Below are 109,194 nucleotides of genomic sequence, written 5' to 3'. Positions count from 1 at the left end.
TCTCACTTTTCTCTTTTGTAAAGTGGGCATCAGATGTCCTGGCCAGATTTCCTTGTCACCCTAGACCAGTCTGCCTTATAGTTTATTCCTAAATGAGCAATAGCACAGGGCTTATATGTTCATGGGTGACAAAAATATTCGCCACAGAGTACACCTTAATTTTGTAGGGAAACCTTGTGGAGCAGCAGCAGGCCCTGCAGTAGTGTGGGTTCAGACCTAGGCCCAGTGCGCTGGCCCAGCCCCAGGCCTCTCCCAGGCAGGTGGGCTGGCCTACCCAGTGGGACTGAGGCAGGCAGGGTTTGTTCCATCCCACCAGTTCTGGAGCCCCAGGGTTGTATCCTGCCCCATAGGCCAAGCAAACACCTTGTTAATGGAGCCCACTAGTTTCTAAGGCTAGCTGAGCCTGGGCCTAGAATCTTTGTCAGAGCCTTCCAATGAAGCCCAGCTGGCCCCTTGTTCCAGCAAGTTCCACTCCTGGATGAAGGGCAGGAGCTTGCGTACAGACCCCCTGGGAGCCGTCATGTCCTAGGACATGCCCGCAGGATCCCCCAGCCCAGATGGCAAGACCCATCTCACCCTACCTCCTGGCAACCAAGAACGCCAATCCCTACTCAGGTTAGGAACCAGGTGCCATGGGGCCTGTCATGTTCCTGTGGAAGGATGTGCCAGCAACTGAATATGGCACCAGCCCAGTGCTGGGGGTCTGGACCCACTGTCTTTAGTAAGTACAGCTGTGTACCTAGTTCACCAAGCAGTGCTTGACTCATCGAGACCCACACATGTCCCCATGTCCCTTCTGTAGCATGTGAACATCTCCACATTAACAGATTAGGTAAGGATGCAGAGGTGACGACAAACTCATTGGATGTCGAGCTGCGAAGAGGCCCAGGACTGTGCCTCCTGTACACATAACCCCTCCCCACAAGCCAGCACTGGCCAGGCATGCTACTCCATGCTGTTCCACATTCGTCCTTTCTCATGACTAGCTTGGGAGGGAGGAGGAGCCATGTGCCAGCCAGGGGTGGAGATGGGTCTCAGTCCACCTGTTACAAGTGCACTACTGGGAGGTGTGGCTAGAGTGCTGCACACCTGCTAAAGCTGGAATAGCTGGGAACAGGCACCCAGGCTGGTGATGCCCCCTGCATGTCTGCATAGGATAGGGCGACTGCAAAGGACTCCAGAGAAGCAATGCTCCCAGCCCAGATAGCCTGATTACCTTGACCCAGCAGAGTGAAGGGATAGCAGAAGAGCCTGTGGCTGCTTCACAAGACCAAGCAAAGAGCATGGGGGTGGGGCTGCCATTGAAAGACAAGTGGGCCCGCTGTCCACTGAGCCTTATGATCACACCTTTCAGTTATCCTGCTCTACAAAGATCCAAGTATGGGTGGCGGTAGGGAAACTGGAGGGCCCAACGAAAAGCAAGGATTACACTCTGATTCAGGTCTTGTAGCAGCTGGGGTGGCTGCAAGTGAAGCCCTGGAGCCCCATCAACACCCACCTGGGGATCTGAGGCAGAGCAGGGTGAAAGGCCTGCCCTGCCAGCTTTGGCCACACCACCCCCAATAGGCCCTGCTCCCTGCTCTCCTCCATTCTTATTTTTATCCAGCCACTTTGAAGAAATGGAACAGGACCTGTTGCCTTTTATTTAAAAAGTGTTGCTAGCCCTGCCTGGGGCTCCTATACAAAAACAAAACACAACCCAAAATGAAGCCTCTTTCTGATCAGAGACTGGGGTGGTAGGAACTAGGGCTCAGCAAATGGAAAGTGTGCCAGGGGAGGGCGACCCAAAAGGCCTCCCCACCTGTGCTCCTCAGGATGGCCCTGGGCTGCCCCCTTGCCTCCCTCCTTGCCAGAAGATGGAGAGGCAGGCTGGTCTTCTGAACACGCTCCGTGGGAGTCAAGCACTGATGGACTGGTTACCAGGCTGGGGCAGTATTGGCGAGACGCCTCATACGCCTGCAAAAGGAGAGAGGGTAGTGACCCAGGGCCAGCTCCCACCTTGGGCAGCTGCCATCCCCCAGGGCTCTCTAGGGTAGCCAGGGGAGTGGAGACAGAGACAGGAAATGGTGGGTGGGATTCCCCTAGCCTGGACCCGTGTGCTGCTTGGGGCCCTGAAGCTGTCCACTCCCTGCCCGCTCAGGTCCTGCCAGCCTCTTCAGGGATCCTGAAACCTGCGTCTGGGTTGTGGTCAGAACCAACCTGAGGGCTTACTTTTGCTCTGTGCAGGGTTTGAAACCTGTAGCCTAGGGGCTAGATTGGGACTCATCACCCTGGGGGAACAGGTCCCCTCCCAGAAAGAAACTGGGTCACTGGGGAAAAGTGATGGTTCTGTACCTGCCTAGACAACAGTGCCTGTGGGCAGAGACAGCTGCAGGGGTTCTGGGGAGTAGGGGAGAGTACCTCGTGTTCCTGTCCTGGTCACGGATCTTCTTTTCCATCTCGGCATCCGTCAGGGTCTCCAGCAGCGGGCACCACTGGTCAGCATCTCCTGTGTTTCGGATGGCAATCTCCACTGTGGGCAGGGGGTTCTCACTGGGATGGTGAGGGGAGAGGAAAAGTGCTAGTTCACAGAACAGCAGCTGGAAAGGCCCCAGAAACCACTGTCTACCTCTTGCCTGCCAACAGATAGAACACTGGAGCCAGGGCTTGGTGGTGAGGCTCAGGCCTTTCCTGCTTCCTCCTCTTCCTCCTCCCCCCAGCTGGGCCCATTTCTATGCCCAGCTTCTTAAACCAACACTCCTAATAGGGGCAGCCGGGGATGCTCCTGTTACCCGAGCCTCAAGGCAGAGACCAGGAACCTCCCCTAGAGACAACAGTGCTGACCCCATGACCCCAGGCTTTCTTCAAAGCAACGGGCCCTTTGCTTCCGCCTCAGTGTCTCTGGATCTGTGAGGCTGAAGAAGGGAGTTCACTAGGGAGGTGGTTTCCTTGACAAACCAGAGTGGCTGAGCCCGTTGTTATCACTGGGGCTGGGGGAAAGGGGAGGGCTGTTTGCACTGTTCAATGTCCAGAGCGAGCACCCACCAATCGAGGAGACAAAAGGAGAGAAAAAGGAAGGGGCCACCCCAGAGTTCTGCACAACCCCTCACTGAGGGTCCGCTGGGCCGGCCTGCTCCTGAATGTTCCACACACTTGCCCCTCAGCCCACTTTACCAGGGTGAAATCAGCTCCAGAGAGACTGGACCCCAAGGGCCACCTGAGCATCCTCTTTCCAAATGCATATGGGGGAGGCAGAGTTCAGCCTGGAAAAAGGCTATGAAGGCAGGGAGTGGGGTGGGGAGGCAGGGAGGGGCAGGAGCACCAGGGGAGGGAGGTTGAGGCTGAGCTGCCACCTCTCTGGGCCTTAGTCTCCAAGTCTGTGGGACAGGAGCCTGAAGAGGCATGGAGGCCACAACTGCCAGGAGGGGATGTGTGCCTCCTACCTTTAGGGCAGACAGCCCAAACCCCTGGGCTGGCAGACAAGCCTCAGAGCATGGCCCTAACTGTGATCCTCTCCCACCCCCTTCCCCATGTTACCACTCTGGCCTCCCCAGGCCCTTTTTTCTCTCCTCCAGCTGGGGATGCCGGAGTGGGGAGGCAGCTGGGCAGCTGGGCCTTTGCTCTGAGGCTCAGCCCCACCGAAGGCCTGCCCTGCTGTACTGCAGCCTGTCTGCTTATAGAAGCCTGGAGGCCTGCAAAGCACCACCAGCTCTGGGAGGAGTGAGATCAGGCAAGGTCCAAGGGAGGTGCCTGGTGGATATTAATGGAATAAAACAAGATAAACCCCTGGTGGGGCAGCCTTGGTTTTGACACCTCATCTGGAAAATAGGCAAGACATCCTGAGGGATTTTCAGAGGATTATGCTTATCCAGAGGGAGCTTCCTAGGGGCCCGGGGCCTTCTTACATAGCTTCCCCAAAGTCTGTGCCCAAGTTCACGTGAGTGGTTGGCTAGATAGGAGCCTCTGACTGCAGGGTCCACACTCCTTACGATGCTAGCCAACATGGGGTCTGTTTTGGCCTCCCTGGAGTCTCAGACACCATGAATACACATGACATAGCTCAGAGTGCAAGCTGAGGCTGGCCCCACAGTCCAAAGCTGAGCCTGGCTCCCCTGTAGAAGTGGGGCTCACCTCTTGCTGCTAAATCTTGGCCCATGTGGTCTACAAGGCCCAGAAGCCTAAGCTCCTGCTGGTGACTCAGAGGCCAGTGACTGAGCAGCGCCAGCCCCCACCCCTTGGGACCTTGGGACCAATCACTCCTAAGCACTCCTGACAGCTGTTCTCCAGCCAGTACAGTGGTTTGACAATCCAGGAACCACCCAGCCACAGACCCAAACATCATTCCTTACCTTGAGAACTACCAACCGCCTTTCTCAGGGGGGCAGACATGAAAGGCGCCAAGCCCACACCAAGGGGAAGAAAACATGTTTTCCTCTTAATTTAAACAAAAGCTGGTGCGTAGGTTGTGGAGGCCCCTTTGTTTACCCCCTTGGTTCTGGGAAGATTCCACTCCAGTGGGTTGTTCTAAAATAAGAACTGCTCAAAACAAGAATGGGCCTAGAGCCAGCAGGCCTGACTCTGGTTTAGGGGAGGACATACAGACACATACATGCCTCCCACCCCTCCAAGGAAATTATGATTCACAGGCCTCAAGGCCCCTAACACCCCAGTGTCCAGGTGGGGACCCAGAGCGCAGGCAGGGAAGGCCATGTTTGAGGCAACAGAGGGACCAGGACCGATGCTTATAAAGTATCTTGAGTTTAATTTTCAATGTGATCTCACTTTTATGGCCTCACAAGACACAACAGACCAGCTGAGAAGCATTTCTATGCCCACTGTGTAAATGAGAGAATGGAGACTGAGGGGGAAACGACCTGCCCACAGCCATTCAACTGGGAAGACACAAAACTTGATGTCACCTTCCTGTTCAAGATCAACTGACTCTTGACCAGGGTGCCAAGCCTACTCAATGAGGAAAGAGCAGTCTTTCCAACAAATGGTGCTGGGACAACAAGACCTTGGATTAAGCAATGGTTTCTTAGGTGTGACACTAAAAGCACAAACAACAAAAGGAAAAATAAACTGGACTTCATCAAAATTTAAAACTTTTGTACTTCAAAGCACTATGTCACAAGTGAAAAGCCACAAAATGGGAGTAAATCATGTATCTGATAAGGGGCTTGTATCTAGGCTATATAAAGAACTCTTAAAACTCAATTATATATAAAAAAACACACAAAAAACATACAAAGGACTGGAACAGCCATTTTCCCAAAGAAAATATACAAATGGCCAATAGCACATGAAAAGATGCTCAATATCATTAGTCATTAAGGCAATGCAAATCAAAACTACAAGATGCCACCTCACCCCCGCCCACTAGGATGGCTAGAATAAAAATTAGATAGTCCTGGCCGGTGTGGCTCAGTTGGTTGAGTGTCCTCCCGTGCACCAAGAGGTTGCTGGTTCGATTCCCAGTAGGGAGCTTGCAGGAGGCAACTGATAGGTGTTTCTCTCTTTAATTAATATTTCTCTCTCTTTCTTCCTCTCCCTTCCTCTCTCTCTAAAATCAATAAAAATATACTTTTTTTAAAAAGTCAGATAAATGTTGGTGAGTATGTGGAGAAACTGTGACCCTCATACTGCTGGTGGGAAAGGAAAATGGTGCAGCTACTTTGGAAAGCAGTGTGGCAGTTCCTCAAAATGCTTAACACGGTCACATGACCCAGTAATTCCATGCCTACATACATACCCAAGGGAATGAAAAATAGGTAATCAAAAATTTGTATGTGAATGACCACAACAGCACTATTCTTAGCTAAAATGTGGAAACAGCCCAAATACCCATCAACTGATGAACTGCTCAATACAATGTGGTGTATCGATACTATGGAATACTATTCAGCTACAAAAAGAAACAAAGTTCTGATATAGGCTACCCCACTATGAACCTTGAAAACATTATGCTGAGGAGTCAGCCACAAAAGAACATACACTAGTCTCCTTTATCCATGGTTTTGCTTTCATAGTAAACCAGGGTTCAAAAATAAATGGAAAATTCCAGAAATAACAATTCAGAAGTTTTAAACGGCATGCTATTCTGAGTAGCATGATAAAATTTCACACCATCCCTCTCTCTTCTGCCCAGGATGTGAATCATCCATTTATCCAGCATCTCCACACTGCATATGCTCCCGGCCTGTTAGTCCCTTAGTAGCCGTCTTGGTGATCTGATCAATTACCATGGTATCGCAGTGCTAGTGTTCGAGTTACCCTTATTTTACTTAATAACGGCCCCAAAGTGCAAGAGAAGTGATGCTGCCAGTTTGGATATGACAAAGAGAAGCTGAAAGTGCTTCCTTTAAGTGAAAAGGTATGTATATAGGAAAAAACATAGTGTATATAGGGGTTGGTACTATCTAGTTTCAGGCAAACACTGGGAGTCTTAGAACGTATCCCTGTGAATAAGGGAGACTACTGTATACTGCATGATTCTATTTATATTAAGTGTCTTAAACAGCCAAATCTATAGACAGAAAGATTATTAATGGTTGCCCAGGACCGGGAGACTTGGGAGGCCAGGTGAGGTGAAAAATGTTCTAAAACACGATGGTTGCACACTCTACAAATATACCAAAACCCCAGACCAGATCAAGCACACAAAAGGCTGGGCCAGTGTAAAGAACTCATAAGGCCTGGTCATCTGGGAAAAAGTCCTCCTGATGCCAAGAGGCACTTGGGATGCCTCTCAAACCCCCAGGAAGGCCATACCCCTCCTGCCTGGCTGTCCTAGGCTGCTGCAGAGGAAATGTGCTTGCCCTGGTCCTCAGTGGGGTGGCCTTACCTTCAACCTGAGGATGTGAACCTGCACACTTAGCACTAGAGACTGAGGTGGGACAGAGGTCTGTGATGCTCTCTGTTCACAAAACTAGAATTCATTAACTGGCTGCTGAGATAAGGGAGGGATCTGTAAATCCTGACCTGCTACCACCAGGGACTCCCAAGGGGCACCTGCTCTGGAGCTACTTGGCACACTGCAGACATTCTGAGGTTTAAGGGCTTTAGGTGGATAGCTTGGGTCACCTGGAGGTCAGAGCAGGAGGGATGGTGCAACATGTGTCAACACCCTCAGGGTCCCCCTGCTAAGAGCAGCATGATACCCCCACCCCTGTACTTGCCAGGCAGAATGTGCGTTCTGACTCAGTCAGCATGTGGGGGATGAGGTACTCGGTGTCAGTGTCACTCCCAAGACCTGCACAATGTCACCGCCTCCCAGGACCTCAGGGTCGGCACAGGAAGCAAGGCCATGTCTGACTGGTCTCAGGCCCATTGGCCTTGGCTCCAGTGCAGAGTGAATGGACATGCACTGACACCTCAAGCTGGCCTCCCACAGGAAGCAGGAGATGTGGGCCAGACACTACGTCCCCTCTCCTCTCTGGGCCTGGACCCTGTCTGTGAAGCAGAACCACCTGATTGGCAGGGCTGCTGGAGGGTTACGCGGGAAGTTACAGATGTGTTGTCTCAGCCTGGATGCTGGGAGCAAGACTCCTACAGGGCTCAGCAGTCTCCAAGGCCTGGAACCTCAAGCCCTGTGGGTGTACAATCATTCCTTCTTTCTTGCTCAGATTTACAGGAAGCCATAAGAAAGCTGTCTCTTGGGAATTCTGGGAGAACCAGCTGAGACACAAACATACTCACGAGCCCCATTAATTGTTATGTCTTTGCAGAAAGATCTTCATATTTGCTCCTCATGCAGCATTTTAAGCTTCAGTCCCTAAGTAATGACCACCACATGTGGATGATGACAGTTTCATGAGCAGAATAAATCCTAACATCCTGTTTTGATGCAGGGATACTTAGCACCCCCCACCCCCCACCCACACACCACCCAAATGTGAAAGAGGAGCTCAAGGGAAAGGGTTGGTACGATGAACAGTCCTGAGGCAGGCAAGCGCCACTACTCAGTTAACACTCACCAGGCCTGTGCTTCATACTCCAGGGCCACCACAGGAAGGCCATGTCTGTCTACCTCCTACCCTAGCACACAGGATACTGCATAGGAATATTCTGTTTACGCTTCCACCTTCACAGGCAGCCTGAATTCGGTTCTTTGTCTTCCACGGCACCAGTACGGGGTGCGGCCAGCGTGGGTGCTCACCAACTGGCCTCTGACTGCAGGACAGCAAGGTACGGCAGTAAAAAGCAGCAGCTGGAAGACTCACTGGCTCCCGTGAACCAGGGAGGGCAGTATGGAGTAGCCCTTGTTTGAGACAGAATGAAAGTCCATCCGATGAAGAACCTGAGCTGTGCAACCCTGACAGAGGCAGTGCAGAGAGGAGGGCAGAGGTGTGAGGGCTGCAGAGCGGCTCTGGCAGCAGAGTGCAGCCCAGGGCGGTGCAGGGTGGGTGGAGGACAATGGAGGCAGATGCCCTGTCTCCTTGGATCCACCCCTGCTACAATAGGAGGTGGGCTCTGCCTCGGGACACAAGAGGCAGCAGGAGGAGTGAGGCCACCCAAGGCCAGACTGCACTGCGAAGCTCTGGAAAATCCCAGAGACATCACCATGCACAGGGAGAAGTCTTTTCTCCAAAATAGGTTTGCAGAGGAATGACAGACTCATCCTCGATCCTACCTGAAGGCATAGGTCTTCTGATGCCAGCTCAGCTGTCCTCGAATACTGTAGGCGATGGTGGTAACAAATTCCCCGCCTAGTCCCAACTCAGAGCACAGCTTCAGGGCGAACTTCTCAGGTGAGTTCTCCTTCTCTGACATGTCCCACTCAAACTGGTCCACCAGGGAGATGTTCCCCACATGGATGTTCAGCTGGGGCCAGAACCAAAGAATCCAAGTTAGAGCAGTCAGAACCCACCCAATAGAGGGGCTGTGAGAAGGTGGGACAGCTTGCTCTGGAGCCACCAGGCTGGGCTGGACCCTGCCCACGACTTATTTGCTGAGAACCAGGGCTGGCCCTTGTCCTTCCAGCAGCAGCTCCCCATCCACAGAATGGGGCTAAGCCCACAAACCAACTAGGGTGGCCACAAGGGGTTCTGGCTCAAAGCCCAGCACAGTTGCCCTTGAGGGGAGACCCTCAAGTGGCCCTGGGGCACCTGAGTCCCAGCTCACCCCATGTGTCCCCTTGCTCCCCTTTGTTCCTGCTGGTCTTGATCTTGACATGATTACACCAGTCAGTAAGGGCTCAGATCAACTGTCACTCATTAGACACTGTCCCTGAGCCCTCACCTGAGCCAGTCTTACTCTGTTCTCTTTACAGAGTGCCCCACTTGGAAATCATCTTATTAAGTGTGCTCACAGATGCAAACCGCACCTTTACCAGCCCGCAAAGCATAGTAAAAGGATTACACACCACCAACAACTGGCATTTATTCCTGCAGTTCAAGGATGTTATAATATGAAAGCTGACCAATGTGAATATCCCACATAAACAGATGAAGAAAACCACATGATCACCTCAATTGATACAGAAATAGCATTTGGCAAAATTCAACACCCTTTCAGGATAAAAACACTCAACAAACTAGAAATTGAAGGAAACTACTTTAACATAATAAAATCTATATGTGAAAAACCTACAGTGAAAATCATACTCAACAGTGAAAGACTACAAGTTTTTCTTCCAGGGTCAGGAACTAGACAAGATGCCCGCTCTTACAATTTCTAGATAGAGCAAGTAGACTGAAAAAGAAATAAAAGGCACCCAAATTGGAAAGAAAGACGTTATCTCTGTTCACAGATGATATGATCTTATATATAGAAAGCCCTACATTACATTAAAAAAACAACAACAACAAAATTGTTAGAGCTAATAAGTAAATAAATTCAGCAAAGTAGCAGAATACAAAGTCAAAACACAAAAATCAGCTACATTCTACACACTAACAATAAACAATCTGAAAAGAAAATTAAGAAAACAAGTCCATTTAAAATAGTATCAAAAAGAACAAAATACTTAGGAATTAATTAACCAAGGAGGTAAAAGACTTGTACAATGAAAACTACAAAACAATGCTGAAAGCAATTAAAGAAGTCATAAATAAATGACATCCCAACAATTTTTTTTGCAGAAGTAGAAAAAAAATCCATCCTAAAATTCATATGAAATCTAAGCCCTGAACAGCCAAAACAATCTTGAAACAGAACAACAAAGGTAGAAGACTCACACTTCCTGATCTCAAAGCTACAGTAATCAAAACAGTGTGACACTGACATAGAGACAGGCATATAAACCAATGGAATAGACAGCTCACCAATAAGCCCTTGCATACATGGTCAAATGACTTTCAACAAGGGCGCCAAGACTACTGAATGGGAGAAAAAACAGTCTTTTCAACAAACGGCGTTAGAAAAACAGCATATCCACGTGCAAAAGAATGAAGTTGGACCCTTATCTTACACCATATATAAAAATTAACTCAAAATTGATGAAAGACATAAATGTAACATAAAACTCTTAGAAAAAACATAGATGAAAAGCTTTATGACACCGGATTTGGCAATGATTTCTTGGATATGACACCAAAGGCACAGGCAACAAATGAAAAACTATAAATTTGGAATTCATCAAAATTTAAGTTACATGCATCAAAGAACACTATCAAAAAAATCAAAATGCAACCCAAGAATGTGAGAAAATATTTGCAATCACATACCTGATAAGGGACTGACATCTAGAAGATACAGAAAACTTATAAAATGCAACAAAAGAACAAACACCTGATTAAAAATGTGCAAAGACCTTGAATAGACATTTTTCTAAAGAAGATATACAAATGGCCAATAAGCACATGAAAAAATATTCAACATCACTAATCAACAGGGAAATACAAATCAAAACCACAATGAGATACCACTTCACACCAAGCAGGCTCTGTAGCAGGCAGGCCTGGTCTCAAATCCCAACTCTACCACTTCTCAGTTGGGCAGTTTGGGGCAGATGGCGTTACCTTTCCACGTGCCTACCTCTCACCTATAACAGAGGGTAAGGCAGCATCTACCCCAGGACTGTGGCCAGTTATTGAGACACTTCAGAGCTTGTACAGGAAGACTGTAGGAGGGTGTTGTTCTTACTGTGGGCTTCCCCACTCTGCCTATCAGCTGGCTTCATCTTCTTTGAATACACACGGAATGTGATACCTTACTCAGAGAAGTCAGGCCCACCCTTCCTGGGGTAGTAAGCAGAGCCACGTGCTGTCTCAAAGACAGCTTTCCAGGAGCACTGTCCCACAGGCTTTCATTGACAGCTCCACGTACCTTCAGTGTCCCATGACCCACCTACCCCAACACACAGGACAAGGAAGGCCCTGGCACATGGAAAGGAGCTGTCTACCTTGATGATGACGCGCTGGTCTGACTGGTCCTCCAGGATGCTGTCCGTTGGATAGGACTCAATCTGCTGTCTGATGGCAGAGGCGATAGCTGGTACAAACGTCAGTGGGTTCAAATCTAGGTCATCACAGAGGATTTCTGAAAACATCTCAGGGGTCATCAGCTTCTCTGAAATCAGGAAAGAGGGCAGGGGTTGCCAACAAATTGCAGGGTCTAATCTCACTGTGCTCAGCCTGACCTCCCCAGCTCCTTCCTCCTCTACCAAAGCTCCCAGATGAAGATAAGGATGTGGCCCTCCCAGACATGCAGGGAAAGGAAGCAGAGAACGAACACTTCCCTCTGTCCATCGTTCCACATACACCTCCTCCTGCACACCATGGGGGAGGTCAAGGCCCTAAGAGTGCCCCATACCAGGTTCTCCCCGCTCCTGGGCACCACTACACCACACCACTCAATTAGTTTTAACCTATGAGATGTTTGGGGGGGGGGGGGGGGGGGCGGGGAAATAAAGGCACTTCAGAGCCGATGTGCCATGTCTACACTCTCCTTTCCTTGTCTGATCCAGGCAACCAGGGTAGCCCATGTGAAGATATAGGGGGAAACCATCTACACACCAAGGAGAGAGGCCCAGAGGAAACCAATGCTGCCAACACCTTCATCTGAAATTTCAAGCTTCCAGATCTGGGAGAAAATAAATTTCTGTTGTTTAAGCTCCCCATGTGGGAGACTTTGTCATGGCAGCCCTAGCAAGCTAGCAGGTTCCTTCTACATAAGCCACTTTGAGGCCAGTCCCCACTGGAGGATGGAGCAGAGACATGTCCATCCAACTCCGCCTCACCGGTAGAAAAATCCCTCAGAGATAGTTATTAGGCTGCTTGTGGCTTTTTCCAGGCCTTCCCTCAGTTTCTGACTCTATGGGCAGCACACACAGTCAACAAGTTGACAAGCATGGAGGTGTGTATGGGTCCTGGGTCCTGGAAACATAACTGTACCAGGCATGAGCTCACAAGGAACATCTGTGACTGGCCAGACTATAGCAAGGTACTGTGCAATCAAATGTTTTCCTCCTGATTCTGCCCTGTTCTCATAACCCAAACCTTAATGACCACGCACCACTCTGGAATGAGGCACAGATAAGACAAAGCCAAGAATGAATTCCCTCGTGAGCACATAGCATGATTCCATTATCAAGAACCAGGTCTGCTTATCAGACAACCGACCCCACTACTTCCTCACTAGCCCAAATGAAGTGCTGGAGACCAGATGTCCTAACAGCACCATCAGGACAGACGGGGAACACATAGCCAGCCTCTGTTCAATAGCTCATAAAGCAACAGGCAGCTAAAGTGCTCAGGCTAAGTAATCTATGAGGACATCGTCCCCAACATTCTAAAAAATTAACCATTTTAGTTTGTGGTAATTATAGATTCATATGCAGTCTTGATTACTGTAGCTATATAGTAAGGCTTGAGACTGGGGAGGCTGATTTCTCCCACTATAATCACAACTATGTTGTGCGTTTGCATATGGAACTGACTGAAAGGAAAAATGCAAAACTGAAAACATTAGATGGTGATCTGGCGACTAATCTTCTATTCATTTAAAATAACATTCACTGTTTTGTGTAGGGTTTTTTTGGTCTGAATATAAGTAACATGTTTGTTGTAAAAGTCTGAAAGATTCAGGACAAAAATAAAGAAGAAAAGAAACACATTGTAATCCTCTTTCCCAGATGTAATAAGGACTCTAAACACTCTAGTGGACATCCTCCTAACCTTTCTCTTCTATATTTGCAAAGAGAGTTATAGTCAGACTTTGGGAGCCAGGGAAGAGAGGGAAGAGCCGGCATCTGACCCAGGACTTTAAAGAATGGAGAGGGCAGGGCAGTCCTCCCAGCCAAGGAGGTGACAGAGACACAAGCATGCACGTGCAGCATCTAAAAGAGCAGGGGGGCAGACCGTGCTGAAGAGGAGGTACATGGAGGGCCAGGCAGCAACATCAAGGTCATCGTCGAGCTCTATGGACTGGCAGGCTTCATGCAAGGCCACTGAACTACCACACTCATGGTAGTGAAGGAACCCAAGGTTCATGTGCCCAGGCCACACGAAACAGTGGCAGAAGAGAATTTGAACCCAGAGTCCAAACCCTCTAAACCTATACCACAATGTTCTAATTATCATGTTCAGGATCCAGAACCGGCCTGAAGGGCATCAGGCAGGAAAGGGGAGTGTTTACATGGCGGCTGGTCTGAGCTGTACAGAATCCCACATACCATTCATGTTCCAGGTAAAGGCGTCCCTCAGCTTCTGCCCATCAATCTCCATGTCCAACCGGATAGGGACCAGCACCTCAGGCTGAGACGCATTCTCGTGGATCACTGCTGGGTCGTGGTCATCAAAGCTGGAAGTGAATGGCAGGAAAATCAGCAAGGGATGCCATGGGTCCCCACATGGCCTCCCTCTCTGCACCACTGATCACTGCAAACCTGGCCAAGGGGGAAGGCCACTTCTTATGGGGACTTGTCAACTAAGGGCTGAGTCAGCAGAGACAAGGCCAGCAGGGGTCACAAGCCACAAGGGCAGACTTCCACACTCATGGACACACAGGAAAGAGAGAATAAGCTGCTGATGTAGGCAGAGGGACGAGACCTAGACATACTCTGAAAGAAGGGAGATTTAAACCTCAAAACGGGCAGGACTTTCACAGAAAGCTATAGGAAAGGAAAGGTATTTCCAGAAGGAAACACCTGAGCAAAGACCAAGGGACAAGGAGAAGCAAGGAGTTGCTGGGGTAGCAGCAGCCAGAACACTGAAGATGGGGTATAGATTAGATGGGGGAGCAGCACGTGAGGCACTGGGAAACTACAGGGTCAAGCTGCCAACAGTTCTCCATCTCAGGCTGCGGAATCCAGCCTCTACCCTGAAGGAGCTCAAGGAGGACTGAGCAAGGCTTTACATGGTCACATCTGGATTTTAAGAAGACAGAGAGGAAAGAGATGTGGGGATATTGGAGGGCATGAGAAATCTAAGGGCACCCGTGGAATACGGAGGACTGAGAACTGCTCTCAGAGCTTGGGGCAAGGACGGAAACCAGGAAAGCACACCACATGCCAGACACAAATGCTCTGGGAACCACGGACAAGGGAAGGAGGAGGAGTGGCCATTCTGAAGGTGGAAGGAAGCCCTGAGAAAGTGACATTCAAATAGAGATGGGAAGGAAGGAAAAGGAGGGTGGAAAGGAAGGAGGAAGGAGGGAGAGGAGGAGGAGGAAAGAAAGGGGGTGAACTGTGCAGATACTGGCAAGAAGTGAATGAGGCTGGGCTATAGAGATAAATGTGGGGATGGAAGCTTGAAAAATAACCCCCAAAAGATAGCTATGTCCTAATCCTTGGAACCTTGACCATTAACTTATATGGCAAAAGGGTGGGGGTACTTTGCACAGTAATTAAGTTAAGGATCTTGAGAGGAGATTAATTATCCTAGTGAGCCTAAATTATATTACACGTATCCTTATAAGAGACAGGTAGGGGGAGATTTCACACACAGAGAGAAAGCCATGTGACCCCAGAAGCAGAGACTGGTGATGTGGCCACAAGCCAAGGGATGCCAGCAGCAACCAGAAGCTGGAAGAGATAGGAACAGATTCTCCCCCAGAGGCCCCAGAAGTGCAACCCAGCCAACACTTTGATTTTGGCTCAATTAAACTCCTGGACTCCAAAATTGTGATAGAATAAACTTGTGTCGTATTAAGCCACCCAGTTTGTTGTGATTTGTTCCAGCAGCCACAGGGAACTAATATAGCAGGAGTCATGTGAATGGCATCTGAAACCATGAGAAAAGGTCCAAGGACTGGGGCCCCAGGAATTCTACTCAAGGTCCTGGGGAAAATAGGGGACTGATAAGACTAAAACAGGCAGAGTTGGGGGGCTGGAGCAAGCCAGAGACTAGCATCCTGCAAGCTGAGGGAAAACAATTTCATAGAGAAGGCAGCATGGCATTTTAGGGAACACGAGGTCAAAGTAGAGTGTTTTTCTGCGGAGGAAGAGACTAAAACACATTCGAGCACTAAGGCAGAACGAGTGGAGAGGGCGAGGTGCACTCACCAGAGAGGAAAGGTTCTCTTCTTGTCCCGGCCCATGCGGTTCCTGTTGATGGTCGTGGAGCACGGTACAGCATCCAGATGGTGGGAGCTGTTGGGCAGGGTAGGCACCCACTGACTGTTCCTCTTTGCTTTCTGTTCCCTGGAAAGACATAGGAAATCCTCTACTCAGTCTATGAGACCAATACCACCCACTAGGAATCGAGTTGTGGTCAAGGGATGCCCAATGCACCCCTGCTGGGCTCCAGGCCCAAGTGGGAACTTCTGTGCACTCCAGACTCTGCAGGTGTCTATTACCTAGGCTCCCACCAGCACCTGCTCGGAGGTACCCAAGCTAGAATAAGGGTGCAAAGGGGCCCCAACATGTCAGAGCAGCCCCCAGTTCAGTGCAGAAGCCATAATGTAACATGCTATATGCTGGGCATGGCTCCATGGAAGCATTGTCCCTTCTGTGGGGAAAGAGCACAAGGAGGAGGCTTCCCAGAGAAGTGGAGCCTTAAACATTGAGTCGGGGTTCACTGGGGTAGGAGGTGGCTGGAGGGGAGAAGGCTTTTCAGAAGGAGTAGACAGCAATAGGGAAGAGGCAACAGGTTGCGGGCTTGGAGGTGGCTGGAAACATGGGACACAGAGAGGGTCCCAATTATAGGGGTTACGTGGTCTGTGAGAAATTGACTGCATTCAGCAAATGGCTGGGAGTCCCCAGGGGTCTGTAGCAGGAAGAAACATGATCAGACTATTATTTTACATATGCAGGCCAGCTTGAGATGGCCTAGGCAACGCCGATCGCCTCTGGACTTCCAGACCAGTAGAGGTAAGAAGATGTAGTATTGATAAATACTGTCTACAAAGAGACACTCAGAATCATTTAAGTAGTCCATGTCTCATAAAAGGCTCAGAGTGCACGGGTTCCCACTATGTCCTGCGTCCCTTTATCATCCTCGAGGCTGCCTTTCCCAATGAGACGAGCAATGTTGAGGGCAGCAACTATAATTCTCCTATATAAATACCTGCACCAGTATTCTTCAATAACTGCTATAACTCAGAGAATGTTACAACCGTTCAATTTCCTACTGCTTAGCCAGTGCCCTCTAGGAGGGTCAGAAACAATGCTGGCAGCCCTTCCCCTCCTTGGGTGGTGGAGGGCAGAGGTGATGGCCACAACCTGCCTGGGCCTGGGCCCTTTAACTCTTTTTATCTTCTAAAGCTGGGACACTCGCACTAGCACCTCAGATGCTGAGGTCCAGGAGCATCCTTTGATTGAGGGCGGAGTCAGAGAGGGATTCACAGCACCTAATTTGGCCAGGATTCCACCAAGTCTACCATACCCAGGTCTTGCTTAGATCTTATGACCACCTTATATCGGAGACCTGGGAAAATGGGGAACACAGAATTCATCTGGACAGGGCTTAGAGCTGGAGCAGCAAGACTGGTATCCCCACCACAGCCTATCTGGGCCACAGGCCACACAGAGCACAAAATATTAAGTAGTACATTCCTGACCCCACCCAGATCAAGCAACTCCCATCTCTGGGGAGGGCCTGGGAATATGGATTAACAACTTCCATGGGCAATGCTTGTGCCACTGGGCCTGTACTTGGGAACCTTGGGTCTAGCACGCATCCTCTTTTATGAGCCTCCTAGAGCCTGTAATAAGGTCATGTGCCCCCCCCCCCCCCCCCCAAATCCTACCCTCAGTAGCAATCTCACTCATTTCCAGTCTGGGCTGCTCTGCCAAGTTATGTCACAGACAGAGTGAGCATGAATACACAGCCATGCACAGAATCTGTAATTCAACCTTCTTCCACAGCCAGGAGATCCGCCTTAGAGGGGGCAGTCAGCCTCTGCCTGACCTGCCCAGTGAGGGGGAGGGGAGGTACCAGTCCTCCCATGGGGCTGACTAGACAGTGAGAAGGTGCTTCCTGAGCATAAAGCCCAACAAAGAGCAAAGCAGCCTCCTTCAATTCTTCACTCCCCTCCTACTCCCCACCCCCGTAGTTCTGACCTCTGGGATAACAAGATTCTACTCCTCCCTCAGCTGTTCCTCAAATGACACGATCATTAAGAAAGTGTTTAACGCCCCATAAAAGGTTCCCAGCTGATGTGTGCAGACTTGAAAGTCCCATCCATATGTACTTAATTTCCTTCTGCCACTTCCCTGGGAAAGTCTAGCCATCCTTGTGTTTTACCACATCCCTCGGGGCGGGGAGAAAGAAATCTGTAGAGCACACATCTCTAACACTGGCCAGGTTGGATATGTGCCACCTTTTCCCAGGGGATTATATAAACAATCCAATAGTAAAGTTGAGAGAAAATCGAAAAAGAAATGATTTTTCATAACCACATCACTCGGAACAATAACATTCTCTACCCCCCTTTGTGTTTCCGGGGTCTGGTGCATATGAATGCCTGTTTTCTTGAGAACAGAAAGCATATGGTAGGCATTCCACACGTCTCATGCATGTGAACCATGTTTTCAGTTGCTGCAGAGTCTACTTAATTATGATATACAGAGTTACCTCCTTGTCCATTCAAGTGAGCACCTTCATTCACTCAGCCTTCTCCCTAAGGCTGGACACTCAAGTGGCTCCCAAAATTCCCATTATTGTTCACAATGCTCCCAAGGGAATCTCTCTATATAATGGTTTTTGGTGGTGGTGGTGGTCTTTTAAATTATTTCTCTGGGACAAATTCCCAAGGGTAAAATAAATGGGCCAGAGAAACAAAAAAAGTTTGATGTCATAATGCTTTACAAAAAGATCATGCCCACATACAAGCAGTCACAGCATCCATGAGTGCACCTCTGTCACTCCTTCCCCAATTATTTATGTTGCTATTTTTTTAAAGATTTTTTTTAATTGATTTTTAGAGAGGAAGGGAGAGAGAGAAACATCAATGCAAGAGTACATCAATCAGCTGCCTCCCGCACACCCCCCACAGGGGATGGAGCCTGAAACTCGGGCATATGCCCTGACTGAGAATCAAACTGACAACTTCCTGGTGCATGGGACAATGCCCAACAAACTGAGCCACACCAACCAGGGCGCAATTTTATTTTTTTTACTTTGAATTTTTAAAATTACACATAAGGATAAACATCGTTCCCTGTGTTTGTTTATTCTTTGTACGTCCAGTGTGGACCACCCTTTACCTATTTATCTATTGAGGTATTCAAGTTTTCCTTATAAATCTGAATGAATAGGCTCTTTCTACAACATAACAACTTTCCAATTACTTTCCTGTTTAAATGTTACTGTAAACACTCTTTTAAAGGTTCTAAATTTATACATTCAAGTCTATTGTTTGTTTTTGTGTGACTTTGTCTGGGCCACTAATTTTTCTGACAGATTAGCCTCACTTTCAAAGCATTTTTAGCCACTCTCCAGAATCCAAGACTTGGCTTAGCTTTCTTAGAAATTCCAAAGACGCAGAAGAAACTTAAAAATCCGGCTAGGATGATTTGTAAGCACAGTGGGTAAAGTGTTGAAAAGTATTTCGGTTTGACTTAACCCCAACCAGTTCTGGAGTATGAGAAAAATACCCGCGGGTGTCCCTAGAGCACACCTGGCCAGGGGTGCATTACCTGAGGTAGGTGGGGGGCTCTGTGCTGATGGACACGGCCTTGTACTTCTCGTCATTGCCGTCCAGAATCTCTTCCACCTCTGAGGCTTTTAACAGAGTCACGCTGGTGGCCAGGGTTGTGTACCCATGATCTGTAACCAGAGACAAGGCTGTGGTCACCCTACTGGTGGGGCAGTGAACAACAGCCAGTAGATGCAGCACATCAAGGTTCTCACATGCAGGAGGTGGGAAAAGCAGGTGTCAACCTTACTACTGCTGAATGCTGGCCTCTTCCAAAAGGGCAATCTGGACCAAGCGCTTTATTTAGAAGTCCTACTGGATAAACACTCTGAGGATTTCCTTGGACTAATTTGTCCCAGGAGCACTGGCTCCAGGCACAGAGGAAGTGCACAGGGCAGCAGCAGCAGATACAGCGCAGCACAGCCAATAGGGGCTCTCAGGAGAAAAGGAAGGCTCCAGAGCAATACCACCAGTGGGAAGAGGTCTGACACCACTGCAATCACAACACGAAGCAAAGTGGAGAGATGGAATGAAAGATGAAAAATACTTTTCTTTTAAAACAAGAGCCCAGAGAGTTGGAAAGAGCTGCTTCACACCAAATATGATCTCCTGGCCCTGCGCCAGTCAACACTATCTGGGGAGCAGGACAGATTCTAGGCAACCTGACCCATAGCTCTTCTAGGAAACTTTGGTCAAGAGCTGCTACCTGTCTGCGGTCCAGCCTGGCTCCTCCTAGAGAAACAAATCAGTATGGGGGAGGTGTCTCCAAAGCACAAGGTGGAAGAGTCACTGAGGCTTCCTTTGAGATTTGCAGAGGGGAAAGCAAAGCTGAGAACTCAAAGCGTTAGTGACAAGTGCTTCACTGGGGGCAGGAGGAGGACAAAAAGGAGACTTTTTAAAGTGAGTGAGTGGAAATGTTATAGCAGCAGATTTAAAAAAAGCTCCGGCTCCTGCATTAAAAGAACCACTACTTTGTCCACAGTGGACAAAACCACAGCAGCACCTACCAAACAGGACAGACTGCAAAGCATGCTCTCTCTCTCTTTCTCTCTTACACACACACACACACACACACACACACCCCACACACACACACCCCCCACACACAAGGCGCCACTTCCAAGTGGGAAGCAGTTTCACCATCTGCTAAACGTTGTGCTGTGTCCAAACCCAAGCGGGCCATAAGACTTTCCTGATAGATCTGAAGAGCATCCTTTCCCCCTGAACAGAGCTGCCACGGCTGAAGCACGCTAGTGCCTCTGTCACTTCTGTCGAGCAGCTCACCTAGCAAGCCCCAGGCACACCTCAGGCACAACAGCAGGGACATGCACATGAGCTCTAGCACACTGGCTGCCAGAATGAAGTGCTATGAGATGGATGTGCTCTGGGAAGCGAAGCGGTGGAAGCCCCAGAGGGGAGTGGGAGCTGGGGTCACCACCCGCCACTTGGGCTGCATGAAGGGTGACTATGGCGATACGCCACGGCAGATGGTAGAGCATCACAGCATTCCTAAAACGTTTTGAGACCAACATGTCTTCACAGCACCTGCTATTTTCCCAGCCCCAATCCCCTCATACAGCTTCTGATGCCATTAAAAATACCTGGTAAAGGACCACCATTGGCTCCCTGGAGCCACTTTCTTGCCTGAAGCTGCACATGTGCCCCGCCCCTAGGATGCTTCCTGCCATGCTAAGGTCAAGGCTGCAGTGAAGACACTCTGGAGTGAAAACGTTTTATCTTCATGACATAAGCGAGTGGTTTTGAAACAGGTTTACAAACCCTCGTGAAGACGCACCCTTAGTGTTAGGTTTTGTTTTTTTACCATGTGACGATGCAACTATTTTCTTCCTCTCTTCCACAGTGGCTAGTCGCCTCCAGAGTGAGGGATATCTCTTGTACAGAGAACCTCGGAACATACGGAGGTAGTTTCCCACCTATGAGTAAAGCAAGAAGGCTCATTATGAGGGTCACATCTCCACACAGAGGGGAGGATCCTGGCACAGAGGCTCCTCTGTATCAAGTGATGGACAAACAGGCCTTGAGTTGGCCATCAGGCACCAGGCTTTCGGCAGCAATAAAAACACATTCTGCTGACATCAAGGGTTCAACAGCAGTGCACATCTGGCTCACATCTGCCCCTCCTGGCAGGGACAATAACATCTGCATCCTGATGACAGGACCAAAGCTCGTGAGGCAGGCCCCAGAGCTCACCAAGAAGCCCCCAGAGCTCACAGAGAAGCTTGAAATGATTTTGATTTTGGACTCAGGAGCTCTGGCACTTTCCAGAAATGTAAGGCCTCTTTGACTTTCTTTTATCTTAAGAACAAGACTTTGATATTTTTACGATGCAATAAACACCAAAAAGGTCTCTTAATTTTAGACAGATGCAAGATAATTTCCCCCATGACCCCTGTTGCTTTGTTTAGTAACAAAACTCAAACCAGGGATACCAAAGGAATTTTCCAAGAGTTTAAAAAGCACTTATCAGCAATCACCAGATTGCTATATAAATCATTACTTTCCCAAACAATAGCTTCAGTTTGCTTGTACCAAATACTCAAAATATGACTTCCTTAATGAAAAGAAAAAAAATCTAGTCCTAAAGTTTTTCTAAAAAAAACCCACTGTCTCACTGACTTTTCCAAAATGATCACTTGAATCACAAGGCAAGAGATGGCCAGTGAACTGGACGCCAGGTACTGGCTCCACCTGACCAGGAATTCATTCCCTTTCTCAGTCTCCTTACTTATGTCAAATGTTCAGCAACTCTGTACCCCACAAAGGACCACATCTATTATTTTCCCATTTACCTACCCATCATAGTACATTTATTAAATAAAAATGTTTCTCCATTTTTCATGAATCAAAGACTTCTATGATCGGCAACCAGAGCTACTAAACAGCGTGAGTAGGTGGCCATAGCACATCACTCATGTGCCATACAGTAGGCACAGACCCCTGTGCACTATTTGGCTTGAGTATCGTTACCATCCAAGGGTAAATGCAGTTCCCATTGTTATTGTTGTTGAAAAGGTATTAATGATAACGCCCCCACTACCACCCTGCAGGTTCTATAGTTTCAGGACTCCTAGACCCTTCTTAAGGACCCTTCAGAACACAGGAGACCAGGGCATGCCTTTCTGGGTTTTCCCTGAACCAACCTTTGTCTGCTCTGGACCTGGTTTTCCAAATGTAAAATTAAAACACAGACTGGGGAATTTCCTAGAGTTCTCTCAGGTCTGTGACTCTGACTTGGTGGATATAGCTGCCTGTAGATGGCAGAACAGTGACACACTCTCACTACAACTGCAGATGCTGTCCCAAGGCCACTCCACAAATGTGGCATGGCAGCATTGGGTGTGATGCTATGGCCAGCCCACCTCTCTGAATATGGTGCCTGTTTCCCAAGGGGAAGGAGTCTGGGGGCCATCCACTCAATGCTGTCACAGGAGCTACAGAGTATCAAAGGACAGCATTCTGATCTTGAACCTTTCCCAGACCTCCAAAAGTCCAACAATTGTTTAGCCAGGCCCCAGAAAGGAAACTGCCTCTCCCTTCTCCCACCTGGGTCTCTATTGATTCGGTCTCAGGACAATGTGTCACTAAACAGGTCTGAAAGAGAAGACTGTAGTTAACTTTCTAGAAACTAAAATATGTTACGGAGAAGATCTCAGAGGCCATCTAGTCTAAACCTCCCATTATACACATGAGAAAAGTGACAGAGGCAGAGCAGAGCTGGGACCAGGCCTCCTGACTTTCTTCCCACCTCACTGGAATCTTCTCAGTTTGTTCCACCTAACAAATGAAAGCTTGCTTTTCAAAAATACCACCCACTCAGAGTCAAGACCAAACTGACTGCTTTTCCTGCTCATTAGATCAGGTAAAGGTTTCTTTAAACAACTTGCCCATTATGATATACTAAACTCTTCAACTGCCTTTTGTATCCTTCACTTACTGGCTCCATTTCCCCAGCATAGCTATCTTTGAAGAGCAGCATTTATGTGATAATGTAAAAAATGTATTGCATTCTGCCCTTTTTGTTTTATAAAAATTGGTGGAAAATGGTAACACTAAAGTTCTGACGCTGACAACATTGGTGTCATAATTCGATACAACTAAAATAAGCCTCAGTGGGACCATTAGGAGGCTTAACTCATGTTCAACTGTAAAGAAAAACAACAAAAATTGTAAAAACAGGAATGAAATATTGGCATCTGATACTGAAAACTGCTACAAGGAGAGGTAACCCTTGCCATTTTACAATTGCTTTAGCTCTCCAAGATTAGCACTTACCTTGTTACAATACTGCTTGGTATATGCACATCTGAATTGAATGCTTTTTTTAAAAAAAAAGGAATATACACTATCTGGGGACTCCCTTTAGACCAAAAAGGGCTAGTTTGAGGTAATCTGGAAAAACTTAATATACTTAGTACAAACTACCACTGAAGGACCAGTTGTAGGGTTTTCCTAAAGGCAGTGATCCAGATGATTCAACAAAGTGCTGTAACTTCTAGGAAGGATTAAAGATCTTTAGGATTGCCCTGGCCAGGTGGCTCAGGTGGTTGGAGCATCTTCCAGTACACCAAAAGGTTGGGGGTTCAATTCCGGGTCAGGGCACATACCTAGGTTTCAGGTTTGATCCCCTGTCTGGTGTGTGTAAGAGGCAACCGATCCATGCTTCTCTCTCACATGGGTGTTTCTCTCCCTCTCTCTCTCAAATCAATAAAAACATATCGTCAAGTGAGAATTAAAAAAAAAGAGATCTTTAGGATCTTTCCCCTGTAATAATTCAGTCAGTTCAAGATATCCAAAGTGTCAAATGCTTCTGAACTGCTGACAGATCTAGCTCAGGGACTGGGGCCTTATCCACCCAAAGGAAACAGGATGTCCTTATCCACCCAAAAGCAAGCATCCTCCTCCCAACCTATTTCCTCCCTGGTAAGCAAAGGTCAAAACACCTCCCAGCCCGCCTCAAAGGCAACGAACACAGTGGGGTAAGCCCTCACTAAGCTTCCCCTCTACAACCAGCCATTTCAGGATCCCAGATATAGCAGTGGGGGAGGGGTGCAAGTGAGATTTCCAACATCTCCCCCCAAGACTCGCAGAGGCTATCCGACACACCCAGTTTCTTTTCCTCTGCCTGGAGTTGCACCAACTCAACGCGAAACCAGTGGTCCCTCGGGCAGCGAGGTGGGTCCCCGACTACCACGAAAAGGGGAGGTAAGTAAACCTAGAATCTCATAAGTATGAGGGGCGGGGCCCCCTACGCCCCGCCACGCCCCGCCCCGCCAGATCCCGCCCCGCCTCGCAGCGCGTGCTCGCGCACCCGCCCGCCGCGATGAATGGAGACGCGCGTTCCCGGCGCAGACCCGCCCTGAGACTCCCGCGGGGCGGGGGGCCTGGAAGGGCGAGGACGCGCTACACAGTACCTCAGAGCCGATCATGTAGAACTCGCCGTCGTCCTCCAGCTGGAACTTCACGGGCTTTTGCCCGAAGGTCTTGCTCAGCGCCATCATCATCATTGCGGCGGTGGAGGCGGGCGGCAAAGGCCGGAATGAGAGGGATCGGAAGGGCTGAGGCGTGTCCGGGGCGCGCCGAGTCAAGGGGAACCGAAGCGGGGAGGCAAAGAGCGGGCTAGGCCAGGCGCTCGCGCCGCCGCCGCTGGGCTCCTCAGCTGCCGCAGCAGACGACGACCAGGCCTCCCTCGGTGCGCATGCGCCAGCGTTGACGTTGACGCGCGCGCTGCCGCCGCCCAAACAAAAGGCCAGAGCGCGTCCCCGCGATTCTCTTAAAGGAGCCTAGACCCGTTTCTCTTCCGAGCTGCTTCCCAAATTGAGGTACCAAGGAAAATTCTCATAGATGAAAATAGCAACCGAGGCCCTGACTCAGGCGGTGGCTTTCTCAGTCTCACAGCTGGGACTGGAACTCTATCCAGTGGAGGAGAAAGGAAGCGAGGCCCGAAGGCTGGGAGGATGCCTGAAGTACCTGTGCCTCAGTTTCCCCACCCAGAAAACACAGTGCAGCTGAGCACATACGAGGGCTTCTAGGAACACATCCCAGTTTCGGGCCTACAGCTATTCCTGCGGCTGTGGGAATGGGCAGAAGGATAACACTGGGCGGTGTTGGAATGGGCAAAGGCTCCCTGGCTTGGCAGGATTCCAAGGTCCAGGTGGTATTTGGTTTGGCTGGTGCATCAGATGAGTGTTGGAGGAGAGGAAACCTTCTCCATTCCTTCCTTAACTTTGCGGTTTGTTCCTGACAACAAGCTGAGCCCTATGATGAAACTAGAAATCCCTGCCCTGTGGCACTTACAGCTGGGTTTGGGGACTGATATTAATGAAAGCATCAAAGCATCCATGTATCCAGCTGAACAATGCAGTAAGTCCAAAACGGCCCATATGACAATTTCATATGGTTCAGTCTAATTAAAATTGCAGCTGGGGGGGTGCAGGGGGCTGGGTGGCAAGCAAGGACACACTCAAGATTTAGGAAGGGTTGGTTGTGGTATCCATGAGTTTTGTTCTATGTCCTGACAATGGTGGGATAGGGGCTGGGGCATCATAACATCAGATAAAGTGACCACCACTTGGCGGGGATGATCTGAGGAGCAAGGGGGAAGCAGGGAACAAATTACAAAGCCACTGTAGATGTCCAGTGAGACAAGATGGAGGAAAGGAGTAAGAAGGGCCCTAAACATTACACCCAGCCCCAAAGACCATAGGCTTGGGGGTGGGGTGGAATGCCACCCTGGCTCCCAAGTCAGAGCAGATCCCATACCAGCCTCCTACCTCCCTGGCCCAGCTCTTTCCCCATCCTATCCTTCCCATCACAGAGAAACCCCAGTCAGGCAGGTAGAAAATGATCATGACCGTGTTTAATGACAGTCCTCAATTTTTTAAAAAAAAGGTTTTATACACACATTTACATGGCTTTGGAGGGTCTCAGTGCTAGGATGAGGGGTCTGGGGAGGATCTGGCCCATGAGAAGATTGAGGTATGTTGGGGCCTCCAAGGCCCTGGGTCTCCAGCAGGAAGCACCCCCCTCCCCAGCTGACTCTGGACCTTCTGGCCTGGATCTTGGGGTTCACCAACTGGAAGGCAGCCAGTTCCAAGCTGACTTCTCAGGAAAGGGCAGAAGGCCAAGGGGCCCCGAGATCCATGTGCCAGCACCCTGCAGGGACCTGGCAGCAGAAAGAAAGCAAAAGCTCCAGCTCCCACAGACCTGCTGAGGTCCTTTCCTGAGGGACAGAGATAGAAAGCAAGGACAGCTCTCTGAGGTTTGAATGTGACCTGCACAGGTTGGGTAGAGCAGGTCCAATACCACCCCCACCCTTAATGCCAAAGCCTCCCTGCCCAGTCTAAGACAGTTGCTGGCAGGTGACCACGACCTGCGTGGCCCTCCCTGCAGTTGTCACGGTGGCAGGACCCCTCCCCAACCACCTGAAGAGACACAGGCTCTGTCCCATGCCTGGTGCCCACAGCCACAAAGATGGTCATGGGTCTCTAGGTGATGTGAGTGGCCTGGCAGGGGTCAGGGGCCTTGAGGGCATTCAAGCCATGGTTAGCGGAAAGTGTTGGCAGGTTCTGTACAGCCGAAGAAGTCGGGGCCCACAAGACGGGGAAAGCCCTCCAGGGCCTTCACCTTCACAGGGTCAAACTTCCAGTAGAGTCGGCCACGCAGGAAATAGGCATAACCTGAGGAGAAAGGAAGGTCAGGCCTGGGCAAGTAGACACTGGGCCTAACAACTACTATCAGGCTGTGCCAAGAGATGGACATGGGGGAGCTCCAGGTAGGCAGGCTTTGGCCACTTCTGAGTTCCTTGAAACCTTTAGGCCCTCCAGAACCTCCTTTCCCTTGGGGGAGCCCTTCAGCCTGCTCAGAGTCTGACCTGGGCTACCACCCAGCCTAACAAATGCTGGGTGCTTCAGAGGCCCAATTCCTACCTGTCAGGATAGCAAATCCTGCTCCCCGTACTGGCCCTCCCTCCACATCACTCTACTCCTGCACCCACCAGCCAGATACATATGGGTATCTTGAGTCATGTGGGTGATATGGGCAACCTGGAGCCCCAGAGCCCAAGACCACCATAGGACAGCTCTCCCAACAGGTCCTGCTGTGGGAGAGCACAGAAACAAAGTGGGGGATATGAGAGAGAGCACTGGATTGTGAGTCCTCAGTCTAGGCCTTGGCGATTGCAAGAGGCCAGATTGCTCAATGGTTAGGAGCAGAAACTGCCTGGGTGATGGTCCTAGCTGCCCAATGTCCACTTGGGCGGCCTCAGTTAGGGAACCTCACCACCTGAACCTCTGTTTGCTCTTCTGAAACTGGGTTCCTAACAGGTACAACACCTGAGCATTGCATGAGACATTTAGGGAGCTTAGGTGCCTAGAACATCATCAGTCCTCAGTGTGCAGTGGTTATTAATACCAGCCATGACCAAGGGATCTGGAAAAATCCCTGCACCTCTTTGGCTCTCAATCTTATCTGCAACACATGGGTGTAGCACTGCCCTAGCATGAGGAGGGGGCTTGCTGGGGAGGGAGCTGGACCAAGCTGGTGCCCAGCCACCATAGGGTAGGAAATGTAGCTGCTGCACCACTTCCACCAGCCACTCAATTCCCAACGCACCATCAGCATCCTGGAAGGCGGCATCAATCTTAGAGGGTACTCCTCGCCAGTCAGTGGCCCGACGGGGTACGGGGCTGTCCACACGGCGGGTGCTGGGGTGGAAACGCCAGTAGTCTCCATCTCGGAAGAAGTAGATCTTGTTCTTCTCAGGGCCCCAGACCAAGGCTGCGTGGACTGGGGACCCCAGCAGGCCCAGCTCAGAGAGGGGTGCAGGGCCTAGAACTGGCTTCTCACCATCATACATCCAGTACTGAGCCCCTGCAGAAGAGGGAGGCTGCAATGGAGCTGGGCAACTGCCACACTCAGCCATCAGGGACCTGCCCAGCTGCCACCACTGCCACAGACTTCCCCAGCCTCGGTTACATTGTCCTGCATGGTACCCTCAGTCCAGGGGAAGTTGGAGCCAGCAGGAGTAAGCTGAAGTGGCACAGGCTTGGGGACGTACCACAGGCCAAAGGTTATTCTAAGCAGCAGAGAGGCACCTGGCATTTGACATCTGACTGCTCACCACCCCCTGGGCCTTAGCTCTGTCACAGCAGGTCCTGGCTGGGCCCTTGTTTATGAAGTCCCTGCCACCTGGAATGCTCTAGGCTCTCTTCTCTGCCAGTTGAAAGTTAAGAGCACAGGCTCTAGGGTCACCAGACCTAGATCAAATCCCTGCTTTAACTTTTCCAAGCTGTGCCCTTAGGTGAGTCATTTCAAGACCTCTGAGCTAGAAGCCAGTGCGTGGCCCACTGTGAAATACCTTCTACTCTACTCCCACCTTGAGAGTCACAGCCTCCGGGAGTCTCCCAGCTGTGCCCAGAGCAGTGAGCCTTGCTTTCCCTCGACCCTGAGGATTCAGGGCACCCTCTACCTGCCCATCATATTTGTCTATCTGTCCCTACCCTTGGCCATGGCACTCCTGGCTCTTGGAAATCTCCTGAGCATGAGCCTCCAGCCTCCACTCACCCTGGAAGAACCAGATGTGGCCCTGGGCATCCTCAAAGGCTGCGTCCACGGGGCTGGGCAGTCCCTGCCAGTGGCGAGAGGCCAGAGCAGGGTAGCCAGGCTGCAGCTGGCCCCCGCGTAGCCGCCACACAAAGCCTGCCTTGAAGAAGAAGAGCTCGCCACGGATGCTGGATACTGCGTCAAAGGAGACCTCGCAAGCATCTGGTGGGGCTTCCGGCTGGGAGGGGGGCAGGAAAGAGCCCAGATTGGAGCCATAGAGGCCAGTGGGGTTGGAGGAGCTGGGGCAGGGCCTGATCTCCTGTCTTCCCACCCGCTTGCACCTCACCTCCAGTGGTGCAATCTCGTTGGTATCCACCCCAGCCTGGGGGCCCATTGCTGGAGGCTTGGAGGTGGGGGCTGGCCGAGGCCGGCCATATAGGTGCTGGATGCCCCTGCGGTCATCTGGGCTGAGGCTCGGCGGGTAGCGGAAGGTATAGAAAGGGGACATAAGGGCCTTAGCAGCCGTCGTGTGCTGTAACCCGAGCATATGGCCAAATTCGTGGGCTGCCACCTGCAGGAGGTCTGTGCCTGGAAAAGGGAAATAGCCCGGCAATCCCCGAGCCTCCTGCAGCAAGATACCCAAGCTCCAGACCCCAGCTCTGGGACCTTGGCAAGTTCCCATTCTCTATGATCTTCAGTTGCCCAATCTGGAAAATGGATCCCCAGCCCATACCCTGGTTGTCCCCAATAGTCCAGGTCTCATCATAGTCGAAGTGGACATCCCCTTCTCGGTTGGTCTTTGGGAAGAAAGCATGGGCCAGGACGCCCCCAGGTCCATCAAATGGCAGGTCGTCCCCATGCGAGTACCTGTGGGTGGGTGGGAACAGAGTGAGCAGCTGCTGACAGCTGGAGCTGTCCCCAGAGGAGTTCCAAGCCAGCGGTTCACCTGGTGAAGTCGATCATGATATCAGCACGACCCTCATGCACTTCAGTAAAGGTGAGTGGTGTCACCTCACTCCACACCCGTAGGGCCTCTGCCACTGTCTGCCGCACCTGCTCCCGCACCAGCTGCCACGGGTACCGAAGGATCCTGGGGGGAAGGAGGGGCCTGGGCCTCACTCAGGGCAGGGTTAGCCTCTGAGTACTCGCATGGGGACGACCTGCCATTTGAGGGACCTGGGGGTGTCCTGGCCCATGCTTTCTTCCCAAACACCAACCAAGAAGGGAATGTCTGATGGGTATTGGGCCAGGATTGCCTCTGGATGCTCAGTGGGGGTGTATGCACACAGGACACAGGCCAGGTTAGCTTCAGGTGTGGTGCACTGATCCCTCTGCCACATGGGCACATTTTTGTGGATTTGTGTCCTTGGTGCACACAGGTGTCTGCATTCAGTGGGAAGAACACAGGACCAGGAGCCCCAAGACCTACCTTGTAGACCTGACTGTCCTGCTCACTGTAGGGAGACCTTGACCCTTTGACTTGCCCCCTCTCAGTTCCCAGTTCCCACCCAAGACATTTCTGAGGCCCCCAGCAGTCTCAGCTTCAATGCCATGTGATACCACAGTGGTTTTCATGTGCCTTCTCTCTCAAACCAAGTCCCCACCCGCATAATGTTTAAGTTTCAGCTTTGGGTCACCTAAGCTATTACCTGTCCCCTCACCACGGTTTCCCTCCTGCATGGATCCTGAATTATGAAGCTAGATCTGAACAATGACAAGGTTAATGCCCAGCTCCCCAAGAGGAGAGGTTGTGGCTGCCTCATTCACCATAGAGGCTGCCTGTATGACTGAAAGCTGTGCTCCAGGACGTCTCCAGGGTGACAGGCATGGGCTGACAGAGGCACTGTCCCTCCGCCATGGGAGAGCATATGTGTGGAGGGGTGCTGTCTGTGTGTGCATCTAAGTTGGGGTTCAGGGGTGTCGACCCATGGATGGCTCAAGGATCAGTAGACACACAGGTCTGTTATCCATGGAGATCGAGCCCTGGCATGTCTCGAGAAGCAGGTGTGAGGGTGGCAGGTACATGCAGGGACACACAGGGGTCTAGAGTCTGCTCATGGCCAAGGGCCCTACCTGTAGGTGAGGTCGGTCTTCTCCCAGCGCCCACCTGACAGCACAAACCGCTTTTGTCGGTTGCGGGCATTCAGCCCATCAGGTGGGTCAGGTACACCACAGCGGGGAGGTGTAGGGCCCCCGGCAGGAGGAGGAGGCTCCTGTGCAGCAGGAGCAGGTGCCAGGTTGCGTGGAGGGGCCTCATGCCAGGCCTGTGGCCCCCTCCTCACCAGGTGGCGGCGGTGGGTGTCCTGGGCAGGAGAGAGGATGGGGAGGCCTGGTTAGGTCTCCAGTTCTCATGGCCACTGTTAGAGGTGTGGCCTGTCAGCACACCCATACTCAGCCCCAGCCCACTGAGTCACTGGGCAAGCGGAGGGCAAGAGAAAGCGTGCTATCTGTCATACTGCAGGCCCTTTGGCATGAGCTCACTGGTTTCCTGATGACTCGTTCCAAGGCCTCCTACTGCCTGCCACTCCCACCTGGAAGGGCCCAGGGCTGCCTGTCACCTGCTCTGGCCATTTGGACTGATGAGGTCTGAGAGCGGGCACAGAGACTTTACTTTCCATACACACCCAGGAATAGACCCCACAAAGCTTCTGAGGAAAGGCCAGACAGCACCTCCTGCTTCCACCACTGCCCCACCCCACCTTCTTCCTGAATCCCCTCCCTTCCACTCCTAGCTCCCAAATCATGTACGCTACTCCAGCCCGGGACACCCACCTCAGACATTCTTCAGTGTGGAGGGGCTGCAGCTCTGCCTCAATTTGCTTACCTGACAAGTGGGAATGATTCCTCCCCATAGTGTTGATCTGAGGATGAGCCAAGGCAATGCATTTAAAGCACTTAGCCTAGCCCAGCCGGTGTGGCTCAGCGGTTGAGTGTCGACCCATGAACCTGGAGGTCACGGTTTGATTCCTGGTCATGGCACATGCCCAGGTGGTGGGCTCAATCCCCAATAGGGGGCATGCAGGAGGCAGCTGATCAATGACTCTCTCATCATTCTTATCTCTCTCTCCTTCTCCCTTCCTTTCTGAAATCAATAAAACATTTTTAAAAATAAAAATAAAATACTTAGCCTGGGGCTGAGCAACCAATAAGGGCACCCAGTCTGGAAAATGGGTCTGATTTCTGAGGATAGTTTTGCTCAGACCTCTCCAGGGCCAGTGCAGGGCAGGGCTAGATGTAGTCTGCCTGCCTGCTCCATGCCTGAGTGTGTGTCTTAAGGAGAAGACAGTTACCAGCCACTCAGCCCCGCCAGAGCCCCATGGGATTCTGACCTGGAGCTGCCACCCTCCAAAAGTCCCGGGTAGAGGTCACAGTTTTAGTTCATGAAAAAAGCAGAAGCTCAGAGAGGTTGGGAGACCCTGTGAAGTCATCCAGCAAGGGCATGGCGGGGCCTGGTGAGGACTCTGATAACCCAGGCCAGAGGCAAAAGCCTGGCTGTAGACACTGTGCAAAGCTGGAGGAGAGGCATGGAGTGGTGCTGTTTGCTGAGATACTCAGTGGCTGTCTGGTCTGGGCAGCTGTGGCCTTCCCACAGCCATATTTGGGGTGGGAGCTGGGCCACCCAGGCCCCACCCTCAGCCTTGGCCTCAACCTAGCCTCTGGCAGCTCTCCCAGGCCCCAGGCTTCTAATCAGAGTCCTAGCTCCCTCACCACCACCCCCCACCAAGCTCCAGATTATGGAGCGACCAAGAACTCATACTCCACTGAACACCTGGGGCTTCTGAACCCCCAGGCGGCTATGGAGCTACTTGGTGTGTGGGGCCCTGAACCAGTTTTCCCTCGGTTTGAGCATGCTTATTGAATTGTTGGTTACCTGGCAGAGCCCAGCCTCACTGGCTTGTGTGTTCCAGCCGATACTGGGCTTACTGCTATTAAGTACTTTTCACTGTCACAGTTGACCTATATCTAGGCTAGGACCCTGCCAATAGCTCCACAGACATGCTCTTAGCCTCTGATGGGACCTCTCACCAACTCTACTTTCATCATGCTCATTTCTTAGATGAGGTAATGGAGCCCAAAGTAGTTAAGCAATTTGCCCAGATAATAGCTGGCAGATGGCAGGCTATATGGGTTCATAGCCCACCCTACCTGCTACCCCTGCTCTGTTCTTTGGGCGGGAGTCATCCTTTTGAAGGGACCCAGGCTGGCCTCACCCTGGTGATGAAGAGAAGGAATGGGGAAATATTAAGTACCTGCTACTTCCCAACCCTCTCCTGCCCCCATGAGGCACCAAGTCCACTCCCAGAGACCTGGATCATGGTACTCTCAGTGCAGCAGAAAGAGCCACAGACTGAGATTCAGAAGGTCCAGTGACCCTGGGCAAGTCACTGTCCTCTCTTAGCCTTGATTTCCCCACCTATCAAATGGTAATAGTGCCATGGCAAAGGGCTAAATGCCCTCCTTCTGTAATGCTGCTGCAGCACCTGGCACAGAGCCTCTTCCCCGGCCCTGCTCTTGGGCCCTGTGAGCCCTCCGGTCCTATACCTGGGAATCTGCTCTCACCAAATTCCCTAGATCTCCCACCACCCACCTAGCATCCAGCTCCCCCAAAGTCTCCAGACTTTAAATAGTAAAACAGGAGTTACAGTCAGAAGGGAGCTTGCAAACCCAGGGAAGAAGAGTGACTTATGCAAGGTCTCCTCTTAAGCAAAGGTCTCTTGCTCCCTGTCTGTGTCACATTCATTGGTCTTAGAGAGAGAGTGAGCAGATGGCACTAGAATGAAGGCCTCCAGCCAGTAGGATCTCTTGGGGGAAGCCCATCATTTAATAGCTCTTGGCCTCCTTTTCCCCATTACTGGAATGGGAAACATGCTCTCTGCCCCACTGACCTCCCACATTTCATCTTTCCGAGTCCTTCCTGGCCTGGCACGAAGCAGCCTGCTGATTCCTAAGATGGGTGCAGTGGTCCTCCCAAGACTGCTGGGATTCAGTGAGGCGGCTGGTGGGCACAAACCACACCTGGCCTCATCCACAGTCCTGGGAGTCAGGGAGCAGGCATTTCCCAGAGGCCATAGAGGTCAAGGACTTTACCCAGGGTCACACTGCAAGTGGGGCAAGAGCTGGTCCTAGACCCAGGGCTCATGTTTCCCCACCCAGAGCTCTCCTTGCACCCCCTTAGCTCTTGGCCTACCTCCAAAACCCACATTGCTGAGCAGTGTTTCTTCTGATGTACTCCCTCCTCCTGGGCTAGTATCCTCCTTTGGCCAGCCCTGTGTGCTGGGTGTCCAGCTCCCTCACCCCGTGCTCCTCTGGCAGGCACTAAACCACAGCCTCAAACATCCTCGAGGAATTTCTTGGCTGACTCAATCTCTTGGCTGAGCTAGGAGCTCAAGGTCAGCCCCGGGACAACTTCCAATCAAGAAAATGGGAGGCATCCGGTAGAGGAGAGATAGAGGAGGGCCCCAGACTAGGAGACTGTTGGGTAAAGCCAGACTAGCTGTGCCCCTCTCTGGGCCTCAGTTTGCCATTAGTCAAGTAGGGATAATTAATCATAGCTATGCTTTCGGCCGTTGGCAGGAGATAACCGACAGGAGGCTGTGAGGAAGACAGGGGGGCATTATGATGCCATTCTATTTAGCATCAAACCCTTTGAGGCTCAGAGAGGCCAAGCAACCTGGCCAAGTCACACAGCTAGTCCAACAGGTAGGTCCATCTTCTACCAGACACTGTGGCCTAATCTTCCCCTTCCCACCCCTCCCCAGCTGATCCCAGGGGCTGCAGGGCTTTCATCAACCCTGAAAGCTGCTGAACTGAGATGGATAAATATTTACAGAGCTTTCCTGGCCCTGCCAACAGCAGCCTGGGGATAAACACATCAGGAGCGACCCCAAATGCTCTCTGCATATCTGCAGAGTGACAGACAACAGCCCAGCTCAGATCAGGCCCCAACTGACCCTGCATAAGCATCAAAGTGGCAGCTACAGGTGACGGAATGTCTCCAGTGTGCTGGCTTTACCGCTCCTCAAATTACCTCATTTAATCCTCAATGCCCAGCGGTGGGCACTGTTACCTCCCACCCACTCCTGACAAGACTGGGAGGGTGAGGTTCTGAGGCACAAGAAGGCTCACCTAGGTTCAAACCCAGATCTCTCCAATTCCCGAACCTGTGGGCTCAACTGCTACCCACAGTGATATCCAACTGCCCCCCAAATCTAGGGGACTGGGAGGGGCTGGGGAAGAGGCAAGGCTTCCAGACTGAGGTACCTCACACTCACCTTACCCCACCCATCCTATCTCCTCCTGCTCCCACAGCCAGTGAGGGCAACGCTGGCCAGGGCAGAGCTGGGGTGGCTGGACAGAGGGGCCCAACCTGGTCAGACCTCCCTCCTCACCAGACTAGTCCCACATCCTGCCTATCACACCTCCTAATGTTTCCATACCTGCCTGAGCTGTCTGGATGCCTTAGCTGCCAATAGGGGTGGGATGGGCTCCCAGGAGCCCAGGGGCCTGCAGTTGCCCTGGCTCTGACTCCAGGCTCTGCCTGGTCACTCCTGGTAGTGGTCCTCCGAAGCCCTAGCTCTAGGGGAGCATGCAGCTTTCTGGGCACATGCAGGCTGTCACAACCCCCCATGACCGGCCCTCTTCTTCTCATTCTGCTGCTCTCTCACATGGACTCTTCTCTTCAGATCACATTCTTCCCCCTTCCCTTGCTCTCCCACCCCCTTGCTCTCTGAGGTTCTCAATTCTCCACCCTTGGCCCCCCTTCTTTCTCACTTTCTCAGTCTCTCTGTCTCTGTCTCTGTCTCTGTCTCTCTCTCTCACACACACACACACACACACACACACACACACACACACACACACAGAACCTCTCACGCTCATGCTGTCCCAGCTCCAAGCCTCCCAAACTTGCCACTTGCAGGTGCCTAGGCGGTGGCACCTCCTCCAGGCTCCGACTCCATTTCCCCCAGCACAGCCGCTGCCCTCCCCAGCTCTTCTTTAGTCCTCCAGCCCACTGCACAACTGGAGGTGTGCCCACTAAGGCCACACACCTGGAGGCTGACAGCAGCCTGAGACCTGCTCTGCTTTGTCCCTGATGGAGGGCCCTGTAACCACTCCCTCTGCTACCTCCCTCGGCACACCCCAGCGTCTGCGCTGGGGCACGGAGGAGCGGGTTCCCACGCTGGGAGGGGGCGTGTGTCTAGCGCCGAGTCCCGCCTCACCAGCCTGGGCGATCCTCGTGCAGGCTCCACTTGCACACCTCCAGGGACAGGAAGCTCACTATCTATCACGCCCACAGGGACCCAGAAGGCGTTTTGGGTAACGGGCGGCTCCAGGGTACCCCGAGCGCCCCCGTGGGTCCAGCTCCGTCTTTGGGCCCAGCCGGCGTGCCCGGCGCGCCCTGAGCGAGGAGCGGCTGGCCGGCGGCGGGCACTCACCGGCGGCCGCGGGGCCCGGGCCAGCAGCGGCGGGGGCGACAGCAGCAGCAGCAGCAAAGGAAGCAGCAGGGCGCGCAGTGCCGCGCTGCGGAGCCGAGTGGCCCCAGCCATCCGCCCCAGGGCTGCTGGGCCTGCTGGGCCGCGCCGGGCCGCCGCCCTTTATAGACTCCGCTCCGCCCCCGGCCCGCCCCGGCCCCGCCCCCCGGGCCTTTTGTTCTAAACTCTCCCGGCGGTGAAGGCGGCCGCGGGGATGGGGGAGGTGGACTGGGAGGGGCTGGCCCGGTAGGGGCCTAGGGCCGGGAGACCCCGTCCTAACCAGGGGCGGGTCGCGCCTGTGGTCTGAGGCCTCGTGTTGGGTGACCCTGGCCAGCTGGTGTTGCTCAGGGCCTCAGTTTCCCCAATGTGCGGGGGGGAGTCTAAGAGAAGTCGCGTTTCACTCCTCCTGGTCCCTACCCCCATCTTTGGAAGGCGTATCCCCACCTGGTCTCCCTGGTGGCCTGGCCTCTGACCTCCTATTAGCTTATGACAGGTGGTTGTACCCATGGCAAGTTTCCTCACTCCTCAGAACCTTGCTGATCCATCTAGAAGATTGCACTCTATCCCCTGTAAGAAAAGGGATATCAAAATATGTCCCAGGGGAAACTGAGGCATACAGAGGAGACTGGCTAGTCTCCCAGCTTGGAACATAGACAATTTATAGATTAGAAAACTAAGGTCCCAAGAGGGAGGGACCAGAACAGGCTTTTCCATACCAGCAAGCAATGGAGTGTGATCAGGAGTTCCTTCTAGCTGGTCAGCTAGAGGGAGGGTGCTGTCCGAGGACAGTGGGGCTTTGGGGGGCCCAGGCTGTCTCTTCATCAGGGACCAACAGGCTCCTCAGGGCCTCCTGAGACCTAAGGGAGGGAGCGGTGTCCACATGCTGGAAGGGATCCTCCAGTCTCTTATACTCCCTGTGATGACCAGGGGCCTTACCATCTCACCAGGCAGTCTGCTCCATCATGGGCAACACTGCTGAGCCAAAAAGCAGGCAGTGGCTCTTGTTCTGGTGGGCAGGATCCTGAGTGTTACAAGGTGAGGCTGTGGGCACCCAGCCTAGGCCTGGGAAGGGAGGGAAGCTGGGAGGGAACAGAGGACAACCAGGCTTCTCCAGGAAGGCTCCACAGAGACGCCTAGAGGGCCAGGAGATGGCTGACAGCAGTGATTTTTACTACTTAAGCTATTAGCAACTTTTTCTTTAAAGTGACTCACTTTTAAAAATTGAAATACCTACTTCAGCTTCATTCTTAGTAATATTGGTCAAGAAATCATGGATTTGCTGAGCTAATTATACATTTCTTCTGATATACATGAAAATACATAATTATAAAAACATTCATTAAGTGGTCTCGAGTGGCTCCAGGGCTGCGTGGCCATGCTTTGGGGAACCTGCAGTCCACCAGTCATGGGAGCTGAAGTAACAGTCACTTGCAGTGCAGGCCCAGGGTTATAAGCTAACCATGCACACAGTAAGGTGGGCTGGTCACTAAGGGCTTCCTGCCAGAGGAGGACCTGATAAACCTAGAAGGATGGGCCAATTTGGCAAATTTGAACAGGTGGACAGGGACTGCATGAGCAAAGCAGTAGAGGCTGGACCAGGTCTGGCACGTCTGTGAGGAGAAAATGGCCCACCCTTCCCCCCCAATTGAGAGAGGAGAAAACTGAGGCCCAGGCCCAGACAGGGGTCAGGGGAAGGCCCTGCTTCACAGGCTGGCTGAGAGGTAAGAACACTATAGTGCATATGACTTGCAGGTATATGTGGCTTAGAAGGGCTCTGCACACACATAACTGAGTATGCCAGGCATGGCCCCTCCACCCCATCCCCCTTTCCCTTTCTCTCTCCCTCCTCCTCACAGAAGGGTCTCTTTTCCCCACTTGGATCAACCTCCCCCACACCGATGCTTTTACTCTGGGTGATTTCATCCGCCTCACAATCCTTGTGCCACCAGGTCTCAGTTTCTTCTCCCACGCACAAGGGAGAGTGATGGGGGGGTGCAGTAAAGAAGGCCGCCCCTCCCACCAGGGTAATAATATGACCACTGCGAAGCCACTCAGAGAAGACGGGAAAACCTGGAGTTCCTGAAGGGCTGGACAGCGTCCTAAATCCCCACTTCCGCCCTCCCCTCGGCCTGGGACCAAGGTGGTAAAATCGGGAGGCCACAGGATTCAGACGTGTACAGACGCCTCTATGCAGTCAGGTCACAGCCTCTGGGATGGGCACGCTGCTTGAATGTCGCGTAAACGCTGTCAGCGTCCGGCGCTGCCTTCGTGGGGCAGGGGCCTAAGGTGAGGCGGCGGGCCACGCGGGGGGCGCATTTTGGCCGGGAAGGAGTCGCAGAGGGGTTCCCGACGCCCCCTGGCGGGGATTTTGGAGACGGGTCCCGCCAGGCGGCCTCCGAGGCACCTCTTACCGGCTCTAGTCCGCCCCCCACCCCCACCCCCGCGACCCTGAGACCACACAGAAGTCCGAGAACCGTGCCTGAGAGCAGGGGGACAGCACGGCCGGGTGCCTCGTGCCCCCTCCCAGGCCGGCCTCCACCGGTCGCCCGTCTCCTCTGCGTCGGAGCACTGGCCACCACCTAACTCCACTCCCTGCCTCCGAGATCGCCCCTGCGTAGGCCCTCCGCGCTCTGCGACACTGGCTCATCTCCCCAGGGCCCACACAGCTCCTGAGGGGCGCAGAAAGGGTGCGGAGTCCTCCTCCCAGCTGAACCGGCCACCGAGACGACCGCAGGCTGGAAGAGGTTAAGTCCGGGGAACCCGCGGGGGTGAGGTGCGGCTGCAAGCCCCGCACCTCCCGCTGGGGGCGTGTCCCCGAGGCTCCGCCCTTTGCGCCCGCAGCGACCTGCTGCGCCGCGTCGCTCCCGGGGACAGAATCGCCGCCACCGTTTGGGTCTCTGACTCAGCTCAGCCGAGTCCCACCGCCGCGACCATGCCCCGAGGGAGCCGCAGCATGGCCACCCGGCCAGCCAGGTGTGAGCGGGACAGTGGCCCCGTGGAGGAGTCTAGGGAAGCCCGGGGACTGCCCCAAGGACGTGAGAGCGTGACCTTGGCGACTACTGCGCCATCTTAGTGGGGTGCGGGAGGGATAAGGGAATGCCACAACCACGTGTCTAAGACGATGGTCACCCACCCCACGGGAGGAGGGAGGGGGGCTCGTCCAGGGGCTGCAGGCCCCTCGGGCCTCTGGTTTGGGGCCCTGCCGGGATTAACCCTGCGACACTGCCACCCCGCAGCCGCACTGCCGCACCTTCTGCCCACCCGCCCGCGCACCCGCCACCCTCGGCCCCCGCGCCGGCTCCCGCCCCGTCGGGCCAGCCGGGCTTGATGGCGCAGATGGCGTCCACGGCTGCCGGGGTAGCCGTGGGCTCCGCCGTGGGACACGTCGTAGGCAGCGCCCTGACGGGAGCCTTCAGCGGGGGGAGCTCAGAGCCAGCCCAGCCTGCAGCTCAGCAGGTGAGCAGTGAACTCTGGAGAAACTGAGGCCGACTTCTCTGAAGGCCACGGAGCAGGGAGTCCAGCTGGAATGTCTACCGAGTTGTTTCCGGGCATTTCCTGAGCTGCCTCGGGCCCAGGACTTTGCCCAACCAGAGTCCTATTTCTCACTCCACTGTTGCCCACTCACACGCAGGCTCTCCCAGGTCCTCTCCGCAGGCCAAGGTCCCTAGACTACCAGGGACAGATGCCAACCAGCCCTTTAGAGATGGGGAAACCGAGGCCTTTAGGGCTCAGAGATCGGCCCAAGGTTGTCCAAGGTCACCTAACCCTAGTAGAGGGGAGGGATGTCGAAATTCCTGAGTCTTCTGTTTCCCCACTCTCAGATCATGCACTGTAGTCCCTGGGCCCAAGAGCAAAGGGTAGCTGGTGACTCTGGGGCCTGCTCCCCGCTGACCTGTCACCCACTGGGCACCAAATGCAGACTTAGCGGCAGGGTCAGGGGTCATGAGGATCAGTGTGGCTGAGCCAGGAAGTTGCTAGAACTTACAGGAATGTGGCTCATACTCCAAGAATACTAGCAGAGCACTGACTGGGCTTTTCTAGATTCTTCTACTACTCCTCCCACCTGCCCAACATGCCCATTATAAGGCAGCAGGAAGATGCTCTCTAACATAAGCTGAGTGGCTTTGAGAGGGCTCTGGGGCTCACCCTGTTTAAGAGATGGAGCAGCTGAATCTGCTGGTCCTGCCTGGACCCTCGGGGCTCCCAGGCTGGGGTTGTGGGGAGGGGTAGGTGGCACCCAGCTTTGGAACCCTCTTCTTAGTACCCACCTTGAACTGACCTTGCTGCCTCCTGTGCCACCGCAGGTCCCTGCCCGCGCTGCCTCCCAGCCCCTGCAGATGGGACCCTGCGGCTATGAAATCAAGCAGTTCCTGGACTGCTCCACCACTCAGAGTGACCTGTCCCTGTGCGAGGGCTTTAGTGAGGCCCTGAAGCAGTGTAAATACAACCACGGTGAGCAAGCGACCCTTATCCCAGGCAGGGGCTAGGAGGGACAGCCCCTCTTCCTATACCTTCAGGCTGACCACCAGCCTATGCCACTCCTCCCTCCACAGGTCTGAGCTCCCTGCCCTGAAGAGCCTGGGGCACACTGGTGCAGACTGGAGGAGATTCTGGGCCAGATCTGCACTCAACTCCACCCCTTCACCAACAGCCAGACTACAACCCTAGAATGTACCCATTTAGCTAGGATTTTGTGGGTTTCTTACCCCACAGATGATCCGAGACATGAATGTGCAATTAAATGAGTTTATTTTAGACCAGAGCCTGCTGTGTGCCCTCTCACTGGCTGTCTGCTGGGAGCAACATGGTTGAAGAGGTGGTATGGATGATTCACCTTAAGCTCTTCTCCTGGGGGAAAAGGGAGGAGCCTTGTTGTAATCACAGCCTTGGGCAGTCAAAGTGGGTGGTGAGGCATTAGCAGGTGACTTCTGGGGCATCTGACTTGGGAGCTGGAATTCCCAGTTGTCTCCCCTCTCAGGGATGCCTGCTCCCTCTATCTTTCTTGCCTCTGCCTCTAGATCCCCTTCCCTGCACCCACATCTTAGAGGTCCCCAGTGGCCTCACATCCTGTCTGTGACCTTGCCCTCTTGTTGATACAACTCAATAATTCCAGATTTCGTAAGAGGAATGCTGCTGGGTCGCTGTCTGTTTGGGCCTGATCACACAGGCAGAGGTCACTGCCAAACCCCTTGGATCTGAGTCCAGCTTGGCCACTAGGTTGTGGTGTGCCCAGTCACGGGGCCTGCTGTAACAGAGGAGCAGGTCCTTCACACCTAGCACAAGCCCCATCACATGGGCTGTGCTATTGCCTTCATTGAGTTCATTTAGCAACTCTGCGTAGAGCATTTACTGAATGCCAGGCCCTGTGCCACATTTCCTGGGCACTGAGGATGTTCTTACCCTTGGGCACTTAACACTCTAGCCGGGTGGTAGGCACCTGTCTCTGAGTACAGTGTGTTCCATCTTTCAGGTATATATGTGTGTGTGTGTGTGTGTGTGTGTGTGTGTGTGTGTGTGTGTGTGTGATGAGGGTTGACATTGGGGGCCTGCCCACCTCTCTCAGTACATGAGTGTCTATCTTCTGCAAAAGGGTCCCACTTCTGGATGTGAATCTCCCCCCAGGTATCCATGTCTCCTCCTTACCTGGCTCCTGGCCCCAGCTAGCGGGTCCTGGACAGTAGGGAGCCCAGCCTTTGGGGCCTTAAAGGAGGGCCTTGCTGCTGGTGGCTACGCCGAGTGCCAGTACGTCTCCTCCGGCTGCCCATTGAGGGTAGACCTGACAGCCAACGCAGCTCCTCTAGAAGCCCAGGAAGCCCTGCCTATCAGGGCTGGGGAGAAGATGTTCCCTCCCTATCCCAGGGCTCTACCGTGACACTCACCTGCCAGCTCTGGACACCGTTCATCCAGGTTTTCCAGTAGGGACTCATAGCGAGTGGGGGCCCCTCCCTCCCCATCTGTGGAGGGAGGAAGAATGACTCCTGACTGGCCCCTACTTATTCTGGACCCATTTGCTGGCTCAGGCTGGGGTCAGGACAGGCCATTGGATACAAGGGTCAAGGCTAGGTTCTGGCCAAAGTGGGGAGCTGGGTAGGGCCTTGGGTGGTCTCTGGACTGCTGTATCCTTCTTACATTCCAAAATAACTGTGGGAGGAGGGGAGCAAGTCTTGGGCCCCACTTACTGATGACCTGCACGAGGACATAGGTCCCACGCTCCTGCAGCAGGGGGCTGCCTGTGGAGGGACCCTGAGAAGCCCCCTTCTCCAGGTCTTTGCCCAGGCTCACCAGGTGCCCATCCTCAGCCAGGAGAGCGATGGTTGCTGGGAGGGCAGGGAGGGAGGCAGGGCAAGGCTGGTACCCATGCCTGCAGCCCTGCACCTCCACCCCATCATCCCTCCTTGTCCCCTCACCATCTGGAGGCACCCGCCCCCTCTGCCTTAGGTGGGCAGTGAGAGTCACCAAGCTGCACCACGTGTTCACCAGCTCCCAGCAGCCAGCTGTGGGGGAGGAGCAGAGGTGAGTGAATGGGACCCTCTATTTCCCCCTATCTGGGACCCTCTGCCTCTCCCATCTCTTTTTTTATTTTTAAGTGGGTTTTTTTTATTGAGGTAAAATTTACATAACAAAATCCACCATTGTAACCAAAGTGTATGATTCAGTGGCATTTAGTACATTCAGAGAGTTGTACAACCATCACCTCTATTTCTTTTTAATCCTTACCCGAGGATATGTTTTACTGACTTTAGAGAGAGAGGAAGAGGGAGAAAGAGAGACAGAAAAATTGATGTATAAGAGAAACATAGATTGGCTGCTTCCCGATTCCCCAACTGGGGATCAAACCGACAACTATGTGCCCTGACCGGGAATCAAACTGGCAACCTTTTGGTACACGGGAAGACGTTCCAACCGAGCCACACCAGCCAGGGCATCTCTATATCTAGAATATTTTCATGACCCCCCGAAAATAAACAACATACCCACTAAGCAGTTACTTTTTTTTTTTTTTAATTACAGTTTACATTCAATATTATTTTGTGTTAGTTTCAGGTGTACTGCATAGTGGCTCTCCCATCTCTCTTTTTTAAAAATATGTTTTTATTGATTTCAGAGAAAGGAAGGGAGAGGGAGAGAGAGACAGAAACTTCAATGAGGAGAGAGAGTCATCGATCAGCTGCTTCCTGCACGCCCCACACTGGGGATCAAGCTGCAGCCTTGCCCTGACCAGGAATAGAACCGTGACCTTCTGGTTCATAGGTTGATACTCAACCACTGATCTGTGCCAACCGGGCATGGTTCTCCCATCTCTTAGCCAGAGCAGGGACTAGGGCTGTGGAACTAGGGCTGTTACCATCCCCCCCATCTCCGGAGATGTTAGTGATGGGTGCACAACTCATGGCTCCTGCACTAGACAACCTCTTGCACCAGCCCCCCTCCCACAATGGACCCCCTCCCACCAGAGGGTCAGGAATTGCAACTGTGTCTAGAGCTTCAGGTGCCTGATACATCCTGATCTTGAGGACCACTGACTGAATCAATAGCCAAGAGATCACCCAGTTTAGCCCTAGCTGGTGTGGCTCAATGGTTAGAGCATCGACCTGTGGCCTGAAGGGTTTTGGGTTCGATTCCAGTCAAGGGCAAGTACCTCGGTTTCAGGCTCAATCCCTGGCCCCAGTCAGGGCTAGAGCTGGAGGCAACCAATCGATGTGTCTCTCTCACATCAATGTTTCTCTCTCCCTTCCACTGTTTCTGAAAAGCAATGAAAAAAATATCCTCGGGGGAGGATTTAAAAAAAAGAGATCATGCAGTTTAAAAACGTCCTCCGTGGTAGCATGGCAGGTGCTCTAGGAGAGGGGCCATGTGAATTTCCTGGTACCCAGCCAGGGTTTTTCCCTCTAGGGACTCACTCCAGGCACTAGCTCTGCTTCCTCAGAGAGCTGTTTCCCCAAACCTCCCAGCCCCTTCCCCACACTGCCTCCCCCTCTCCCCAGGGCAGAGGAAAGCAAGCTGAGTGTACCATTCCCCAACCCTTCCACTGGGATGGGACCCTACTTACCTCCAAACATCACTGTGATAAACATGGTGGCAGAGGAGAGGAGACAGATGTAGGGGCTTTAGTGCCTGACTTCGACCAAGGAAGGAACTGGGACTGAGATCTAGCCAGGGTTCGGGCCCTGCTGGGAGATGTATGTATGTAGGGGCGGGGCGCTGGGTGATAGGTAGGTGGACCCAGGCTGAGGTCCCTACTTGGCCATCCTGGAGCTGGGCTCCTGCAGTTGTCCAGGACCCCTGGTCTCCTCTTCCTCCTGCTGGCTGGGCCAGAGTATGGGGAGGAGACTGAGGCCCGCCCAGCTTCAAGCTGGTCTCCATGGCAGTAGGAGCTGCCAAGACCTCCAGGCAGGAAATGCCTTCCCTTCAGTGTCCTGGTAACGGATCTGAGGCAAGGCTGTAGTGGGGCCTGGAGCCTTGGTTTCCAGGGATGTCCAGAGACCACATTTTCCTACCAGTAGAAACTGAGCTCCCAGACTGAACGTAGGGGAGGTTCATGAGGGTTGGTAAAAGCCCACTGTGAGCTGGCAGCTGGCCAGGGGCCTGGGCCAAAGCATGGGATCCTCACCAAACTTGCAGGCTCCCCTCCAACTCAAGGCTCCCTTCCCTGTGCTCACATCCTTTCCTCTCCCACTGCCTTACTCCTCAGTCCCAGTCTCCCCTCTTTTTTTCTGTTCTTGTTTCTTTTTTTCTTTTTTTAGTTAAATTTATTGAGGTAAAATTTACATACAGTAAAACTTACCCTTTTTAGTGTTTTGAGTTTTGACAAGTCTCATATAACCACCACCACAGTCAGGATGCAGAACATTTCCATCACTTCCCCACATTTCTTTATGCCCCTTTGTAGTTGACCCCAGCCCCTGGCAACCACTGCCTTTTCCATAATGTCCTATAAAGAGAATCATACAGTATCGAACCCAGTCAGGGCACGTACAAGTATCAATCAATGAATGCATAAATATGTGGAACAACAAATCAATGTTTCTATCTCTGTCTCTCTTCCTCTCCTTTCCCCCCTCTCTCTCTAAAGTCAATCAATAAGTTTATAAAAAAAATTTTTAAAGTTCTAGAGCAGGCAATACTGATCTAAGTGATAGAAATCAGAATGATGGTTACCATTAGGGATAGAGAGGGGTGGGGGGAATGAGGGAGTCTTCTGGGGAGATGGAAATGTTCTAAATCTTGATCTGGGTAGAGGTTGCAGGTGTGTGTGTGTTTGTGTGTGTGTGTGTGTGTAGATAGATAGATAGATAGATGATAGATGATAGATAGATGATAGATAGATGATAGGTAGGTAGGTAGATAGATAGATAGATAGATAGATAGATAGATAGATAGATAGATAGATAGATAGATAGAAAATCATTGAGCCATACTTAAGATTTGGGCACTTTCTTAGATGTGAGTTATACCTCAATGTAAAAGCAGCCCCCTGCTATAATGCATGTGTGGATTTCAGCTCCTGTTCTCAGAAGGCTCTGGGGCAGGGGGGTCAGGACTTTCACATTTGGGAAGATGGGACTTGGCAGTTGGGCCCCAGCCACTGCCTTCCCCCACTAATCAATGGGCTGATTTGCATGTCCTGTCGTGGTCCAGTAGCCTCCCCTGCCAGTGCCCTGAGGCACCTGGAGCACACCCAACAGAACAGCTCCCGCCTGCCTCCCTGCTGCTGGCCATGGCCTGGTGGCGCCTGGCTCTCCTTCTCATTGGAGCCCTCCTGGCAGGTGAGCCATCCCTGGGCCTGGCTCATCTGGGTGGGGTAGGGAACAGCACTGGCTCCAGAAGGCCTCTGCAAGAAAGCAAATTGATATGAGCAGTGGTAGGGTTCTAGAAGGGGCATTGAGGTGAAGGGGAGAACTGGTTACAGAGAGATGACTGCGCCCTAAACTTGGGGTAAGTAATTTCTCCATGTGGGCCTCAGTTTCTCTATTTCTGATTAACCAGATCACTAGTGTCCCTTTGAACTTTGACTCTTTGAGGCAGGGGTGGGGAACATTTTTTCTGCCAAGGGCCATTTGGGTATTTATAAGATCATTCAAGGGCCATACAAAATTATCAACTTAAAAATTAGCTGTAAAAAAAGTCCTAGATTTAGTGAATTTCAAGTCCTACCTGCGGATGCCTTGGCTGGGCCATACTGAATGATATGGACTGTGGGCCAGACATTCCCTACCCCTGCTTCAGGGTATTAGAAGGGTCTAGAGCTGGTCACCTTTTGAGTTGTCACAGGGGAAGCTGGTGTGGGCTAATCTCTACTTCACAGTCTTGGAAAAAACCTACTTCTAAGAAGGTCCTCAGCATCCAGTTGCCTGAGGCTGAGCTGATGGGTGGTACAGTTCAGGGAGCTTCCTGGAGGTGGTTGTTCTGTGGCCAGGGTCTGGAAGAGCTAGTGTGACAGAGGGGATAGATAGGGATCTTTAGGGCAAGGAGAGGGGTGGGCAACAGAAGGAACCAGAGGCCATCAGTCCCTCGAGGCCCTCAAGTGAACACAGATCCTTGGGAACATGGCACTAATGGGGACTTAGGAGTCACCAGCTCAGTACCCCATCCAGTTCCGATCGCATGGCACCAGGCCATGAGCCCTTTAGGAACAGGAGTCGTTTGGGAGTCATGAAGCCAGGGTGGGAGAAAAGGGGCCCAGGCCAGGCCTGAGCCAGATCTGTCTCTCTCAGTCTCCCAGCCAGTCCTGACACAGCCAGACGCATTGTTGGTCTTCCCAGGCCAAGTGGTCCAAATCTCCTGCATGCTCAGCCCCCGCCATGGCACCGTTGGGGAATATGGTGTGTCTTGGTACCAGCAGCGGGCAGGAAGTGCCCCCCGCTATCTCCTCTACTACCGCTCAGAAGAGGATTACCGCCGCTCCCCAGACATCCCTGACCGCTTCTCAGCAGCCACAGATGCAGCCAAAAATGCCTGCATCCTGATCATCAGCCCCGTGCAGCCTGAGGACGATGCAGATTATTACTGCTCTGTGGCCTTCATATCTTAGGGATGGGATGTGGGAGGTGGGATGAATGCCTCCTGTCTGTCTCCCACTTCTGTCCTTGACCTTAGGCCCCTCTCTTTCTCTCAGCCTTTATTTTCCTCCTCTGTAAAATGGGCTAATAATACCCAACATGTCAACAATAACTATTCTGAAGACTACGAGAAAAAGTGACTGTGGTTGATCTGGGAGGGTGGAGGGGAGGTAGGGATTCTGGGGATTGGTGCACAAGAGGAAGCACCTGAGACCCTTGGGACTGGGCCTTGCCCCTTCACTGGCTCCCAAGGGGTTCAGACTGGTGGCCTGGCCTTCCTGTGACCCAAGGAGCTGGAGGGAGAAAAAAAAGGAACCAGCCCTTACCACTACCAGCTCTGCATGGCTGGCTGTGGTCCAATGCTCACTGGGTGACAACTGGATCCCCATGGAATCCAGGCTGGTGGGTAGGGGACAGTCCCTGCCTACTCCTTGATGGGGCAGGGAGGCAGGTGTAAGTGTGTGTGTGTGTGTGTGTGTGTGAGTGTGAGTCCCTCAGAGGCACCTGAGGGCCAGGGTGGAGGGTGCTGAAGGCAGGTGGGCAGATGGCAGGGACTGGCTGAGGGGACAGCATTCCCCCTCTCAGGAACACGTGTTCTGCGGGTCTCCCATGGGGGCTGTGCCACCACCGCCCCGCCCCAGGCTCTCCCCCAGGCAGGTGGGCCCGGGGGGAACCATTGGGGGAGGGGCAAGTCTTGTCATCAGAAGCAGAGCTGAGCGTCTGCGAGTGGGGTAGGGGTGGGCGGTTCAAGAACACACCCTTCTTCCCTCCCGGTTCCCCTGGGAGGCGCCTCACGCCCGGAGGTCGTCCCTCAAATGCACTGAGTCCAGCGAGGTCGGGCCTGTACTCGCGCCACCTGCGGGGTGGGCAGACCCTTCCTCTCCTCCGCGTCTCTGGGGGCTGGGCGGGCAGGACCCGGAAGGGAGGGCGAATCCTGACAGGGCTCCCGGGCCTATGAGAGCTGATGGGCTCCACTCTGGGATCCCTTTCTCCTTCTCTTAAAGACCCCAGACGCCCCGGCGGCCCCCGGCTTGCCGCCACCCCCAGGGCAAGTGCAGGGGGAACTGGGCCTCCAGCTTGCGGCTCTAGGCCCGCCTGCCCCTCCCTGCCTCAGTTTCCTCCTCTGCACTCCCGCCAACGCCTGTCCAGCTCTGCTTTCCTCCCAGCCGGGATGCACTTTGGGGTCAGCCCAGAACCACTGCGTCGGACTGGAGAGACTCTCCTGATCCAAGTCCTTGAGCCTCGGAGCCGGGCGGCTACGCGCCTGGACACTAAGCGCGGCGGGGCTACCGAGACGCGAGGACCTCCGCGCGGCCTAGAGCAGTCCCGGAAGTGCCCACGGGTGGCGGGGCGGGGCTCCGGGCTCCCGGGCCGCCGCGGGCTCCGCGTCAGCAGCCGCTGGGGAGCGAAGCCGGATCGGCCGCGGGTTGGAGCAGCTCAGGTGCGGCCCCGCCCCGGCCTCCCGCGGCCCCGCCCCGGCCCAGGTGAGCGGCTCCGCCCCTGCCCAGGTGAGTGGCTTCGCGTCAGGCAATGTGCCCACCTGTCCCTCCGGTGGTCAGGGATGTGGGCGTCCCCACAGGTGGGAAGCATGTTGGGGCACAGGCATCGCCGCCCGGCCGGCGTGTGCACGTCCGCGGCCGCTCGCGGGCCTCCAGCCAGGAAACCCTGACCTGACCCAGTGTCTGCCGGGTGCCAGGCCCCGTGGGCTCCTGGGAGGGTGGGGTCACGAGTGCAAGAGGAGCCGGGGAAGGCCCCGAGAGAGGTGGGAAGCATGGGGTTCCATACTTTTGGCTTTTTGGTCCAAAAACGTTTAAAACGTTGGGGACAGATAGAGGATTGCCAACTTTTTAAACAGAGTGGAGACTTCAGTGTGTAGGTGGTACATAGTGGGAATGGAAAACTCCTAAGGAGGAAACCGTGGAAACACCAGGATTTAACAGGTGGGTGGAAGAAGAGTTGCAATCCACAGATACCAAGAGGGAGGGATCCCAGGGCATGAAAATTGGGGCGGGGCGGGGGAGGGGGGCTTTCAGAACCAAGGCAATAAAGGGGAGTGTGGGAGTGGGGATGATTTGTCCAGCAAGCTCAAAGCTTTGAGGTGTCCAGGTAAGCAAGGAGGGTTTAGTGAAGGGATGGGCCCGTATTGTCACATCTAGTTTTTCAAGAGAAGGCCAGAAACCTACTGAGTTTTCCATAATGGCAGCTAAGTCAAACAAAGAGGAAAAGCCCAACTCTTTTGAGAGCCAGACAAAACGTGTCTATGGCAAGATCCCCAGGCTGCCAATTTGCATTCTCTAAAATGAAGGGTTTTGAGAAGAAGGTATTGGTAAGCAGTGCCAGAAGGGGAGGGGAAGTGAGCACAGAGTAGAGAGGGATTGGCAGTAAGGAGGTCATTGGATGCTGGAGCTGAGTGCTGAAGTCCCAGCCGAAATTGGAAACTTGAAATCTGTCTCGGTGCCATACACAGTCGTATGATTTTCCTTGGCAACATTTAACATTTTAGGAGGAATTGGCAGAGAAGGAATTAGCAGCCAGTTGCAGCAGGGCAAGGAGTTGAGGAATGTGATGCTGGTCAGAGAGTTAGCTGAAGTGATGTCTATAGTTAGACCCCCTATAGATAGAAGTGGTCTAAGCTAGATGGGAGTGGGCAGAACTAGAAGAGGAAAACCAGGACTTAGAATTGATGAGGTTGAGTGAGAGAACTAGAAGGACTGGAGATTATAGTTGCTGAAGCAGAGGGTAAGAGAAGGTAAAGTGAGCAAAGAAAATGCATTTAAGTGGCTGAAAATTCATTAAGAAAAGATTTCCAAATAGAAATGGATTCCATTGTGACTGTTCTGATTAATATATTTTTTGAGCTAATTACTGTAAGCTTCAGGGTAAGGATAATAATAGTATCTTTGTACAGAATTGTGAGGCTCAGATGAGATACGCCTGTAAAAGGTCTAGCAGAGCAAATGCTCAATAAACATGAGCTGTTATCATGGTACCTGGGGAGTTTCCCTTTAGCTGCACAGAAGTTTCCAAATGGGACTCTGAGAGGCTTCCTCAGGGGCCACCATAGTGGGATGAGGGGCTGAGTGGGAGTGTTCTAGTTTCCTTTGTTCCTATAGAAATACCTTCCTTCAACTGGTGTAGTCATGCTTTTGTCTGTTTTGTTTATATCACCCAGAGAATTGATTTTTTTGAACAAAGAGTTCAAGTGTGACAATCAGTTCTAGCACAGATGGCTTTTCCTCGATTCAATTATGTATTAATTCAACAAATGTATGTATAGAGATTGTCCTGTTGTGCTGGGGACTGGGACTTCCAAAATGAAGGAGCACAGGACTTTCCCATAGGGAGCTTGCAGGCAGTGGTGGGGAGAGTCCCGTCAACCCATGTTTATTCTCCAGGGTGGTGAGTGCTTGATGGATGTGTGCACCAAGCTCCGTGGGTCACTGAGGACACCTGACATCATCAGAAGAGGGGCATTTGGACTGAGTCTGGAAGGATGAGCCAGTGGCAGTCTGAGCAGGGGGAGGGACCTGGTAGGCAGAGGAAACAGCAGCACAAGTGAGTTATTGAGCTGGAAGGTTAGGGGTGTATGAAAGGAGAGGCAGGAGATGGGCTGGAAGGGCATGCATGAAGGGCCTTGAAGGAGTTGAGCTGTCACAAGATCCTAAGAGGAGAAATGACACGATTAGGCCTGTGTTTTGGGTATTTCACACTGGTGTCAATGTAGAGAATGGACTAGAGGGAGGAGCAGAAGTTGGAGGTAGGCGGCCATTTGGGAGGTGAGTATTGAAATAATCCGGAGGATTTGCACTGAGGCCTGAGCCACAGAATGGCAGCAAGGACAGAGAGACCCCTTCAATAAAGCCTCAGGAAATGGACAGGACAGGATATGAGGAAGAAGGTCTAGGCTGACTCCCAGCATTGTGGCTGGGACCAGAAGGCAAAAAGTGTGCTTTCTCTTTTTCCCAGCAAAGCCCAATCCCTAGCATCCTCCAGTAGGTGGAGCATTGGGCCTTTTCCATATGGCTCCATTTCTTGTTCCAGCCCAGCTTTCTGAACCTCAGCCTTTAGAGTCTAGACACCATGGTGTGGTGCTTGATTCTATTTCTTTCTTGCAGTTGTTTCTGATAAACCAAACTTCTGTCTAACTCAGTGAGGATCATCTCAAGGGCAAGAGTGTGTCTTTTTTGGTTAATCCTCACCCGAGAATATTTTTTCCATTGATTTTTTAAAATTTTTATTGAGAGTGGAAGGGAGGGAGGGGGGGAGGGAGAGAGAGAGAGAGGGAGAGAGAGAGAAACACCCATGTGAGAGAGCCACATCAATTGGTTGCCTCCTACACGTGCCCTGACTGGGCCAGGGATCAAACCTGCAACCCAGGTACATGCCCTTGGTCAGGAATCGAACCTTCAGCCCTTAAGTGCAAGGGCCGATGCTCTAACCACTGAGCAACACTGGCCAGGGCCAAGTTTATCTTATACTTATTTTGCTATATCTACCATTCATCCTGGCACAGGACGGAGGCACATACTAGGTGCTTGACTTGCCGGCTTGACAATGTCCCTTGTTTTCTTTTCAGATTGTAAGAACAGTAAGTGTGTCCCAAAGAAGAACATCTTGCAAGAAATACAGTCATTGGGGGTATACTGATACTAGGTCCACAATGGAGGTTCCCCCAGCATCCAAGCTTGGTGAGACCTTTGTGTTTGAAGATGGGTTAGAGATGCAACAGCTGTTCCCAGAGGAGGACCTGGGAGACTCATTTCTTCAGGAAAGAGGCTTAGAGCAGATGGCTGTTATCTATAAGGAGATCCCTCTTGGGGAGCCAAGCGAGGGACATGATGATTATGAGGGGAATTTCAGTCTTTGCTCAAGCCCTGTTCAGCATCAGAGTATCCCCCAAGTAAACAAACCCCAGGATGATGAAATATTTGGCCAAACCTTTCTCCAGAAATCAGACCTTAGTATGTGTCAGTTAATCCATGGTGGAGAAGAACCCAGTAAACACGACTGTGAGCTAGTGGGCAGGGGGGACTTGGGACCAAATGAACCTCACAGAACTGCACAGCCACCAAAACCCTATGCATGCCGGGAATGTGGGAAGGCCTTCAGCCAGAGCTCGCACCTTCTTAGACACCTGGTGATCCACACTGGGGAGAAGCCCTATGAGTGCTGTGAGTGTGGGAAGGCCTTCAGCCAGAGTTCGCACCTTCTCAGACATCAGATAATCCATACCGGAGAGAAGCCCTATGAATGCCCAGAATGTGGAAAAGCCTTTCGCCAGAGCTCGGCCCTTACGCAACATCAGAAAACCCACACTGGGAAGAGACCCTATGAGTGTAGGGAATGTGGGAAAGATTTCAGTAGGAGCTCAAGTCTGAGAAAACATGAGAGAATTCATACTGGAGAGAAACCTTATCAGTGTAAGGAATGTGGAAAATCCTTCAACCAGAGTTCAGGCCTGAGCCAGCATCGGAAAATCCACACCCTAAAGAAACCTCATGAATGCGATCTCTGTGGGAAGGCCTTTTGCCACAGGTCCCACCTCATTCGGCACCAGAGGATTCACACTGGGAAGAAGCCGTACAAATGCGAAGAGTGTGGGAAGGCCTTCAGTCAGAGCTCCAACCTCATTGAGCATCGGAAGACCCACACGGGTGAGAAACCCTATAAATGCCATAAGTGTGGGAAAGCCTTCAGCCAGAGTTCCTCCCTCATCGAGCACCAGCGGATTCACACTGGAGAGAAGCCTTACGAGTGCAGCCAGTGTGGAAAGGCCTTCTGCCACAGCTCCGCACTGATTCAGCACCAGAGAATCCACACCGGGAAGAAACCCTATGCATGCAATGAGTGTGGCAAAGCCTTCCGGCACAGGTCGGCCCTTATCGAACATTATAAAACCCACACTAGAGAGAAACCCTATGAGTGTAACAGATGTGGCAAGTCCTTCAGGGGGAGCTCACACCTTATTCGGCATCAGAAAATCCATGCTGGGGAGAAGCTCTAGAAGCAGGAGCTCGCACCAAAGCTTGAAAGCCTTTCCCAGATGGAGCCTGCACCCAATCGCTTTGTCTGCAAGGCCCCATCCACCTTCCCCATAACAGAGCTGAGCCTAGGCACTCCTGAACACCCACACCAGCAGCAAGGCCCCCTCTTGGCCAGGTGCCCTGTGATCAGCAGGTTTATTGAGCACAAGGGAGGGTGCAGGGATAGGAAGGCTGCCAGAAGGGCTGAGCACCTGAAAAGAGAGTGGGCCTTCGGTTTTCTCATTCTCACATTTGACTCGCACACCTGTGAAGTTTAGTTTTCCCCTCTATTCCAGAACCCAGAAGAGAAGTGAATGTAAGAGGGAAAAAGTTGAGTTAAACCCACAAAAATGTCAGGTGAGAACTCTTAACATCAGGCTACAGTCTGGTACTTATTATAGAAGAAATAACCATTCTCTCAGTCCAAATTAGCTGAAGAAAAATGAATCCAAAAAGTAGAAAGCTCAGCCACAAAATGGAATCTTCTGCCTGGCTTAGGCACTTGTAGGGACAACCAAAACAGGTTACAGAATAAAGGGAGTGTCTGGAAGGATTAGTTCCAGAACTGGGAGTGAGGGTGCGAGTCCCTGGTGTGGTGTCTTAATCCTGTTCTGCGTTAGAGTGAGGGTGGTCTCTTTCAAGGAGAGTAGAGGTTTGGTCCTGCAGGCCAGAGGATGTTTGATGCCCAGCTCTGACTCAGCCCAGGCCTGAGGCATTAGTACCCTCCAGGAGTAGCCCCTCCACAAGACCCAGGGCTCCTAAAACCACAGTGTGCCTTGGACATCAGCAGGGCCCATTTTTGGTCTGGTGGCTATGCAGCCTCTCTGCCTTCCAGTGCGGGGTTGGGCAGGGATGGGGGATGTTGGAAGCAGGGATATTCAGTCAGAAGTCTGGGTTCAAGTCTCAGTTCCATCCCTCCAACCTACGTGACCCCGAGGAAGCTCCAAGGCTCAATTTTCCTGTCCATGAAATGAGGATAGTAGGATCTGGCCACATACTTCTAAGGGTTGGTACAAGGCTCCCGTTCAGGATGAAACCACGTATGAAAGTGCTTTGGCAACTGGCGATTGAGTGTGGATACGCATAGTGATCCTTGTCCCACCTGGAAACACTGTTTCTGAAACCTGGAGAAGCATCCCCATCTGGTTCCTGAAATGGCAGAGTTTGCAGCAGGCCCTCATTAATCCAAGCTTTCCAATACTCCCTCAGGCTTGCACCCTGGGCTGGGGGTGCCCTGTATTTGTCCTACACACAGATGTTTCCTGGAGGCCATCCTCAGCCTCCCTGTGGTGGCAGTGCAATCCATGTCCCTGTACTTCTTTCTGTTCCCGCCTCCCCCCCCCCCCCAACTGGCGTTCAGCTGGGGATTGGTCCCACATGGACCGATTCAGTGGGCATCCCCAGAGGTGCGGCTCAGTGGTGTGTTTTTAAAGCTCCCAGGTTTGTTACAATGTTCCCCCCCACACACACATCGATGCTGTGAGCTCTGTGCTGGGCACCCATGCAGCCCTACATCTCCCAAATGTCAGGCCTGCTTCCCCTGACTGAGCAGAGCTTGAAGGTGGCCCAGGAATGGGCTCCAGCAGTGACAGGTCTAGCTAGTTAGTAATTGCTTGTCCCAGGCCCTCAGGCCTTCATGTGGCCATGGGGATCTTTAGTCCTAGCTTTCCCCCAGGCTCCTCAGCTAGTGTGGGAGAAGACAGTCTGAGCTATTTTGAAGTTTTCCAAACATGGCTGGAATCCCATGAACCCATTGTAACGCTGGTTATTTCAGCTATTCAGAAGCTCAGCTCAGCAGTTTTGTGTAGTTTTGATGAATAACTTGGGAGAGCCATAACTATTACTGAGTAAATGGAGCTTGGTAGCCAGAGATTTTAAAAGGACTGGTCTGATGGGCTGGGGAGATCACTTCTGTTGAGTCCCTCTTTGCTATGTGAGTATGCGATACATTTAACTGGCACCCCAGGGTCCCCCAGAACCTGCTGCACCATAGCTGACCTGACCAGGTGGCGCCTGGGCATTGTTGGCAGGAGGCCTGCACCCAGGGTGTTCAGTCGTTTACCAGGAGTGAGGAGAGAATGCCGAGACACCTGCTTGGTGTGGGTGACAGCAGCCACCAACTCCCACCAGATCTACCTCCTTGGCACCCCTCCCGTACTCTGTCCCTATCAGGCAGTCATCTGTTTCCTCCCTGCCTTTGATGGCTCCCTCTGTACACCCCAACCAAATTGATTTTTTTAAAACATTACTTTGCACATGTCACCACTCTCCTTAAAATCAACCTTCCGGGAGTTTTCTGCACATAACCCCCCATTTCAGCCAATCTGCTGCACCCCCTCTAAACAAGCCACATGGAGTTCATGCCAGTCTCTGTCCTCAGCTCACTCCCAGCTTCTCTCAACTCATTTTATGCTGTTCTCAAGTTTTGCAACATGCACTTTCTCCCCTCACACCCCCTGCAACCCATCTCCCTTGTTCCTTTTGACAACTTATGTAACAGGATTAAAACCCTTTTCTGAAGGGTTGACAGGTTCTCAACCACGGTTAGGACCAGGTACTTTTCATTTTTGGAAGTGTGAGCAGAACCTAGCTCTCTGTTCAATTTATTTCACGGTTTGATTATGTATTTAAATTCATTTTACTTAGGTTCTCAGTGTAATGTTATAAGGGAGGACCCTGGTAATAGTTCAGTCAACCTTGAATTTAGTTGTTTGTTTTTGTTGTCATGTGTTTCTACCCTCATGGCAGATGTTGGGGGTTGTAAAGCTCCGACTCTAGATTTTGTTTACTAATTGAATTGTTGTGTCAAAGTAAATGTATTCTTTATTTTTGACTTAATACGTTATGTTTCCAAGATTAATTATTAGTTAATCATATATATATATATATTTTATTGATTTGAGAGAGAGGAAGGGAGAGAGAGAAACATCCATCAGCTGCCTCCTGTATACACCCTGACCGGGGATCGAACCGGCAACCTGGCTCTGTGGCCTGACTGAGACTCAAACCCGCAGCCTTTTGGTGCACAGGATGATGCTCCAGCCAACTGAGCCACACGAGCCAGGGCATTAGTTAATCAGATTTTAAATATTTCTAGTAAATGTGGGTAATTTGGTCTATGACTTTTTTTCTTAGAGCTTTTTCTGTACTCCGTAAGTTTGGCATGTGGTATTTCTTGTGTTATAATAGGGATTTCCTTTTGGCCCAAGTGTTATTATTTTTTTATATTTCCAAGTGATGAATGCTTAGGTCATTGTTATTTCCTACTTCAGTGTGGTGTCAACATTTCAAAGTGTCCAAAAACTTCTTTGGGCCTGAATATATTATCAATTTTTATAAAGCATTTGTGTACTCTCAAGAAATGTGTTTTTACTCCATCAGTTCTATTTTTAACTCAGTTTTTAAACTACTTTATACAAATCCATATTTTCTCTAACTTTTGTTTACTTCAGAGTTCTGAGGAGTCTGTGAGCAGGGTTTTGGTTGTTTTGGTTTTTGTTTTTAATCCTCACTTGAGGATATATTTTTTCCATTGTTCTTCAGAGAGTGTGGAAAGGGGTGGAGGAGAGACATCAATATGAGAGAGACACATCAACTGGTTGCCTCCAGCAAGCTCCCCGACTGGCCTGGGGATGGAGCCTGCAACCGAGGTGCCTGCCCGTGGCCAGAATTGAACCCGGGGCTCTTCAGTCCGTGGCCGACACTCTAACCACTGAGCCACACCAGCCAGGTCATGTGAGCAGGGGTTTTAAAAAGTTGTGGATCCCTAGGGACTGAACAGAGCTATGTGGATATGTGTATGAATGAACTGTTCTAGGAGAGGGGTCTGTAGAATTCTTATTTTGGAAGAGCTCTGTGACCCCAAAATAGTTAAGAACACTCATTTACCAGATCTAATTGTAGTCTGATTTTGTGTGGGTTTTTTTCTTTATGTATTTCTGTTAACTTTTAATTTCTGTTCCTCTTTTATGTGTGGTGTTGCTATGTTAGTCGTGCAACTATCTCAATTCTTTTTTGAGAAATAGGCAGGGTATAAATTGCCAATAAATAAATACCATGGTATTTGGGGTATATATATTTAATAGTGATATATTGAAAAACTGTGCCTTTTAGTGCCCTCTTTGCCACTTTTCATGCTTCTAGCTTAAACTTCTTTTTTCCAAATATTATAACTGACACCCTTTGCTTTTCTTGAATTTGCATTTGCATGAGAGTTTATTTAGCTCAGCATTTTAATTTTTAAATGTGTATGTATATTTTGCTATATATCTGTAACTTATAAACACCAAATTGTTGGATTTTATTTTCTGATTCTTTCTGTAATTCTTTTCCTTCTTGTGTAAGAAGTTCTATCATTAACATTTAGAGTGAGGCATAATTTTGCAATTTAATATTTTAATTATCTGTTAACTCATTTAACCCAAAAAGCCCACTGTCATTCATGTGTGGAGTGTCATTTCTGGGTAGACTAGAAGGCTACCATGGGGCGTATCTGCTCCTCCTTGCCTTCATCAGTGCCAGGCTCTGTCGTAAGCCCACTCTTCAAGTCACAGCCTCTGGTTTCAGTGTCCTTGGCTGTAATGTAGAGGAATGATGCAACTCATAGCCTTGCGGAGCTCAGAAGGCTAAGGAAAACAAACCCGCATGGCAAACTGAGGGCATAGATGATTATTACACTATTAGTATTTTGAATATTTAATTTTCTGTTCTTACTCCTTAAGTTCTTTGGACATAAAACATTACATTGTGCTTTGTTTTTTAGAGACTGCGACCAAATGTAGCAAAGAATTAGGTAGACACAGATCCATCCCACATTCCCAGAGTGAACCCACAGTCATTTGAAGAGTGGTGGGGACCCTGATTTCATATCTCCCACCCCCATCACATGTCTGTCCCAGGCTGGTTCCCCCTCAGCCTTCCCCTTTCTCCCCTAACTCCCTCCTGTGGTTGGGGCACAACTGCAAAGGCTCAAGAAGATGGTCACTTATGGCCACTTCTGTTATAGGTGGGGAAACTGAGGCCAATGACTTACCAAAAGTGTGGCGATTTAGTGTCAGACCTACCTGTCAGTGTGGGGAGAATATGCCTGGTTGCTACGCTGGAGCCCCAGCCAGTTGCTGCCAGGACTTATCAGAGGTGGCAAGTGGGCCAAGGTGTGAACCAAATTGCCTCAATCCACTGGGAGTTGCTCAACTCTTGGGGATGAGTGGACATTTGCAAACATCAAGCAAAATGGATATATTTGCCAGAATGCTCATGTGTTGTGAAGCTGGGGGTCATGAGATGGGCCCTTCCTCTTGCAGCACAGGCCATCGGAATGCGGGTGGGGGGCGTGTGCTGGAGACGCTCCAATGTTCGCCGCCTCACTCCCTTGTGTGTATACCTCACAGCCGCGCAGCCTCCCCCGCGCTTCCCACCGCGGGGTCACTGCCTTCTGAGGTCGAGCGCGCCCTCTGCTGGTGCCTACAAAAACCACTTGGAAAGCTCTTCGATCTCCCCGAACTCAGACGGGTTGCTGGCTTGCAGTCCCTGCTTCCCTTTGCCACTACCCTCAGCCAGGCTGGCTCTTCAGCTCCCAGAGGAAACCGGAAACACCTGTTTCTTCCCTCTGGGCCTTACTTAGGTCCAGCATCTGGAACCCCAGAAGGGGGAGGGGGTTCACCGGCAGCCATGCAGTAATGTGCTACCTCCTTAATCCTCATGAAGCCTAAGGCTCATCTCCCAGAACAAAGGGGCAGCTCAGCCTCTGGTTCAGGACCAGACTTCTCCCGGGACCACAGGCAACCTCAAAGCAAAGAGCTTGCTTCCCCATAGTATGAAGAAAGGTGAATAAAAGATTCCACCAATCCATGGGATAAACGAGGACCAGGCTGGGGGAACGACGGGATCTTCTTGTCCGGTACCTCCGCACAGCCCCTGAGGGCGTTTAAGCGTGTGACATGAGGCCACCAGGGGGCGCCATGAGCCTGACTGGGCGGGGGGGGGGGGGGGAGCAGATATTGGGGGAACAGGGGGCTGAGCCCCTGCCTGGTATTCACCAACCTGTGGGACACCCAGCAGCTGCCTCCCCCTGGCCTATCCCCAGGAGCAGACCAGGGTCTCCTCCTCCCCTTTGCCTCAGCCATTCTGCAGGCCTGAAGCCAAACCTGGCAGGGGGGGACCCAGCTCCAGATGTGGGTCCCTAAGAGGTGATACTCAGGGATGCCTACTGGATGCATGGGTGTGACCAGATCTTCACAATCTATGTCTGTAATTAACGGAAAAGCAGACCATGACTAAGAAAGGCTAGAGAAGGCTTGAACAAGAGAGCTGACAACCTCAGCCATCCACGGGGCAGAGTGTGCTCCAAATGCAGAACACGTTCTTTTCAAGCACACATGGGACAAGAAGCACACACGTGCTGGGCCAGAAAGTACTGGCAGATATCAAAGTCTTGAGGTGCAGATTATGTTCTTGGAGAGCCATGCAATTATGCTAGAGACTAATGGTGACAACGTAACCAGAAAACCAGCTCGTGGTGCCATTTCTCTTCCCTGCCATTTACCCTTCGGGCCTGAACTCCCACCAGCAAGAATATGCTTCCCACCCATGTAAGTGGGACTTTGGGCTCTGCTCATGTATGCTTGGGGCTGCCCCACTATAAGCACACCAGGAGGAGCTCCAAGGGTGGGAACGCTGGGTAGCGGTGGGGATCTCTGTGCTCTCCAGGGGTCGCCCTGCCCAGTCCCTCTCTGATGCAGGGCAATGGTGCCCTGGCTCTGGGACTTGCCTCACCCTCCGCAGTTGCCAGGGGTCTCTGTCTCCTCACTAGAAGCACGGGAAAGGGCTCCAGCACGTGCAGGCTCAGAGGAGTAGGAACCAGGATGATGGGGTGCTCAAGGGCCTGAGTAGTGAACAACGCCAAGAGAAGCTGAGGTTCTGAGTCCAGGGTCCATGAGACGGGGCAGAGTGAGGACCAGAGTTGAGTGACACCGGTGGACTTTACCTGGGTTCTCATTGAATGCCACTGTGGGGACCACAAGGTCTGAGTGTCAGCAACCCAAGAGAGGTCTGACTTGGGGAATGGGATCGTGGCCTGTAGCTGGACTGTAAACTAGTCCCACTGCTCCAGAGAGAGGGCTGCAGCGCACAGGAAACCCTACCATAGACGCCCTGTGTCCCCCAGTTCCAGGGACATAGGCAGCCTGTGGTCCCCCAGTTCCAGGAACATAGACACCCTGTGTCCCCCAGTTCCAGGTCAGTATGTGCCCTTCAGAAGTGCTGATGTGTGCACTGGGGACACCCAGAGGTTCCTTGGGCCATGTTTGTGAAAGAAAAACTAGAACTGCCCCAAACTCCACAGCCAGTACCATGCTATTACCACACAGCCGTCTAGCTCTCTGTAGTTGATGTGGTTGCATCAGATATATCGTAGAGATGTATTTATAGGAAGTTAGAAGGAGCACCGCTATTGGCATGATGTCTTTCAGGTACATTTGAAAACTAGGAACAAAATGTAAGGCCCCAGAGACCTGCCGGCTCCCTCTCCTGCCAAGTTCTCTTCCTCGGTTCTGGCCACACTGGCCTTGCTGTTTCTGTAGCCTGTCAGGCACGTTCCACCGCAGGGCCTTTGCACTAGCTGTCCCTGCCGCCAGGAGCACTCCTCCCTAGGCAACTCCTCAGTTAGTCCCCTAGCTTTATTCAGGGATGGCCTCTCCTGACCATCTATCTAAACTAACAGTTGTCACTCTCTCCCCTCTTAACCCTTCCCCCAACTAAATAATGCATCACACCGTGTATTGTCCCATAACATCTTGTTTGTTCTGGCCTGTGTCACCCACTGGAACTTTGCCCCTGGACTTTGTTTCTGAGGCCACGGCCATGTCCCCAGGGCTAAAGCAGTGATGGCCTTTGGAGCTGATGAGTGGCCAAGTGTGGAATGAGTGGAATTGTTTTTTCTGGGGAAAGAGGGAGCTCATGGGACTGGGGTGGGGCAGGGGGCAGGGGAGTCAGTGCAGCATGACCAGTTGTTTATGTTCTCTACTAAAATCATCTGAGCTAGCTGACCCCAGGTCAGCATTTGTTGCTTCTGCATTTATATCAGTGTTTTTGGCATTTTGGTGTTTTCGAAAAGCCTGTCCCCTCCCCTGTTGACACCCTCCCACCCAGCATGGAGGAGCCCTGTCTGTCTAAGGGATTTTGTGCTCTAGAAATTCCTCACCCCCACAGTGCCCTCTTCCCTCCTGTGGAGCTGTGCACCCTCTGTGTGGGGGAAGCTCCTGCCCCAGCCCCTCTCCTGGGAGAGGGTCCAGCCTCTGGGCTCTGGCAGGGCCATGGGAGCTGGAATCTGAGCGCTCAGGCCAAGCAGGAGGGGGAAGAGCTCTGGCCCTGGAGTTGGGGACCAGGACTCCACCACCTACCTCCTGTGTGACCTTGGCCGGGTCACATCCCTCCCTGTGAAAAGAGAATAATCTTCAGACTTGTGCGACCTGGATTTCTGATGGACACTCCTGGATTATTACTGAAATGATTGCTACCTTTTAGAGAAATGACAACAGAAACCACTAGAGGGCACTGTCACCTCAGGTGTGCACCTGTGTGAGTGACTGAGTTGTGTTCATGTGCAAATGTGTGAGTGAATTGTGTGAGTGTGTATGTGTGAGTGTCCATCACTGTATAGGGACACTTGGGATATGTTGACTAGGAATGCAGCTGAGACACCTTTGTGTAGCCCTTGGTGGACAGTACAGTGAGGGGGGTGACATCCCTATGTAGGTGACACTGCTACACAATTCCGAGTCTTGGGGTGCAGGTCACGGGGCTGATGCCGCAACAAAAGGGGGCCCCCTCAAAGCCAAGGTCATAGGAACATCGTGTGGGGAGCGCACTGGGCCTTGAATCTGGAGGCTGGGCTCAAGGTGTGACCATGTGGCCTCTGTGGGCCTCAGTTTCCCCTGTATAAGCTGAGTGGGTGGTGCCCACTCACTATTGCCCCTTCTGGGTTCCCTAGTGACCCTCCCCAAGCCTACCTTTGGCTTCTGGGGCAGCCGGGTTGGGCAGCCGGGACCCCTAATGAGTCTGACACCTAGGCTCTGAGGCCAGACTGGGTGGGGGGGACCAGGCTCTGCTGCTGGAGTTGCTGGGGCTGGAGGTCTCCTGTCCAACCCCCACATCAAGGACAGCTGTGGCAGGAAGGCCAGACTGGGGGTCTCTGTTCTCAGAAACTGAGAGGCCATGTGTCACCTGGGGCAGGGGAGACAAATTCCCTCCCTCCCTGGGCCTGAACTGGGGGAACCACCAACAGGGCCTCTCGCACCCTCCCACAGCCCACTCAAGCAGACCCCACTTCTTTCTTCTGTTTTTCTTTAGTTAATCCTCACTGGAGGATGTTTTTTAGAAAGAGTGGGAGGGAAGGAGGGAGAGAGAGAGAGAGAAACATTGATGTGAGAGAGACACATCGATTGGTTGCCTCCTGCATGTGCTCCAAACAGGGCCGGGGCTCCAACCTGCAACCCAGGTACGTGTTCCTGACCAGGACTTGAACCTGGGACCCTTCAGTGCATGGGCTGATGCTCTAACCACTGAGCACACTGGCCAGGGCAACTCATCCCCACTTTTTCATCCCCACTTTTAAAAAAAAAAATGTTTTTACTGATTTCAGAGAGAGGAAGGGAGAGGGAGAGAGAGGGAGAAACATCAATCAGCTGCCTCCTGCACACTGCCTACTGGGGATGGAGCCCACAACCCGGGCATGTGCCCCGATGGGAACCAAACCATGCCCTCCTGATTCATGGAATGATGCCACACCGGCTGGGCTCATCCCCACTTTTAATTGTGGTACAAGATGCCTGAGACACCAATTTCCCTCCAACAAAGGCTTTGTTTAATCTCAGAAAAATTATGAGGCGCCTATTTCCCTCCTTGCGCTGGTTCCTGGGGAGCTCAGAGCTTATCTGTGCCAAGTGCCTGGGCCTCTGCGCAGGCGTGTTGTGCGACAGTTCCCTTCCTGCTTCCCTCCTCGGCCTTTACACCTCCGAACCTGACATTGGGTGAGGAATCAAGGTGGGCCCCAGTTTTAAGGGCCTTTAAAATGGATTCTGCCCTAGCTGGCAGGCTTAGTGGTTAGAGCATCAACCGGAGCACCAAAGGGCCGTGGGTTTGATTCCCAGTCAAAGGCACGTGCCTGGGTTGCAGGTTTGATCCCCGGCCCTGATGGGGCACGTGCGGGAGGCAGCCAATAGATGTGTCTCTCTCACATCAATTTTCTCTCTCTTTCCCTCCCTTCCACTCTCTCTAAAAATCAATGGGAAAAATATCCTCAGGTGGGGATTAACAAAAAAACACCTGATTCTGCTGGAGTGTCCTGGACCCCGTGGGTGGTCCAGCCTGATGGAGTGACAGGGAGGGGGCGAGGCTGGGCAGGAGCTGAGCTGCGCACAGAGAGAGCAGGGCATCCCAGAGGGCAAGGGCCAGGAAAAGAGGATGTCCCCACCAGCTTATCTGGAGGTCACCCGCCATGGCCAGCTCTCACCAGGACGGAGGGACAACAGACTGGGGGAGGAGCTGGGGGAAGGAGAGGGCAGAGGGACTGAATGGTGACCCGACTCCTTGTGTCCTGGCCAGGTTCCTGGGACGTACCAAGGATTCTCCCCTTGCTGGGCACCAAGGATCCTCCCACCCTGAGAGTCGGGGGAGGTCACAAATTAAATATGAAACAGAAAAAAAAAATGAGCAGAGAGCATGATTTCTGATTGGCAAGAAGAACATTTTGAGAATTGATTGGGTGCAGGGAGCAGGGCTGGGAATGACTAAGGTGGGAGGGGAGAACCTCCCAGAGGTTCTGAGGCTCCAGCCCCCGAGAGTAGGGGGCTCAAGGTCCTAGGAACACTCTGAGGGGACCATTGTCTTCTCCACAGTGCTCCCCTCGTGCGTCACCTGGCAGCTAAAGCTGCTGCCAAATTTCCACTTGTTGGGTGTCAGGCTCAGGTAGCTGCTGGCCGTGTACTTGTTGTTGCTCTGCTTTGTGGGCTTGGCGGTCTCCACACCCTGGGTGACAGGGTTGCCATTTGCCTTCCAAGCCACCGTCACATTGCCAGGGTAGAAGCCACTGATGAGACACACCAGTGTGGCCTTGTTGGTGCTGAGCTCCTCACTGGATGGAGGGAACAGAGTGACGAAGGGTGCGGACTTGGGCTGACCTGTGAGGACAGAGAAGGGGTGTGAGATGCAGAGGAGAGTCCAGGTGTTGGTGCAGCGCCCCCACTAATCTACAGCCTCTGTGACCCGTCCCATGGTGTTTGTGTTTGTTTGCCCAGGGGAGCCTCCTTCCTTCTATGTTCACTCTTTCTACTCAGTCCCTGGACAGCAGACAGTCCCCACCCCACCAGAAGCCCTTCCAAGTCACCTCTCCCAGGTGACCTGGTCAAGCCCCTCTATCTGTAGCCTCAGTTCCTGAGTGTAACCAGGGCCTCCCACCTCCTGGTCTCCTGACTCTGAGTTTTGAGTCTGGCCCTCACCTCCCAGGCCCTCAGCCCCACCTCACTTCATTCTTCAGGAGCCCGGTGCCTCCTCTGTGATCTGGGCTCCCCCACCTGGCCTGATGGTGTGTGGGGAGGCCTCAAGCCTGAGCCCAGCACACAGTGGGGCGTGGAGCCCCCTGTTGCCCTTGGGCACCGAGCTTGGCCCCAGCCCGGCCTCAGCTCGCCTATGAGGGTCAGGGCCAAAGCCTGGGGGCTCCTCAAGGCTCTGCCTGCCTCTCCACGCCTCATGGCCTGACCACAGGACCCTTCGTTTTGGCTGCATTTTTGGTGCTGCTCACCCAGATGATAGGCACAGCGGCCCCACTGCCACCCCAGCACCTCTGACGACTCCTGACTTCATGGGGCAGCTGTGTAGCTCTGAGCCCCCCATTCACTCCCCACTTTGTCATCTCCTGAGCCTAATGCACCCTTGAGAAGGTGGGTGGCCGACCCTTGGACTGAGGTTATGGGGCTCCAGGAACAGATGAGTCTGTGCCCCACAGGACCTGCTTCTTTCCGACCACCATTCTGGGAGGCCTGGGCTTCTGGCCACCTTACCCTGTCGCACCTGTGTCTTTGCCTCCCCATGTCCTCATGGCCCAGCGGAGCCCCTGAGAGCTTCAGCTAAGAGCGAGCAGGACTCCTCTCTCTGCCCTCCTTGGGCTTCCCCTCAGGCTGACCCTGTGTCCCTGGAGGTTGGGGTCACAGCCCCAGCCCTGTCCCCAGCCTCCTGTATGGCTCTCCCACTTTAGATGGGCATTAAGCCCTCAGCCCAGACCCCAGGGCCTCCAGTCTGTCTCCAAGGCCAGAGACAGTCAGAAACCAGCTTCTGGTCCCCTTGTGGGCATCTGTCCTAGAAGAGAGAAAGGAGCCCAGTTCCTGGGCCAAACCCCAGCCCAGGTCCCCAGGACCCAACTGCATCAAACTGTCAGACTCTGGAGGTGGCTACTCCTGCTGTTGGGTCCTTCCTGCTGGTTACCCCAAGACCAACCTACTTCCCCCAGAACTTATGGAGAAAGGTGGGGGGGCCGAGGGGAGTGAGGAGGGGAAGCAGCTCACACAGAGAGAAGAGTGACTTTCCCAAGACAGTAGAGGGGTGGGACACAATGGAGAAGGTGGTGGGAGCCACTTACCTAGGACAATGAGCTGGGTCCCGCTGCTGAACACATACCACGGTTGCTGAAGATCGAACCAAAACATGCTGGGCCAGCACCTGGGGCGTGTCCCCTGGGGGCCAGTGCTGAGCAGGAACCTGCTGGGAACGATGGGGACAAGGCTGCAGCAGGCAGCGCTGTGTCCCGGGGTGGGGCGGATGGACAGCCAGGCCCTGGGACACCTGGGTGTCCTGGTGCCTTCCCCCTTTTTAAGGCAGGTACTAGCTATACTTTGGAATCACCTGGTGTGTGGCCCCCAAGGCTGCCCTGGCCACCACCGAATCCTTTGTGCTGATGGAGACACTGAGGACAGTGTCCCCTCAGGCAGCTGTGTGGTATGGCAGAACGAGCCCTGAACTCGCCTGTCCTGCTTCACCTCTCCTAGGCTCATTTTAGGGCCTCTGAGGGTTCCTTCCCCACAGTTTCCCACTGTCCAGCCTGGTGGGCTTCCTCCTTGGGCCCATGGACACCGCGTCATTCATGACTCATGATGCTCCAGTGTGGAGAACCCGTCCCCCTTTGTCGCCACACATCAAGACATAATTCAGTTCTTTATGAAGCCTTCTCTGATCTCTTAGACCACTGTCTTTCTGTCCATTTATCCATTCAGGCTTCCATCCACCCATCCATCATCCATCCATCCATTTAACAATGGCCCCAAGCACCTGTCTGCCAGTAACTGTTTCATGTGCTGAGACATGGTAGGGCTTTCAGTTCTCATCTCCATTCCTCCCTAAAACCTCTCAGTGAAAGCCAACAAGTCCCTCTTCTCTGTCAAATCAAAGAGGACCTAATGAAAGGGGAGGACGTTCCAGTTCATGGATAGAAAAGCTCGATATCGTCAAGAAGTCAGTTCTTCCCAACTTGATCTATAGATTCGTTGCAACCCCAATCAAATTCCCAGCAAGATAGTTTGTGGATATTGACAAACTGTTTCTAAAGTTTATGTAAAAGGGAAGAGACTATATAAACCCACAGCATGGGAGAAAATATTTGCAAATCACACATGGGATAAGGGGTGATACTGAGAATACATAGGGAACTTCTAAAACTCAGCAACAACAAAAAACCAAACAACCCAATTCAAAGGCGCCCTGGCTGGTGTGGCTCGGTTGGTTGGGCGTCATCCTGGCACCAAAAGGCTGCCTGTTCGATTCCCAGTCAGGGCACATGCCCGGGTTGCGGGCTAGACCCACGGTAGGGGGCATGCAGGAGGCAGCCTGTTGATGTTCTCTCTCTCTCTCCCTCTCCCTTCTCTCTCTCTAAAAATCAATAAATTATTTTTTTAAAAAAGGAAAGAAATCAAAGGCATCTAGGTTGGAAAGAAAGAAGTTAAAATATCTCTGTTTGCAGATGACATGATCTTACATGTAGAAAATCCTAAAGAATCTGCAAAAAAGTCTCTAGAACAAATAAATTCAGCCATTCCACGATCAACACACATTCATGTTTCTATACACTAAAAAATCAAAATCAGTTTTATTTCCATACACTAACAAAGAACAATTACAAAAAGAAATTAAGAAACCAATCTCCCCTACAAGAACATAAAAAATAAAATAAAATACTTAGGAATAAATTTAACCAATAAAGTGAAAGGCTTGTACACTGAAAACTGCAAAATGTTGTTGAAAGAAATTAAAGAAGGACTGAAGTGGAAAGACATCCCATGTTCATGGTTTGAAAGACTTAACAGCATTGCTGAGATGGTAAATATGACCCAAAGAGACCTATAGATTCAATGTAATTCCTATCAAAATCTCAATGGCCAGCCATTGTTAAGAGATGGGAAAACTGGACTCCAATAATTGCAAAATTGCAAAGGACTCCAACAGGCAAAACAATCTTGAAAAAAGGGGACAAAATTAAAGGACTCATACTTCACAATATCTTTTATTTTACGTTTAAAAGAGGAAGTGGGAGAGAGAGAGAAGGAAAAAGACATTGATCAGCTGCCTCCGGTATAAAGCTGACCCTGATGGGGGCTCATCCCTCCTTGTGCTTTTCTGAGTCCTGCCCTTGCTCAGCAGTCCCTGTAGGACATTGAGATGCCAGTTCTGGCCTGACACCCTCCATGCTGGACTGCTGGTGCAGCAGAGGATCAGCTCACCTCGTTCTAGCCTTTCATCACAGCGGCCCCAGCATCCCTGGGGTGGGTGTAGGCTGCAATCCCTCATCCAATTAGGACCCCTCCCTTTGCAGAGGGGGAAACTGAGGCCTGGAGAAGTGAACTTGTCTGTCCAGTTTTAGGGGCAGGAGAGGGGGATGCCTGGAGGCCATTGAACTTGGGCACTGGAGTCTGCACCACCTGTGTGACTTTGGGCAGGTTGCCTCACCTCTCTGAGCTTCTATTCCCATTTTTAAATTGGGGATGACAGCAGGTCCTGCCCTGTGGGGCCATTTGAGGGGGGGGTTCTGCCCCTAAAATGATTATTGCCCACAATGAATGTACTATTATGTCACTGATTATCTTAAGAGGTCCCAGATGCTCAGCACTTTGTCCAGGGACTTCCTATCACCTACAGAGGAGGGCCTGGGGTCACACATCAAGGTGGGACAGACCATGGCCCTCAAAAACACTCACCCAGGGCCTTTCCCATGGAGGTGTCTGTATCCTGGGTGGGCTCAGATCCCTAGGGGTCCAGTCCCAGGAGGCCCTGGCTCAGGGTCTGGTGCCCCCACCTCAAGGCATCAGCCAGAACCTGCACCCTGGTACTCCAGGGAGTGGTGCCTGCTCAGCCAGGGGAAGAGAGAGGACTTGGCTCATCAGCTAAGAGAAGGAGGACCAGGCATGTTGGGACAACAGCAACTGCCACCCACAGGGACATCCTGCCCCTGCCTCCATCTCTGCCCCATCTGGAAGACAGGGTGAAGACTAGTCTTGGGTGCAAAATTGAAGGGGTCAGAGCTGCCGTTTGACCCAGTGATTCCACTCCTAGGAATGTATCCTAAGAATCCTGAAACATTCATCAGAAAGGATATATGTACCCCGATGTTCATAGCAGCACAGTTTACAATAGCTAAGATCTGGAACAGCCCAAGTGCCCATCAGTAGCTGAGTGGATAAAAAAGCTGTGGGACATTTACACCATGGAATACTACGCAGCTGTAAAGAAGAAGAATCTCGTACCCTTTGGGACAGTATGGATGGACCTGGAGAATATTATGCTAAGTGAAATAAGCCAGGCAGCGAAAGACTAATATCACATGATCTCGCTTATACGTGGAATCTAAAGAAGTTAATAAACTGATGAACAGAATAGATTGAATGACATGGAAGCATAGATGAGACTGATGAATGTCAGAGGGATGGAGGAGGGTGGGTGGGTGGAGGGGGAGAGAGTAACCAAAGAATTTATGTGCATATATGCACAACCCAGGGACATGGACAATGGTGAGGAGAGGGACTGGGGAGGGGGAAGGAACGGCATGGAACGGGTCATTGGGGAGAAAAAAGGACATCTGTAATATTTTAAACAATAATAAAATTAAAAAAAAATTTTTAAGGGGTGCCAAAAACTCAGTAATTAAGATAAACAATATTTTAATACATATTAAAAAGGGGAAATCAATGCAAACAAATCCACACTGGACAAAAATGTCAGCTCTTTAAATAAAGCCAGCACCTGCCCAGGCCCCTGCTCTCCCGTGAGCCCTCCCATCTCTCCTTTTACCCCTCACTGTCACTCTCTATCCCTCACTCCCAGTTTGGGCTGCAGGAACCCTCATGTTGGCCACATGACTCATTCAGCCCCTTACCTTTCCCAGAGGCTCCAAGGGCTATTTCTTGTCTGGGCTCCAGAGCTTGGAGCCCTGCTCCGAGGTGCTGTCGTAGAGGACAACAGGCCATGGGTGCCCACAGCCAGGCCCAGCAGCATCAGGGGCCAGCACTGCCTGAGGCCAGGGCTCTGCCTCCTGCGGGCCTCATGGCCCACCTGTCCTATTCTGGGCCTCATCTGCGCTCAGGGTCAAAGGCACCTCTGGCTGACCTGCTGGCGTACGCTTCCAAGGGGGGAGGTCAGGTTGGCAGGTGGCCCTGGTCCCTCTCTCTAGCAGTGACTGTCCCAGTGCACTCGGGCCATGGCCCTGTGATCTGCCTGGGCCTTCTCTGTTTCCTGTCCCCAGTGCCCCACCCTCTCCAGTCCGTTACTCCTGGGGGTCTCTCCCAGTGGGGCATCTGCCAACTGCCATGCTGTGGTTAGGATCCAGGGTTCAACTGCCCCCCGCCACAGCTGCCGGCCTGGCCCTGCCCCTGGGGCCTTGTGGGGGCACACCTGCTCCTGACAAGTGTCCAGTGGACCAGAAGTCACCTGAGTTCAGGCCGGAGTTGGGGCTGGGGCTTCTCTTCTGACCAGACCTGGGGCAGTAGTGATGACAGGGGAGGAAACAGGTGGTTTAGCAAGAAGCTGAAGTTCAAGTGGGGGAATTGTGATATAATTATAAAAATGGTGTTCAGTGTGCCAGGTCCAGCACCTCCTGGGTCTCCCCCCAACACACACACACACTCACACCCTCATAGATTTTATCCAGAGGTCACCATCACAAGCCCGGCGTCTGGCACACAGTGGTGGCTTCTGCAAGGCCCCTTTTACCTCTCCCCCAGGCCTGGTGACTGATGAAGAACTGATACGACTATTTCGTTGAGTACCCACTACAGTTAAGTCCAGGTAAGCACTTTATATAAGTTAATGGGTGCTATTATTATGTTCTTTACATACAACATTGGAAATGTTGGCCTAGAATTCAGCTGAGCCTTCCAAGGCTGACCAGAGCTAAGACTCACACACTGACTGGCCTGAGGCCCGAGGCCCGAAGCCCGAGGCCAGGGTCTCACCCTCCAGGAACCTGGAGGGGCAGGAGGATTAGGATGATGGAAGAGCCCAGCCTGGCTCCCACTGCCTGGTTTATTGTTGTAGCTCAGACTCCCGGAATTAGGAAGGATGGAAGCAGAAAGGCAGGTTATAGGCAGAAGACAGAGTTCCCTTGGGACCATCTAGCTGGGCTTAAAAACATGAGCCTGGCCCTGGCCAGGCGGCTCAGTTGGTTGGAGAGTCTTTCCGTACACCAAAAGGGAATATACCTAGGTTGAGGGTTCAATCCCCAGTCGGAACATGTACGGGAGGCAACCAATCAATGTTTCTCTCTCTCCCCCTCCCTCTCTCTAAAAATCGATAAAAACATATCCTTGGGTGAGGATTTTTTAAAAAGCAAACAGGAGCCTGGTTGCTCTCCATTCCTCTCCCCACCCCCTTCTTTCCCCAGGGTGCGCTCTCTCTCTCTCTCTCTCTGTCTCTCCTAAGCTCCAAGGGTCCTTCTTTTGCTGTAACTTGATGTTTCCTGAGCCCATTACTTCTATGGCTCATTTCTACCTCTGTGACTTTCTAAATAAACTTTCTCTTATAAAAACAAAACATGAGCCTGGAGTGTCCTTTTCAGGGGCAAGGCCTGATGCAGAAAGAACTCTGTGCGTTTGAGAGCTCAAAGGGTACCTGAAACATGTCATGAGCTGAGACCATTATTTTATGAAAGAGACTCAGGCACATATGTCTGCCTTTCTGGGGGAACCCCCTGGGTCTTTTTAGCCATGATAAATGGATGTTCTCAGCCAAGTTTGGGGCCCAGGGGAGATGGTTTGCCTGTCACCTTTCTGTACATAGTGTATGACCCAACAGGGGCTCAGGGTGCTGTGCTGTGGGCCGGGGTTGCAGAAACTGACCTATTCCCTCTTCACTCAAGAAAATAATTGGGGAGGCCATGCATCTCTTGCCTCTAGGTCTTTCCGTGGATCCAGAGGTTTAGTATGTCTGGGACCATCGGGCAGGAGGATTTGAGGGTGACCTTGATCACCACACCAAGCATACATAGCTTGGTTGAAACCTAGAGGCAGGCCCTGGTTGGGTTTGCTCAGTGGTTAGAGCATTGGTCCGCGGACTGAAGGGTCACAGGTCCAATTCTAGTCAAGGGCAGGTACCTCATACCTCGGTTGCAGGCTCCATCCCTGGCCCTGGTCGGGGTGCGTGCAGGAGGCAACCAATTGATATGTCTCTCTTATATCGATGTTTCCCTCTCTCCTTCTCTCTCTCCCTTCCACTCTTTCTGAAAAGCAATGGAAAAAATATTCTCGGGTAAGGATTAAAAAATAAAAAAGAAAGAAAGAAACCTGGAGGCAGGAACTGGGGTGCTTCTCTGGAGCAGAGGTCGGCAAACTGTGGCCCAAGTGCCATATGCCTCCCAGCCCCACCTGTTTCTATGGACGGAGTTGAATAGGACCGGCCATGAGCATTTGCTCACGTATTGCCTGTGGCTGCTTTCCTGCTGTAAAGACAGAATTCAGTAGCTGAGAGAATGATTATATGGCTTCGAAAGCCAGAATTATTTACCATCTGGCCCTTTACAGAAAATATAATTGGTAGCTTTGCTGTACTCCTTACAGAAGAGTAAATGCATTTCTCTCAACTAGGCCAGTGGTTCTCAACTGGGGCGATTTGGCCACTTTGGAGACATCTGGCAACACCGGGAGACATTTTCATTGTCATAGCTAGGGGTGGGAAAGTGCAGGTACTGGCATCTAGTGGGCAGAGGCCAGGGCTGCTGCTCAACATCCTACTGCACAGGACAGCCCCCAACAAAGAACTGTCTGGCCCCAAATGTCAACAGTACTGCGGTGGAGCACCTACTCTAGACCTATCACTTGGCACCCACTCTCCTCCCCAGAGGCCCAATAAAGGCATTTCTAAGCTTGTTTACCCTATAACTTCTGCGAATAACCATGTGACAGCAGAGGGTCCTGTCCTTGGCCACAGTGTCCCCCCAAGGTGCTTATGTCAGCCCCCTTCCCCCATAACCCACAAGAGCAGAAGCTCCAGCCAAGCAGACCAGGTCTGGTCAGTCTCCTGGGACCTTCGCTTTAGGTTGGTTCTTGGGTGCATCCTACCCGTTTTGACCTTACACGGAACAGCTGGGGCCTCCTTAGTATAACTCAGCACACCAGTCAGACCAAACAACTTCCCAAGACACAGTACTTTAATCCCCCAATCCAGCCCCCAACAGGGCCTAGCTAGACAAGGAGCGTCTCCTTCGCTCTGCACAACCCACAGCCCACCCTCCTCCTCGCCCTCTCCGTGGGGATGCGCACTCCTCTCTCCTTAGTTCACAGTAAGTGCGTCCTGGGGTGCCCGGGACACTGAAGCAGCAGGCCCCTCCCTCCCATCTCCATCTTTTTCTTCCTCCGTCTCCACCTCCATCTTCTCCCTCTCCGAGCTCTGGTTGCCCACAGCACAGTAATACACAGCCTCATCCTCAGGCTGCAGCTCAGAGATGCTCAAATACCCTGTGTTCTTGGCCACATCTTTAGATCCGGAGAAGCGTGGGGGGACCTTGGGGCCGTGTTTCTTGTCTGAATGGGAGAAATATCTCAGCAAGAATCTTGGAGGGTGGCCGAGCTTTTGCTGGTACCAGAAGATGCTATAAATGCTGACATTATGGTCACTGCTCAAGGTGCAGGCCAGACGGACTGTGGTTCCAAGGAACGAAGACACAGAAGGTGGCTGCTCCAGCACTGGCTGAGGGCCACAACCTGGGGACACAGAAGAATATGGACCTCAGGGCAGGACAGGGCAAGGGAAAGGGCCAGTGGCTGAGAGCTCTGGGGTGTTCTCACCTGTGCAGTGGGCGAGGAGCGCCAGCAGGACAGGAGCCCAGGACATGGTGCAGATGTGCAGAGCTCTGCCTCCAGGATTGTGCAGCCACAGCTCCTGGGGCTCTCTGGGGTCTGGGCAGCAACCTCCTCCACCCTCTCAGGGGTGGGGCCATTGCACACCCAATTCCAGCCACCACTATCCCAAACTTTATTGGGTTTGCAGCATCAGTTAGGGGAATGGTCCCATGGTGGCCTTTGCGGCTCTTGCCTTGGCCCCATAGAAGCGTTAGGGAGGAAACACCTGCTGGAAGCTCACAATCCAGTGCTCAGGAGGCCAGCCTGCAAGCTTGGGTCCCTGAGGGAGAGTGACCTCAACATCCCCCTGAGGAAACTGAGCTACACAGAAATAAGATTCTTGTCCAAATTTTTATGCCTGGTGAACCAGGAAGAGAGGACACATCCTGAGAGTGGTGAAACACCTGCTTTGAGCAACAAAAAATGTTGGGGCCTGGAGGTCAGTGGGACACTGTTCCCTTCCACACTCCTAGCACACCTGACCTCCAAACCCAGAGCAGCCCCTCTGGTTTTGGCTCCCTGCCAACTGATCGCACCTCTCAGGTCCAACCTAACCCTGGTCACTACAACTGGAGAACAGACCCTAGGGTGGCAGGGTGGAGACCAGGGGGAGATGGGGCTTGGCTCAGTGTGGTGGCAGCCAAGGCTGGGAGAACTGATTGGGTCTCAAACATATTTTGAAGACAGTGATGGCTAATGAGTGAGAAAAAGAGAAGAATCCAGAATGCTTTCAAGGCATAGGTTTTGAGCAACCAGGAAGATGGAGTTGCCATTTTGAAGATGGAGAGCCTGGCAAGGAGTGGGTTCTGAATCAGAAGTTCTGTTTTGAAAGGGAAATCTCATTGTGACTCTTAATTTTTGCCATTTCCCAACCTTAGTTTGGCTATAGAACTTTTTCAGAGCATCTATCAGGGCTAGTATTCCAATAAAAGCAAGATGGGAAAATTGACTACAGGGCCCAAAGGAAATGTATGTATCCTATTATTTAAAATATATTAAGCTGGGTTGGCGTGGCTCAGCAGTTGAGCACTGACCTAGGATCCAGGAGGTCAAGGTTTGATTCCCTGTCAGGGCACATGCCAGAGTTTGTGGGCTCAATCCCCAGTAGGAGGCTTGTGGGAGGCAGCCAATCAATGACGCTTCTCTCTCTCTCCCTCTCCCTTCCTCTCTCTGAAATCAATAAATATTTAAAATAAAATATATTAAAGTATGGTCATGATAGTTATAATTTTTCCATAACCTAATGCTCTAACACAAAAAAACTTTTATTTTCCAGTTTGTCTTCCAGCTGCATTTTACACAGTTCATTTCACAAATGTTTATAGTATTGAAAGAAGCCTGCAATACACACATCTGTAGTTTTAATTATTGTAATTATTAACAACTATATGTTTTCATGCTTATCATCCAGTTTTTTCATAATCATTGTAATGATCACCGTCTTTATTGTCTCCCCGCCACGGGTAAGAACGCGACAGCCTGAAGATTGCGGCGTGCAGGGCCACTCGGGGCGGTGCTGCCGGAACGCGCGAGCTACGGAACTCGTGGAGGGAGACGTGCGGGCGCCGGAGGCAGGCGCGGGGACGCCAGCAGCTGCCGGACCCGGAAGTAGGGGCTGCCAGTGGCCGCTCCGGGAGCGGGAGCGGGAGCGGGAGCTGAAGAGGGATCCGCTGTGGGGCTGCGGGTGAGAGGCAGGCGGCGGGTGCCGCGCTAGGCGGCTCAGGGACGTGGGAAGCATGGGACTTTCTGGGGGCATGTTTCCCGAGTGCTGGCCAGGGACTGAGGCGCCCCAGCCCCTAGGCGGGGGATAGGGTCCGGGGCCGGGCTCCGAATTCTCCGCCTCTTCTCTAAAGGGGGTCGAGCCCCTACCCCGGGCTTGTTGTGGGAGTTCGGGGAGGTGGTGCTGGGCCAGCGGTTAGCCAGGTGTCTGGGAAGAGCAGGCGCTGCAGTTAGTTCTCTTCACTGAGCCCCCCTGCAGTTCTTTAAGATGGGGTGTGTGGTCCGAATCTGTTGTCACAGGGAAAGCTCAGGGAGGCAGTGCAGCAGTCGGGCCAGCGCCGGCCCAGGTCCACACGGCCCAGGGTCTACTGCAACCGCCTGGGCCCCAACTCAGTCTGGAGGGCGTCCAGGAGTTCTCGGAGTTGATGTAGAGAGTACTTTACCTTGAACAAATTAAGTAGCGTCCAGGGGCAGTTGTTTCTCACAGATGTGAAAAGGAGGACAGTGGCCTTGTCTTAACCTTTTTTTCATTCAGCCTTTGGGAACAGCATGTGAGAAGTCAGGCCAATGCGGACTTATGGCCAGTGAGCCCTGGGATTCCTAGAGCCTTTGCAAAGGCTCAACCAGGCTAAACTTCAGTTTACTCATAGTTTAAAAAATTACAACGCTAGCCTTGTAGGGTTGTTGGCAAGATTAAGTAAAGTGTTTATAGCAGTAGTGTGCCTAGTACAGATGAGGAGCTTAAGAAATGGTTGTTTCTCTCCCTCTTTTCCTGTCTCCATAGGTATTTGGTGAAGTTACTAAGGTGGGAAATCCTAGGGCTCTAAATGCTGTTCAGACCACTGTTAGGCCTTCACTCCCAAGCTAAATCCACTTATTTATAAGACACTGACATGAAAAGACTCTCTACAAGCAGTGTCTCCCAGAGGACACATACCATTGTGGTATTTCTAGTGAGAGTTGACAGGGTAATAACAGGCTAACTTGCAATTTCAGCCCTTCTAATTACAGCCCCAATTTGGAATGTTTGCTGTCAACACCCGCTTAGCACTTGCTAATCTCCCTTTTTGAAATAAGAGGACAAACTTCAGGCTCAACTTTGGCAGGCAACAAATAAAATTTGATATACCATATAGATTGCCGGAAAGAACCTAGTTCTGGCCATTGATTACAGCCTTTTAGTTCCTATGAGGCTATAATATTTCCCTCTTTTATATATATTTAAACTTTTTTAAAAAGCAAAACTTAAGTGAATAATAATGTTTTGCCAGTAAGGCAAAAGCATTAGGGTGGTATATAAATGAAGTTTGCAAACCACTGCTTTCAGCTTTTGTTCTCATTGGCTTCTGTTTTGAACTTGGAGGTGTGCCTTAATGAAAGAATAGGAAAGCCCTAAGATTAATCACAGAAAATTAATCACAGTTGTGACTGCAGAAATATTTTTTTAAGAGTTGGAAGGAAGCTGATGCAGTTAAAAAAAAAAAAAAAAGTACCCGGCTGGAAGTAAGGAAGCATGAGTTTTACTCCAGCCAACTTCCTGAGGTACCTTTGGAAAATCCTTTCTCTGAGTTTTCAGTTCTTCCTCCTTGAGATAATTGTACCAGATCATCACCAAGGCCCTTTCCCCAGGATTTCATGATTTCATATCCTTAAAGGAAGTAAATTTCCCCCCCCTAATAAAACAGTGATACTTAGAACATTACAAAGCACTTATGCAGTATTGAGGTATAAACTGTTGAACTAGAATTAACCTCACTACCTCCACTGCTGCCACTCAGAACCCAGTCACTCCCTTCTAGCAGGGCAGCCAGAAAGGTACCTTTAAAACTTGAAGTCAGATCATCCTGCTCCCGCACTGCCTCCCTGCTCCGTCAAAATATACAATCCACAGCCAATGCTTGCATTCCACATGCCTGCTCCCTCTCAGCTCCCCCAGCCTCCTCGCTCCCCCTCAACCCTGCCCTGGCCTTTCTACTGGACTTTTCTCCCAGACATCACCTGTCACTCTTGCCCTGAACTGCTTTGTCCCATGTGGCACATAGAGACTCCTGCACAAGGGTGTGAGTTCCAAAGGACAGACCTGGGTTGCCTAGTACTGTGTTCCTTGCACCCAGGATTGGGCCAAGCATGTAGTAGGTGTTCAGTAAATACCTGTGGGATAATTGAATTCCTTTCTGGAAGTGCAGTTGCTAAGAATGTGCACTCACAGTTTAAGAGATACTGTAGAGGTTGCTTCGACTGAATTTCCACCACTTAGGTTCGAGTTTGCATGTCCCGTTATCCTCACCCATGTGTGTGCTCAGACCTGTGATGTTTGCTGGTGAGATAAGCAAAAGCCTGTTCTAGCTCTTCTAGTTCTTTTTTTTTTTATATATACCAACGTGTATGTTTTCTTCTAGTATTTTTCTGGTTTCTTTTTTTTTTTTCTTTTTTTTTACTTAAATCTTTGCTAGATCTGGAATTTGATTTGGTGGAAAGTAAGAATCTAACTTTATTTTTCTTCCCAGAGGGTTGCCCAGTTGTCAATACAAGTCTTTTTTTTTTTTTTTAATGCATTATTGTATTTATCAATATCAGTGCCATATTTATAATGATTAAAAAGGCAGGGTTCAGCCCTAGCCGGTTTGGCTCAGTGGTTAGAGCATTGGCCCTTGAACTGAAGGGTCCTGGGTTTAGTTCCAGCCAGGAGCACGTACCTTAGTTGCAGGCTCAGTCCCCAGCCCCGCTCAGGGTGTGTGCAGGAGGCAATTCGATGTTTCTTTCTCCCCCCACCACTCTCTCTCTGAAAAAGCAATGGAAAAAATATCCTCAGGTGAGGATTTAAAAAAAAAAGGCAGCCATAATATGTTTCTTTTATTCGACCAACAGGTATTAAATGTCCTGTATGAGGCCCAGAACCAGCTATTTCAATTGACCACAGTGAGTCAGACAGCAAGTCATTTATATGCTAGTGGGTAGATGAGGCAGTAACTAATTGGTGTGATGTGCAGCAGGTTTTAAGGGCACAAGGTCTGGAGGAAACGATTCATCCTGCCAGTGGGTGTGGGGAGAACTCTTTAAGGAGGAAGCAGTGCTTGAACTGGACCTGTGGACAGTTGAGCAGCATTCTCCAGGCTTGGAGGAATAGTCCAAGCAAAAGGGGTGGAAACATGAAAATGTTTTTTTTTCTTTAGATAATGGTGTCCAGTGTAATTGACCAGAGCATAGCCTGCAAAGTGAGAGGTATAGTGGGGCAGGTAGGAAAGGAGATTGGAACCTGTTGTGAAGGATCTGCTGGGGACTGGAACCTCTGGCCAGTGGGTCTCAGGCCTGGTTGTGGGTCAGAAGGAGGACCTGGGAAGCCCAGCCTGGATGTCTGCATTTTAAAAGTGTCCCAGGGCCCTGCTGAGGTAGAGATGCTACTGTCAGTCCCAGGGAGTACACAGAACTGTAGCATGGGAGGAGGGCCAAGCATCAACCCTGCGCTGGTCCTGGCCCAGATCCAGAGGCCCCAACATCTCCCTGGCATGGATCTGACCTGAGGTCATGGGGCCACTTCATTCTCCCAAATGAAGCCAAATTCCCAATGCCATCTCCGAGCCACATCAGTTATCCTGGGCGGTTGTTTGTTTGTCAGATGTCTTCAAGTTTCCTTAATTTTTTTTTCTTGCCTGGGGTTTGCTTTTTTGGTTTTTTAAAGTGAGTTTCCTTATTAGCAAGTGGTATAGCTTCCATTGGAAGCATTGCTCTTTTCTGTGTGTTTTTTTCTCTCTTTAGGAGTCAGTGTTGAAAGTAGTGTTGGGCTGTTGCCATTCCTGAACTTCTTCATTGCCATTTCCCTGAAACTGGAGCCAACTTTAAGACAAGATGAAGACCGTGCTCATGGTTGCAGAAAAACCCTCCTTGGCCCAGTCCATTGCCAAAATCCTCTCTCGAGGTAGGGAAGACCAACCCTGGTGTCTCTCTGGCTTTGATCTGTAAACACGGTCATTCCTATTTTACACATCATTTCTTTCTTTTTCTGAAGTGCGACTCTAGCCTGCTGGAGTAGACTTGGTTCAGGATACCAGACGTTCATGAAGCACCTTGGTGTTGGTCACTGTGGGATACATTTACTGCCACAGTCAGCATGAGCCAGGGCTGGGGCTCCCAAAAGGCACAGGCACTGTTCACAGCATAATAGCAGGTGCAACAGGCTACTGTAAGAGTGCCATGCTAGTCAGGGTTGTCGGTCACAGGGAGTAGAAACCAGCCCTGGTAAGTTACACAGAAAGGAAATTCAATGGAAGGAGGAAGACACAGCCAGGACCACACCCCAGTCTAAGTCTGACAGGCATCATCACCACAAGATCCTTGCCACTACCCTTGACCCCTGACTGCTGCAGCTTCAGCCCACAAGCTTTGTGTCACTTAAGAGCAGCCACTAGGCTGAGCCTTGCCCGGGGCCCTCCCAAGGCAGCAGAGCACTGGGAAACGGAGCATCTTCCCTCACCCCCACTCTGGCCACTGGGGTGGTCAGTGCTGCTCCCCCTCCTGTCTCTGAATTCCCTCCAAGTAGGAAGGATATTTGGATGCTGGGGACCCATAGTCCACCCTGACCTCCCCTTGGTCCCAAGGCTGAAGGAGGAAGAGACCCTGAGACAGTGGGCTAAGAAGTTGTGGTCTAAAGAGGAAGGGAGACCCCAGAAGTAGTGCTTGGTCCTAGAAACTGAGAAAGTTTGAGAGGCCATCAGTGGGAAGTGAGACGACACTGTGGGATTCAGTAATTAGGAGGTTCCTGGGGACCTCTGAGGACAGTTGAGAGAAGCGAGGCAGAAATCAAATTAAGAGTGAGCACAGAAATGAAGAAGAAGAGCCCAAGAGGGTCTGCACTTGATAGTTCAGAGAGGCCAACCTCAGGCTCTGTGTGCTGAGCACACTGTGCTGGTCCTTACCAGTGGCGTTTTCCCAGTGAACCGTGAGACCTCTCAGCACCTAATTCCCCACAGTGGCCTGAGGACTGTCATCACTGACCGCTCTGGGGCAGGGGGACTCTGGCCCTCCGAGAGGCAGCTACAGCTTGCTGGAGCAGCTATCACTGTGCGTCTCTGCAGGGAACATGTCCTCACACAAAGGGCTGAATGGAACGTGCTCAGTGCATGACTACACAGGGACCTTTGCTGGCCAGCCAGTCCGCTTCAAGATGACATCTGTCTGTGGTCATGTGATGACCCTGGATTTCCTGGGTGAGCCCCCTACCCTCCTGCCTACCCTCCATCCTACTGAGGGAAGCCCTGCATGGTGTTTCTCAGGGTCCAGTTGGAACCATAGGAGGGCTCCAGGTACAGAAGTTTAGAACTCGTGAGCCCTGACACCAGCAGGTTGAGAAGTGACCTGGGGTCCCTAGGTGAGGCACCCAGAACTCAGGCTTTGGAGGTCAACACCCATGAGCCCCCATTCCAGTAGCACCCTTAGTCACTGCATGTGTTGTGCACCTTCCTGTGCAGACTGGCCTGAACAGGTGCTTGGGATGGGGTTGCTACTCCTGTTGAGTGTCACTGTTGTCCAGCGGTCACTCAGTGGCTGTCATCCTCATCCTCATCCTGTTATTGTTATCCATCATCTTGGAATGGCCAGCATTAGTGACGCACTGGGGTGAGGTGCAGGGCCGTGTGGTTGACAAGAACCCAGCCTGGGCTCTTAATCACACTCTACCTGCTCACAGGCTGGGACTGGGGCAGTGACCGGGCCTCCATGAGTTTCTGCCGCTCATGTGTGAAATGGGTCTTATGACAGGGCCATCCACTCCCAGAACTGTCTGTGCACTCATTGTGACAGTGTTGGTAGAGTGCTTAGCACAGGGCTGGGCACATTGCAAAGCCTCAGTACTTCTTGCTGCTCAGTGACAACAGTGGCATTGATTCAGTCGTGTGGCTGAGCATTCGGACCCTAAGCTTTACCACCAGCCTGCAGGGGGGAAGCTGGGATTTGAACTTTGGTCTTGCAGCCAGTCTCCCAGGCTGCAAGAAATGGGGACTAGAAGAAAGTCTGAGTGCTTAACATGTGAGTGCCAAGCCCTGAGTAATGAAGTAGGCGACTGTGTTCAACTTCAGGCCCAAAAAGATTGATTCTCCACTGGCATCAACTTAGCGGTCATCTTGTGCCTAGTCAAGTGCTGGTTGGGGGGAAAGGGTTACAGAATCCAGGCTGGAAGAGAAGATGAAGGTGTGTGGTGTTTCAGCCCAGGAGTGGTGCTTCTAGCCACAGTGACCATCCTGGAAGCAAGGCTAGAGCAGCAGCCCTGCCCAGTGGTAGCTCCCGTGGGTGGCCAAGGGGTGGTGTCAGCTCAGCAGCCAGGAGGAGGAAGGCTCTGCCTCTGTCGAGGTTGCCCTGGGCAAATCCTTTTTCTAGCCTTCCTCTCCCTATTTGTAAGACAAGACACCATTATAACAATCATGGAGGCCAAGCTCTGAAGTGTGATTCAGATGTCATTTTGCCTGTGGTTTATAGGAAAGTACAACAAATGGGACAAAGTGGACCCCGCAGAGCTGTTCAGCCAAGCCCCGACGGAGAAGAAGGAAGCTAACCCCAAGCTGAACATGGTGAAGTTCCTGCAGGTATGTGGGGCTGGCGGGGCACAGGCAGGCAAGGAGGCCCTTCCTCTGACTCCTTTCCCCTCCCCTTCACCCCAACAAGGAGGTATTTCACCCCAGCCCTTGGGCAGGCCTCACCACCTTTCTGTGAGTGCCCCAAGCTGGCCCACTAGACACCTTTTCAGGCTTGCTCCTTCCCCTACTACACTGTCATCCACTGGAATTTTTAAAAAATAGTTTGGTGGTGGTGGTTTTTCTGATTTTAAAACAAATGCATATACATTATGAAAAATTGGAATATATAAATAAGTATAAAGAAGGAGAATTATTTATAATCATACTACCCAAGACAGTCACTATTAACATTTAGTGTTATTTCAGTCCTTTTTCTACATTTTTTTTGTCCACAAAACAGTAGTTCTGAACTAAATTCTTTTCTGACCAGCTAAGCCATTCTTACCAGATAGTTCTTCTGCTTAGCCTGGGCCCCTGCCCTGGACACCAGGCTTCCTAAACAGCTGGGAGTGGGAATGGGGATGGGAGGAGGCCTGCTCTGCCCCCTGAGCCAGATGGGCGCACCGTGGCCACTGCAGGGGGCCGGGCTCTGGAAGGTACGAGTCACCCTGTGCTTTGTGGCAGGTGGAGGGCAAAGGTTGCGACTATATCGTGCTATGGCTGGACTGCGACAAGGAAGGGGAGAACATCTGCTTCGAGGTGAGGATGGACCCCACTGTGGTCCTCACTTTTGGCCTTCCTGCCAAAACATCCCTGAGCCCAAAGTAGGGAATCAGCTACATTGGCTTAAAAATACCTTTTACTCTCCTTTATTTTGGAAATTCTATAGACACTTTAAAACACATGGACTCTACTAAGGGTAATGGAGTATTCCTTCACCTGCTGGAGGCATGTTGTGTGAGCGACGGTAAAGGGGCAGAATTTGCTAGATGGATTTGAGTTTCAGAATGGAGCTGTCTCAAGGAGAGTTGGTTTTCAGCATTTCAGGCTCTGCAACACCTTTCAGGGACCTTAGCTCAGTGCCTGTTGACACCTGGCAGTCTTCCTCTCTCCTTTCACATGCCTTCCTCGTCTCCCACCTACACGCATCCTCTCCCCAAGCAGGCTGTCCTCCTGTACCTCCCTCAGCCGTAGTGCCCTGGCACTGGATGTGACTACAGGTGTCACCCTGTGCCCCTCAGGCTGTGACTCTATATAGGTCGCCCTTCTGCCTCTGCACTCCTAGCTCTCACCAGGGCCTGGCATGCCTCAGGGCTCAGGAAATATTTGCAGCACCACAGGAACTCAGGGCACCCTGCATTCCAGCACAGCACCCTCAACGCACTTGATTACACTCCATCCCTTCCCAAATACCCCTGCCCTGCTGGCCTGCTCTTCCCAAGGGGATCTTTGCGGCTGGGGGTAAAGAATGGTGGCAGCTTATGGGGCTTGCTCCCTTCGGAATTGAAGTCACTTCTTCCCTGTAAAGAAGCTGCATGGCCAGGCTCCACATGACTCCCTCCCACTGCACGGCCTTCTTAGTGAGTTTTGACTCTAGGACCCCTGCTGTGCCTTATCCCTGAGCCACCCAAGTCCCCCACAGTGGGGGTCACCAGGGCCTTCCCGCTCCTGCCCATTGCCTTTTCTTCTCCATCCTTTTTACCCTCCCTGTCTTTTCTCCAGTCTCTTGAAAGTTCCACCCTCCCCTCCTAGTACTCCCTTCTCTAGAAGAAGGGGAAATGGGTCAAGTGAGGTGGATTTTGCAACTCTTGAGTTCCCTTGTGTTCTTGGCATTAGCATCTCTTGGTTTGGTGAGGATGGAAGCAGGAGATGAGAGAGAGGGTAGCAGCCTGCAGGATGATAATAAGGGGGTGTTTGAATAAATTTGTAGACAAAAGGAAGGAAGCCTTTTGTGGTAGGAGAATGTAGAGAGACTGAGGCTTCCAGAAGGGGAGAGAGACAGAGGAGAGTCTGGCAAGAGTGAACAGGGGATTGCACAAACAGCTGGGGAGGCTTAGCCCTGGAGAGGAGTTGGGCCCACAGCTGGGATGTAGAGTGGGAGGTGGAGACCTTAGGTGATGGACAGGGTCACAGCCAGCCACCTCCCCCAGGTCCTGGATGCTGTGCTGCCCGTCATGAATCCAGCCCATGGTGGTGAGAAGACAGTGTTCCGGGCCAGGTTCAGCTCCATCACGGACACAGACATCTGCAATGCCATGGCCCGCCTGGGCGAGCCTGACCACAACGAGGCACTCTCAGTGGATGCCCGGCAGGAGCTGGACCTGCGCATTGGCTGTGCCTTCACCAGGTGCTGGCCGCCCTCCCTTTGACCAGAACCCCCACCCTTGCTCTTCCCCATCCTTGGTTCCTGGGCCTTATTAGCCTCCTGCAATTGTCAGTATTTTAAAAACCCTAGAGAAAACTATCTAAATAGATCACTGCTTGAAAAGCACTGTGCGGATCTTGAGGGGAGAACATAGGGGATGGAATATAATAGAAGGGCTTCCTGCCCTGGGATGGTCAGACTATCTGCTTTTCTTTCCCACTTTCTCTGTTATGTGTACACACACACCTCCCTGGTTCTTATTCTGAGCACATCCTCTTAGCCTGTCTTCTGAGCAGGGAGCATCCAGCCACCTTGGCCTCCTCCCTGCACCCACCAACCAGCTAGCCCATCCCAGATTCCCACCAGTGGTTAATGATGTTGTCTTGAGCAAATGCATGACTGAAATATCTTTCTCTCCTACACCCCTCTTTGTAGGTTTCAGACTAAGTACTTCCAGGGGAAATACGGCGATTTAGACAGCTCTCTCATCTCCTTTGGGCCATGTCAAACCCCTACCCTGGGATTCTGCGTAGAGAGACATGACAAAATCCAGTCCTTCAAACCGGAGACCTACTGGGTGCTGCAGGCCAAGGTTCTCTTTCCCTTCCCTGTTCCGGCGAGGTCTTTTTAGGTTTAGGTGTGGATTCTGAGAGTTCCCATCATCATCATTGTCATCATCATCATAGTCCTTCAGGCCCCTGAGGTCGAGGGCACATTGTGGATAGCAGTACAAAGGAGGGAGACCAGAGAAGGGTCTGCAGGGTGCCTAGGGAAGGGACCTCAGTTTTCATGGAGAGGCAGGATAAGGCTAGGCCTGGATGCACTGAATTTGGATAATCAGAAATGAGCTCAGCTTTGGTGGTATGGAGTGAGGTCATCCCTTGGGGCCATTAGCAGCCATGGTCAGGTCCAAGGATTGACTTTCAGACTTTTTAAGGTTTTGTAACCCCTTATCCACATAAAGACTCCATTGAAGCTTCTTGTAAGATTTAGAATATAATACAGAGCTGCTCCATTTGACATGGTGCCAGGGCCCCAGGGTGAGGCCACACCTAGTGTTGGCCAGGCATTAATTAGGATGTGGGCAGGGATGTTGTGAGAGGTGGAGGCTCTGACACTCTTTAAGGGCACATGAGTCTCAGCTTTGGGCACAAGACCCCCTTGTGAGACCATCTGCCTAATTTCAGGGGGAGGCCAGCTGTCAGAGCAGCCTTCACTTGGGGAGGGGCTGCATATCTGCATACCTGCACAGGTACAGTCATGAGACTTTTTTAAATTTTTTATTTGTAGATTTTTAGAGAGAGGGAGAGAGACATTGATGTGAGAGCAAAACATCTATCAGCTGCCTCCTGCACACCCCCTACTGGAGATCGAGCCCACAACCTGGGCATGTAACCTGACCAGGAATTGAACTGGCAACCTTTTGGTGCACAGGACAATATGTAACCAACTGAGCCATACTGGCCAGGGCATGGCTATGAAACTTTAGAGCCAGGGCCATTTTGCTCCCAGACAAGGACCAGCGTCATCTGCCCCAATTCTCTTCTCTGGTAACAGATTCACCTGGGTACTTTCTCTCCTGTGTTCTTTTGTCCTTCCTGCAGGTTAACGCTGATAAAGACAGATCTCTCCTTTTGGACTGGGACCGAGTGCGAGTGTTTGACCGGGAGATTGCACAGATGTTTTTAAACATGACCAAGCAGGAAAAGGAAGCCCAGGTGGGCCTGTTGCACCCACATCTGTCACCTTTGCCTGGGTCGGGGTAGGAGTAGGCTACCTCTGGCTAGAGGAATAGCTTGTGACCTAGGGTCACATCTTTCTCCCCCTTTCGGAAAGAACAGTTACACATATGCTCCACTGAAATAGTTCTGCCCACTGCAGTAATTGTAACATGCTCCATATCTGCTCTGTATCATCACTCCCATGACCTGCCAGGCCCCTTCCATGCTTCCCTTCCATGTGACCCTGTGGGCATCATCTCCTTTTGACAGGACTTCATTTCACACAGATGTTCCTTTTCTGTGACGTCTAAAGCTGATAACTCCAGAGAGTTCTATGTGCACGGCCGTGAACCCGCCCAAGGTCACACAGCACAGACTGCTGTGATCTGGGATCCCAATGTCATCAGCTTTCATGGCCTTTGTGGCGCTGTATTTCTTACTCAGGGTTTTATAAATTGGAAGGACAATGGCATTTAGGAAGGAGGTGATGCCATCTGGCAAGGCGCTGGCTTCAGGGGATGGGGGTAACGATGGCAGGCCCAAGGCCATTGCAGCAAATGCCCTGCAGCTGTGACAGCTACCAAAGCCACTGAGGTGCCTTCTCTTGTTCTTCTCAAGCCTTCCTTGGGCGCCCTCTAACCCACCCATGCAGCTGTCTCAGGCTTCCAGAACTTCTAAAGTTGCTCCATGCTTTTATCCTTGATAATGTTCCTACAGAGACACCATTGCTATTGTCTCCAGCTCTCAGTCTAGTGATCCAGCCTTCGTGGATGCACATACACAATCTGGCCTCAGTGTTCAGCTCACGTTTGTCTGTGTGGAATCAGAAGGCCCTGCCCTGGCCAGGGCTACATGGGATTTATGGATGAGCTATCAGAGTTGAGTTGTTTGCATTGTTTCTGCCACAGGCAAAACGGGGCCATCTCTTCTGACATCTGTTCAGTTTAGAGGTTGGAAGTGGTAGCTTACCAGTATTTTATTTAAACTGCATGGTATTGACAAAAGTTTCACAATAGTTGCCGACATTTAAAAATTACGGGATTTTACATTAAAATCCTGATTTTCAGCTTTTCTTGACAAATCAGAAGATGCAGAATACTAGCAGGCCCTGAGGCAACACTCAGGCTCATTGAGGGCAAGCAGGTGCCCCTGAGACAGCCTGCACCCCAGGGCCCTTCTGACCCCACTGCCATCCCCAGGGCCGTGCTGACCCTGGCTTCTGTCTAATTTTGAATTTGCAATCCCTTCTCTTGCCTCTTCCCTGTTCCTACAGTTTTTCTCTCTCCCTGGAAAATTCTTTAGAAAATTATCTTTCTTTTTTCCTTCCTGGACCTGAATAAATATTCATTCAAGTCTTGAGAGCACTGTGAGCAGTGAATTCGAGAAGCAGGGAGATCAAATGAATGAAACCAGGCCCTTTGCCCACGCCTCCTGTTTCTTTCTATTATGGTGTCTTTCCCTTTCCCCCCACGCCCAAACACTGAATCGTTCTGTCTTCTAGGTGGAAGCCACAAGCAAAAAAGAGAAGGCCAAGCAGAGGCCCCTGGCCCTGAACACTGTGGAGATGCTTCGTGTGGCCAGCTCTTCTCTGGGTATGAGGCCATTTCTCTAAAGCCCCCAAAACACTTCCTGGATCAGGCATGCAGCAACCCCATTCAACCCCAGTGTAGTACCTGGGGGTGTAGGACAGTGCTGAGCTTCTTACTCCTGCCAGCATTCTCCCTCTATGCTCACCTGCGCCAAAACCACCACCCTCCACATGTTCACCTGTGCCAGCACACCTCCCTCCACGTGCTTAGCTGTGCCAGCACATCCCCTCCACGTGCTTACCTGTGCCAGCACACCCCCTCCACGTGCTTACCTGTGCCAGCACACCCCCTCCACGTGCTTACCTGTGCCAGCACACCCCCTCCATGTGCTTACCTGTGCCAGCACACCCCCTCCATGTGCTCACCTGTGCTGGCACATACTCCCTCCACATGTTCACCTGTGCTGGCGCCCTCTCTCTATGCAGTGCCACCTGAGGCGTAGAGGGAATCTGAGCCTCATGCAGATTTCATTTCTCTTAAATTCCAGAGTGGAAAACGAGTAAAAACAAACAAGAAAGAGGATTCAGTTTCACAAGACTGTTGGTTAATCCTCAACAGTTTCTTTAAATTTATGTGGGGAAAATGCAGACCATATCATTTTACTAAGTGTCTGAGGAATCTCTGCCAGGATTGAACACATGGAAGGCCATCAGCAGGCCCATCCACAAGGCAGGCCCTCATGTGCACCTCAGAGGCATTAAACCGTGGAGTTCAAGCTCCAGATACAAACTCTGGTCCAAATCCCAGCTCAGCCACATCCTTCCTTGTCCTAGAGCCTGTTTCCTCATGAGAAAAGAGGGTGACCATAGTTAGTACCCATCTGAAATATAGCATCCTAACAATAGCAGTGGTAATGATTGTCACTACCCAACAGGGACATCCTGACATTAGTGTACCAGAGAAGCTTCCCTGCTGCAGGGGAGAGGTCAAGGCCCATCTCTCCTGCCTGGGACAGATGTGCCATAGCCTCTCTGAGCCTTGTTTCTGTAGTAGCAAGAAGGGAGTTGGGCTAGAAAGTTGGTGGCCTCCAGGCATTGGCGGCCTGTCAGCAGCCTCGGGAAACTATGAGCAGTGTCCTCTCAAGTAACACCTCCAGGAATCCTCAGAGGGCAACAATGACATTGAGTGACCAGTAGCTGAGTGCCAGCCTGTGCTGGTCAGGGAGGAGCAGGAAGACGAGCCCTTTCTCAGTGGCCCTGGAGTGTTGTAAGAACAGAAACACCTAAGGGGCTCAGAACGGAAGGCACGTGCTAATTCTGTCACAGCAGACTCTGAAACATGGTTATGGTTCCATGCCAGAGGGTGAGAGGCAGGCGGTCTGAAGGTCACATTTAGTCAATACAGGTACCAACATTGTGAGGGTGACACTGAGCATCCCTGTCCTGGGTCCATCCTCATTAGGTGGAGGACCTCAGTCTTGGATGAGACACAGGCACCTGGTCAGCAGCTCTGCCCTGGGCCTTGCCTGCTCAGATTCACCGTCACCCTGCAGAAGGCCCTGTCTGCCTTTGGGGGAGCCTGAGTGCCCATGGGCAGGCACCTGGCTGACCCTGGCATTCCGGGCAGCTGAGCCTCCTGTCTCTCTCAGGCATGGGGCCACAGCATGCCATGCAGACCGCTGAGCGGCTCTACACCCAAGGCTACATTAGCTACCCACGAACCGAGACTACCCACTACCCTGAGAACTTTGACCTGAAGGGCCCTCTACGGCAACAGGCCAACCACCCCTATTGGGCTGACACGGTAAGTGGAGCCAGGTCCTGCCCCTCCATACACACCTTTTGTCAAGGCCTTGGGACCCAGCTCAGGATTGGCCAAACCCAGGACTGACAGCAGCTCCCTGCAAGCCCAGACTCACACTCTGCTTTGTCTTCTCTCCCTCAGGTGAAACAGTTGTTAGCAGAGGGTATCAACCGGCCACGGAAAGGTCACGATGCTGGCGACCATCCCCCCATCACCCCCATGAGGTCTGCCACAGAGGCCGAATTAGGTATCAGGTGATTCCCCCCAAACATTCTCACACTCACATTTATGCGCGCGCGCACACACACACACACACACACACTTCAAGCTTCTGAGGAGGGAAGGGCAGGAAGCTATAGTGACATGGGACCTTTGCATGGTGTGAGGCTCTGGTGGCAATGTAGAGACTCCCTTCTACCCCACCTGCCCCTGGCTGTGGCATAGGAGGTCACCTGAAAGTGTGCTCCCTTACCATGGGACGGGACAGGAGTGAAGTGGTGACAGCGAGTGTGCCTGAATGCAGGGTGCAGGCAGCTGTACGTGGGAGACCCTAGAACAGAGAGGGCCAGGCAGGAGGTGGGAGGGTGGGGTGAGTGGGTGGGCAGCTATCGCCCTGAGAACAGAGGGTGACAGGCTCAGTCATCAGGCCGAGGTGGTACTGGTGACCACATGCCAGGAGAAGGCAGAGGAAGGGAGAGCCATGCAGGTGGAGGCAGGAGCTGCTTGTGTGAAGTGATGGTGGCATATTACTAGATAGGGACAGGCCAGGTATCTGAATAGCAGTCCCACCTGGAAGCAGGGCAGGAGATGAGAACCATGGCTGTAAAGGAACCACCAGGGCCCTGCCAGGCGTGGCTCAGCGGTTGAGCGTTGACCTGGGATCCAGGCAATTGGGGTTCGACTCCTGGTCAGGGCATTTGCCCGGGTTGCGGGCTCGATCAGACTCTCTCATCATTGATGTTTCCATCTCTCTCTCTCCCTCTCCTTTCCTCTCTCTGAAATCAATAAAGATACATTTAAAAAAAAAAAAAAGGAACCACCATGGCGCAAGAGACTCGCTTTCCTTGCTCTGTGTTTCCTCCTCCCTTGGGTATCCTGTGGCTCTGCTGCCTGAGCAGGAGCCGGGGGTCCTTAGAGCCAGAGTCCTGGCTGGTGACCAGTGTCTGTGCTTACTGCAGGGAGCGAGGCGTGGCGGCTCTATGAGTACATCACTAGGCACTTCATTGCCACCGTTAGCTATGACTGCAAGTACCTCCAGAACACCATTTCCTTCCGGATCGGGCCCGAGCACTTCACCTGCACAGTGAAGACTGTCATCTCACCAGGTAACACTGTGGGACCCAGCTCTGCCCCCCTCCTCGTCTCCACATATAGATAGAACACTCTCCATTGGGCCTGGGGATGGAGCCCCAGGGACTGAGGCAGCACCCTGTCTCTAGGCTTTACGGAGATCATGCCCTGGCAAAGTGTGCCCCTGGAGGAGAGCCTGCCCACCTGCCAGAAGGGCGACACCTTCCCTGTGGGCGAGGTGAAGTTGCTGGAGAAGCAAACGAACCCACCTGACTACCTGACGGAGGCCGAGCTCATCACGCTCATGGAGAAGCATGGCATCGGTGGGTACGCCCTCTTGCCCACCTGGGACCCAGGCCTGAAGGTTCCCATCCCAAGATGAGCCCAGGACACAGTGCTTCCAGAGCTGCCCGTGACCCTTCCATGCCCAGCACCTGGTGACAGGGGCCCAGGGTGTGGCCAGTTGAGCCAGGCAGGGTTGGCAGCAGGCAGTATCTCACCAAGGCACCACGTCAGGACCTGGCCTTTCCTGTAAAGGCTGAGATGTGCCTTTATGCACACTAACACCCAGGATGCCAAATGAATCGTTTGCAGGAAAAACACAAAAGTTAGAGTCCTTCTGAGTCCACGTAGCTAGCCTGGCTCTGTCCTGGAATCAGGTGACGGGGAAACCAAATTCACAGGCGCCACTTCCCTGTGAGGGAAGCAGAGAGCCCAACAAGGGCCAGAAACTCCTATACCAAAACCAGGTTTCCAAGTGAAAAATGGGCATCCCAGGGCAGTTTGCTGGCTCAGAAGTATAATTGCTGATCTCACAACTCATAGGCAAGGTAGGCCTAGGGGCTGTGACGTGTGTCCTCACACACTTGAGGCCTTCTACCCTACCCAGGCAGTGCTCCAGTGGGCACTGCCTGGTCCCTGACGTACTATCCCAAGTGACCAGTCCCCTCCCCAATTGACAGGCTCTGGAGGGTTGTGGGACAATCCAGGCTGCTGTACCTGGGTTTGGTTCCATCATTGACAGTACTACAGGTGACTGCCAGGGAGCAGCTCACCTGAGTCTGGGGTCCTGGTGACAGCAGTGGCCTTGGCAAGACAGCTGAGCCTGTTACTTCCTGGGGATCTGAGGGCCTGTGGTGGGTCCTGCCTTGGCAATCCTCAGCCTTCTGTGAGGGGCAGGCACTGTTTTCTCAGCATCTTCTGCCCCTTCCTTTTGATGGAACATCCATGGTTTTGGCACCCATACACTAGACATCAAGCATATTGAGTTTTCAGCACTGAAGAGAGCTCTTGTGACCTTCTGAACGAGACAGTAGTCGAAGCTGGCCCTGTCAGCCAGGGCCCCTGGGGCTCTATAAAAGGGCCTGCAAGAGCTGCCCTTCAGGCCATGACAAGAATGCAGCTGGGAGTCAGGGACCCCACTGAGCCACACAGGGGGCCTGGCAGACAGGCAGCCGCAGGCACAGCACCACTCGGAGCCCGCCACTCAGGGTTCAGACCCGTGTCCCCACCTCATCCTGTGAACATGGGACCTTAGCAGGCTCCTTAGCCTCCAAGCACCCACTAAAGAGGCTCCTCAGCCAGGGGAGCAGTAATGGCAGCATCTGACAGTGCCAGGTGACCTTGAAGTCCCTTGGAGGAGGTGTGTCCCAGAACTGGGAGCCTTCCTTGAGGACTGATCACCAGGAAGTGGGCAAAATAGGTCAGGTTTTGGCAGTGAGCATGTGAGCTTCATGTTCAGGGGGCTGGCGCTCTGGCTCCAGAATGAGGTAAGTGCCACAGAATGGAGAGCCAAGGAGGTCTCACCAGATGTGAGGGGCAGGTCGAATGAGCTCTCTGCCCTTAGCAGAGCTCCTTAACCTCTGAGCCTCCTTAGAGCAGGAGTAAGCACCCGGCACTGGAAGCACTGTCCTGGGATTCACAAGACGACACATGAATGGCACATAGTGCAGTGCCTGGCAGCCACCAGGAGCAACACAGGAGGGGCTGAGAACCAGGACCTGGGACAGGTGGGGGTGAAGGGGACCCCAGTCTGATGGGGGTGTCAGGCAAGCCAAGGGACACTAGGGCCTTGCTGTGCATTGCAGGGACAGACGCCAGCATCCCTGTGCACATCAACAACATCTGCCAGCGCAACTACGTGGTTGTGGAGAGTGGGCGTCGGCTCAAGCCCACCAACCTTGGCATTGTCTTGGTGCATGGCTACTATAAGATCGGTGAGTTCAGCTGGCCAGTGCTCCCTGGGCTGCAGCTCCACCTTTGTCAGCCCAGAGCCTCCCCTACCAGACCCTGTGGTGAGCCCCCAGCTCCCAAAGCAAGGGTGCTGCACTGGCCACCCTAGGACCTGCCCCAGTAGGGGCTCAGCATGGTGGGTGATGAACAGGCAAGTACAAAGGACCCAAAAGGAGCAGCAAGGGCTCTTCCCCACAGGCCAGTTACTGGCTGCACCTGGATCCTCACTGCAGTACTGTCTGCTCTGTCCCCTCCGGGCGCCAAGGAACATAGACATGGCCTAAGGGCTGCCAGGAGCACATCTATGATGCATTCCTAGAGACAGGTGTCCCTAGTGGCTCCACACAGGATTTTCTGGGTGGGAGATCAGGAAAGGTATGGGTGTATTGGGGCCGGCCAGTGCCTTCTTCCTCTGGCCAGAGCTACCACAGTGACCACGACCCCTTGGATGAGAGTACTCACAGCAGCGTTCCCCCCCACCTGCAGATGCAGAGCTAGTGCTCCCCACCATCCGCAGTGCTGTGGAAAAGCAGCTGAACCTGATTGCCCAGGGTAAGGCCGACTACCGCCAGGTCCTAGGCCACACCCTGGACATCTTCAAGAGGAAGTTCCACTACTTCGTTGACTCCATCGCAGGTAAGGTCTGCCTCTTCTCTGCCCCAGGTCAGGGCTGTCACCACTTGAGGTACCAAGGGCCCCCATGTGAGACCAGCCCCCAGATCTGGGCTCCAGGCCTCTGTTGGAGGATGAGGCAATGATGGGTCATCATGGGTCCTTACCAGGATTAAAGAGCTAGCGTATTAATACCACACGCAGAGCACATGGCTCATCTGACGAATGCGGCTGCAGCTCTGCCATTCCCATTACTGACTTGGAAACCCCACTGCCCTCAAGGCAAGGGATGTATTCACTCACAGATCCTCTGCTTCCTGTGGTGGCCCCCCCTCCAGCCCACCAGGTTACACCAGATAGGGAGATGGACTGCCGCAGGCCGGAGGACGTGACTCCTGCACTGCTTGTTTTCAGGCATGGATGAGTTGATGGAGGTGTCCTTTTCGCCTCTGGCAGCCACAGGCAAGCCCCTCTCACGCTGCGGAAAGTGCCACCGGTTCATGAAGTACATCCAGGTAGGTGGTGGGTGAGGAGCTGTGACCACTCCTTCTGGCCTGCATTGCTCTTGGGCACAGACTCAGGCAAGCCTTATCACCTTTGTAGGCCTCCACCTTATCCTCAGTCTTACAATATATTCTTTGTTCTGGTTGTTTCACAAGAATGACTAAGAGGCCTAAAGCAGCCTTGCCAGCAAACACCCAGTGTCCCCAGGGTCCCAGGAACACATAGGCTGTTAGGGCACTTAAACGGGTAGTCCATTATTTTCTTTTAATATGTTCCTTGCTACAGTGGGCATTAACACAAATGCCAGGATTTTAGAACTGCCTTTCTTTATGCACAGAGCAAGTGTTCTGACTTGTGGCCTGAACCCTTGCCTGAGAGGTCCTTGCCTGGCAATATATTACATATTATGTACTGTTTGCCACTTATTATGTATTACACATTACACGTTACATATTCTGTACGTGTATTAAGTATTATGTGCGTATTACAATTCTGTATCATGTACATGTCTATACATGTGTTACACATTAGTATGTATTATCTTACATTTTACGTGTTACATATTTATGTATTACGCTATGTATTTATGTATTATACTGTGTAATACATAAGTTATAATACATAAATATATAAGGACTTACTATGTGTTATGTATTGTGTACTATGGGGAGAATGAGGGTGGGCTGGAGAGTCAGGTGGCCCTGGCAACCCTGTGCCTCTCCCCTGGCATTGCTGCAGGCCAAGCCAAGTCGCCTGCACTGCTCCCACTGTGACGAGACCTACACCCTCCCCCAGAACGGCACCATCAAGCTTTACAAGGAGCTCCGGTGCCCGCTGGATGACTTCGAGCTGGTCCTGTGGTCATCGGGCTCTCGGGGAAAGAGCTACCCACTGTGCCCCTATTGCTACAACCATCCACCCTTCCGGGACATGAAGAAAGGTGAGATCATCTCATCCCTGGGCTTCAGCTCTCCCTCCCAAGCTGGGGTGCCCTTGTTCCCCCGGTATCTGACATCACACTGGACTCTGAGAGTATCCCTACCCTGGGCCTTCCCATGCTACTGGTGCTGAGATAGGAGACCCTAGTGTACCTGGGCACTGCTCAGGCATCAGCCAGACCCTCTGCTGCTCTCTCCTGTCATAATTGTGCAGGTGACTATGGTAAGCTCACTCAGGATCTGGCAGTGGGTTGTTGCAACCCCTTCTGGGCTGGGATGAGTGGGAGGATGCAGCAGGTGGGCGTGTGCCCTTGGTCAGCACCCACCAGTGTTCTTCATCCTCATGCTTATTACTGAAGAAAGGAGAGCATGTATCCTGGTGGGGCTGAGACACGGAACTGGGAGTCTGAAGAGGTCCCAGGACCCAGAGTGCTCACCCTCAGCTGTCCTGTCTCTTATACACCCCACACAGCCCCTAGGGTGTCATCACACCATACTACAGACAGGAATGAGAAGCAGCGAGAGTGAGGCAACTGCCCACACCCCCAGGGGGTCTGGGAATCCCTCAGGGGTCTTAGCTTACCTCTCCTGACTCAAACCTCACATGTGGGGCAGACACTGAGGCCCATCCCTGCTCTCCAGCAGCATCCAGGCCGCCAGTGGCCCCATGTGCCCCACTAGAATAAGGGCCACACAGAGCTGCCTATAACAGGCTGTGGAAGCAAAGTGAAGGGCAGACAGACTTGACTGGAGGCTGCCAGGAAGGCCTTCTGGAAATGATGTGAGCCCAGGGAAGGGGTGCCTCAAAGGTTGAGGTTTCAGATTAGCAGAGCATGGGAGCGCTCCAGAGCCCAGGCCAGTGTGAGCGAAGCCGAGAGGAGCACTTTCTGCTGGGTTGAGGGATGCTAGACTGTGAAGCACTGAGGGCAGCCCAAGGGTGGGGCTGGGGGGCTGCAGCAGGGGGCGGGTGGCCAGGTGTGCTTCACAGGCTGCCCTCTCCCTGCCAGGAATGGGCTGCAATGAGTGTACACACCCCACCTGCCAGCACTCCCTGAGCATGCTGGGCATCGGCCAGTGTGTGGAGTGCGAGAGTGGGGTGCTGGTGCTCGACCCCACTTCAGGCCCCAAGTGGAAGGTGGCTTGCAACAAGTGCAACGTAGTGGCACACTGCTTCGAGAACGCCCACCGTGTGCGGGTGTCCCCCGAGACCTGCAGCTCCTGTGAGGCTGCCCTGCTCGACGTGGACTTCAACAAGGCTAAGTCCCCACTCCTGGGTGATGAGACACAGCATACGGGCTGTGTCTTCTGCGACCCCGTCTTCCAGGAGCTGGTGGAACTGAGGCATGCGGCCTCCTGTCACCCCATGCATCGAGGCGGGCCTGGGAGGAGGCAGGGCCGAGGGCGGGCCCGGGGCCGACGGCCTGCTGGGAAGCCCAGTGCCAGGCGACCAAAGGACAAGATGTCAGCCCTGGCCGCCTACTTCGTATGATGACCCCATTGTCTCTCACCCAGGTTCCAAAAGGTGGTATTTTGGACCACAAAAATCATTAAAATGCATTTTGTCTTCTCCGGAGCAAGCATCTGGGGACCTTTTGCTGGTGTCAGAGGGTTGCTGTGTCCTCCCCACCCATCTTCCCATTGCCCCTCTTATTCCTGTCCCCTTGCCTCTCCATTCTGCATATACCTCCTAAGTGCCTATTCTTCCAACACCCCAGCAGTGCCTTCAGGGAAGATGCCAAATTTGGAAATGGTGCTGTGTGCACAGTAGGATAAGCACCCCAAGTCCAATTCCCTGCTTTTCATGTACATATAATTTGAAAGGCTTCTGAGGGTTGGGCAATCCTAATGCAGGGGTTGAAAATTTTTTTTTCTTTAGTGTTTCAAAGCCTTCTGGCATCCTGTGTCCCATTCCAGGGGCTCTATTGAGTCCCTTCGAAGAGTCAGAGTGGCTTAGCTATTAGTCCAAAGTTAGGAATCCAAATGCGGCAGAATCCCACCATTCCAAGAAACCCCTGGACTTGCCTCTGTTCTCTGGGGTCTTGATGGCAGCAATGGTTTGCTTCCGGTCTGTCATGACTCCTCTCCCCTGGCTTTAGGTTGAAACTTAAATAAGATACTTGTGTGCCAATATGTGCCTTGTGAGGGGAAACTTTATATCCATAGGACACAAGATGATTAAGAGACTTGATAGTATTTTCCAAACGCGTCTCATAAAGTTGCTGGGTAATAAGCAGATCATCAACACATTGTAAAAGTATTCCAGAATCTAGATGTAGGTCTCTTAAGTCCTTGGCTAGTGGTTCCCCAAAGACTGGGAGAATTCTTAAGTCCTTGTGGCAATATGGTCCAACAATATTGGGTAGTCTTATTTGTTGTATCCTGCCATTCAAAGGCAAATAGCAGTTGGGCCTACACATCAGTTTGAATACAAAAAAAAAAAAAATGTCCATCTCTAAGATAGAAAACCAGGTGCTGCCCCCTGGCACAGCTGTTAGCAAAGTGTAATGGTTGGGGACAGTTGCTTGAATGTCCTGAGTAATTTCATTAATAGCCCATAGGTCCTGAACAAAATGGTATTAATCCAAATTTGGCTTCTTAACAGGTAAGATAAGAGTATTGTAGGGTGATCTAGAAGGTCTGATCAGTCCAGATTTCAGGAACTTTGCAAAACTATTTGTATCCCTTCCACAGCCGCCTCCTTTAGCGGGCATTATTTTTTCCTAGGCACAGTCGCCTTCTCCTTTAGTTGAATGGGTATTGGAGCGACATTAACTGCCTGTCCCAGAGTCCCATACGCCCATATGGCCTTACTCACTTGTTTGTAGATCTCTGGTGGAAAAAGTTCTGTGGCCACCAGTCTTGGTTTGGTCAGGAGCATCTGCAGCCTAAGTGCATGTTCTGGAGGTACCTGTAGGTGGAGCTGTTGCTCTGGAGAAAAAGTTACCTGCGCTTGTAGTTTACATAACAAGCCTGGACTGAGCAGCAGGATGGGGCAGTGGGGCACATAAAGAAAGCTGTGTGTTAGCTTGAGGTCTCCCAGTTGGCATTCCAGAGACTTGAGGAATGCCTGTTGTTGAGGGTTCCTGGAGACTCCTGTCACCGCTATTGAAGTGGAACTGCCTGGTGCTAATTTGGTATTCAGGACCAAGTAAATTGCTCCTGTGTTTTTAGGAAAGCCTTTTGGTTTACTCCCCACTGTCAATTGTACCCAGAGGCCTGTGGGGAAATGACAGTGGGCCAAGAAATGTCTAATGAAGCCCCTGGGCCCCACCAGTCATCAGACCCGGCCTATCATCATCTTTCGGGGGTCACGCCCTCTTTGCTTTCTGGGAGCATTCTTGACATTATTCTTAGGGCATTCCCTCTTCCAGCGCCTCTCCTCCCTACAACAGGCACATTGATTGGTTCCCAAAGCCTAGGATTCCTTTTTAACTTTACCTTTCCATCCAGGAGCATTCCTGCCGATTCTGATGTGAATTGCTAACACTTGCCAAATTCTTGTGGTCAGGGTCATTCCTTGGTCAGTCACCAGCTGCAACTGCTGATGCCTACAAAATACAAGGAAACTTTCAATGCATGAATTTTCTATGAGTTTGTTAGTATAACCTATCCTATAATTACTACCTGGTTAGTGTATATATATATATATATATATATATATATATATATATATATATATATTTTTTTTTTTTTTTTTTTTTTTTTTTTTTTTCCAAACATTGTTATACTAGCAGCACTTTATAAATTAGGTGAAGGAAGCTGGGTATTCAGTATTTCTAAGAGAAAGCCTTACTGTCCCAAAGGCTTATCCATAAAATTTCTATAATTTATCACAGTGCCTGTTTCACATTACTGAGTAGATGTTGGGAAGACTAATTAAAGGCCTTCAGGAGAGGATTTAGCCTAAGTAGCAATACAATATAGTATAACCTAAGAAAAATGAGATTCCTTACTCTTTAAAAAATACACTTTTATTGATTTTTAGAGAGAGGGAGAGAGAAAGAAACATTGATGTGAGAGTGAAACATCGGTCAGCTGCCTCCTGCACGCCCCCTACTGGGGATCGAGCCTGCAACCCCAGGCATGTGCCCTGACAGGGAATGGAACTGTGACCTCCTGGTTCATAGGTCGATGCTCAACCACTGAGCCACGCCAGTGGGGCAGAAAATCATATATTTTTAAAGCCATCACAGAGTTGACAGATTCTCAAATTTGTTTTGTATTTTTGGCAGAACAGCACAGAAGTGATACTATGTTCTTTTCATCATATCACATAATAAATTTGTCAATCCTAGAGAATGATCATTAATTGACTTTTTTGGTGGATCTCTGTCAGACCCCACTTCTGTATTTAATCTGACTTTGACCTTTCCCAGACCAAAGAGCTTTTTCTCTGACATAATTGTAAAAAAAAAAAAAAAAATTACAGACAATTGTTTTAACTTGTGGTTGCTTGAAGCAGTGGATGACCACTGGAGTAAACAATAGACTAACAAAAACGTAAAAGGAGAGTTGGGCCCTGGCCAGCATGGCTCGGTGGTTGGAGCATCTGCCTACTCACTGAAGGGCCTGTAGGTTTTAAAAAAATATATTGATTTCAGAAAGAGGAAGGGAAAGGGGGAGAGAGAGAGAAACATCAATGATGAGTCATTGATTGGCTGCCTCCTGCACGCCCCCTACTGGTGATCGAGCCGCAACCTGGGCATGTGCCCTGACCCGGAATCAAACTGGGATCTCCTGGATCCTAGGTCGGTGTTCTACCGCTGAGCCACGCCCGGCCCGGCAGAGCCTCGAGTTTGATTCCTGGTCAAGGGCACATCATACCTGGGTTGTAGGTTCAATCCCCAGCCCTGGTTGGGCCGCGAGCAGTAGGCAACTGGTCAGTGTGTCTCTCTCATTGATATTTCTCTCCCCTCTCCTCTCCCTTACACTCTCTCTAAAAATCAATGGAAAGGCCATCCTCAGGTGAGGATTAACAAAAAAAAGAGCGAGAGCTGGGAGCTCTGGCCAGTGTGTCTCAGTTGGTTGAGCATCATCCTGTGCACCAATTCCCAGTCATGGCATGTGCCCAATTTCAGGCTCAGTCCCTGGTCGAGGTGCATATCGGTATTTCTCACATCTTCCTCTCCCTTCCTTTCTCTCTAAAAAAAAAAAAAAAAAAAAAAAAATCAATATAAACATATTTGAAAAACGTAAGATGTCCATAGGGGCTTTGCAAAGCTCTGTCTTATTCCTGGGAATCTGAAAGAACACAGAAGCGCAGGGCTGTGTGCATGCTCAGGGCTGTGCCCTTGCTCAGGAGAGATCTGAGAAGGCCCTCAGTTCTCCTTCCTGGCTGAACCTGATGTTCTCCAAAAGCAGGAAGTGAAGGCTATGCCCCAGCCTTCAGCGGCCCGGCTGAGTGTGAAAACGTGATACAGCATGCTTGTAGAACCCCTTGGCAAAGACTGGGGACTTCTTGATTCCAGGTGGTTAATGAAATCTCTATCAATAGTTGAAAATCAAGTAAATGAGAAGAGACTACAGTGTTCACACACAATGCAATAGAAAATTTGTTCAGAAAAGTCACTAACAGTGAAATAACTGCAAAAAAACAGCAAAAATAACAAATCCTGGAATGGGGAGAGACTTTGATTCCCAGAGTTGCCATATTATAAATGTTCAGTTTACAACAACAAAAACAAGAGACCTGCAAGGAATAAAGAAAGTATGGGCCTGTGCAGAAAAGAGTTGACAGCAGGACAGATAGCTTTCCTTAGAAAGTCCTGCCTGATAGATTGGCCCTTGGCTGAGGTCTGAGAACTTAAACTCAGAAGACTCCCTACTATTCTCAAATTACAAGTGGCTCACTCACTGCGCCCAAAGTGCTTGCAAACACTGTGGTTCTGTGGAATATCTATTTTCTTCTGGAATTCTTGAATTTAGGTATGTGCTAAGCAGAGGGTGCCTAAATGACAAGTCCCCAATAAAAAACTGGTTGCACAGTCTCTAATGAGCTTCTCCGGCAGACATTTCACACGTTTTCAGAAGTTGTTGCTAGAGGAAAGAAATGTATCTCTGTCACTCCATTGGAGCAGAATTTTTTTAAAAATATATCTTTATTGATTTCAGAGAGAGGAAGGGAGGGGGAGAGAGAAACATCAATGATGAGAGAGTCATTAATTGGCTGCCTCCTGCACCCCCCCCCCAACTGGGGATCCAGCCCACAACCCGGGCATGTACCCTGACTGGGAATTGAACCTCAATCTGCTGTTCGACTTAGCAATAAAAGCCTTTTCTTCAAAAGCCAGTGCTAGAGTATGGGCTTTTATATGTGTTGTGCATAAAGCCCTTGCTCGATATCAGTCACAGTGCTGATGAGTGATGGATCTGAGGCAGGGGATATAGATGATTCCTTGGGGACAGGGATCCCTGAACACCCGGACATGAGGTCATGTCCTGGACACCCAAACCAAGGGCTCTTTTCATTGCCCACATCCTCCTGCCGCAAAGTTGCTATGAGGAGACAGCTGGTTCCAGGAGCAGGTGCCTCGCCCAAGAGAATGGCTTAAATCCTGACACAACTGCCTCTGTTTCAATCCTTGACTGGAAATACAATGCCTTTCCTCCAAATGAAGACCGTCCAGTCCCCCCTTGATGAACTGGGGGATCCAAACATGTGTTCATGTGCCCCTCCGTTCCCCCCTCCCCCCAGCACTTGATTCTATCTGCTGCCTTTCAGTGAGACTTCCCAGTGGCCATGTGACCACCCTCATGACCAGTCACCTGTTTGACTCCCAACTGACTCAGAACCCAGGACATTCCAAACCAGCTGCCCACATGACAGTTCAACTGACCAAACCTGGGCAATGAGCAGTTAACACTCAGGCCTGGCTGAGAGTGGGCAGTGGCTACACTGGCTCTGAGTGTGCAGGGCCCTTGTTCAGTCTCTGCTGAGCAAGCTACCGTCCAAAGACTAAACTCTACTGCTGTTATTTCCACGGCATCTTCAGTGGAGTGGGTGGAGGGAAGACATTTGTGACTCTACCTGTCGTTTGGGTAGATGCCCATTTTCATGCTGCTGAACCACTGCTGGGGATGCCAGTAGATTCTCTTGACTGCAGAGGATATTCTATTGAATCCTTTGTATGAATCTCTCATGTTCATGCCCCCAGGGTCTCACTGACTTTTGAACTGAGGAGCTGGTGTCTGATGACCAGAATCAAATCATCCTGGAAGCCATATGAACCTGGGGAAGTGACTTAACCTCCCTCTGTCCTCAGGTCCCTATTCTGTGACATGGGGCCTCCTTATTAGTAATAAGAGGCTAAATATTTTTAAAAATCAGAAAGCGCCTGAAGAGATATGACTGGTTCTTCATAAGTGCTACATAAGTGGTCATATATTACATGTCTGGGGTAATAAGCATGAAATGAAACAGTAGCTGCCTCCCGAGAGGGCACTTGGATGGCTTCAGGACAGGGGAAGTTGGAAAGTTACTTTTCAATCTATATAAGGGTGTGATGCTTTGTAACAGCTCCCGGAGAGTATCTTTTATAATCTCCTGTGATCTCCACATGAGCCTTGTGGGGTGGACAGAAAGGAGGCTGTGACCCATATTTTATGGTTCAGGGCACTGGGATTTAGAGGCATTAATTGATTTGACCATTGTCACAACACTGATGAGTGATGGATCTGAGACAGGAATGTAGTTGGTTCCTTGGGGACAGAGATCCCTGAATACCTAAGACCGAGAGATTGTGCCTTGAACCACTGATCCGATAGCTCTCTTCACTCCCTTTCCCACATTCTCCTGTCCCCAGGTGCTTCGGGGAAATGGCTGGTGCCCGGAGAAGGTACCAGACCCAAGAGAAGCATACGTGCCTGACCCACCTCCTGCCTCTACATTTAAGTCCCTGACTCCAAAACTATGCAATTTCCCCAATCAAAGGCCACGTAAGTGATCCGGGGTGTCCGATTTATTTTCTTCCTCCCTCCGCATCTTTATACTCTCAGAGCCTTCCTGCTACTCCAATGACCACCCTGAATGACCAGTCATCTGTTTGACTCCCAACTGGCTCAGAACTCAAGACACCCCAAATCAACTGCCCGCCTGACAGCTGCACAAAGAATTAGCTTCCCGTTCAACTAACCAAACAACGAGCAGTTAACATTTAATACCTGGGAGAGGACTCTGCTGGGCTGGTGCTTTGGTGGCTTAATGAAGTCTCCATGGCCCCAGGGTCTCGCTCCCTGACTATTGAACTGAGCAGCCTACGGTTAGGCCTGGCTGAGAGTGGGCAGAGTCCTTTTTCATCAAAACCTAGTCTCCGCCGTGCAACCACAGTCCAAAGACTAGACTCCACTGCTGTTATTTCCACAGCACCTTCAATGGAGCGGGTAGTGGGGGGACATTTGTGCCTCTGCCTGTCGTTTGGGCAGATGCCCATTTCCATGCTGCTGAACCACTGCTGGGGACACCAGTGGATTCTCTTGACCGCAGATGATTTTCTATTGAATCCTTTGTATAAATCCCTTCTGTTCACCCTTTTTAATATATATCTAGTCTGAGTCATGATCCTGGAAATTCATTCGAAAGAGGACCTTTGACATGTTGCTTACAGAGGCCATGTCGAATTGCTAATTCATTTCCAGATCGTACTTCCCTTCTCGTTGTTCACCAGCTGCCCAGGGGGAGCCAGCTGATTCTGAGATGGGCTTAGGAGAGGGATGTTGCGGTGTGGTGTGGACTTAAAACACCCAGCCCACTGATCACGTGGGGACTTGACTTTATTGGGATGAGGCAGTATAGAAAGCGAGCACAGCACAGTGACTGAGCATAGGAGCTGGTGTCTGATGACCTGCATCGAATCATCCTGGAAGCCACTTGAACCTGGGAAAGTGACTTAATCCCCCTCTGTCCTCAGTTCTCTGTTCTGTGATGTGGGGGCCTCCTTAGTATTATGAGGCTAAATATAGGAAAATTCAGATAAAGCCTGAAGAAAAATGACTGGTTCTTCATAAGTGCTACATAAGTGTTCAAATATTAAACGTCTGGAAGAATAAGCCTGAAATGTGGTAGTGGCTGCCTCCAGAGAGGATACTTGGGCGGCTACAGGGCAGGGGCGGATGGAAGGTTACTTTTAAGCCTACACATGGGTTTGATGCTTTGTAACAGCTCATGGAGAGTATCTGTTATTTCTTATGAGCCTCAAATCAACCCTGTGGGGTGGAAGAGAAGGGGTTGTGACGCATATTTCAAGGTTCATGGCACTAAAATTTGGAGATTTTAAGTGACTTGCCTAGGGTCGCAACACTGATGACAAGTGAATGTAGGACAGGAATGTAGTGGGATACCTGGGGAAAGAGATCCTTGAATCCCCCAAGTCCTCTAGATCAAGTCCTGGACTCCTGAAAAATAGGGCAACCCTCTCTCCATTCCCCACATTCTCCTGCCCCCGAGGTTGCTGGGGGAGACCGGTGGTGTCTGAGCCAAGGGAAGGGCACATGTCTTACCCAGCTTCCACCCATACGTTTCAATTCCAGACCCAAAAGTTATGACATTTTCTTGAAAGAAAGTCCCTTGAAGGACCAGAGGGTACAACGTGTGTCCCTCCTCCAGCCGCGTCTTTCCACGTCAGCACCTTAAGGTGCATCTCCTGAGGGTCTGAGGAGTATTTGTGTAGCTCCCATGCAGCTGAGAGGCCAGGCCTTTCCCAGCCAACTGTCCACATGGCAGCTCTCTAACTAATTAGCTTGGCCTCCGGTGACCAACCCTGATGAACAGTTAGTGCTAATTCATGAGGAATGTGAGCGGGTGGGCTGGCGCTTTGGTGGTTTAATGGATGAAGGTGGACTGCTCCACTGTCTGCTGACCACTGATGTGAGCGGCCACCTGAGCAGCCTGGGCCAGGGCCTGGCTGAGAGCACGCAGTGGCTACCCTGGCGGAGTGAATGTCTTCCCTGCTCATTCCTTCCTCACTACAATCCATTGTTTACAAACTCATCCCTCCCTAGACCCTGCAGTGGCAGGGGACAGAGACCCATGTTCTCATATAGGGACTCTCCTTGCTTCAGGACCCCCTCTGATGATCACCCAGATCCTCCTAACCTGTTACTAAATATTTATTCCACCTGCCCCCTGGCACTGTCCTTGCTCACCCCTCTCCCAGGCAGCATACCAACACCCAGTGACCCTGTGCACATCAACCCAAAGAAATCCCGCCATGAACTCCCAGTTCCTTCCCTTTCTAAAACCCTCGGGATTCAGACCGCTGATGTTTGGTTTCAGAGTTTGACATTTATACCAGAAGGGTTGATTGCCTGCTCCGGGGTGGTATCAATATTTCCCTGATCCAGTGAAAGCAGTGAGAGCGTGTCCCTCTGTCGCTGTTCTCTGGAACACTGTGTAGGAGGCTGGTATTATTTCTGAACTATTTGGTAGAAATCAGAGAAAGCCACCTGGGCCTGAAGTTGACTTTGGGGGAAATTTTTTTTTGCATTTTTTGGTTTTTGTTCTCACCACAGAACCCGCACACAGATGCTCTAACCATAGGGCCACACCGGCCAGGGCTGATTTCCTGTTTTCTAATTGATGTTTACATATTGTACAGTACCCAAATCTTAAGTGTAAAGCTTTATGGTTTCTTATGAATATAAACACACCTGTTGCCAACACCCAGGTCAACATGCAGAATGTCTCCGGGACCCTGGCAGCCTCCTGGAGTGGGAGATAAGAATAGTACTTAACTTCTTAGGTTACAAAAACGAAATCAGTTACTCCATGTACATTCCAAGCACAATGATTACACCTAATTAGCTCCATATTAGTGTGGCAGCACCCCTCAAAGCTAGTGGAACCAGCCAGAGAGCTGGGGAAACCCAAGAAGGCCCTTAGGGATTGGCTATGGCAGTAAGGGTCGCACAAGGGTGACCAGAAGCTTCTCAGTAGTATTTGGGCTTTGACATTGAAAAGCTACCGCTACACAAAGTGTGGTGTCCGTAAAATCCAGACGGCTACCTTTGTTAAGGGTGCGTTCTATATTTGTGTTTCATTTTACATAAAAATGTTTAAAGAATAAAACTAGTAGATAAATGTCGCTTAATGTAAAAGCTGACAGTATTAAATATAAAACCTCTTTCTCAACCTAAAACTATACAATACACACGAAATAACTGGGACCAAATTACCCGACTTGAGAGAGGAGGAGCAGTGAGGCAGCTCTTGATTCTTGGGCTCTTATCTCACTTAAACTTGCCAACAATGTGTCGCCCCATCCCCTGGAGGCCCAGGCTGAGGCCTCCGCAGGGTCACTGCATTCATAGGTGTCAAGCAGAACCTGCAACACAAATGCAGGTGAGAAATCCCTGGGGAGGCAGAGAAACAGATGAAGATGGGCTCCCTAAAGTCGGGACCTTCCTTAGGTCCTAGAAGTGACCTTAGGCCCTGACATCCCCAGGGGTCACATCCACAAGGCCCTGGGTGGGGTCTTTTTGCTGCTCTCGGCTGCGGGTGTTGTCTGTCTGCTGGGTGTCTATAAATGTTCTACAGGAGTGATTGAACGTGGGTGTCTGGCCAGCAGCCTTCAGGTGGCTGGTTTCCTGGACAGTGAAGTTGATGCAGGGAAAGAGGGGGCTCTGAGACTCCAGGGAAAAGAGGCTGAGTCCCTGTCCCCTGAAACCGTGTGAGGAGCAGGTCTGATGACACAAATGGGAGTGGTGACACTGCCCCTCCACCCCACATTCAATATGACCCAGTCATGAGATCTTCGCAGTAGAAATGAACAGAGACCTGAAGGGTTTCTCTTTTCCTTTGATAATTTCCCCCCTAATATCCTCACCCTTCGCCTGTGCCTTTCAATTTAAAAACCATTATGCTGGGGTAATAAATTTTAAAAAGTTTTATGGTTTAATATATTCCAGTGTGGAAAGATGACAGACCCTGCTGTTTAAAATGAAATGAAATCAATTATATTTTATTTACAAATTAGGTGAGATGTGGATGTAGGTGATTTACCTAGGACTTAAAAAAAAAAAGCCAAAGAAATTGTTACATTAGAGAAGACTGAATTGTGTAGAGTCCACACCCTGGGGCTACACCAGGGCTGACCCAGCTCACTCCAGATCAGAGATGTGGGTGAGAAGCAGTAGCCACAACACCCAAGGGTGATTCTTCCTGTTTTCCCCTCCCCAGGCCCCTTTCATCCTGGGCTGCACTGTTGAAACTCAAAACTCATAATATTCTGGTGTCAGTCCTTTTAGCCATTGAGTTGTCCTACTCCCCATTCCCCATTAGCTGGGCCACAGGACAGTGTAAACAGGTCTGGCTTTCCCGCATCGCCACTTGGACTAGCCAGTGCTTTTAAACACGTGGCCTACAGACACAGACACGTGAGATTTATGCAAAGAAACAAGAACAGGCTTTATTACAACTTACGAATACAAAAGAGTTCTGGGCAGGAAATGGGGAGAGGAGTGCAGTCATCTGTAGGTAGGATGTGGGGGTCTCACCTGCTCCAGGACGGCAAGGAAGCTGGCTAAGAGCCTCTGTCAACTGTCCTGAGGCTGCAGACCACTGTGATGGGACACCAGCCTCAAACCACCCAGCTCTGGGGGGAAATGCAGGGCAGGCCTGGGAATGGGATGCTATATCTCTGCGTGCCCAGTTTGCTCCTGGATCGGAGAGGTCAAGGCTAGACGTGTTGTACATCCACACACAATCCAGCCTGGGAGGAAGGTGGACAGGTCTGCTTCTGGAGAAAGTTGTTTTTTCAGGTCAGCATTTACCGCTTGGACCTGGAGGAAAATGACTTGGTTGATTGCTAAATGGTTTTGTGTTCAACCAACCCCTGGACAGGCTATGAGAGGCCCTAACAGCAAGGATCTTCCTTATGGTGCCCAGGGCAGAAGCAGGGCTCCTGGGGGTGGAGGCTGGGATGGACACCCTGCTAGAGTCAGTCTTGCTGGCAATTGTGCTGGAAGGAAGGGTGCTCTTCCTGTGGGCACCTCTGAGGTTGGGACTTAAGGTGAAGCTATAGTGGCTCCAGACACATGGCAGTTCTCAGTGCTGGGGCTCATGGTCACCAAGGGGGTGCTCTTGTGAGGGCTGCCACAGAGAGTTCTTGCCCAAGCTTCTCCCAGGGTGGTGAGTGGTGCTGGGGGCCCCACTTGTTTCCGCTGACATGCTGAATGCTTCAAAGGCACAGCTCCGAGCTGGGGTAGCTGAGCTGCTCCCAGGACCCACAGGTGCTGCCCAAACCCCAAGCCGAAGTGGGCGGAGCTTGTGCTGCCCAACTTTGGACAGTGCCGCTGACCTTCTGTCCCAGCATTGGTCACAGCACTGGGCATGTGGGTGGCAGCTGCAAAGCCAGAGGCAGTGGCTGTTCCAGAGGGGACTACATCTGGGTTGGCAGCAAAGACTGGCCAAATGCTGGCATGGGTGCCCAAGGGGAAAGTTGTGGGTAATGAGCTCTAAAGAGTCACCTGTGTGGTGCTGCCCAAGGCTGGCTGGCCTAGAGCAGAGGTTGGAGCCTGGGATGGGGCTGGGGCTGGAGCTGTCTGTTTTCCACCCTGGACAGATCTGTCAAAAGTGCTGGCTCTGAGCTGCTGCCCATCAGGGGCCCCAACAACGGTATGTGCAGTGGCTCCTGGGTTCACAGGATGTTTCAAAGCTGAAGTAGGACTTCAGAAACTCAGTGCAGACAGGCGGGTGGCCCCTGTCACCAAGGCTGTACTGTCACTGGAAGGCACCTGAAGGACCTGGGAAGACAGGAGGAAGCTCCCACTAGAGCCAGGGGGAGCCCCCAAGAGGAGAGACTAGGTAGGTGGGGTGGTGTCCATGAGAGTGACCTCAATGTCAGAGGCGGGCTGGGAGCCAAGACTGCAGATGTGCTGGTTGACGGGGTGGCACTGAGGAAGAAGGGATTGGCAGGCTGAGGGACGGAGGGGCACTAGGAACAGTGATGGGAGCTGGGCTCTGTGAGGAGACAGGAGTATCTACAGACATGGGGATGGGGGACTCCATTCTGGAGGTGCTAGGAGCAGCAGGGAACATAGAGCCAGGGTCTCTGGCAGCTGAGATTGACGCTTTGGGTTGCAAAGGACCTCCTTCTCCCCATTCAGTGGGGGGCCCCAGATGGGCTTCAACATGAAGAGTGGGGGCGCCCCAGCAGCTGCAGGAGTGGGCCAGGCAGCATTTGAGCTTGGTTTACACTGCCCATGCCTGGTGCGGGGGAGGGAGCATGGGCTGAAGGCTTCCACCCCCCCACCCCCCTCACCCCTTTAGGCAAGTCAGTGCTGCCTGAGACCTGGGAGGAAGCAGGGGTCCTCAAGGACACCAGGGCTGGGGGCAGTGAGCGTGAAGAGGTGCCTGGCAGGGGCTCTGACAGGGAGGAGAGGGGGCCAGGTGAGTTGTGCTTCCTGGGATACAAAGGATGCACAGAGATGTCGTTCCCGCCCCCCCAGCAGATTCCAGGACAGCCACTGGGCCTGGGGAGTCCTGCTTCCTCTTATCTTT

General features: G+C 51.6%; 8 protein-coding genes and 1 gene segment (V, D, J or C); 4 read left to right on the top strand and 5 right to left on the bottom strand.

Moving 5' to 3' along the window:
• Positions 1 to 1,620: 1,620 nt before the first annotated feature.
• On the bottom strand, positions 1,621 to 24,654 carry SMARCB1 (SWI/SNF related BAF chromatin remodeling complex subunit B1). Of its 2 annotated transcripts, none has more exons than XM_016204306.2 (9): positions 24,432 to 24,654; positions 20,795 to 20,933; positions 19,001 to 19,130; positions 15,425 to 15,562; positions 13,595 to 13,722; positions 11,324 to 11,490; positions 8,612 to 8,802; positions 2,401 to 2,532; positions 1,621 to 1,956 (listed from the first exon to the last, which is right to left on the bottom strand). In XM_016204306.2, exons 1-9 carry the CDS (start codon positions 24,522 to 24,524, stop codon positions 1,917 to 1,919), a joined length of 1,158 nt encoding a protein of 385 aa, XP_016059792.1. In that variant the 5' UTR covers positions 24,525 to 24,654; the 3' UTR covers positions 1,621 to 1,916. The 2 variants fall into 2 exon arrangements, with proteins under 2 accessions (XP_016059792.1, XP_016059794.1); XM_016204308.2 differs by having other exon boundaries at positions 20,822 to 20,933.
• Positions 24,655 to 25,856: 1,202 nt separating this feature from the next.
• On the bottom strand, positions 25,857 to 36,107 carry MMP11 (matrix metallopeptidase 11). Its single transcript, XM_087828818.1, has 8 exons — positions 35,997 to 36,107; positions 30,634 to 30,863; positions 29,507 to 29,650; positions 29,294 to 29,427; positions 28,907 to 29,148; positions 28,582 to 28,798; positions 27,631 to 27,888; positions 25,857 to 26,696 (listed from the first exon to the last, which is right to left on the bottom strand). The coding sequence occupies exons 1-8, from the start codon at positions 36,105 to 36,107 to the stop codon at positions 26,563 to 26,565; spliced, it is 1,470 nt and encodes a 489-aa protein (XP_087684944.1). The 3' UTR covers positions 25,857 to 26,562.
• Positions 36,108 to 38,964: 2,857 nt separating this feature from the next.
• Positions 38,965 to 40,770, top strand: CHCHD10 (coiled-coil-helix-coiled-coil-helix domain containing 10). Its single transcript, XM_016204250.2, has 4 exons — positions 38,965 to 39,005; positions 39,269 to 39,488; positions 40,337 to 40,484; positions 40,586 to 40,770. The coding sequence occupies exons 1-4, from the start codon at positions 38,965 to 38,967 to the stop codon at positions 40,603 to 40,605; spliced, it is 429 nt and encodes a 142-aa protein (XP_016059736.2). The 3' UTR covers positions 40,606 to 40,770.
• Positions 40,771 to 41,692: 922 nt separating this feature from the next.
• Positions 41,693 to 44,107, bottom strand: C20H22orf15 (chromosome 20 C22orf15 homolog). The gene is made up of 5 exons (XM_016204225.2): positions 44,083 to 44,107; positions 42,440 to 42,526; positions 42,212 to 42,349; positions 41,912 to 41,986; positions 41,693 to 41,829 (listed from the first exon to the last, which is right to left on the bottom strand). Exons 1-5 carry the CDS (start codon positions 44,105 to 44,107, stop codon positions 41,693 to 41,695), a joined length of 462 nt encoding a protein of 153 aa, XP_016059711.2.
• Positions 44,108 to 45,750: 1,643 nt separating this feature from the next.
• On the top strand, positions 45,751 to 47,064 carry VPREB3 (V-set pre-B cell surrogate light chain 3). Its single transcript, XM_016204251.1, has 2 exons — positions 45,751 to 45,799; positions 46,748 to 47,064. Exons 1-2 carry the CDS (start codon positions 45,751 to 45,753, stop codon positions 47,062 to 47,064), a joined length of 366 nt encoding a protein of 121 aa, XP_016059737.1.
• Positions 47,065 to 48,546: 1,482 nt separating this feature from the next.
• Positions 48,547 to 54,701, top strand: ZNF70 (zinc finger protein 70). 2 transcript variants are annotated; one of them, XM_016204310.2, is made up of 2 exons: positions 48,547 to 48,600; positions 51,669 to 54,701. In XM_016204310.2, the coding sequence occupies exon 2, from the start codon at positions 51,753 to 51,755 to the stop codon at positions 53,094 to 53,096; it is 1,344 nt and encodes a 447-aa protein (XP_016059796.2). In that variant the 5' UTR covers positions 48,547 to 48,600; positions 51,669 to 51,752; the 3' UTR covers positions 53,097 to 54,701. The 2 variants fall into 2 exon arrangements, with proteins under 2 accessions (XP_016059796.2, XP_016059797.2); XM_016204311.2 differs by lacking the exon at positions 48,547 to 48,600 and adding an exon at positions 48,966 to 49,032.
• A 9,271-nt stretch (positions 54,702 to 63,972) lies between these two features.
• On the bottom strand, positions 63,973 to 69,723 carry LOC107530483 (immunoglobulin lambda constant 1-like). The segment is given in 3 exon segments: positions 63,973 to 64,292; positions 65,747 to 65,865; positions 69,527 to 69,723. Coding segments are annotated over 3 exon segments (636 nt in total).
• A 3,189-nt stretch (positions 69,724 to 72,912) lies between these two features.
• On the bottom strand, positions 72,913 to 73,473 carry LOC107530484 (immunoglobulin omega chain-like). Its single transcript, XM_016204252.2, has 2 exons — positions 73,428 to 73,473; positions 72,913 to 73,343 (listed from the first exon to the last, which is right to left on the bottom strand). Exons 1-2 carry the CDS (start codon positions 73,471 to 73,473, stop codon positions 72,913 to 72,915), a joined length of 477 nt encoding a protein of 158 aa, XP_016059738.2.
• Positions 73,474 to 75,137: 1,664 nt separating this feature from the next.
• On the top strand, positions 75,138 to 97,756 carry TOP3B (DNA topoisomerase III beta). Of its 2 annotated transcripts, XM_016204313.2 has the most exons (18): positions 75,138 to 75,165; positions 78,957 to 79,116; positions 80,273 to 80,404; positions 81,669 to 81,775; positions 82,391 to 82,465; positions 83,857 to 84,053; positions 84,507 to 84,663; positions 85,676 to 85,789; positions 87,294 to 87,384; positions 88,970 to 89,124; positions 89,266 to 89,371; positions 90,303 to 90,449; positions 90,564 to 90,737; positions 92,502 to 92,630; positions 93,133 to 93,282; positions 93,673 to 93,773; positions 94,501 to 94,702; positions 95,708 to 97,756. In XM_016204313.2, exons 2-18 carry the CDS (start codon positions 79,047 to 79,049, stop codon positions 96,187 to 96,189), a joined length of 2,589 nt encoding a protein of 862 aa, XP_016059799.1. In that variant the 5' UTR covers positions 75,138 to 75,165; positions 78,957 to 79,046; the 3' UTR covers positions 96,190 to 97,756. The 2 variants fall into 2 exon arrangements, with proteins under 2 accessions (XP_016059799.1, XP_016059798.1); XM_016204312.2 differs by lacking the exon at positions 75,138 to 75,165 and having other exon boundaries at positions 78,862 to 79,116.
• Positions 97,757 to 109,194: the final 11,438 nt, after the last annotated feature.

Source organism: Miniopterus natalensis, chromosome 20 (assembly GCF_054644295.1).
Source record: "Miniopterus natalensis isolate mMinNat1 chromosome 20, mMinNat1.hap1, whole genome shotgun sequence".
NCBI classification, from domain to species: Eukaryota; Metazoa; Chordata; class Mammalia; order Chiroptera; family Miniopteridae; genus Miniopterus; species Miniopterus natalensis.
The sequence above is the reverse complement of the archived record's forward strand: the minus strand, read 5'-3'. Positions and strand labels throughout refer to the sequence as shown.

Excerpts from the sequence above, each read along its gene's own strand:
- SMARCB1 (XM_016204306.2), bottom strand. The coding sequence starts at position 24,524 with ATGATGATGATGGCGCTGAGCAAGACCTTCGGGCAAAAGCCCGTGAAG. Across the intron at positions 20,934-24,431 it reads TCTACATGATCGGCTCTGAG|GTGGGAAACTACCTCCGTAT; the intron begins GTACTGTGTAGC and ends CTTTACTCATAG. Across the intron at positions 19,131-20,794 it reads AACAAAACCTAACACTAAGG|ATCATGGGTACACAACCCTG; the intron begins GTGCGTCTTCAC and ends CTCTGGTTACAG.
- MMP11 (XM_087828818.1), bottom strand. The coding sequence starts at position 36,107 with ATGGCTGGGGCCACTCGGCTCCGCAGCGCGGCACTGCGCGCCCTGCTG. Across the intron at positions 29,428-29,506 it reads ATCATGATCGACTTCACCAG|GTACTCGCATGGGGACGACC; the intron begins GTGAACCGCTGG and ends ACCCACCCACAG. Across the intron at positions 29,149-29,293 it reads GACTATTGGGGACAACCAGG|GCACAGACCTCCTGCAGGTG; the intron begins GTATGGGCTGGG and ends TCCCTTTTCCAG.
- CHCHD10 (XM_016204250.2), top strand. The coding sequence starts at position 38,965 with ATGCCCCGAGGGAGCCGCAGCATGGCCACCCGGCCAGCCAG. Across the intron at positions 39,006-39,268 it reads ATGGCCACCCGGCCAGCCAG|CCGCACTGCCGCACCTTCTG; the intron begins GTGTGAGCGGGA and ends GCCACCCCGCAG. Across the intron at positions 40,485-40,585 it reads GCAGTGTAAATACAACCACG|GTCTGAGCTCCCTGCCCTGA; the intron begins GTGAGCAAGCGA and ends CTCCCTCCACAG.
- C20H22orf15 (XM_016204225.2), bottom strand. The coding sequence starts at position 44,107 with ATGTTTATCACAGTGATGTTTGGAG. Across the intron at positions 42,350-42,439 it reads GGGGCGGGTGCCTCCAGATG|CAACCATCGCTCTCCTGGCT; the intron begins GTGAGGGGACAA and ends CTGCCCTCCCAG. Across the intron at positions 41,830-41,911 it reads ACGGTGTCCAGAGCTGGCAG|AGGAGCTGCGTTGGCTGTCA; the intron begins GTGAGTGTCACG and ends CTGGGCTTCTAG.
- VPREB3 (XM_016204251.1), top strand. The coding sequence starts at position 45,751 with ATGGCCTGGTGGCGCCTGGCTCTCCTTCTCATTGGAGCCCTCCTGGCA. Across the intron at positions 45,800-46,747 it reads CATTGGAGCCCTCCTGGCAG|TCTCCCAGCCAGTCCTGACA; the intron begins GTGAGCCATCCC and ends TGTCTCTCTCAG.
- ZNF70 (XM_016204310.2), top strand. The coding sequence starts at position 51,753 with ATGGAGGTTCCCCCAGCATCCAAGCTTGGTGAGACCTTTGTGTTTGAA.
- LOC107530484 (XM_016204252.2), bottom strand. The coding sequence starts at position 73,473 with ATGTCCTGGGCTCCTGTCCTGCTGGCGCTCCTCGCCCACTGCACAG. Across the intron at positions 73,344-73,427 it reads GCTCCTCGCCCACTGCACAG|GTTGTGGCCCTCAGCCAGTG; the intron begins GTGAGAACACCC and ends CTGTGTCCCCAG.
- TOP3B (XM_016204313.2), top strand. The coding sequence starts at position 79,047 with ATGAAGACCGTGCTCATGGTTGCAGAAAAACCCTCCTTGGCCCAGTCC. Across the intron at positions 84,054-84,506 it reads ATTGGCTGTGCCTTCACCAG|GTTTCAGACTAAGTACTTCC; the intron begins GTGCTGGCCGCC and ends CCCTCTTTGTAG. Across the intron at positions 89,372-90,302 it reads TGCCACAGAGGCCGAATTAG|GGAGCGAGGCGTGGCGGCTC; the intron begins GTATCAGGTGAT and ends TGCTTACTGCAG.